This window comes from Akebia trifoliata, chromosome 3, assembly GCF_017979445.1.
Source record: "Akebia trifoliata isolate Shusen 1 chromosome 3, ASM1797944v1, whole genome shotgun sequence".
Lineage (NCBI taxonomy): Eukaryota > Viridiplantae > Streptophyta > Magnoliopsida > Ranunculales > Lardizabalaceae > Akebia > Akebia trifoliata.
In genome coordinates this window covers 35,340,164-35,484,342 of record NC_141377.1, presented here as the reverse complement: position 1 = coordinate 35,484,342, position 144,179 = coordinate 35,340,164, and the positions used below count along the sequence as shown (strand labels likewise).

Here is a 144,179-nt window from a genome sequence, read left to right as displayed (position 1 = left end):
GTGAAAAAGATGAGAAAACGGAAGGAATTTGGGTGGATTTTGTATAGAACGAGGCTATAAACGTTTTTCCCTTCTACGTCGGACGTTGATGATGAACAGTTTGTAACAAATCAGAGTTGGAAGATTGGGAGAAAAATAAATTAAAAAAAAAAATTATGGCTGATTTTTAACGAAATGGGAACATGAATAGTGAAAAAAAAATTAAGAAAGAAAAAAAATTAAGAATTTATTTATATAAATTCTTGGGACGAAATCAATATTTTGCCTATTGTTTCGATCGACGATAACTTGACCATCCGGACTCCAAAAGTGACGAATGAATATTCTATTTCGTCTAATTTTTTATTTTGGATGTAATGGTATAGTCAATTTCTACAAATTCTATCTCTAACAAAAGTTTACATTTTTAGCCTGAGATGACCCTTAAAATTGACGTCATTTTCGTTTTTGATAATAATTCGACTTTCTGATATCCAAAAATGACAAATAAATAGTTCATGTTTAATAAGTTTTCATTCCGAACCTAATGGTGTAATCGAATCTTGATAATTCTTGCTCTAACAAAAAATCACTATTTTAACCTAGTCCAACTCGGTAATCGAGGATTTTGCAACTTTTATGTTCGGACTCACATTTGAGCGTGCGTACAGGCTAAATTATGTTTTTCGATCATTTTGAATTCAATGATGAGGTCAAATTTCATTAAAAATGATCAGAAACATTTTAAAATTTTACCCCTAAGCCCCACTTTCAAGATTTTCTCAAAATTTCATTATTTATTTTTTCTCAAGATACGAATTAAAAACTCAGGGTTTTACAAAACTCATCCAAATAGGATAACAAACCATTAGACACTCAGATGAAAAAGACCATGAGGACATCATATCATGCTAGATTGACAATTAAGATGAATTTTAGGAATTAAATTTGTCTAACATACATGCATAGATCAATGGAAACCAATAAATTGAATAAAATCAAAAGAGTTCACTAAAACAAAATGACATTTAATGATGCTTGCATAAAAAAATAGATGAAATTTTTTAAAAAAACATCACCTAAGGTCCGATTTTTGTGTGTAAAAATTTAAGAAAAACTTTAGATAGCGGTTATTTCATAAGTGTCATCTAAAGTCTAAACCTTTAATGGCACTTCTAAAAAAATAATCATCTAGAGACTTTGTAGACTATATAGATAACATTTTTTTTTAACCTGTCATTATATATTCAAAACATAGATGATAGTTTATTAAGAAAATATCATCTAATTTATCCAACCTTGGTGCCAATAATTAGTAAAAACACGATAATAGTTTGATAAAAAATGTCATCGAATGTGGTATAACTATGATGAAAATTATGTAAAAATCATCATCTAGGGTATTAATATATTGTATCCAATCTTAGCTCGGATAATTTATATTAATTCAATGATGACAGTTTGATAAAAATCATCACCGAATGTGGTATTAAGTGTAACCATGGAATTTATGTTGGCTTTTAATGAAAATGACATATAATCTCGACTTTTGTAATAAGATGACGGTTTCTTAATTAACCGTCATCTAATTTGGGTAATTTTATTGACACGAATAAATAAGATGACACTTTAACAAAAACATACATCTAATGCAAATTTAATAAGATGATAGTTTAAGAAGAAATTGCCGTCATCGAATGTATTTCAATTTTGGTGCAAATACTTATAATAAATAAGATGATATTTTGTAAAAATCATAATTTAAGGTAGGACTATTTATTTTCGTACTCTTTCTGTGAGAACCCATTTTTTATTGTTTAAATTAAGACTTATAACTTGCATTAAAAAAAAATATGAATGATAATTTTTATAATAATTTTTAAATTAGCTTGAATTAAATGTATTCTAATAAGTGTTTTAAACTAAATACTAGTTAGTGCTTTGGTGTATTATTAGTGGTAGGAGTATTTAATAATTTAAATAAAAAGAAGGTGTTCAAAGACATTTATGAATTTTTTGGTTAATCTCTAATTGAACTGTTGCTGACGCTACATCAAATGTATGCAATTCTTTGGTGATTTATATATGAATTGTTATGGAATTAGTAAAAGTTAAAGTGGTAATAGGTGCTCCTAACGAAAAATATTAGGGTTGAAATCCATTCTCATACAGGAAAACCGAACGAAGAGAGGAATTGGGGTGTTGTATAGATGGGGCCCGAGAAAAGACAGCGTCAAATGGGAAAAGGGAGATTGTGAGAAAGGAAGAGGGTTAGTAGGGTGTTGGGGGTGATGTTGTTGGGTGCTTTAAAAACCAAAATCAAATGAGAAGAGCATGAAGTAAGAAGAATAGATTGGGATCCGATTTTTATATATATATATATATATATATCATGCAATCGAAAAAAAAAGTAAATACTTTTCTTATATTTAATATTGGAATTACTTACCCAATATTGATGAAAGAGGTCATTGAAGAATGATGCAAGAGATGTTTAGTTTGGATATGGTAGACTAGTGAGCAATTTCTATACGAAGAAATAATTAAAATTTTATTTTCAGATTTTAACTCTTAATTTGATGCTTTGTGCTTAAATTGTTGAGTTTGGAAATTGCAGCAAGATTATTTCATGATTGGTTAAGGAAGAGTACACTTTAAATGTTTGAGAAAATTCCTAAAAGAGAAAGTGAAACAGTTGGTCATTCAGGAATGTGTTTTGTTTGTTGCGTAGATTATCAATAAAAATATCAGAACAAAATATATAAAACATTGGCAAGAAAGGATCGATCCACAGAGACAACGTTGATCCAATAATTTCTTTTGATTTAAAACAATTAATCAAGTTTAAAGTATTCAAGAAAATTAAATTAAAATTAATCTAAAATAAATAGGAATGTGATTTACAATATAAAAAATTAGATTAGTTAAACCCACAAAAACAATTCACCTTATTAAGTTATTTATTTCTTATTATCTCGATCCAATTAACAAAGCTAATGTTATTGGATCAAAAGATGAAATCTATTAATCCAAATATTAATCCCAAAATTCTATGATAATATTTAATAAAATGAAATCAAAGATAAAATATTTAATCTCTAATCATGTATAGATTAACTTGATCTTATCTAAGTTTAAACTATCAAAATCATGCGATTACTTATTTTATTCAATGATTACTACTTAAGAAATTGACATCAAAATAAAATATTCATGTACAATTGAAATAAATAACTATCTAAGATGATCTTGTTTAGGCTTCATTGACCACTCCAACGAAGATTAAGCCACAAATCATATCAAGAACAATAAAAACAAAATAGAAATAAAAGAATAGGAGATTAGGAAAGATAAATAAAATATCTTTATTAATCTTGACTTAAATTTGGCAAAGTAATCCTTTTGTTTATAAAACTTTTACAAAAACTAACCTAAAAATTATGAACTGAGAAAAGAGAGATAGTTGGAATATTATTCTTCTCCTTATTTTTTTGATCTTTTAATCTCTTATCTAGCCTCTTATTTATAGATATCAGATTAGGATTTATCTTGAATTTGGATTACTCTCGTGTTTGACAAAAACTCAAAAACCTAATTCTTTTCGATATGAATCGCGTCGCCTTACTAATGTACAAATCTTGAGAAAAACTTGTCGACATCATCGTGCCACCCAAGAAGTTTATGGTGCCTCAATGATTGTGGGCCCAATTGACCTGAATTTTGATCAAAATTTTTTTCCTAGGTCTTATAGTGCAATGTACCTCTTTATTCGTCTTGATTTATCCTTTTGGCTCTTACGATTTTGACCTATTACACGTAAATAATCATAATTAGTCCGAAAAGTCACAATTCATTAAAAAACAAAAATAACTATGAACTATCAACATATTATGTCTATTTAAGGATTTTATGCATTTTTCAACTTTAAAATCTTTGTAAATAAGACCCTAGAATCAACTTTCTAGGCCTTGATTATACCATCGATCCTAGATTTTGTTAGTCCTGAGTAGAAAATAAAGAAAACTTAAAAATTCACCTTTCTTAGGTTACGTTATTGCATTTAACAAATGTAGCAAGCCCTTAAACCCCTAGGTTACCTCCTAATAAACGAGTTTGACTCGTGAGGGTTTATAGTGAATATACCCACAAAATTCAAACACTTTTAAAATTCTCAAAATCAAAATTGACATATGTAATGAAAACAAAACGACATTTCACAAATCAGTTAAAGGTCCTTTACGTTTGAAAATAGATTTAAGTTTTCATTTCTCACTTTAGAAAATTTTAAAAATAACTTTAGTGCTTGTGCAAATTTTTTGATATTAAGAATAAATTTTTTTTAAAAACAAAGTTTCACCTCCTAACTACTAAGAATGATCGGTTCTACCTAAATTCTAAGTTGAAACTAAACATCTTATCTGGCTTAGTGAGAGCTGTGGATGTTCACTTTAATACCTCTAAGGGCTTTATCTATGATATTCCAACTTACTCACATTTTTACTATTAACAACTTTCACCTTGCTGAAAATATTTTATTTGACCTCATAGAACTCTTTTCTTTTTTACACTTTTTCAATTCTAACATTTTTGTTCCGTTTGATCTTTTGAATTTTTTTTATTTTTTTGTGTTTTTTTTTTCACATATAACAATTTTTTTGTCTTCTTTTAAAAAAAAAACAGGTAGCCCTTTTTAAGGTATCCAGTCTAATCTTACGGTTGTTATTCAAGTTATACTAACTCTATTTTTGTTTTTCTTCTAATTAGTCAATCAAAGGATAAGAAAGTCAAAGTTCATTATATTAGATTTTTCCTAATACTCTAGATAAAAAAGAGGGTCAACTCTTGTTTTATGAAATTTAATTTTTCAAGTAGTTGAAATAAAAAATGATATTAATTTTTCAAAGTAATCTTTTTATGATTTTCTAGCGAGGAATAATTAAAAAGAGTCGTGATAAAAAAATTTAGGACATGAGACTGAGATTTGAAATTCATATGTAAAAAGTACATGCAACGATTTTAAAGAAAATATTTTTAAAGTGTTAAATATATTTTTTTTATTTGTTTCATTATTATTATTATTTTGAAAACATGAAAATGAATAATAATGCAATTGTGAAGAAAAATAGGCAAATCAAGCTAATACTCTCAAACCTAAATAAAATATTGTTCTCAATATGTATGCAAAAAGAAATATAGAAATAAAGGGTAGATCACATCTGATACGAAACTGATATTAAATCACAAAATGTGGTTACAACTGATCTAAAAAGATTGAAAGTTATACCAAGGATAATTTTCGAAATAGTTTTGCATAAATGAAATCCTACCTAAAAATTGAAAAACAACATAATTAAGAAATTAAAAACATCATAATAAAGATATCATAATTTGAATATGAACTTAGCAGTCCGGGCATTCACACGTTCCTTTTCTCTTCAATATAGGTCAACATCCGTCTCTACTGTTCAAATAACAATTGCTGACTAGTTTGCAGATTTTTGTATCGTTAGTTGACCTTCTTGAGTCCTCTCCTTTTAAGAGATGAATGAATTGTGTTCTCCAAAGAAGATGATTCTGGTGATCCAACTTGATGGAAATCAAGTGATTAATATTTGTAATAGGAGTAGGGGAAGAGGAGGTTGTGGAGAATGAATTTTGATTACTGAAATTACTAGAGTCAGAAGATGAGGCCATGGATCAGTGAACAAAATAAATAATGACAAGAGGACGTGAGTCTTTAGTGCTCTAATACCATGTTAATGAAACAAGTATTGTTTTTTGAAGGCTCACCTTAACATGATGAGATCCTGAGAGTTTTATTTATAGTATAAAATAATTAGTTACAGTAGGAGACAGTTCACAGTAACAATGTCTATAACTATTACTAGCCACACAAACAATATCTTTTTATCTTCATTTTCACACTATTAGGTCTCTAGCTATTAAAGAATTTCACAAAGAGTTCAACTATAATTCTCTACAAAAACTAATAAAAGAAACTAAACTCGGATTAAGAAAAGAGTGTTGTTATTGCCACATCAACTTTTGCTAATGCCACACCAATTCCTATACAAAATCACCAAAGAATTGCACACAGCTGGTGTGGCAATAGTGAGTCTTTTAAAAAAATCTAATTAAAATAGATTGACTCAAATCTAAGTTTCCATAAAGCACCTCTTGAATTCTTGTGTTTCTCTCTTTAATTATCAGTGATGACCATTCTCTTTTAAACCCCCAAGAAATCCTATTCAATCTGGTCTGTTAACATATTCAATCTTAGATTTCATAATTACCTTTGAGAAAGAGAGATTCTTTTTGAAACCCTAGATATCCATCGTCAATACCCATGAAGACGAGACTCTAGAATTCTGGATTTGGCGATATGGAGGTATTCTATTAGAAAAACACTTCTCTTACTAACATAAGATTTCAAATCTTACTAAGGGTCATTGGTCAATATTGGAATTCCAACTCAACAGCCTTCTAGATTTCATGGAAAAAGTCAGATACAAAAACCAACAAAATTAAAAGATTTATTTTTTGATCTTGAATCAAGGTGTTAAAAACAGACGGCTACTGAACTCCGAAAACTTAAAATTATATTTCAAAGGTGAAAAATAATTTATTTTCAAACTTTTATTTTTAATTCCTTAGAATTTCTTCCTCTACAAGTCCGTGGGATCAGATCATGTTTTTGGATGCCAACGTGTGAGCTCACGACCCTTTGTAAGATTTGAAATCTTACTAAATTAGTAAGGCTAAAGTGACTCAGGCAAGATCAGTTTGTTATCTTTTAAAATCTTTGGATACGCAACAGATATGAGTTCCAATCTCCCATATCTCTACTATTAATATAGCTAGACTAACTTGACTAACTTAGTAAGATTTCAAATCTTGCTAAGGGTCGAGTTCACATATTGGCATACAAAAAATGATCCGATGACAGTTTGAAAAGATTGGTTCTCATTTAAACCAAAAGTTAAAAAACTGTCCTACTTTCCCCTTTAATCTCAATATTACTATCAAGATCATTTTGGGCAAAAGAAATACAATTTCAACCCACAATGTCCTCTAAGCAAGTAGTTAGTTTTAACAATTTCAAATTATAAAAATATCCATTTTATTATTTTATCTATAAAATCAACTTATTTAATATTTAAAATTAGAAGTCCTTATAATTTTTGAAACGATAAAAATATATTATAAAATCAGATTGTCTATTTTAAAAAATTTAAATAATTATAAAAAATCTAAATCAGACATAAATTCTAATTTTTTTTTCTTCATGTGCATGACTTAAAATGCCACATACTAGTGGAGGATAAAACATTGAGACAAAGAAGGAGAAAGGGGGATGAACCATTATGTATTATTATATAGATAAAGGGTTATTGAATTTGTCTCTGTGTGTGTGTGCTTAGTAAAATCACAAGCGCAGCGTGACTTAGTCTAATCCTACCTTGTGATTGGCCGTGTTTTAGATTAGATTTTCAAGTAATTTAATTAATTATATGCCCCCCACATGAAAATTCGGCTATGTCCTATTAGATTAGAAAAGGTTTGAAAAATAAAAAATAAAAAAGAATCAAGTTTCAGTCTTCATCAAAAGCTTTGAAAATGGTTAGATTTATCTGTTTTGTTAGTATTACAGTTCAATTGTTTAACAAGTACCATAGACGATCTGCTCCTTCATTGGTATTCTCCACTTTGAGCAGATTGGCTCAAGGCACGGAGGATTGACCAAAAAAGGGTCCCCAATGATTTAAATTGTTAAAAGTTATATTATATATTATTTTCTTTTGAGGTCATTTGACATATGACTTGGTTTGACCAAAGTCAAATTGAGTTGAATAACTCATAGAGGAGTCCCCTTTTTTAACTATTTTTTAAAATTTTATGTTTTTGAGGGACGTGTGTTGTAGGAAATGGGTTTATAGTAAATTTAGCAAAATCCAATGTAAATTTGACGAAAATGAAAGAAGTTTGACCAAAAGTAAAATTTGTTGAGTCAGTCAATGAATCCTAGAGGAGTAAGTTGTAATTTTGAAAGTTTTTAATGATTTGGTTTGGATTGATTGAGATAAATGGGCTATATATGGTTGGGTTAAACAAGGTATTTTAGACATTTTCAGTGAAAATGATGGGCATTGCTTTACTCAATTATAATATTAGCGTTGGCACGAGCACAGTTCAGTGTTGCTCTAAGCTTTTGGGATTCTGATAGCATCTTTGCGCAAGACTTGTTACGAAAATGCATGTTTCATTTATTTTAGTATTTTAAGTCAAAAATGGGATGGGGGGATTTTTGTCATTTTTCTTGAAAATTTTCCTTGGAAAATCAAGAGCTTTTAAAATATTGGTCATTATTAAGTTGAATGGGCTAATTAAGGAGCCCTTTTTTCTACCAATTTATATATATATAAATGGGTTTTTGAGGGTCCTATGTTTGAGGAGATAGGTTTATAGTCAATTTAAAAAAATTTGGAATAGATTTGACAAAAGTGAAGAAAGTTTGACCAAAGTCAAATGTTGAATCCTAAAGGGATAAGTTGTAATTTTGAAGTTTTTAATGGGTTTTGGTCGACTTGAATGAGGTCAATGGACTTCGATTAGCGTAGATAGGATATTTCAGACATTTTGAGCTAGAATGATATACAATGCCCTTGGCTCAAATATTGTAAAGCCATGGGCAAAGCTGCGAGCACAACTATGGGCAAGAACATGCTTATGGTATTTCTTAAGTTTTCGGGCTTTTGAGATTATTTTTCATACGATTTTTTTTTTTTTTTTTGAAAATTGATGTTTCATTGATTTTAGCATATTTGTCAAAAATGGGATCGAGGCTTGGCAGCGGCATTTTGGTCATCTTTTCAAAAAAAAAATTGCAAAAATTTTCATGGAAATGATGTAGATGGTTTCTAAGTCTTTTGCGTGTAAAATATCCTAAAAAATCCAATGGCATAAACAATTTACAAATGGTTTTGTAACATGCACACGAGTTAATAGATCAAGATGATGCATGAATAGGGTATCTACACATTGTTTTATTTATTTTACAAATGGTCTTGTGATGTGCATATAATACAAATTTAACGACTAAATGCAAAATTCATTAAAAAAAGGTTTTTTTGCAACAAAACAATGTGCGTGGCTAAAAGTTGGTGGTGGCAACATTGTACTACATAATTAGCGATGGGTTGCTGTTCGTGGCAAAAAACTTATAACGCATATTTAGCAATTAGAACATTATTCATCATTGAAAAACCATTGCAGCAGGTTCACAACTTAATGGATCAAGATGATGCATGAATAGGGTATCTACACATTCTTTTAGATATTTTACAAATGGTCTTGTGATGTGCATATAATACAAATTTAACAACTAAATACAAAATTCATGAAAAAAAAGTTTTTTGCGACGAAACAATGTGTGTGGCTAAAAGTTGTTAGTGGTGACATTGTACCACATAGTTAGTGATAGATTGATGTTTGTGGAAAAAAAAAACTTATAACGCATATTTAGCGATGACAAGAAAAATTCATGGGAAAAGGTAATCTTTTATGATAAATCATATTCATTGCTAAAAATTGTTAGTAGAAATGTTAATTTTCATATTTAGTGACTAATTGAGATTCATGGTACTATAACTTTTCATGATGAAACAATGTTTGTGGCTAAAAAAGCTGTTATGTACAAGGTTGTACTACATATTTAACGACGAGGTAAAATTCGTGGCCAAAAATCTATAATAAATAATTAGCAACGAAATATAAACTTTGCGACAAGTGATAATCTTTCATGACAAATCAATTGTCTTGGCTAAAAATATTGTCAATGGCAAACCTATTTGGTGTTGAAATAAAGTTATTGACAAAAACTTATATTACATTTTTAGCAACAAAATGTAAAATTTGTGGCAAATGGTACCTTATTGAAACGAAAGTAGATTTGTGGTTAAAATGTGTGTCGCTAGTGTTTGTTCCTACCGCATGGCGGGAGCTGGAAAATTTTGCACTAAGAAAGATTGCCTCTTTGAGTGTCGAAAAACAATAAAACCCTGGACACTCAACATAAACTATTTAAGTGGGGTTATGAAATCCGATGATTTTATCAAAATCTAATTGAAACCATTGAAAATTTCTTTGAATGGAAGATGATAGCAAAAAATAAAAAGAGATTATTTGGCTTTGGGTAAAGGTAAAACAAAAAACTAAAACCTCTAGGCTTAATTCTTCCTTGAAATTATGGACAAGTATTGTGTTAGAATTTCTTGAAACTTCAAACGGCTCTAAACATAGTTTCATTGTGTAGTGATTCAAAATATTCAAATGAATATAAAAATCAATAGCATAGCAATTATGTCAATTAGGATCAATTTTGCAATTCAATGTAATGATGTAAGTTTCACAATGTTTACCTACTAATGCTTGTTAAATTAAATAGAATTAAGGGTATGTTTGATTGCACATGGAAAATATGGTGGAAAATCAATTTTCATGGAAAATGACATTTTTCAAGTGTTTGATTGCATATGGAAATAGAAATTCATTTTCCATCCAAATTAAAAAGTCTACCACTACCACCGCCACCGCCGCCACCCTCTCTCTTCCTCCTCATCTTCTTCTTCCTCTCTCCCTCCTCCTCTTCTTCTTTTTTCTCATATTTTTTCCATGATTTTATCTAAGTAAAATCAAATAATAAAATTTGATTTTCCAACCCTACCTATTTTTTACAACTATTTTTTCATGGATTTCAAGTTTTATGGAAAGTCACTTTCCATCCAATCAAACATACCCTAATTCGATTTCCTTTTCTATTATTATTAACCGTCATCTTTTGTCTTTAATGATATTTTTTTGTTAACAAAAAAAAATTGACATCTGTACAAGTGATATCTTTTCCTAAAGATAAGATGACACGTTTTTTAACAAACGTCATCATCATTTAATGTAAAAGATGTCAGATTTTCTTTGAAAGTGTCATCTTTAATAAGCATAATGTTTTTCTTTTAGAAACCCTTCAGTTAGATGACAATTGTTACAAACTTGTCATCTTATTTATTCTAAGTATTTGCGCTAAATCTTATCATGTGAACTCTTAATTTATTACACATTAAATAAGAGTTGATACATTAAGCTATCATCTTTAATAAGCATATTGTTTTTCTTTTAGAAACTCTTCAGTTAGATGACAATTGTTACAAACTTGTCATCTTATTTATTCTAAGTATTTGCTAAATCTTATCGTGTTAACTCTTATTTATTACACATTAGATGATGGTTTTTGTAGAACTGTCATCTTATTTATTCGTGAAGCCACAAAAACTGCCCACATTAGATTACAATTTTAGTAAAACTACCATCTTAGTCATTTGTGAAGAGCAACATTAGATGAAGGTTTTCGATTAAACTGTCATCCTATTTACTGTTTCAATTTAAGAACATAGAAATTGTGCATTTCTCCACACACCAAAATTCGGATTAAATGTCGATCTTGTTAAAACACGACATAAATGTAATTATACAGTGTCATCAATATAGTTTTTGTGTAGTAGTGTATTGATTAAGTTCATTTTAGACTTGAATCTAAATGTGCATCTAAAATTGGAATTTTGAATCCGCTTAAATGGTTATTGCGTAGGATAGAATGCAATTAATTTATATAATTCACTTGTCCTTCCTGTGACCTTCATGTCGAGAAAAATGCATTATCCCATCATGTGGTATAGATGGTCGTACCTAGGAATGATCATTTCCCTACCCAAAGATATATTCAAGATTGGTTGTGGAAGATCGATCGGACATGTGACAACGTGTAGATGTAACTGACAATGAAATTTCGAAGATCGCATGGAAATGAATTTTCCTATGATCACAAAGAAAATCTCAATGATCACAAAAAGGGAGAATGGTACAAGTACACTGCTAGATATTAGTAAACAAAGAAATCTTTATAGAGGTTGGATGGTAGTATTGGGGCATCTTTAATCGTCTCCTCAGATACTCCTCTTATTTACATTTGGGGAGGAAAAGGCAAAAAAAGATTTCCACTAACCTTTCCAAATCTTTCTCATCACAAAACTCCTCCTTTTGTATTCTAAACTTGAATTTTGTTTTTTTCACAAACTTTACAAGTTTTTAACCTCCAAATCCCATAATATTACCATCTTACCACACTATTATTTACATTTGTGTCACTTATTCTTTTAATGACACTTTATCAAATAAGTGATTGCATTTAACAAGTCTTTTCAAATCTCAATATATTCCTATCTTACAAATTGACCTTTTAATTAATTATACATTTTTCGCTAGGATGAGTAGATCAGTACAACACTAATCTTTGTTTAACTTCCTTAGATGATTTATATTTCCTATTTTTGAGAATAAGGTAGAAAAGACCATTGAGGATGCTCAAAAGATTCTTCTTGATATTAAAATTAGTGATTTTTTATCATTACAATGAGTTGCTCTCAATAATTTCAATTTCTAAATCCTACATTGGCGACTTTTTTTTAATTTTTTTATTACATATACCATACCAGCACCTTAGATCGTAGGAGAGAAATCACTTCTAGAGATACCTCCAAACTCATTTTAAAAAGTGATTTGTGGCCTGATTGAAATGTGTCCACTCTGTTCACTCAAAATAAAAGTATGATCGACTTTTTTATCCTGAATGTGGTGTCTCCTATGGGGAAAGGATTCTTTTATCACTAATGATTTTCTGACTTGAAAATTTTCACTCGATCTGTACTCAACTGACATAATAAGGGCACAAAATCATTGATCTTTTTTCTTGGGCACTCCAAAAAAAAATGATATATGATTCTATGCCTTTTCCACTTCAGTTGAGTATATATGGAGAGAAAATTTTCGATTGATAATTACAACTCTTCTTTTATAAGAAACCCCAATGATAGACTAACAAATCACATGGCACCTCACATGATCTTAAGCCATAACTTCCCTTCGGTTTCGAAGAATATATTCATTCGCCTTCCAAAAAACCGTTGGTCAACGTACATACAAATACACGTGTAATATTTATATCCGTTCATCATCAGAGTGTAAAAAAGAAAAATTAATGACGTGGAGCGGGTCAGGAATAACGTAAAAAACGTGGATGAACCATCACTACACACACGTGTCAGCATCTAAACGTGACCGTTCTCATGGGAGTGACGCGTGGTGTTGGCTTGCTTGTTTTCTTGAGTCTTTCCTCCAAATTCCATCTCAATGGAATCGTGTGTTGCGTTTTTGGGCCCATCACCACCTTTGTTCTTGTGGTAGATTGCGTACAATATCAGCTGCAATGCCCCTAGCCCACTCCCAAAACCATTCGGAACCTATATGTAACACCGAATCAAATCTCATCTCTACTCATTGAACGACCTTACTGGTTACTGAACAAACAATAATATTACATTTAATATCTAAAAATATTATTTTGCTTTTCAAAATTAATAATTCTACTTTTTTTTTTTCAGTCAAGGTTTTCTAGTTTAAGATGAGGACAATAAGGTCAAGCTTTTTAGTATATCAGAGAAGACTAAGTTGAAGGGGGCTTATGTCATTAGTTTGAAAACATGGGGTGTTTCTCAAATATTCTCTAAAAGGTGGAGGGGTGTGCCTAAGTCAAATTTTTTTTTTTTTAATAAAATCAACTTCATAGGTCATACAGTAAGAATCGAGTTGACTCGACTCGACCCAGTTCCAAAATTGATCGCCACGGAATCTACAAATAACCCCACCGAATCGATTCAGTTGTGTGGCACCCTCCAATCAATCTCCAAAGAAAAATCCAAAATTAGTTTTCATAGAAAGAGAGAGACAAGCTCCATGTGCAGCCCGGCCCGATAAAAAACGAAGGTCCATAAGTAAATTTACATAGTTAATGTAGGCCCACGGCTTTGATGGGTCAATTCGACTAATAATCGAGGTTTTTTAAATTATATTGATGAATTGGTAGCATAGTAATTAGAGTCGTGCTGGGGTGACAAAGAGGGGCAAGGCTGACGCAATGACTTGCACATAACCGTAGATGCCTTTCCACGGGATACGAGTAAAAGGGATCTACGGTTATGTGTGCACCACCACATCTTTTGTGTCACCCGTGTGCCTCCGTTTGTGTCACTCGAACATTACTATAGTAATTAACAAGTAACAACTCACAGCGACGAAAGGGTCGTGACCGAGAAGACCATAGATGAACCAAGATGTGCCGCACAGGAATACAAACAGCGACAAGAAGAATGGCATGAATTCCACACTCTTCGTTTGTATTACTAGTCTCTGCAATACATATACACCATTTATTTACAAAAATTAAGATTTATGCATGATTTAAAAATTTTAAATTATATTTTATCATTTAATATATTATAAAGATTTTATATATATATATATAATTTAAAATTTTAATAAACTTGATTTTGTAAATAAGATAAATAATGAAAAAATATGTATATTCAGGGAGTGAGGATTTGATGTTAATAACTTAGGTTTTATGACGTGTCCGTCCAGTCGATAATAAGAAAAAGTTGTTGAATTTCACTTTCTAGCGGACAAATCAATGGTAGCTTCTTTGGATGTAATAGTTTTAACACTCTCATTTGTTAACGGCAGATCTTCGTAAATGGTAAACTTTGGTGTGAGATCCTAACTCGATTGTAAATTCGTAGATAAAAACAAAAGACAAAAGATGTACGTTTTAACTCTATTAGGAACATATTCGTAAATGTACACACAAAAGAACATGCATGATAAAAAATTTTGCATGGACCACCCAAAATTCTTTAGAAATTTTGTATATAAATATATAAAGAGTCAGTCAACAATTTAGAAACTTTATTGAAAAAGATTTATGGTTCTGAGATATGCCACGTCAACTATTTATCGCAACTCAAAACATAAAATAAAAAATGGCAAAGATGAATTCCTCCTAATCATTAATGATGAAATGGCTGTCTTCAATGTATAAAAATGGTGAGAAATAGAAAATAATTAATGAGTTGGTCTTACCATGATGGAAAGAGGTGAAGCATACATGCAAATGGAGAAGATGGTGGCAGCAAAGCCACAGAAGAGTTTCCTGGCCTGGCCGTGTAGGGCAAATATGGATACAAAGGCAACTGTGGCGAACACAGTGAGCACCAAAGTAAGGAGCATTATCATCTTCATCCTGGCCTTCTTGGGAGCGAATATGATGAAGATCATAACGTAGATAGACTCAATGACTGCACCTGTAAAGTTTATGGTGCTCACCAGGATGTTATGTGGGGACACAAATGGAAGCCCATACCTGTTTCACAATAATTAAACCAATGGCAAATTAGTAATTACCACCCACCCTTTTTTTCTCTATCATTAAAAAAAAGGCCCACTAATCATACAAAGAAAGCTCTGATTAGTAAATTATTCCATGTGGGTTCAATTGGATTGCTAGAATCTTCGCAAATGAAATTAAACAAGGGGTTAGTACGTCATTTCACATGAAGGAGACCATCTAGTATCTATAAGAAGTAGAAACGCCAAGAACAGCGGCCGATGTAGGTGTTGAGGAGTAAATGACAGTAATAGCCCTGACTATACTAAGAAGTTGAATCGCTAAGTTTGGGAAAAAGCAGGAAAGATAAAAGAGGGTGAAAAGGTAATAAATAGTACCACGCAGAAAGGAGACAGTTGAGCAAGGTCATAACGTACGGAACGCCTGAGAACTGCTCTGTTGATTTGCTCTTTATGATTCTTCTAAAAGTTATTCTGCGAAAAACAAAGAGACAAGAAAAAGAAGAAGAGTAACAGATGACATCTTCGGTTGTGATAAGGAAAATTAAACAAATGATTTTTGGGTTTTTTTTATTTATTTTATTTCGAAATCAGGAAACAATGACCCATAAATCTCCAACTCTTCAAAAAAAAAAAAAAAAAATTGAATCTTTTTTGCTCATCTAAAAGAAATCAGACTAATCTGCAACTAATAAAACGAAAACTTTCGAGTTTTGAATTCTTTAAGAAAGAAAGAAAGAAAACTACAAAATTTCTTGATTAAATTATGAAGAATAAAAAAACACAAAATGAAACAGTACTTACGTAGGAGCCAGAAAGAGAAACAGAGCAGAAGCATTTCCTGTTTGAGAAACAGAGAGAGAAAGAAAAAAAACCATTAACGAAAGAAGTAAGAAAAATAGGAAGAGAGATGAAAGAAATAAGAATATACCGAAAATCCCAAACAAGAAATGAAGAATATTCATCTTTACTTCAAACAATCAATCTAAGATCAAAGAAACGCAAGAGAAAAGTACTTAAAAACTCAGAAACTCAAGTGGGGTGTTTTTCAAAGGCATTGATGGGAGAATGGGAGATGAATTCAGCAAGTGAGGTTTATATAGACAGAAAGAAAGAAACGAGGGACTCTGTACAGTAAATATTGATTACGTCCTTATCCGAAACTCCTCTCTCTCTTCTTCCTATCTAAGCTGGACAAGGTGTGTCCAGCTTCTTTGGACATTAGAGTATCATAAATTAACCTTGTCCAGCTTAGATAGGAAGAAGAGGTTCGTATTACTTGGGATATTTTTCCTACATCCCAGCCGTTTGTTTGAAATACCAATTTGTGAAGTCCGTGGTGATATATCTTCAGGATTACTCCAAATTAAAATTGAGGTGTCAATCACCAATTTCTTTTTGACACGTGTCTAATAAGGTTGGCAAAACTTCTAGTTAATTTAAGTGGAGTCGTAATAGATCGTAGATCACTAAAGTCGGGTTACACGTGAAAAGGATTTATGATCCTATAACTGACAGGTCAGGGAGTCTATTGGGTGGACTGAGAAAACAGGAGCGTCACGTTGTCATTGGTCTTAGGATCTAATAAAAAGCTGTCAATCATCAATACTCGACTCACGTGTTACGGACATATAAGCATAGATCTATTGTCTCGGGATGGATGTACAAATATAAAAGATATGTATCTGTATATTTCTAATTAGAAAAATCATTATTCTCAGTCTTAATTTAATTTGTATGGTTCATGGAATGGAATATAATGAAGTCTTGATAATATGACTTGCCAAATGACATACTCAAATGACTTTATAACGTGGGCAATTTCGAGAATTATAGATCTGTATGTCCCGGTATACATGATTGAACTTCCCCATAAGTGTATCTCAAGGGTATCAAGGCATATAAATCTACGATTCCAAAACTTGTCACGTTTGAGTATGCCACCTGACGAGTGATATTATCATGACTCTATAATGAATTTAATTTCATACTAACCAAGTTATGAATATAACCATTTTGATTTCCTAAATCTTGCAATCAACTTTGACAACCCAAGTATTGAAAGTACAATCAATAAATAAAAGATGATTGCTATCATTTAGTGCAATGAATTTCTAACTCAATCTCGACATAATAACTTAGAAACTCATTTGACGTGGCATGTGCAAGAATCGTGGATTTTTTCCCTTGGGATATATAATTGTATATCCCCATAAACATATGCAGTCGTATATCCCAAGGAAAAAAATCATCTACTCTTATACATGCTACATCAGTGAGTTTTTGAGTTATTCTATCATATTGAATTAGAAAATCAACACTCATCATTTTAATATGTTTAATAATTTTCTAATGATCCCCCTCTAACACACGCCCTCCTACGCCCCCATCACAGAATCATAGATCATTTTCTTAGGATACGCATAACCATAAATCATTTTCTTGTGTATCCCTATGCAAGTTATCTATGGTTCTGTGATGGGAGCATGTGTCAGAGGGGGCATCATATTATCACAACTCTTTTAATGTGTTCCATGAAACAACAATTTTTCATCATGTGCATTAGTTGTGTTAAGACCCGCACAATCCCTCCATTGTTGATTGTGATATCCATCCATTGTGATAAGCATGCGGGACTAAAATAATTCGAACTGACTACAATTTTTCTTGCATAAGTTGGTCTTCTTAATGGCTCTTCCGTAAATGGCTCATCTTGGCTAATTTTTGGAAACTCGGCCTACTCCAAAAATACATATGGATTGATATTTACTTTTTTCGTTTTTTTTTTCCATAAATATTGTTGTGTAAGATATCTTGTATTCTTGTTTGGCTTGAGCTTCAAGAGACAAAATCTAGGGGGACATTTTCCAAACTTGAGTGGGCTTAGCCAAGCACTGTAATTTTGAAATAATATAGTGATTAGATCTTGATCTTATCGGTGGACATAGGCACACTAATGATGTGTATATCCTTGTGTTTTATTTCTGATTCTTTGTTGCATTGTTTTTTTCACAATTATAAATTTAACAGGGCCGTTTGATAACCATTATTGTAGAACTGATTATGATTTCAGAATTTGTTATACGAAAATAAATAAAAGAAAATTTTTGTTTTGATTTTTATAACTGATTATATTCGAAAACGAATGATAGGGAGACAAATTTGTCTTATATGACTTAAAACAGACAATTATGAAACTTCTAACCCCATCAGGTTTATAAATTAACAATAAAAATGAATGATCCACAATTCTTCAACTTGAAAACCCCTTTGATAGGATTAGAAATTTCATCTTCACAAAAAATCAGTCCAATAAAAAAATTTTAACCCATATAAGATAAATTTTGACTCCCAACGTTGGTTGTCGAACGGGATCATATGTATATATATCATTAAATCAATGATCAAAACATTTGATTTGTCTTGAGCTTATTTGATAAAAATGAGGATTTGATCAACTTGGAGAGCTTCATAGGAAAGGGCCAGAATAAATTAGGGCTCAAGAGTTTGATTGTGGAGAGAGAAATAATAAAATGAGAGATTCTATTGCCACACAAGCTTTAGCTAATGCAACCTCAATTCGTATGTAAAATCATTAAAGAATTAGCACACATCTTGGGGTGGCATTAGCAAAAGTTGGTGTGACGATAGAAACTCTCTAATAAAATTGATGTGGATAAAAATACTGGTGTAATAATCAACATTTGGTGTGGGAAATGTATCTCTCTTGTAATAAAACCATTAAATTCATTTGAACTGATATAAGACGTGGCTAGATTCATTTAAATCTAACTTGGGACCCTAGTGGGTACTAGCCCAACCCTAAAAACAGATTTTGGCATGAAACACATGGAAGATGTATTAGCCACCCCCCATACACTTGTGGGACCTCATGCATGAATGACACAGTGTGTTAGTATGTGTGTGGACTAGTTTGATGTAATAAGAATCTCTATATAATGTGGAGATGAAATAGCTAGAAGCCTAAACTGGGTCCCATTGAATCGTCATGAATGGGAGTGGGGCATGACCATGATCACCACTTTCATTCAAATAGTTAGTTCAAGCCAAAGTTCTGAAGAAAAAAAAAACCTACATATTCATGAAAACGCTAGGTTCCCTCTTTTGCCTCTATTCCATCAAAAGGCATCACTAAATGGCAAAAAGCTGTAATAAATTTGCCTTTTTTGTTTTTTTGTGCGTGTGTGTGTTATATACTCTCTTCTTCTTCTTTTTCTTCCTGGTATCTGTAATTAATATATACTTCACAAACATAAACATACTTTCTGTGTTTTTGAAAGCTTTTATAATTGTTTTGATACCAAAACAGCTATCTATTTTGCAAAAATTACTGAAATACTCTTGTTTCAAAAGCTTCTATGGATCTTATACACTTTTATGTCAATATGTGTTATATGAGGTACAATCTTGAGTTCTTATAAAAATGGCCATATACCTAATTTTGTAAGTATCTTCTTTTTTTTTTTTTCTTTGTTTTTAATGAAAGATCACATTTTCTAGTTACTTCTTTAATTATCCTTCCTGCCAACCTACATTCAACTGAAGGGTATAAAGGTAAATTCATCAAATATTCTATACATCGATTGTACAATAACTATGTTACCATTTTCGTAAAAGGAAAATTAAAAGAGCGAGTTTGTGGCTGGTCCGTTAATATTTAAAAAAAAAATGACTGGTTCAATAAATTTGTCAGAACCCAGTAAAGTATAATTGGTTGGATTTTAGTGGGACTTGGCCCATAAGGATCAAATCTAATAGGCAAATGAGCCATAAATCCGGCCAAGACGAATTGAAAATTATTGTTCTAACTTGAGAAAAAATTCACCGGGTTATTCATCTATATAAAATATTTTCATAAATAACAAATTCTAAAAAGATTATCCCATGTGGCATACTCAATTGACTATCTGACATGACAAGTTAGGGAATCATTGCACTACTCGGATAGACAATTCCCTCATGATACATTTTTTATGGGAAAGTGTAGTCGTGTATCTCGAGGACCACAGATCTATAATTCTCATACTTGTCACATCAGGATAGTCAATTGAATTTTTCACATGGGATAGTCAGATTATCACGATTCTTCTAAAAAATTTATTTATTTTCAAAATAATATGGGTCGTTCGGGACTCGTGAAAAATGATAGCATGAGTACAAAATCAAAAGGTTGATTTATGCATATCCTGATAATACATATATCAAGGATACTTTTCCCCAAGGTAATATATATATATATATAGGTCACGATTAAGGGATATATGAAAAAACATATGTAAAAATAATGCAACATTAATAAAATTTTAAAATATGGGTTAGAAGTTTCGGATTGAGCAGATTTTTTGTGAGGATGATCTTTATGATGGGAAGATCATTAAAAAAAAAAAAAAATCAATTCAATCTGAAACTTCTAACCCCATTAAAAGTGATTTAGAATGTGGATCGTCGATTTTTTGTCAATTTTTATCAATAATTTGTAAATCACTTTTAATGAATTTAGAAGTTTTAGAATGACATGATTTTTTGTAAGGATGATCTTCTCATCATAGTGATCATCCTCGCAAAAATCAGCTCAATCCAAAATCTCTAACCCATATTTTGAAAAAACATTATTTTTCCATATGTTTTTACATATGTCCCTTGAACCACCCCCATATATATATATATATGCACAGTCACTGAAAAGGGGCTCTCCTTGCCCATCCATATGTAGTTGGAAATGTAATGAACGTAGTATGCCCACTTCATCTCGTGAAAAAGTTTTATACCACACATCCAATCAAAAGAAAAGAAAATGATCCATCACAATCCCACAAAATATGTCATTGAGGCTCAGCATTAAAGGTTGCATTGCCCTCAGGAGAAGGACTCTTAACCTATACTCATTGACTTTTTGTGGTTGTAAGGGTTTCCGAGTGTGCGTGGAGTATTTGGCTACACTCAAACCCCAATCTTTCACAACTTAATTATGTGAAACAAATGAATTGTTTTGTAGGATACATCTTCTACATCTCTATTATTACAGGAGACATGAAGCTTACATTTATGAATGAGAAACAACACCTTAGCAGAAAGCTGAGGTCTTCTTTCCATGGATCCCTCATTCTAGCATGGACAATGTCACTACTATTAATTATGACCAAAATTTTGTTTTTGGTGCACTATAAAAAAAAGGATGCCTTGCAGCAATAAGTGCTGTCAACTTCGTATGTTTAAGAGATGGGGCCGATATGACGAAACCATTCTTTGTATTTTGTGTTGATGGTGCACTGATTCATGACGTGTTAGGTTTGCTGCTCACCGCTTCATTTATTGAAACTAGCCAATATAATGCACATTAGAAGAATGGAAATATTGAATCAAATACAATAGCTAGCTAGAACATTAGAAGCTCCAATGATCTTATACGTTTTTTTATTTAACATCGATTAATTTAAAAATTGTCAATCTACGTGGGAGAAAGGAGAGAGGGAATAGGGGGTTTAACAAGAAATAGATTGTAGAGAAAGAAAGAGGTGCGTTTTAAAAAATTCCAAAATGAAATGAAATTAGAAAATAATATGGTTTATATTTATCTTCTTTTGAAGAATAAAATCTAGATATAAGGGGTTTTTTTATTATTATTAAATTAAGATCTAAATTCATTTTAATTAAAACTTACAAACGTGATTTAGACACATCTCCTCTATGTTTTGTTGATAAACTCAAAGAGTATGTACAGGGGGTAAAACAAAGATTTTTGGTCACTCAGGGCTAAGTGGTAATGATGGTCGGCCGATAAACTTGATTTCCTTCTATGCAAATGTTGAGTTCATATATATATATATATATATCACAATAAACAATGACTGGTATGAGAGTGACATAAAATTCCCATTAAAACCAAGGATGTTAGGAGTTGTGAAAAAAGCTTACCTTAGGTTTAATATCTCAAAATTTTGAAAGGAATTTTAAGGATTAGAAGATGGTAGTTCTAGCAAGAAACTCAAAAACATCATGTTTATATTTCTCAAAATTTTCTCGATTTTTAATGAGTTTTTTTTTTTTTCAATTATCCAAATCCCATTCAAATAATTAAAAAATCTAAAATTTGTTCCTATGTTTCTTGAGACGGAGTCACACTTGAAGCTGAGGGCCCTTATGTCATTTTTCATTAGTCTTGGAAGATCGAGCCCAATCAATGCTTCTCGTCAATTTAAAAATATTGGCATACTTAGTATCAATAGGAATGCGGGGTCTAAATCAACATTTAAAGTTCCGTAGGATCCGTGCAAGGGATGCAAACATGGGTATCTCTAATATCTATCAAAACATGGAGGGCTAAATTATTGATTTTTTTCTCCAAAAAGTTGAATAGAGGTTGATGATGAGGCCCTTAAGTCATTTTCCATTAGTATGAGTCTCAAAAATCGAGGCGAAGGGATGCATGTTAGTTTGAAAAGCACATAGGCCTCTAATATCGAACAAAATGTATAGGGCTAAATCAACATTCTATAAGAAAGATTTACCCAATTATAAGACCCCCAATTTTTTTTAAATAAAATATTAATTATATCCTCTCTCTCCTCTTAACATCAATTCTCTCTCAAATCCATTGTTCGACCTCCAGGCCGCATTGACAACCCAAAACCATAACTTTCTAGTTTGCATGGTAAAACTTATATTTAAAAAGATAAATAAATAAAAAATTTGGACTTGATCCATGATTTGGAAGAGGGGGTAGATGTTGAGAGGAAAAAGGATATAAAAAACACCATCATCAAATTTGTATCCTAGAAATTTAGGACAAGGCATTTCCTATACATTGCATTTTCTCAGGAGAAGCATGATAGGCATTCCTTCAAGTTTTTTTGCAATGAGACAAGTGATGTAAAAAGAAGTTTTAAGAATCTCAGTAAAGATTTGGAAATATTCATTTTTTAAGTTGTTTCTGTTTTTTTTATTGCTATCATGCTTTTTCTTATTCCATTCTGATGTTTTAAGTATGATCAAATTCGTTGGCACTGGAAAATTTTCCTACTGCTATTGAAATCTGCAGTTAGCGTTTAGCTTGTTTGGATTATTGCTCAGTTAATGTTTAATCTGTGGGTTGGCTATGTCTTCTATGTTTATTTAAAAAAAAAAAATTCTCCCCTTGTTGACTGTTAACTTCTTGGTATCTTGGTGCAAAAAATTCAATGCAATTAGTAGTAATCAACTACATTGTTTCTATAGTTTAAAGAATTTGACACACACTGTGCTTAAATTAACTAATGCTTTCCTTCGATGCAGGAAGTAATCGACACATCGGGAGGGTAAGACAGCTTCTCATTAGCAGATGTGAATTAGTTCTCTAAGGTTCTTCTCTTTTGTCTCGGTGTTTTTATTTGGTTGAATGAAAAGTGTTTGTGTATATCAGGTGTGGTGCAAGCTTTGCAATAGAGATCGTGTCAGAAGCATTTGAAGGGAAGAGATTGCTGGAGAGGCATAGGATAGTGAACTCTACATTGGCAGAAGAGATGAAACACATCCATGCACTCTCCATTAAAAAAGCTCTTACTCCAGCCCAGTGGAAACAGCAACAGGACTCCATCACTACTACTCAATCTGCTGCTGCTACCACTAAATGGTCCAAGTAAGTAGTAACACTATCCAAGCCCAATCCCCGACAAGCCAGGCATAACCAAAATCTTTTGTGGCCTTCAGTTAAGTTCCACACCTCTGGCCCACCACAACACACTCATTTGGACCTTTTATATTTGGGCCAAAGCCCATACTTTTTCTTCTTGACAACACCCTCTTTAGAAAGATTTTTTTATTCATATTAAAGTTAATTTAGGATTTCACAAAATCCCTGACAACCAATCACATAAAACTTAATGAGGGTAATTTTGTAATTTTGGGATGCCCCTCAATACACATAGGTTTGTGTGATTGGTCGATTCAAGATTTTGTGTAATCCCAAATTAACTTTTCTATGCACATGAAAATTTTAGTTTCTTTATCCTACATAATTTTGCTCAAACAACGTCTGGATCCTCTATGAAAGACCAATTGGACGGTGCTAGCATTGCTAACTTGATTAAATTGTTTGAGTGTTGATACAATCGTGGTTTAAAATGTCATTTTGTTCCGATATTTTGATTTTTCAGAAATAAAGGCGATATTGGAACATTGTTTAACAATACAAAACATATTCTTGAAACATTCAAAACACTAATATTATTTAAAAGATGAAGTCTTTCTCAAAAGACCATAGTCAAGGGTCATGTCATCAATCTTAAAACACAAGACTATATCAAATATTTACCAAACACACAAGGGGCAGGTTTAAATAACCTAATCTTTTTTTGGAGATTAAGGTCAAGGGCATCTCTTTTGTTTGAAATTAAGAGGAGATTTTGAGTTCAAAGAGAGGAAGAGAAGAAGATTGCAAGAACCAAGTCTAATGGTTACGTTGGAGTCGGGAGGGGCAGTTCTTTAAACTGGGAGCCTACGGCAACAATACCAAAAAAGAAAATAGAGTGTATATTTGTAATTTGTCAACAAAATGTATATACAAGACCGTATATCAATGATTTAAAAAACAAAGAATTACATATATCTAGAGTCGACTCATCTCCATTGATTTTTGAGTTGGCTTAATCATTAGCTAATTTGAATAAACTCACCTAGTCAAACTGGAAATTCATTGAGTTGGAGTCAAAACTTGGATGAGTGACGTGGTTTATGTAATTCTCTGCAAAATATATATATATATATATATATATATATATATATATATATATATATATATAATTCTTAATTTTTGCACTAAAATATGTCAAAATGTTAATTAAATTTAATATACATATATTTATTTGATTTTCTCGACTCAATTTATGAGTTATCAAGTTGAGTTGACTTGATATTGGTTCTGAGTCGAGTTTTAATTACAAAACTATCCTTATAATCTGTCTGATTTCTGCATTCCCCCTAAAATTACCCCTTCTAACATTGGCACCTCTCTGTTAGTAATTAAGCATCAATAGCTCCTTGTGTAACCTCCCATGGTGTAGGAATTGGGTTGTAACTGTGAAATTCCAATATTACCCTGCATCCCATTCCTTGCATAATTCTGCCACATTAGTTGCTCCTCCATCAATAGCTTCTGCTTCTTCTCTATCTCCGACATTTGTACGTACGTCGGTGGCATCACTGATATCGATGCCACAAATGGGTCTCCACTTGCCACTGCAGCACCACCACCCAACACTGGCGGTGCCGGTAGTGCCAACATTGTTGCTGGCTTCCCCACAGACCCTAATGAAACACTACTAGCACTACCCGTTGCACCGTAGGCCCCAATGTTCGTAGCCATTGCTGATTGTTTGTACATACCATCAAGCAACAACATATCGAAACCACCCCCAAGCGACGTCTTCTGATTAGACAAATTACTTGCAGATTGAACCAATGCCGTCTCCCAATCCGTTGTATCATCGTTAGTGAACACTTCCCACGCTGGCTCTACAGACGTTGTTGTTGATGATGCAATCCCACCTTCAAATAATGCTAAAGCCAATCTATCCCCTTGTTCTTTGCTGCCCACATTGTTGTCGTCCCATAGATTCAACAAATTGGCTTCTTTTTGGGTGTTAACTTCTTTTTGCTTGATATCTCCCTTATTTACTTCAACCACATTTTCGCAGAAACCTTGGGGTGGTGGCAATGCTTTAATTGCATTTATATCTTCTTCGATGACTTCTGGCTCTTTCTCTACTTGCGTAGTTACGATTTTAGGTATTTGGTTCTTAATACTTCTCTTGCTTCTTATCAAGGCTGACTTGTCTCGAATGAATTCATTCATGTCTGCAAGTTTCTTCGATGTAATTTTCTCAACTTCTGGGTATTCAGAAGACCTGGCTAGCCCGGCCACCTTGCACCAGTTGTAGAATAGTTCGAGATCATCAAATTGTTTTCCAATTCGGGTGAAGATCTCATGAACCGTTACGCAGTCGGGAATTTCAAGCTCCATGAATCGATCAACCAAGATACCCATTATTTCTGTAATGTCAAAGTATATTTGGAAGCTCTCCTTCACTACTGGGTAGAGAGCAATGATCACGACCCGATTGCTCTTTGCTTCACCTAATCATTGGCAGCCATGAAAGAAAATCAAGAAAAGAAAAAAAAAAAAAGAATACAAGATTTTACCTAGTTTGGTTATGCCAACACCCACGGATAAGAGATGTGAGAGTTTAACCACATTTGAAAATGATTACAAATAAAATTTTCTAAAGCAACTCTCCCCAAATCCAAAATTTCATATTTTCACTTGCTTCAAATATCCATGGTAATTGGTCGGATATTTGATGAATGACCTTATTTCATGAAATCTAACCCAACAAAAAGGACAAGGATAGTTTGAGAAAATGCTTTAAAATTCATTTTATTTGAGAGAACCGTTCAAATCGACTCAAACCACAAATCTAATGTGTTGTGTATGTAAACACTTATGTGAAGCTCACTTAGTAATTTGATTAAATACCTATTAGGTATTTCACCAATCACCTTGTATGTCACTCTTTCCAAGACCTTATTTAATAATAGTAATGAAATACAAATCCAACTAATAGTAGCAAATGCAAAGAAAATAAATAACCATACAAAGAAAGAGTAAGAACACAATATCCACAACATAAGATTTTATGTGGTTCACCCAAAGATTACGCTCACGAAGGTATGAGTATTGGAACTTAATTTTACTATAAAAAAAAGGGGCAAATCGATACAAGAAAAACATCTATTATTTAGCTTCACCTTTTTCTAGATTTCAATATTTCCAAACCTCTCAACCTCACTTCTATAAGTTTTCTTTCTTTCTCTACTCTCTCCTCTAGAAAAAACTTAGATTTGGAGTTAAATTTCTTACCAAAAGAAAACAAAAAAAACACTTTAGAAGCACCACAAAGTAGGTCATTTTCATAATTTACAAGTCCAACTCAAATTACATTGGATTGACTAAAAAAACACATACTTGGATCGGGCCTAATTGATTTTGAACCATACTTCAACATAATGTACTTGAAAAAAAAAATCATATGAAACTAGAAACTCCACTGAATTATGTGTTTTACTTAATATTATTTTAAGAAAATTAGAAAATAAATATAATTCAAAATTTTAAGATTTTTTTTTTAAAGGTGCTATATAATTCTAATAGGTGGTTAGCAACCTTTCACAAACATGTATTTACAAGTTTCAAACATATGACTCAGATAAAAAGAAAAATACAAAATTTCCTAGAGATTAGTATAAGTTTCTTAAGAATATGCTTTTGTATTGAATCCCTAGGAATAGCTTTTAATCTATTCCGCACCATTAATATTTGATAATTGATATTCTCTCTCAATCCTCGTTTGAGGGTAATATTTCCCTTGACAAGTTTACCTTAAAAAAAAAAAAGAGTTGTGATTTAGAACAATGTCAAGTTTACCTTAGGTGTTTAGGTGGCACATTTTTATTGGTATTCAAACACATTGGGCTGTGTGCACAACTGGGTTAAGAACCCTAGGTGTTTTAAACTCCAACAAAAATGTGTGATATAAGCACCTTACCTTTATTATAGGAACGGGACACCGTTCTAGATCCTAACTCAAAAAGAGTCAATATCTCATACGGTGTTCCATTCCTAATAGAAAGGATCGGTGTCTACATGGCATAATTTGATTAGAAAATAAACACATCTCTATGAAACCTGTGTTTTTCCTTCTTATCTCAACCGTCTATTTGATGAAAAGTATCAACCATGGGTTGAGGCTAGAAAAGCCCTAAGAATTATGGGTTAAGGCTCCAACTTTTATAACTCTTTTGGGCGCACCATGTTGGGGTGAAATGTACTATAGCCGGTGGGTACCCACTTATTAGGTAACCATCTAATTGGCTATAGCAAATCCACCATCACACCTGGTAATGGTATTGCCCCAATGTGTTGGCCAGATTGGGAGTCTATCCATGTTAGTGAGGATACAAAGACCCGTGGGTAATAATACTCATCACTACGACAAGGACAAGACTTGCCTGTAGGTCGACATGCAAGAAATCGTTCAAGTAACTGTAGTAGATGTTGAGTCCTCGTAAAGATCTGCTCCATCTTCATGTTACTTACTGGTGTTGTTCCCACAGAAACCGTCGACTTGCCATCATCACCATGGTCTTCATCACTTCCTAGTCCAAGTACACCACGTCGGCCTTGTCGACCATGCATTCGAAACTCAAGTTTCTCATCAAGGTACAATGCATAAGTACGCACAAATGCTGAGAAATCCCATGACCCAGATCGTGACCTATCTCGAAAATCTGATAGGTTTAGTAGCCGTGTCCCTCGCCGTGTCGCAAAGAAGATCTCTTGCTCATAAGCCGAGTCACCTTCCAAGAGTAGTCTATGAATCAACATAAGCGTCTTGAGTGCCACAGTCCAATTCTTAGTCTTGTTGAGTCTCTTAGAAAGTGTGTCAACACAGGAGCTAATGTATGCTCTTGAGTAGCAAGTTAGACTTAGAATTTCTCTTATGTGCCTCTCATCAGCTGGGTTCTCTTCATGCCGTGTTGCCTTGACGATTGCCACATCAAGATCGGACATGGTGTTGCTGCTGCTGACCTTGGCTAGGCCAATGCTGGTTTGGTCCTTGACTGCGCCAAGGGCTTTACGGATCTTACTTGGAGCCATAGGAGAGGGTATTGGGAGTTCTTATATGAGGGAGAAAAGGTAAAGCTCTTGTTAACCTGGAGAAATACAAATTGAAAATAAATTTTGTCATCATCACTACATTTACAAATACAATATCTAAATATGATCGATCCAGTTTTTTGAGAATTCAAATTGACTCGGTAATAAATTAAATAAATGTAGAAATAGAAACAATTTGCACACCAAAGGAGACTAAACAGGAACAAAAAGGACCCACTGCAAGATGTTTGTAGGCCGATCAAATTATCAAGTTTCCATTGAAATAGGATCTAAACAAGAAAAAGTACTTTACTTGTCATCTTTAATAGGTTATTCGGAAATCTCAAAAATGACTCAGTCCAAATATGAACTAAGCTTTAAATTAGTGGAAGCCACCAAAGGAAGCGGCAATGCTATAAGTGAAAGGGAAGAGACTCAAGGTGAAAACTATAATTTTTTTTGAGTTGTGTTAATCTGACTCCCTCACGTGGCATATTCATAGTACTCTCCTGATGTGGCATGTGCTAGAATCATTGATTTTTGTCTCGATATACACATCTGCACATCCCCATAAATATGTGCAGTTGTGTATCCTGAGGCAAAAAGATCTATGGTTCTAACATTTGCCACATCAAGAGAGTATTTTGAGTATGCCATGTGGAGGAGTCAGAAAATCTTTAATATATATATATATATATAGGGAAATGTTCAGCACTCAACCATTTACCCAACAATTTGCCCAACATGTTTTGTCTTACATGGGTTAGAAGTTTTGGAATGGGCTGAATTTTGGTGAGGATGATCTTCTACTAGTTGAAAAATCGTGGACCGTCTATTTTTGATAAATCTGTGATGGGGTTAAAAGTTTTGGAATGGACTAACTTTTGGTGAGGATGATTTCCTCACCATAGAGATCATCTTTACCAAAAATCAGCCTATTCCAAAACTTCTAACCTATGTAGGACAAAACATGTTGGGCAAATTGTTGGGTAAATGATTGGGTGCCGAACGGGACACATATATACATATATATATACCTGATAATGTTTTCGGTACCACATGGACATATAGTCCATATATATTAATGATCCTTCAATCCATGTAATTACATTGAATTTTGTGTTCTAAAGAGTGGGATTGCATGTTTATATATGAATCTACGGCCATTGATCATATGCATATCCTAATGGATCACATAGAGCCTAGATTGAAGTCCTCATTTAGGTCGCATGGCCTCTTACATGGGTTCAATGACACCTCAACCTGGCAAGGTTCATGATTTAGATCATATTTAAACAAAAAATTTCAAAAAAAAAAAAACCCTTTCGTTTTTTTGTCTGGCTTCCAAACTTGACAGTCACCAAACTCTCAAATATAAAATACTTGATTGACATTGAGAAAATGTCATCCTGTCTATAAATTTCTTAGAATTCTCAGAATTTTGTACTCTTAACGCATTTCTTGGTAACCTTTTAGGCCTCTCTTCTTTGAGATGAATGTAATCTTGCAATTTTCCCCTCATAAATATAAATCCTTGCTTATTTATTAAAAACAAAAAAAATTGTATTCTACATCCACATCGCACCCACCATATTTTTGGTACCACGTGATGTGCGAATCCAGATAGATAGGTGGCCTTCAATCCATGCAACCCAATCTCATACACACATCTATATATATATATATATATATATATATATATATATATATATATATATATATATATATATATATATATATATAGGGGGGCGTTCAATGGCCAACTTTTTAGCAAACTTTTTGGCAAAACATTTTTCAAAACATGGGTTAGAGGTTTTGGAATGGGCTGATTTTTGGTGAGGATGATCTCTACGGTGAGGAGATCATCCTCACCAAAAATCAGCCCATTCCAAAACTTCTAACCCCATCAAAAACAGTTTACAAAAAATGGACGGTCCACGATTTTTCAACTGGTAAACATGGGTTAGAAGTTTGGGAATGGGCTGATTTTTGGTGAGGATGATCTACTCACCGTAGAGATCATCCTCACCAAAAATCAGCCCATTCCAAAACCTCTAACCCATGTTTTGAAAAATGTTTTGCCAAAAAGTTTGCTAAAAAGTTTGCCCTTGAACGCTACCCATATATATATATATATATATATATAGGGTAGCGTTCAAGGGCAAACTTTTTAGCAAACTTTTTGGCAAAACATTTTTCAAAACATGGGTTAGAGATTTTGGAATGGGCTGATTTTTGGTGAGGATGATCTCTACGGTGAGTAGATCATCCTCACCAAAAATCAGCCCATTCCAAAACTTCGAACCCATGTTTACCAGCTGAAAAATCGTGGACCGTCCATTTTTTGTAAACTGTTTTTGATGGGGTTAGAAGTTTTGGAATGGGCTGATTTTTGGTGATGATAATCTCCTCACCGTAGAGATCATCCTCACCAAAAATCAGCCCATTTCAAAACCTCTAACCCATGTTTTGAAAAATGTTTTGCTAAAAAGTTTGCTAAAAAGTTGGCCATTGAACGCCCCCCATATATATATATATATATATATATATATATATATATATATATGGGAAATGTTCAGCACCCTAAGTTTTACCACACACTTTAACAAATGTTTTTTGTCCTACATGGGTTAGAAGTTTTGGAATGAGCTGATTTTTGGTGAGGATGATCTCTATGATTAGAAGATCATCCTCCCCAAAAATCAGCCCATTTCGAAATGTTTAGCCCCATGTTTACACGTTGAAAAATCGTGGACCGTCCAATTTTTGTAAATCAATTTTGATGGGGTTAGAAGTTTTGGAATGAGCTGATTTTTGGTGAGGATGATCTCCTCACCATAGAGATCATCCTCACCAAAAATCAGCTCATTCCGAAACTTCTAACTCATGTAAGACAAAACGCGTTTGTTAAAGTGTGGTAAAACTTAGGGTGCCGAACGGGACCCTATATATATATATATATATATATATATATATAATAAAAAGGGGAAAAAAATTAACATCCAAAGTCTATAAAATTTAATCAGTATAAACTTACAATGAATTGAGCGTCCTTAAAAGAACATGGAGTTAAGAAATAGAAAAATAAAATAAAATAAAAGATGCAAAGAAGAGAAGAAAGATAGCTTTGTGACTAACTCTCTTCTCCTCCCTTTCTCTCTCTCTCTCTCTCTAAACGCCCATTTTGTCTTTAGCTTCCCCTTTTCTTCTTCACCTTCCTAACCAAAAATATCCCGAACCCCAACTAACCGTTTTTCATGCTAGAATAGGAATAAAGATCGGAAATACGATGGACTCTAATGATCCACGTGGCACCTAATAATTGGCTTATGAGTGAGTTCGGATAATTCCGTTTGAGTCGTGCTGGGGTGACATAAACAGACACAAAGATGACAAAATGATGTGGTGGTGCACACATAACTGTAGATGTTTTTCCGCGAGATATGAGCAAAAAGAATCTACGGTTATGTGTGCGCCACTGCATCATTTTTATCACATTTGTGTCTCCGTTTGTGTCATTCCAGCATTTTCCATTCCGTTTTTAAATCATCATTTAACACGTCATCACCCTTTGACCTGTTCTAACTTGAGGACCGTTAATTTGGAAAATTTAAATTTCCGTGCACACTTCGATATATGGTTGGGATATTTTGATTTTCATACTCACCTTGAGATACGGACCATGATCTCTGATAGTTGAATGTCTATGGATGAGATATATGTTATCGATGATCTTCATGCCACTAGTATATTTGAATACTATAATGTAAAGGGATCAGCTAATTGCACACCACCCACTAGTGATTGCACTCCATCACTTAAAATTTTGGCAAAGTTATCAAAATGGTACAATTTTTTAATTTATTTATCAAAATGGTACACAGTCCATCTTATTTTCAAAAATGGTAATTTATCGTTTTTAAAAATATTTTATTTTATCAAAATGATAAAAATATTAATGTCAGAAGGATTTTTCTTACATGATATCAAAAAGTATTTTATATAATATCAGAATGATCTTTATGACATGAAATCGGAATGTATTTTATAAAAATGTTAGAATGATCCTTCTAAGATTATTATTTTTATCCAGTAAATTATCATTTTTGAAAATAAGATTTACAATATACCATTTTGATAAATAAGTAAAAAAATTGTACTGTTTTGATAAATTGTACCGTTGCATTCCATTTGGATGATTGCACTCAAAATAAAAATATTACTCCTTTTTACTTGTTTTTCCTACTTCTTCAACTATGCTCACATAAATTATTGATGGTTCAATAATTTTCGTAAGAAAATACTTGGTTGTGTGACAAGTATGCTTACAATTTACATGCATGAGCATAGAAAACAAAGTCACTGATTCCAACAATGGAGTGCAATTTATAGGTTAAAATGGAGGTTATAAAAAATAAGATTATTTTTCAAGGTTTGTGTGCAAGTAGTCTGTCGGTAATATAAATATTATTTTTAACATATTGGATTTTGTGCCCCTTTCCACTCTCTCTCTATTTATATATTTCTGAAATTCTCTCTCCACTGACCAATCACTATTGCTTTTTCTTTATTTTTATATCCGTGTTACTGCGATTTCACATTTTTGACACATTTTTGACGTGGGATGCGTATATAACCGTAGATGCTTTTTACTCGAATCGTGAGAAAACGCATCTACGGTTATGTGAGTACCCCATGCCAAAAATGTGAAATTGCGGTAAATCCAATGTCACCCCAGCATTAGAGTGTTTTTGTTTTAGTACACATAACGGCATGCCATTGGTTCATTAGCTTAGCACGTAAAACTCAGAACAACAAATCTTGTTCGCCAAGCTGATCCGATACTTAAGAATGTCGCCCCTTCTTTTCGTCGGATGTAACTGCAGTAGCCGACATTTTAACTGTTCTAATTTCTTTGCTTCTTTGATTTTTTTTTTTTTTTCCTCTCATATCAAATTATTTCAAAGACAATCACAAAATCTTTTGACTACATAGCCCAATATCCAGCCCACTACCTAAAGCCCAGCCTACTTGTTTCTATAAGCCTTAAAAACATAAAAAGAAATTGTGTATGGGTCTCATAGCCTAAAGTATCCTTGATCCAAAGAATATAAATCCCAAGTTATCAAGTTCCCCTAAATCCCTAATAAAATTAGGGAATTGATTTTATAACGGTTTATGTACAAATATATTAAATGATCATAATGATGTAAAGATGATTAAGTTATATAATTATCTAAAATGCCAACTTGCTAAGTTGGGAAAAGCTTGTGAGCGTTGATAGATCAATTCCGAAACTTTTAACCACCCTCAAAAGTTATTTACAAGTTGAAGAACTGTGGACTATTGATTTTTACTATTAATTTATAAACAATTTCTTATGGGGTTAGAAGTTTTAGATTAGGCTAATTTTTTGTAAGGATGATCTCTATCTATATCCTTAGCACATAGACTCGCATCCAAAGATTATTCGATCCTTAATTTAAAAATTAGTCAAGCAAAGTCAAAAGTACCTAAAGTTAGAAGGCATCCCATGTAAAATATTAAGATTTGTGAGAAATAAATTTTTATGTATAGAGAAATGAAAACCTATCAACCAAAACGTGGGGAGTGATTAGGTTGATCAAAGCATGTTTTATGTTGATTGGTATTTTACCTACTCCTATGTATTTATAAATAATAAATATAAGGGGGAAAATGTAAATGAGAATATAAGGATATTCTTTTTAATTATCCTCAAGAGTCTCGAAATGCAGTTGACATTGGAACAACAAATCCTATATAAATTTTTTTTGGTATTTCGTCTACTCATCATGAATCTTGTTTGATTAAATTTGTAATTATTGGAATGGATTTCAAAGTATTCTTTCCAACAATACTTGTCCCGAAAAGTTAGGATCCATGTAATAGAGTCGTGATAAACTGACTTAAAAAACATACTCAACTGATGTGGAAGTGCATAGAACCAAAGATTTTCCCCGAGATATGCAAGAAAAAATCTATGGGTTCCTTTTTTCACATTCCACATAAGTTGAGTATATTTTATAATTTTTTTTTTTTAAATAATCAGTTTATCATTATTCTATATAATAACATGATATGCTTCAAGGCGGTGGGTTGTTGTGGTAGTCCTTCCCGAGATTAGTTGTGGTGCGCGCAAGCTAGCCCGGACACTCATTAGCCAAAAAAAAAACATAATATACTTCTGCTTCTTCATTTTTATTTTTAACCTCTAAAGCACCACAAAGTGTTGATAGAGCAGAGGAGAGTATGCCACAAGATATCTAATGGACCCCAACTTATGTAACTGTACATGATAATAGTAAGAGGAGTACAGGACCGTCTCCTCTTTCGGCACGGAAGATAAGGACACCAAAGGCCCTTTGCTTTGCTTTGCTTTGAATACAAAAATACATACGGAGGCTTGTCACATTTCTACGTTTTCTCCTCTTAGATTTATATGTTTATTTCTATTTTTTTTAAAGTAATTTTCTCTGACCTACCTTCTTACAATATACAAATATATAAATATAAATATTCCTACTGCATGCAGTTGTAGATACGTGGCGATAGGTGCACGGCTTCCATCATAAAAGGAACTGCCCGCCATACACGGAATTACAGGTGTCAACTAATCCACTATGCCACGTGCCATACCTATGTTGGTCTCTACTTTTCATTGTCGTTGAAAGTACAAGAAACTTCGAAAGTTCATGATTACTGCAACAATGTCTACGTTAGGTATTAAAAATATTTTTTTTTTTGTTTTTTGTTTATAAATTTCTTCACCTAAATTTTAGAGATTTTTTATTACTTAAAATAGGGACTTTGAAATGTAGATCGGCGAGTTTTATGGCTTATATTCCTCGCCTGTTTTTACTCTTCCCTATCTTTTGGAAGGTTTTACGCTCTCTGTTTGTTTTTGGGTTCAAAATATTGACTTTAACTCCATTATGAATATAGTATATTATATGTGAGACCCTGGATGCAAGGAATTTGTAATTTTCTTCCTAAAGTTCTGGTGTATTACAAAATCAACCCTTTATATTTTTGTTCTTGTTATTTGATATTTTCAAATCTAATCCAAGTGGATTTTTTACATGTTTGTCACGTTTATATCTAAATCAATTATTTGCTGCGCTGCTATGTGACTTAAACTTGCAGATGGATCTCAAGCCAAAGCACATTTGGAACGGACTACATACCTAATAAAGGTTTATGATTGATCAGCTAAATAATTCCTCCACTAAATGAAGATAAAGCTATAAAAGATAAGCCATATAATAAATGACTCACTTGGGCTTTAGGTATTTTTCAATTTAGGATTTTTTACCAAAGCAGATCTGTATTTTTCCAAATTTACTCGGTCAGCCATCTTTTAAAATATTTATGAAAGAGACAATAACCCATTTTTTAGAATTATTTTACTTCTGAAAACAATTATTATTTTTTTGTGCGGCTGAATGCATAAAGGTAAATTCATCAAAATGTCCCATGACCATTTTAGTAAAATAAAATTGATTTCCTAGCCTGGTAGATAACCCTTACGGTAAATACTTTAAAAAACATGGCTGATCTAGTAATTTTGGCAAGATACATGACTGTTTTAGTACTTTCCTCATTTTTTTAAATGTGATCATTTTATCACAATAATGTTGCTTTAGGTTTGGTAAGGAGATGGCTTTGAAAGGACCCTTAAACCTATAACAAATGTTAATCAACATCTTATCTTATCAGTTAAGTAAAAAAAAATGTGTGTCAAGTTATTCATTATTTGTTTAAGAACCTTATTATGCATCATTTTCGTAAGATAAATGGTTCGAAAAATCTCCAAGTCATAACTTAATTTGCAATCTAAGAACAAGACTTGTGGTCAATTGGTTATGTCGATTCCAAGACTAGTATAGATCAATTAGGTGGACTGAAGATTTGGGTTGTTATTTACTTGTTTTAATGGCAAGTATGGATATATAGTTCATCATGGGCTTGTGGTTGTAGACTATTTCAATTTTTAGTTATCAGAGTTGCGAGAAAACGACTCTATGTATACAAGTGAGAGATTCTTAAAAAAAATAAAAAATAGAAATTAAACTATTTTATGATTAGAAACGAGAGTGAGACAGAAGTGACATGCTAAGAAGAAAATTTTAGGATGTTTCAGGAAATCGGCTGAGTATTTATCTGGAATTTTCTGAATTGGTCTTTTTTTATATTAATTTATGACAATAATATTCATATAACTGATTTTGTAAGTAATTATTTTACCACAATGGTTATATTGTACTGCCACATTTGCGATTTACTTAATTACCTTTACCTGTGTACCTACATCCAACTCAAGGGCATAAAGGTAAATTCAATAACACATAACTATTTTCTAAAAAATTGTGGAAACGGGTTAGAAATATTTAAAAAATGACTGTTTCAGAAAATCGACAAAATACATAGCTGTTTTAGTAATTTCTCCTAAACTATAGTTATAAAAGTCATCTAACTTTAATTTTGATTAAAACCTTGTTGTAGAGAGAGACTGTCAATAAAAGAATACTTAGTTTTGTAGTTTTTTTTTTTTTGGAATTTTTGCAAATTTATTACTTAAGAAGTGCAACTTGTCCCAATCTTTTCTTTCCATTATTGATGCCTGAAGTACTTCAATTTTATCTCAAATAATTAAATTCTCTCTCTAAGCAGTCTCACTTTGCTTTTCTTTTAATCAAGCTAAAAGCATTATTTTCATTACATTAGAAGGTTTTTGCTTGAAATTTAGGCGGGTATTTGTGAAATACTACAAATCAAGGGGTCACATACAAAAATTGAAATTTCTAAAAGCCCCTCTTCTTTCCACGATTATCTTGGTTAGTTCAATATGCATCCTTGTACAAATATTGCTTTACAACTAGACTCGACTAGATTCAGATATCCATTGTATCAAGTCAATTAGTCGACTTGGATGACTTAAATAAAAATAATTAAATTTATAAATATTTAAAAAATAGTATTTTAGTATTTGAAAATAAACAGTAATTTCTCTTCAAAATATTAAATATAAGAGTTTTTACCATAACGTGGTCAACTTTTGACTGAATTTTGATTCCTAGTCACTATTCATTTTAATTCCCAAAACGTGAACGTGCAAGATTACAAGTTTTCAAATAATGATCTCACAGGTCTAAGGTGACAATCTCATAGGTTCACTACTTTTAGTGAAATCATCACTATATAAACCAATGAGATTGTCACTTTGGAAAAAAACAAAAACGAGATTGTACATTAAACCTGCGAGATTGGCAAATGAAAAACCTACGATCTCGCGTGTTAACGTTTTGAGAATTAAAATGAACAGTTAATTAGAATTGGAATTTCATCATATTCGGCTCATGAAATGGTAATTTGCACCTAAATATAACCTAACAACTCAGTAAAAAAGTTACCGACTTGGCAATCTTCAAAATGGACTCTATAACTTAGTTTCATCGAATTTTGAGGCCAAATCACTTGAGAACCCAATCAAGTAGAGTGGACTAGTCCGAATCTTGAGTTGGGGCGACAAGTTTTATAACTATGGTTCTATCAACATAGATAGGTGAATAAAAAGCCAAAGTGGTTAGAAACTTTTACAAGTGCAAACTTCTCCCTTGATTTCATGATCACAAAGTTGGCAATCTCTAACTAGGGTTTTCTAACAACCACTTTGTAAGATGTGAGTTTGCCTTTTTGCTTTTTGTTGAGTGATAGATGGGACTATGATGATCATAGTCAACAACCAACTCAAAAGTGATGAAGAAGGAAAGGTTCCTCACCACACAGTTTTGTAAGAACGTTTCAACAAATCCTAAAGGAGGCCTAAGGACATGTGCAAATGATGATTTGAACACTAAAACAAAAAATGGAGGGAGATGTGTTTTGGATAACAATTATGGTTTTCACTGAAAGTAAAGACTGTAAAATATAAGTGATCCAATTAAAGCAAAGGACATGTCCTACATGATGGAAAGATGTTGCACACTTCAACCAATGAAGCCCAAGAAGAGAGAGAGAGAGAGAGAGAGAGAGAGAGAGAGAGAGAGAGAGAGATTTAATTATGAAAGTGCATTTCAATAGTTGCAGTTGTTTCATATTGATAGTAATTATTTTATTGTCTGATCAAAAAGACAACTTTGAAAATAAAAAAAGTGTCATTTTTTAAACATAAAAGAGCACACGCCTATTATGATTTGTAAAAAGATGCCACAAAAGTAAATTAATGCAAAGACACTCCACTTTTCAAGGAGGCTTAGCTAAAAAATGAAACAAATTGCAATGACTTTTACCTGACATGTGGGTGGATAGAGACCAACCATGTCAATTCTAATTGTGAGTCCCACATCTTGTATTTGTGGACACATTTTAGGTTTTTTATTACCCTTAAAATTACATGTTGGATGAAAAATTTTGGTCTAAAATTATATTAAGTTCTCTAACATGACATCATTGACCACGTATTGATCGCTAAAAGGACCAATAAACTCTTCATTTGAGAGGTGGACACCAATATTGCCAGCTCACGACTAATCACCCATAAAAAAGTGACTTAGAGACTGATGATGACCATGTCGAAAGCCACAAAATCCCTAAAATAACAAAACCTATAATCATTCAGCAATAGGTTTGAAAAAGTATTTGAAAGGTGAACTTTGAATATTTTAACTCTATATAAATAAGGAATCATGACATATATGCTTGGAATAGATTTCATATCATTGATTGCCGAGAAACATGAACTTGAATGTGGCAACCCAAATAAAGTTCTTCCATCTCTGAGAGAAGGCAGATTATCGCAAAATTTCATACAAAATCACTCAATCCCATCTTACGTACGCCTTCACATCTCTAACAATACAAATGGGTCGGGTTGTGCTCCAGGTCTAGTCGTGTGCCAAAAACAAATCTTGAGTTAATACACTTCAGGTCGGGGCTCTATGTTCTGGTGAATATTTGAATTACCCCCATGTTTTCAAAATGGTGTCAAGCCCCAGTCCTCTTTAATAGGTTAATGAAAAAATGTCCCAAAAGCCTTCAACTTTAACATTCAAATATTCAACTTTGCAACCAAATAAATGTTCCCCCTTCCCACTCTTTCTTTGCTTGTTGGGCCCTTAAGGGCAATCTTGTTTTTTTATTTATTTATAAGGCCCCTCCCTATACAGTTACATCATGGAGAATAATTACAGCAAAGATCTAATAAAACTCATGATAACTCCTGTGGAATACGAGACGAGTCCTCGGATACCAAAAAAAAAAGCATCTCCATGAGATCCCATTTTTGCTAAGAAGTCAGCGGCTCTGTTTGCTTCCCTCCAGCAACACTCAAAGCCACAGTCAAGACATGGACTATTGGTCAAATGACACTTCAACCCTGTAAAGTTTATAACTCAATACATTTCAAATATATATATATATATATACACATTTAAGAAAAAGAACTTTTTCTTCTTTTTTAACTAATTGATCAAAGGCTTTGAAAATGTACGGTTGATAAACTTCTAAATTTAAAATTCAAAATTGATGGTGAATTATTTTATTTTATTTTTTATTTTTAATTTTTAATTCTACAATCTACATCCATGTGACAGTCGATCGTGTTTTTCAATTTCACATGGAGGTATGATCATGGAACAAGATTCTACCTACCTCAACCTTCAAAACTCAAAAATAAGATAAGAATTTTAAAATAGAAAATGATTGGATTTTGGATAGAGAAATGAAGAATTTCCACTAGGGATTAAGGTGGGCTTGAAAATGATGAACTAAAGCTAAGCATGTAGATTAGAAATACTTTAGAGTCATGTTGGAGTGACTACATTTCACACTGCATTAACATGGAGGTGTGCTTAGAACCATAAATACTTCTCAAAAGCATATATGATTCCGTGCACACCTCTGCGTCAATGCAGTGTGAAATGCATTGAATAATATAATCATCCCAGCATTTTTTAATAATTTAATATAAAGGTTAAAGAGTTCGAAGATGATTTGTTTTGGAAAACAAAAATGAGGAGTTCTTCGTCACAGGAGGGGGGAGAGGGCCAGGTTCGAACTCAACTTCAGCCCAAAAAAGGGTTGATCTGGATGTGGTCACAGACTCGTGGGCCAAATTTGCATCCTTAAACACGTCTTCATTGATAACAATGTTTTCTTACTTTGATTTCGTAATCAAATCCTTGATGACCTCATGGATCGTCACAATGTTGTCATATTTATTACGATAACCTTCCCAACGGATTAGTAAGAATCTTGAAAAAAAATAAACATATTTAAATATGCTAATAGGCAGCTGAAAAGTGGCTAAAGTAGTCAACCTCTATAGATTTGGAATCATTTAAATTGATGCTTGAGTTGATTGTCTTACAGATGATTGCCCCTTAATGAAAGAAGTTAAAAGTTTCAACAGTGTCATAGTATCTTTCTTTTTAATTTTTTACCAAACAACAACAAAGAATGCGAAAAACCTTCTAGGCCTTTGAGGACTTTCACCGTCTATAGACTTAGATCAAAAGATTTCTTCTTCTAGAACACATGTATCCAAGATGTCTAAATCCACCCCCCCCCCCCCCAACTTTAGTAAACGCCAAACCAAGTGTGTGCAATTCTTTGGTGATTTACATAAGAATTGATGTGGAAATAACAACTCTCTTTTTCAGTTTTTTTTTTTTTTTTCAACATTGGCTTAATTAAAATTTTGAAATACTTTTGCAAAAAAGAATGAAAAAAACCCCTCACATTCCATACGATAGTCGTGCTCATGGCTACAAAGTACTTGGGCTTGCTCTTCAACAACACTGTGAAAGTCTAAGTGGTGGTCCTTGGTAAGTGAGAACATGTATTTTTTCCATCCAACTTTCGATTTCTTCTATGATTGACACTGTATGTGTACTTTTGTATGTGTACTTGTATGTGTACGTGACCTCAATGCAACTCTTACCTCAACATTCATACTGGCCTCAATGAGTTAATACAACAAATGGTTGGGTGTTTTTGACATACTCTCTACATTTTGGTCAATATGGAGATAATCCCTGTATTTTCAAACTTATGACTTGCATTCCTAGCCTTGATATATGTCTTGTCTAAGAGACTAACATAAAATGACCTAAATGCCATCTCTTCAACCTTAATTTAAAAAAAAAAAAAAAAAAAAACTCCTTGAATTTTCTCATAAATAAAAATAAAAACATGTCATCTTCCATATATTAACCTTTAGGGTAAATTATCTTTAACCTATTCTCATATTCCACCTCTTGTAGAAATTCTTAATTTTTCTATCTAGAATTCCATCAGTTTAATTTCTGCTTCTCCAAAAATCATAGCTTATTCTTGAGATTTGGAGGTTGAAGAAGATCGAATTTTAAACTTGAATAAGAAGGTTAAAAAATTTACCCTAAGGTTACTATGGGTTGAAGATGAGGGTATTTAAGCATTTTACGAGAAGACCTAGGTCAAAGGAGGCATGTCATCATTTTAAAAATACAGGGAGGTATTTCCAATATTGACTAAAATGAGGAGGTGCATGTCTAAATCAGGCCGAATAGTTAGAATAACAGGCCAAAACATACAAAAAGTTACTTAACATGAATGGTCAATCTTTTATAAAAATTATTAAACAAACCAAACTTTTTCTAAAATTTATGAAAAAATGACTATTTATCCAGTTTTTTAATTTAATTTTTAAACAAAAATTATTATTTGATGTACGATTACATTTCTATTTAATTATTTACCTTTCCTGTGAACTTGCATTCAACTTGAACACAAATAAAATTTATAATTTGATTGTGCATTGTACAATCATTTTCATACACAAGAATAATTATAAAATAGGGTGTATACTATCATCATTAATACCAAAAATAAAAATGGTTGATTTGATTCAGTAATTCCGATAGAACACATAGTTGTTGTAGTAAGGACGAGTTATCAAATCATGTGAAAGTTAGCATTCTCCACTATATTTTTTTTAATAACATCCATATCTATTTTGTCTTTTAATGAAAAAATAAGGGTATGTTGGTCTTTTATATAATAAATACTTGTTTACATTGATTGTCAAAGTATTTATTGTAAATAATACATTTAAATTTAAAGATTAAATAGAGATTTACTCGCAGACCTGTCTCTTGCAATTTTATTACAAAAACTCTCTTACTTTATCAAGTTCTTACTTGAACAAACCTTACTTTATGAATCACACTACCATGACTAACTTAGTAAGGTTTCAAATCTTACAAAGGGTTGTTGGGTCTACATGGACTATCAAATTAGTAATCCAACAAAGCAAACTGTGTAGATTTCATGGAAAAAACTCAAATTTAGAAGAAAAAAATAAAATAAAAAAACTTTTTAAGCTTGATCGTAGGTATTTAAAATAGATGGCTTCCAAACTCCCAAATTTAAAACTAAAATTTAACTACAAAATAAAAAAAAATTATTTATTTTTTTGAATTCTTAGAATTTTGTCCCTTTTAACCCTATAGCATCATATCATGCTTTTAGATGCCACAAATTGATGCAGTTAGAATCCACTCCAAGATATGTTAAGTAACAAATTAATTGTGTAAATTTGAATTTTATGACTTGGATGCCTACTCTAGGGTTTACTTAGTAACAAACTTGTAAAGTGGCGTTTGTTGGGTAACAAACTTCATAAAGTAAGGTTCCCTTGGAGTTGTCAAAGCTTCAAGGGAGTTTTTGTAATAAAAATGCAGCAATTGGATTTGTCGGGTAAATCTTTATAGATTAAAAGGCTTTTAACATTTATTATGTAAAAGATAAACACTTATTATATAAAAAGACTAAGGGGACAGATCATGGGACATATGCAAAAACAATGGTTTTTTCAAAATATGAGTTAGAGGTTTTGGATTGAGTTGATTTTTTGTGAGGATAATCTCTATGATGAGAAGATCATCCTAAAAAAATCAGTCCAATTTGAAACTTCTAACCCCATCAAAAGTGATTTAGAATGTGGACCGTCGATTATTTACCAATAATTTGTAAATCACTTTTGACGGACTTACAAGTTTCAAATTGAACTGATTTTTTTGTGAGGATGATCTTCTCATCATGGAGACCATCCTCACAAAAAATCAGCTCAATTCAAAACCTCCAATCCATATTTTGAAAAATCATTATTTTTACATATGTCCCATGATCCACCCCAAAAGACTAATATACCATTGTCTTTTTCATTAAAAGACAAAAAGAATAGAAATATTATTAGAAAAAAAAATGTGATAGAGAATGTTAAAATTCTCATGAGGTTTTGGACGTTAGCATTCCCATAAATATATATATATATATATATACCCTCCAAGGTTGGGTTGGCATTCGACATAACCAATTGCACATAGGACTTTCTGAGGGGGAACTATGTGACCGTGGGATTAGTGTCACTCGAAGGGTGGGGATACCCACATATTTATATAGTACAATAGTAAAAGAAAATTAATTGTCATTTGATAAATAGTAACTTTGAGATCTCTCAAACGGGTAGGTAAATTCCTCTTAATGCTGCACTAATTTCTAAAGCAAAATAAAATTTATACCTGTCGTAGGGAAACCCCTTGGATAGTCTTGATTGGCCACTTCACCCGCCCATTTGTTGAAATATCGTGTGGTACAGGCAGATTTGGGTTGTACCGCTAGAAAACTTTCTCCAACAAACCCCATTTTTAGCTATAATTGAACTCAAAGTTAAACAACGTCACTACTCAAACAACACGAAAATTAAGGCATTCTTTCTTATTATCTTTCTAATTAATTAAACATATTTATATGCCTCTTTAATCTTTATATGAAGAAATTTTAGTATTTTTTTTACCTTTGACAATTGACATTAAGTTAATTGGAAATAAAGGCCTTCCCCTCCTTTAATTAATTAGGACTTTCAGTTGCTAGCAGGCCAGGCTAATCCCTAGCCTAACTTCAAAGAGATGGATTGTGCCTTAACCTTCTATAAAGGCATGAACACAGCCAAGCCCTTAAAAGCTTACCTGACCCATATATATGATTTGTCGTTTAGTTGAAAAAGGCCAAGCCCTTAAAAGCTGACCTGACCCATATATATGATTTGTGGTTGAGTTCAAGTTTGATACCAACTTGATAAAATTGATAAAAATTCTTAGCCTCATTGTGGGGGTCATAGGGACAACACTGTCATTGATCCAATCATACAAGCTGAGTCTCTCAACTAGGACACCATTGTTAGGGGAGAGAGAATGATGATACATATCTCATTGAAATATGTAATGAATAAATGCAGAAAAATGTGTATTAAGTATAAGCATTAATTCCTCAGGGGCCACCCGCGAAGGCACACCCTCACTTACTTGGGGTGGGTGTGTGTGAGAGCATTACTCGTGCCCTAGGATTAGTTCTTGGGCAAGACCATGGTCTATAGACCGGACAAAGTCCAAATACTAGTACGAGACCGATCCACTATCTAGAGGGATACCTGATTATCAAAGAAAAAAAAAAGAGCATAAATTATACATAAAGATAATCATCTAATCCATTGTAAGATTATATGGTCTCGAAGAACATCCTCAAGATATCAATTGAAGGAAATCCACTTGGTTAGACTAGAGGGATTCTCACATGAGACAAATTAGAGCATGGATAGGACCATCAATTTTTGAGAGACATAACAAGTATAAATGAAGATAAGATTGAATGCCTAGAATCTGGACAAAGATCAAGAGATTCAATGATTAAATTTAATTAAAAAACATAAGTGTCGAAAAAACAAATCAAAGAAACATGCAGAAAAGATGACAAAAAATTGAGAGATTGTAAATATCACTTTAGTATCAAAGTTTCTTTGATAGGTACCAAACCGATGCTAGATAAGGACCTTTTACAAGTTTGAAGTCCAACTCAACTATGTGGGTTCAAGATCAATACAGTTCCCCTAATTTCCTACTTCAATGAAAAGTCAATGGTCCAGGGAGGTCAATCTAGATTTTTAGAATTTGGGGTGGCACGTTAACTTCACATAAACTGTAACGGAAGTTGGTAGTAGGTATGTCCAAAAATGAAAAAATAATTTAAAAGAAGCTTACAGAGGATTTGAACAAGTAGAATAAATCGCCGAGTTTCTTTTATTTATTTATTTATTTTTTTTATTTTTATTTTTTTTTTGCGTGTAGTTTTAGAAAGGAAATATATCATTTATTTAATAACAATTTCAAGAGACTTCGATTTGGTACATTTGCCAGTTCGCCTACAAACTTCAAAAAACAAAATTCCAGACATCATTTTATTCAGATTTCCACTCTAAACAAAACCTCTAAAGGGGTCTGTTGGTCTTGGACCACTCTCTGTAACTTTCTCTAAATGCATATTTGAAATTATGGGCATTTGAGCTGTTGGGTTCTTTTAATTTCAATTAATCTTATTTACCGTTATCTTTATCGATTTTTCTTTCTGGGTATCTTTGTTTTTCAATTTTAATATCTGGGTTTGTTAATTTACTATCTGGGTGTTTGATATTTCTTTGTCTGATTGTTTGATCATTGTTTCTCTCTATCATTTTTTTCCATCTATTTATTTTCTTCGATTGGTTTCACTTCTTTGGGTTGATTTTGATTTCTGAATTCTTATATTGTGTTGTTTTGGTTATGTTTAATGATTCTCTTTGGGTTTGTTTTCAGTTTTCATTTTTTTTATTAAATGTATGTTTTACTAATTTATTGAGTTTTTGGAATTTTTCTGATTTTAATTTTTTGTTCCATTCTCACTTGAGGTTGTCTTGTGTTCATTATAGATCAGATGTTGCCTTCCCCTGCAGAAACTGAGTCAATATGAGAGGAGCTATTGGTACCTTGCCATGTCCCATTGAGTCTAGGCATAGATTAACTGGATCAATGTGAGTTTCTTCTTAATTTCTTTAGTCTCATCATGTTCTTCCTGCTTTTTCCTCTTTTTTTAAAAAACATTTCTTTGTTGATCTCTCTGTTTCTTTACATTAGATAAGTAAAGTTGTTGTTATATGCCGGAAAGCTCTTATTTTGCCCATTTAATTTTTAATTTTTAATTTTTTTTTTCAGTTAAACTAAGGTCACAATTTATTTTGGACTACTGTTGTTGTGAAGTTTGTTCTCTAAATGGATTTTTCAGGATTTATTTACCCATTATGTTCCTCTGTTGGATTGCATTGCTTTCTATCATTGGATTGTGACTTTTGTTGGACTGTTTTAGTCCATCTTGACTCCCCTATTAGATATTTCAATTTCAACTCCCATGATGCCTCCATTCTCCCCTTTTTGTAATCTTATGTGTTTTAACTTCAAATTAGTCTTGAACTCCATGATTTCGCATTGATTGGCCTAGCTTATAGGGTTCACTTTTTATTTTTATATAAATATTGGTCAATGTATTATTATATACCTTTTTATTTGTGTTGCTTTTACCCCTTGAATTGCCTTTCCAAAGAGTCACTTGCTACAAGGAGAATCTTGAATCTTCTAATGTTATAAGTTTATTTTGAGTAGGTTAATTTTGGTATTTTTATTATGTAGTGGGTTTAGTCCCACATTGCATCCAAGTTACTTTTATACTTATAGTTGCTCTTTTATGTAAAGGAGCTTAGTTCTCTTCGTAATATATCCAATTCAATACAACTATTTTGCATAGCATGGATCAAAGCAATGATCACGCTCTAAGTTCTTGTGCCCCTTCGCTGGCGGCTGGCGGTGATGCCAAGTTGAGCTTAAACCTTTTTTTTAAATCTTGTCTTCGAGCCTTTATGGGTACTATTTATTGCGATACTGTTCATTTAGGTACTATTCAATGTGGTTCTATTCACCACGGTTGTTCATCATGGCACTATTTATCTTGGTATTGTTCATGATGATATTGTTCATCGAGGTACTGTTCACATCACAATTATTGTTCATCACGGTCATTAGGGTACTATTCATCAAAGTTACCATTCATTGTGGTACTATTCATTATGGTTATTGTTCATTGTGGTGTAATGGGATCCGTACTCTATGCTATATTCTCTATTTTTCAATTAGTTTAACCACCTTTTCTCAACAGAGCTAGTAATCGATTCTTCTTGTCAGATTTTAGTCATGGTCATCCAATCATTACATATGCGATTGTTGTGCGACTGATTATGCTTTTAAATTTTTTTATTAGGGTTTGTTTTCCAAGCCTTAATCATTGATTGTCCTCCGATTGAAGAAGGCAATCTCAAGTATGGGGCCCACATTTTTATGTTTGTACTTTCTTTGCTAGGATTGTATTTATACCTCATGGTTGCACCATTATTAGTGGATCACATAAAATGGTCAAGGGGAAGTGTCTCGTAATATGATTATATGACATACTTGCTGTGGGTTGTTACCATGTGCAATGTATTTGTTTCAGCCAAGTGTTTGGTTGATACATGGTTTATTAATGGTGCGTACTAAGTGTGTGTTTGGTAACACTTCTAAAGTCTAAATGGAGGTGGTTCACTTTTAAAATTCAGACTTCAGAAGCTCTATTGTCGTTTGTTTCTATTCAAATTTCAGAATTAAGAACCAAAATTCAGAAGTTTTGGTTCAACGATGGGGGGACGCTGGATGAAACTTCTGAATTCTGAATTTGTTTTGTATTCCTAAAATACCCTCCTCAAAACACTAATTTCTATCACTTATCCCTTTGTTATACAAATCATAAAACCCTTATTTTTAATTTTTCTACCTCTCCTTCCTCTACAACAGTGTTGTCAAGGTCTCTCCCCTTTCTTTCCTTTCATGTTCAAAAATCCTATATTTTTCACTCCGAAATTAACACCAGTAAGATCTCTCTCTATCTTTGATCTATCATTTTCATCTATTAATGGACATCTCTTTTTCTTCTAACATCATATGTTTCATGTATATAAGTTCGATCATATGCTTGTAATTTAAAAATCTTTAAGGGTTTTTGAGTGTATGGGGTTTAGGTTTTGCTGATTTGGGTGTTTCAAGAAAAAACGATTGAAATTATTAGGGTAGTCATATTGGTCTTAGATGATTTTTAAAACCATATGATACTAGTGTCTATTCTAGGAATAGCTCAGAATTATTTATTGCATGGATGATGAAGAGGTGATTAGGTAGTTCACATCTCAATCCAATTAGGTAGTGCTTGCACATCAAAAACTATTTTTGAATGTTGTCTATATTTTTTACCATAGGCAAGCAAGTGGTTCGATAGGATAATTAGGATCTTATGAATTTTCTCTTTTTTGATGAAATTTTTTCAGAGTTTAGAAGTTATTTTTTGATGACTTTTAAGGGAGGTGGTTGGGTGTGTAGCATTTCAAGTGCTTAGTTATTGGGGTATTTTTGGGCGTTTGAATCCTTGTTTGTTTCTAGTTGTTCATTTTAACCTCATTTCAAGTGTTTATGAGTTTTTTCGACAATATGAAGTAAATGTCGATGAAGCAAGCAATCCTTTAGTAAACTCTGAACCGCCAAAAGATCTACCATGTTATAATGAAATTTTCTCACTGCAAACACAAGTTGATCTGATCACTTTATGTGATCAAATTACAAATCAACTAGAAAATGTATGATTGTTTATTGTTTGAGTATTACCTTGTTGCAATATAATTTCTCAAGTATGAATTCAATTTGAAGACAATACTTTTGGGGTGTTTGATTTATTAGAAATCAAAATTAAATGTGTAGATGGTTTCATTATGCATAACATGTTATGTTTTTCGATTAACAATTTCTTAGAATTACAAAAGGATAATATTGTCAAAAGGACCATTATGTTTGTAACTAGAAGCTTTAAAAAATGACAAACAAACAACTTTTCCAGAACTAGATTTCAGAAAACAGAAATTGGACTTTAGACTTCAGAAGTGTTACCAAATATACCCTAAGATCACTGATCATTGTCAGAAGCAACATATTCTATTGGTTCTCGTATGTTCCTCCCGCACGTATCAAATGCAAGTGTTCGCACCAAGCAAACGTGAATGGGTAAAGAGAACCTATGAACTATATTTTTGGATGGAAATATCATGAGTGCCGTTAGTTTCGTTTTGATGTCCTTGATTTGTTTGACTGGTTGTCAAGTAGAGAAAAAATTGGTTCACTCAATAGCTCAAGTTTGATAAAAGTAGACATGAAGCATTAATATTAATATTGTTTGGCGATTCTTTTCACCAAGCTAATGAACTCCATGTGACAAGAAGTTTGTCCAATTTGTGCTTCATTGATGTCTACTTGTTCTTAGAAGTATAATGAGAATGTCAACCATTACAACTCTAAACATTTTGCTTGAGAAGTGAACAGCTTGTTTCATGAGTGGAGGATAGTTGAAGTTGAATCCAGGGACAAAAAGTGACTGATCAGAGAAAATTAACAATTCTACTAAATAGGTATAAGACCTGACTATTCCTTATGTAAATGAATGTGAACGATCAAGAGACAACTTTTATATAGAATAAGTATTTTCAAGATGAAATGAGCACTGCAATGGAACGAAGGAGTAGGCCTAAGAACTAGTGAAATAAAGTTGTCGAAGATGTTTGGTCATGTGCAACAAAAGACAATTAACATCCTTACTGAGAAGATGCATTTGGTGCATGTTGTAGGCTTTAAGAGGACAAGGTTAAGGCCGAAAAGGATGTGGAACAAGGTTGTGACACAATTTTTAGGAGATTGCTTTACCATGAGATATGACCCTCTCGAGATATTGTGGTAGAGGGAACAAGATTCATACAGCCGGCCTTAAAATTACTGGTGAAGGATATAACTTGATTCAACTTTAATCAGCACAAAAGGTTTATTTTGCGGACTCAATTAAAGATCAAGATTAAGATTTCTCCAAGGAAAATTTTGTTTTCTTCAGTCTAACTCGAGGAAACTGGTTGGAGGGTTTGGTACACTGTCTTGCCTGGTCATTGAACACATTGAGATATTCGTATTCAATTTTCTGCTTCTCTTTGTCAATCTTGTCTGACCACTTGTCATTTTAGTATTCATGTATTAGAGTTCACTTAGTAGTGTACTACACTCGCTCACATCTCTTTGGGAAAGATACTTCTAGTACTGGATTTTCAACTTTTTTATTCTTCCTTGATCTAATGGTAGAAAAAAGAGCAAGATGTTTTAGTGAAATTACAATGCTCATACAGAGCATTTCCACATTTACAAGAAACTGGGCTGCTTAATGTGTATGTTTTGGAGCTCAGAATTAATCTCTGATCTCCAACTTCATCATGGAAACAAGCTCAGTGTGATTGATGCATGTGATCCCCCTTTTCTTTCTCAACTTTTATTTATTTATTTTTGCTTATTGTGGGTATCCCCACCCTTCGAGTGAGACTAATCCCACGGTCACACGCACTGCCCCCTCGGAAAGTCCTATGTGCAGCTGGTTGAGTCGAGGGTCAACTGTACCCTGGACCCAAGGAATTCATTGCTTCATGGGGTTTCGAACACTTGACCTACCCTTCCTGAGGAATATATAAAGCACATAAAGATATATCATTTTGGTGGGGAGAAGTTTCAAGCAGGGGTTATTACCCTCCATCACATTTATACAGACTAGATCAGCTAACTATTCAACTATATCGCTTGGTTTAAGCATTTTTTTTTACATTCAAACAATGATGCATATGACTTATCAACATCAGTTTGAGGGGGAGACTTAGAGATAGTAAATTACAGATGGCGAAATTCCTATAGTTCAGTATGTTTTGTACATTGCATGTATGCATAAGTAGTATATTATTTTGGTTTTGGTTCTCTAAATTTTTTGTTAACCTGTCAGTTTACTCGTTAACAGTTTTTCGCATGTGAATTTACCATTTTTATCTTCTATGTTTATGAAAGTTTGTTCTATTACTGGATGGAAAGTTCATCAACACTTGTAAACATTTTATCTTGATAATACCCTTTCTATATATAGAATATGAAACTGAAAGAAAACTTTTTGTCTTTTAATTGATGAACACTTCTAATTTAATCAAGTATGCTTGCTACCAAAACAAGCTATTGCTCCTCTTTCACCTGATGCATCTACTAATTTATTCTTGAATACTTGCTTGCTTCAGTGATGACACAAATAAGAGAAGGTTCCAAAGAAGTAAGGAATTTAAAGAAGTTGAGAAGCCATTCCACATATCTATCCAGGATAGAGGTTCAAGCTGCAAATTTCTTTCTTTAAAACTTGTCCTGGTTATCATTATATGTGGCACTTTTTTAACACTCCTTCATTCTCCGACGGTACATCATAACGAGCATCTGGCACACTCTCCTTCTCGGTATGTTTTATTTCCAACTCCCTTGCTTGAATTTGCTACCACCTAAGTTTTGGTTTGTTGAGAGTTTTTGTCACCAAAAGGTTTAGTAGATGCGTATTTGTTTTTGTTTTTTCTCCAAGTAGTTTTATCTTAGATATACAAGCGGATGCAGTTGTGTTGCATGTTGGGCATTCTGACACATGACATGCATTCTTATTGTTGGGAGAGTCCCAATTAGATCATCTATGTCAGAAATTGATAGGATCTAATATTAAATCATGGTTCAAAGTTTCGTACTATTTCAAAAATGTTTCACTGGAACATTTTTGTTTTGTCCGAGACCAGAATGAAATATTGAACATTTCGAGAATGTTTTGGATTGTCTCAGACTATGTTTGAATGTGCCGGAAACATTCACTTGGGAGCTTCATAACTACTATAGATGTAGTTGTAGATGAAAGATTATCCTTGATTTTGCTCATTCCTAATATTGAAAGCTAAATTTGTCCTGATTGCAGTCCAAACACTCTAAACAGGTGGATGTGGGAGAGGCCTATATCAGATTTGCGTTATGTATCACATTTAGACATTAATTGGGACGACATCTTGAAAACTTTTCGGAAACTTACTGAAAGACAGGGATGCCAAGGAATAGGTCTATTAAACTTCAACAAAAGTGAGATAGATCATTGGAAGAAGCGGATTCCAAGTGCAAAGCATGTCATCGTGCACCTCGATTATGTCATGGACAATGTCACTTGGGAGTCCTTATATCCCGAATATATAGAAGAGGAAGACGAATCTGAAGTCCCTGTTTGTCCATCTCTACCAAAGCCCAAAGTCAACGAAAAGCAACAACTTGATCTCATTGCCATCAAGCTTCCTTGTCGTAGGTCAGAAAACTGGTCAAGAGATGTTGCTCGGTTGCACTTGCAACTCGCGGCAGCAAGCCTTGCAATGTTGGCTAGAGAAAATCACCCGGTGCATGTGCTCTTTGTGACCGATTGTTTCCCGATTCCAAACCTCTTCACCTGCAAGGACCTTGTTATACATGAAGGAAATGTATGGCTCTACAAACCCAACTTGAGTACATTGAGAGAAAAGCATCAACTCCCAGTTGGGTCATGCGAACTTGCAGTCCCACTCAAGGCTAAAGGTCAGTTGTGATCTTCCTTTCACTTCTTTCCATCTTGTTTCTTATTAATGTTATTAATGCAACTTTATATATTGAGAAATTTATAATGGTTTTCTCACAGCAAAGTACTAAGAATATTGTATTCTAACTGCAACAGAGAGGACGTACTCAGGAGCCGTGCACCGGGAAGCATATGCAACGATCCTGCATTCTGCTGACGTGTACGTATGCGGAGCCATCGCAGCTGCACAGAGCATTCGCATGGTGGGTTCAACAAGGGATCTTGTGATACTCATCGATGAGACAATCAGTGACTATCACAAGGGAGGCCTTGAGGCCGCAGGATGGAAAACCAGGACAATCCAAAGGATCAGGAACCCGAAAGCTGAGCGAGATGCCTACAACGAGTGGAACTACAGCAAGTTTCGCCTATGGCAGCTCACAGACTATGACAAGATCATCTTCATCGACGCAGACTTGCTGATCCTAAGAAACATTGATTTCCTGTTTGGTATGCCCGAGATATCTGCAACCGGAAACAATGCAACCCTTTTTAATTCTGGTGTGATGGTGATCGAGCCATCAAACTGCACATTTCAACTACTGATAGATCACATCAACGAGATTGAATCCTACAACGGAGGAGACCAAGGGTATCTGAATGAAATCTTTACATGGTGGCACCGTATCCCTAAACACATGAACTTCTTGAAGCACTTTTGGGTAGGAGACGAGGAAGAGATGAAACAAATGAAAACTCATCTTTTTGGAGCTAACCCTCCAATCTTGTATGTCCTCCACTATCTGGGTTTGAAGCCATGGCTATGTTTCCGAGATTATGACTGCAATTGGAATGTGGACATATTCCAGGAGTTTGCTAGTGATGTTGCACATAAAAAGTGGTGGATCGTGCATGATGCGATGCCCGAGAACTTGCAGAAGTTCTGTCTGTTGGGGTCTAGGCAGAAAGCAGGATTGGAATGGGATCGTAGGCAAGCTGAGAAGGCAAATTATACAGATGGGCATTGGAGGATTGAGATAAAGGATCCCCGATTGGAGACATGCATTGACGATCTTTGCTTCTGGGAGAGCATGTTATGGCACTGGGGTGAGACAAATTGGACTGACAATGCGACTGTCACGTCAACACCTGCAATTACTCGAACAATGCTCTCGTCTTTGTAAGTCTTAGTTTTATTGGATGATGTCGAATTACGCACATTTTAAGTTTCATCAACCTTTGGCATACCATTTTCATTTCTTTTTCGATTTTTCAATCCACATTGTACCCATTTCAATTACTTACATGTAAAGCGTTCTACACCCATTCCATAATCTGGTTATTGTAGATGTCATTGCCTTGTGATGATTCATTTACAATTTTGTACCGGAGCTGTTAGTTGTCTTGTAAGAGGTGTCTTTGCCTATTTCTTGTTATACAAATCACACAGTTTTAGTTCCTATTCGTTATTTTTAAACTGTCACATGTGAATGGACCTATATTCTCATGCTTCAATCACTCTGGGCATTCTTATCGATTGCTCAGATCATCAGAGCTCAGTATGGTAATTTCTAATCCTCAGTTGCAGCAGACTTATCTGATTTATGTTTTTCAAGAATAAGACAAGCCGCATCTAGCAAAAAATAGAATAAGACACGCCGCATGTTTGTTGGGATCGGTGGGTACAAAACTCAACATCCAATGAACTTTGTAGTCTGTCCTCTGGCAGATAAATATATATGGGTCTCTAAAGCCCAGAGCACAATCAAGTCTGAGCCTAGCCTGACGTGGCATATGTGTGTGTGGCTGCACTTGTGAGTTTTCTATTACTCGCTTGGAAGAGCTTCGTAAGGACCTCAAACAAGTGACATATATGTCGCATAGTATCTTTCTTACCCAATGTTGGACTGAAGTCCTACACCAAAAAACCAAAAAAAAAAAAAAAAGCAAGAGCAAAAAATGACAAATAACATTAGGAACAATATTTGGAAAAGAAAATTTGAAGTGGATAACTTTGAACCATTATTTTTCGTTCATAAATAAATTATATGATTCATCTAAATTTATGAATCTCAAGCACTTACATCCTACTAGTGGCACCAACAAAGAAATTCATAGAAGAGGTCTTACAGTTACAATCCATAAAGAATTTCTAATAGGCCGAAAAAAATTCAAAGAAAACCCATAAAGGGAAGTTGTTCTTTGTTGCCAAGAGCACTCTAAAAATTAGTCTAAATTCTCAGAGAAAGTGATCTTGGTTTTACACTTATATGTCACACCACCTATGGGACTATCTAGTTATAGAAAGCATTAAAACTAATGAATGGACTTCTCAATAATGCATGTGACATACTTAATGGTGTGATGGGTATGGAATAGTGCTTCAATGTAGTTCCCCCACAAAGCACTAACTTGATTTCCTGTTGAGCCTAAAACTTTGGTTCTTGTCCCATATATTGGGTTCCCTTTGTCAGTTTTCTATTATCTATAAGTTAAAGCCCTATCCCCTGAATATATTATAGACTCTCACTCTCTCTCTCTCTCTAGGTAGTTCCTTGGTTGGTGGATCTGCTAGATGTTCTTTTCATTTTATAAAATCAATAGCTATGTTCTTATCTTTCAACGAATCTCTCACATTATATGAATTATTTTGAGTGCTTAATATAGTTGTTTGGCTGTCATAGTGAAGAGATATTGTAATGGTATATCTTTTAGGAAATGCTTACGCCATTATGTTTTCTCACAACTTTACTCAAAGCTGTAAATTTTGATTCAATGGTGGATCAAGCTATACTGTTTTGCTTGATGGATTTCTAAGACAATACACCTCCTCCAAAAGTAAATGTTTAACTTCTAGTGGTCTTAGATTTGTTAGAAAACATCCGAGATCTGATATACATAACTCCTTACATTTGAACATAAGAAAACACCCTTATTTTTAGGATTCTTTTATTCAACATAATTTCTCTCTCATTTAGGATTTTATAAAATCTACCTCTTTCTCTGCCATCTATCTCATGTTAAATCAATAATTTCACTCTCTTTTCATTTGAATCTGTTAAACCCATTCAACTATCTATATCCTAATTTCACTGAATCAGACTATGTCATTAATTGATGTTGGGTACATGACAAGCAATAAACCCGTAACATTCTTTGAACCACTAATGTTTTGTTGCATTTTGATGCTCTGTTGGCTATCTTTTATTTGAAAACAAATTGTAAGTAGTATTGTTATAATGGGTGAATGGGGTATAAATATTGTCAGTTTCATTTTTTAACCTACATTTTTCATTTGTCAGTCATGTGCATTGCACGTGCGATCTCCTAATACTATTTGTAATGGGAGAAGGATGAGTACTATAGACATGAATCCACATTTAACTTCAAAAGTACCCTTCAATAGATCCATTAATGACAGTTTATCTACAAGTAATGTAAAATAAAACATAAAGTTTTTATTTTTAAAGTTCTTTTGTCCAAGTAACAAAATGTGCAGTAGCAAGAGCTCACAGCTTTGAGTCTTTACCCTAGCCACATGTGCTAACAGTTATTAATATTGCTAACTAAGAGTTTGGAAATTAAGACTAATTAAGATGATTAATTTTTTCACCTTGAATGAAATTTTGCACAGAATAGGAACAAACATGTTGTGCAGGGATCTGACTACTCCATGGAACCCGAGCAGATACATTAGCCCCTGGACCCAAACTTTCAAACTCGCCATAATACAATGTTGAAAGTGCAAAATCTCCGCTCCATGGCATCCACCCTTGTGGGGTAATAAGCGCCTCAAAGTAACACCCAAGAAAAACAGTTCTTGAGTATTCCTTCCATGGTCTACCCAAGTAGTTCTTGTGAACCTTGGAATTATTATAGTACAGAGCCATGTACTCATCTGTGCCATTGATCACACAATTTTTAAAAACAAAGCCAGTAGACTGTGCGGGGTCTGTTCGACCATGAGCTGTTACAGCATTGGTTTCGCCCTTTTCGGGGAATACTTGGCGTGGTCGAATTAAGATGAGAGTGTCTTGGAAGATTGCAGCCGAGTTTCCAAATATGAAATCTACATTGCCTTCGATGCGACATGAGTTGTAGAATTGACGCAGGGATTGAGCATAGAGTGTGTCTTGATTGCCAAGGAACTCACAGTTTTCAATGATTGAGAGATCACTATCTGATCGGAATGCTACTGCTTGGTGGACATCTGGACCTGCCTTGTTCTCAAATGTTATATCACGAGCCATGAATCCATCACCGTTGACACCTACAAATCACATATTAATTGATGTTACAATCAAAAGTTCAATGATTACAACTCCAGTTAGAAGAAATATTCAAATTGAAGTTCGGCAAAAAGTGCAATTAAAACTTAAAATATTTTGAGCGTAGAAACTTGTCGAGTGGGTTCAAAACTTTTCTGAGTAGTCTTGACTTGATCAAATTTCAGGTTGACTCGGTACTCAAACTTGTTTGAATCAACTCACCAAATCAGATAAAAAATGTAAGTTACATTACTCAACCCCCAACAAGAGATGTTAGAAGCATCGTAATAATCTAACTATCGCACGTGGCACACTCAATTGACTCTCCTGACATGACAAGTTTGGGAGCTGTAGATCTGTATACCTTGGGGTACAAAATTGCACTTTCCCAATATACTCGTAAGAACTGCACATTACTTAAACCCTAAACCAAGTTATGTATATATATAGATATGGGTCCCGTTCAACAACAAACATTTGGGCAAAACATTTTTCAAAACATGAGTTAGAGGTTTTGGAATGGGCTGATTTTTGGTGAGGATGATCTCTACATCATCCTCACCAAAAATCAGCCCATTCCAAAACTTCTAGCCCTATGTTTACAAGTTGAAAAATCGTGAACCGTCCATTTTTTGTAAATCATTTTTTATGGGGTTAGAAGTTTTGGAATGGGCTGATTTTTGGTGATGATGATCTCCTCATCATAGAGATCATCCTCACCAAAAATCAGCCCATTCCAAAATCTCTAACCCATGTTTTGAAAAATGATTTGCCAAAATGTTTGTTGCTGAACATTTCCCTATATATATATATATATATATATAATTCTTAATATTAAAAGATAGTCCTTCTAAAACTGATTTCGTTTGACACTGCACTGAGCTGATGTGGCAACGGGCAGAAAACCAAAGATTATTTTCAAGGAGATAAAAAAGAAAAAAAATTAAACAACTGGGTCAATACTCAGCTGATGTGGCAAGGACATGAAATCATATATCTTTTTCCTCGGGATACATAATTATACATCTTTTATAGAGATTGCAGTTGTGTATCACGATGAAATCTATGGACTGAGTGAAGACTTTCTAGTTAGAAAATCAACACTCAAAAACCAAAATATGGCTCTCTGCCCTTTGCCACTTCAGTGTAGTGTTGAATATTGAGCACAGTGTCGAAGGATGTCGGACGAGCATTTTCTTAAAAAAATATATATTTAGTACAAGAATAATGCTAAAGTGACCCCAAATTGAAACCTCACATCGCACTTCTTGATTTGAAAGTGTATGGGAATCATAGATGCTTTTCATCAAGATAGGTATGAAAAAAAATTATATATATATATATATATATGGTTCCTATCCATTTTCACGTCAAGAAGTACAATATGAGACCCCAATTGAAGGTCACTCTAGCATGACTCTCATTTATCTGAGTAAGCCATGCCCACTTGACAGTGGCCGAGTTGACACAAGTTGAGCCCGAGTTTACGTCACAATTGAAGCAACCAAGTTTAATCCATCACCATTCACAGCTAGTTTCCTACATGCTAGCTTTTTAACGTCTTTTGATGATGACAAGGGATGATTGTTGCCTTGTGGGATCCATCATCTATGTTTTTCTCTAAATAAACGACAGAGATGAGTCCCATTACTCTTCCCCCCAACATCATCAAACAAAACTTAAAATATCAAACGACCAACCATTGTTTCACTACGAGACGCAACAATTTATGTACCCAAAATGGGCATGGGATGCAACACAACAATCTATAAACATTTTGATGAATATTTTAAATGCCCATTGACCTCAATCTTTTCTTATGAAATAAGGAGAAAATGACTTGAATACCCTCATCTTTAATCTCTAGCTAAAAATTCTTGAATTTTTCTTCCCCAACCATATCATCTCAAAACTCCTCAAAATCCTTAGCTCATTCTTGAGGCTTTAAGTTTGAAATAGATAAAATCTAAAGATTGAAGATGAGTGTAAAAAGCTTTATTCAAGAAATTGAAGATAATTGATTTTGAAAATTAATAATAATGGGTCTTATTAACATGTGCCCTTAGCGCAATAAAACACTTTGGAATTGGATTTTTTTACTAAGAATGCCCTTAAAATTTTATTTTTTACCAAAATACTCTTATATTCCAATTTCCAAAGTGTATTGATTACACTTTAGTGTATGCCCTAGAGCACATGTTAACAAAATCCAATAATAATAAATAAAGGATTTTTTATATAGGTTGAAAACATTGGCATTTAGGTCATTTTCCATTGGCCTACTAGGAGCACTAAGGTCAAGGGAGATGTATCATCAATTTTAAAAACACAGGAGGGTGTCTAAAAAATTTACGTAAACGTAGAGGTGCATGTCTAAAGTTAACGCGTTGAATGGAGTACGCTTCACATGCAAAATGAATGTTCCCACCATGTTCACATGGAAGTTGCAAATAGCGTCAAAATTTATGTTCCCACCTAATAAATTCAAGTGGGGTCCACCAATAATATAGTATATAGTCCAACGATGTTGGACAACAACTATCCAACAAACGGCTGAGCTTGAACCAATATGTAGAAAATCATATCTATCTTGTCATCTCAGCCGTTTGTTGAACTTTTTTAAAAGTTCTATCATGCGCACAAAATGCCAAGGCTCACGTTATCAATATCACCAAACATACCGACGGTTGCGCTGTTGTAAGTGGTAACGCCTGGCTGACTCACACTCAATGCTCCCGTAATGACGGTTTTGCCCATCCCATCTCCCAAAAAGACAACATTCTTCTTCTCTAACGGAACCCTAACGATCTCATTGTAAACTCCTTCCTTAATCTGTATCACAAACTTACGTCCGACAACATTATCTGGCGCAGCGTTCACTGCTTCTTGCACTGTATTATAACACCCTGCCCCCTCCTTCTTACACACCGTCACGTTGGCCGTCATCTCTGACGGAAAACCACTTTTAAACGCCAAATCCGCTTCATTAGTCCCACAATCCTCCCAAACCCCCGATCTCTCCGTCATAGGCGGTCCCCACAAAGTGGTTTCGTTCCCAAAACGATCATACGAAACCATCATACTAAGAGCATTGCTGGTCAACCCAGTCAACGAGTCGAGAAACGCCATAGTTTCGTTGACTTGTTGACTATCGTTAACATATTTAAGGCCGCTCCAGCAACCGTACTGGTAGAGAAGAGCCGCGCTTGTCCATGCACGTGCGTCTTTCATTTCCTCACGTGACAACGCGTCGGCTGTCATGGATAAGCGATAATCCGAGAAGTGGAGTATTTCTAAGCAATTTTTCGCCGCTATAGAACGGTTTAGATTACCAGAAGAAGAATCGAGGATGTGTCTCACCTTTGATTGAGCAGTTTCGAGGTTTTGGGTGGAGACCAACATGGCGGATTGGATAATCTCGATGGGTTTGGGGTTCTGTGAGAGATTACCAGATTGAATTAAGGAGGATTCGCAGGTTTCTGGGAATCGGGTAGCTTTGCAAGCTAATTGGATCTCTGGAGGGATTGAATCTGTTAATGGCTGCGGTGATTGGATTAGGCTTATGTGGGGTGGTTGTTGTAGATGATGATGGGTTGCAGAGGAGAGAGAGAATAAGAGAAGTAGAATGAGAGAGGAGAGAGAAGCCATGGAGATTGATAGAGAATTGAGTTTGGAGGGGAGACCAATTTAGTGGTGAGGGTCGTCATTCGTAAAAGAGATTCCACACCAAATTTAGAATCTTTTCTGAGAGTTACGGATTCTGTTTGATAGCAGATGATTTGAGAGGATAGATTGCAGTCCACATGTTTTAAGACAAGTTTAATTAACGCCCCTTGACGTTGTTCTTCTTGTAGAGATTAATATTAAATGACCTAAATACCATTATCTTCAATCTCTACTTAAGAGTAGGACTACAACTTGTGAGGGCAAAACCCGATGACCGCGGGTTGAACCTGACCTTGGGTCATGTCTAGGCATAGTTAGCTTGGGTTCGACCTAGAGTTTGGGTAGCAAAAAATAAATAAAAAATGCCGACTCAAATTAGGTTGAGGGCAGGCATAGGTATCGGCCAACCTGAGTTGCTCAAACCCGAACTTAATATGATTATAATTTAAAAATATTTCTTATATTGATTTCTTTCACACTCACAATTCATATTTTTAAATGTATGATTTTGTTTATCTATATATCCAAAATAATGTGCGATTATTTTCATTAGATAAATGATCATCTTTGTTATCAGTGCTTTGCTCTAAGTGTAATTATATACTGTCATATAGTGATTATATTACAACTTTAAATTTTTTTCTTTTTTTTTTAATTGTGATTATTAATAAAAATGATTATTTGAATTAATTTTATTATTTTTCTTCTCTCTTTAAATTAGTTTATAATTTTATGTATATAAACTTTTGAAACACATTTTAAAGAAAAATAATTGTAAATTTTAAATTATTTTACACGTCACTTATCTTTTTATAAACTCTTATGAGTACTAAATTACCTAGTATTAATGAGGAATGTATTAATCCAAACAACCTGACCTCAGTAGGGTTCAGGTTGAGCATTTCATGCCTGAGGTCGAGTTGGGCGTGGATTGATCCCTAACCCAGCCCAACCCACTTGAGTTGCAGCCCTGCAAAGAGGAACCCTTCCCTTGATTTTTTCCAACATATGTAGGAAATTTCCTTTTACCTATTCAACCTTATCTTCAAATTATCATTTTCAACCTCAAGTTAATCTTTTGTAGGAAATCCATTGAAAGCAAGATTATTCAAGTCTTTTTCTATGTATCTATCATAGAAGAGACTGAGTTCAAGGGGGCATATCATAGGTTTGAAAATACAATGGTATATAAAATATTCTCCAAAATATGAAGAGATACGTCTAAAATTTCCAAATTGAAATTAGGAAAACTTACTTAATATATGACGATAATATAGGATTTTCCCAATAAATACTCCTAATTTATGGTAAGCAATTACTTAGTCTAAATAGTCTCACTTTAAAAGCATTGCCTTAATTGAAATATTAAATATCTATGGATGTCCAAATACACCTTCTATATATGTATTGTAGATACTATAATTTACACAGGCCCACCTTGAAAAAGGTGAACAAAAATGCATTTTAAACCAAACATCAACAAAGGACCCAAATACTCTAAAATCCAACATTTTATTCTAATAAAATTGCCCAAGGCCTTTAATTGGCCTATGAGCCTACAACAAACCTCCATTTTTAATTTAATTTAATTTTTCATCACATCCGTGTATTGTCTTAGCCACCTATTTCTATGCCTATCACTCCTAAATCATTTCTAAATCCAACGCTTTTTTTCAAACCCTAACCTAAACTGAACCAATCTTATTCCCAATTACAATCACTTTTAACCATTAAACTAAATCCACATTTAAACCCAATTATCATGGACAAGGTAGGGTTGATGACAAGATAATGTAATTTAATTCCCCTTTCTAATCTTTCCATCTCCCTCTTATATCTCTCATCTCTCTCTATATTTAATTTCAATTTAAAAGATTCAAACATGTGAGAGTACCTCACTTAAACTTGATAGTTGGGCTTTGACTCGATTGAAATGATAGGAGTTGAAGTCATTTTCAAAAAATTCTATTTCTTTTAACCATACACATATTATGCACCCACTACTTCAAATGTTTTTCAAGTCTAAAGATATTGGACCTCTTTTTCCATAAGAACGAGTCCATAATCACAAAAGCCTACACTTCTCAAAATTGTATGTTTTTAAAGTAAAATATAGTTATGGTCATTTCTTTCAATAAGAGGATCCTCATGATCTAGGCCAAGCTTGATGTCCTCTTATGTTTAAGGGTACAAAATCGTGTTTTGTTGAATTTTCTTTTTTTTTTAAATTTTTCTTAAAATTGACTATGTTTCAAGGTTACCACCTAAAGTTGAGAGAGAGGGGATGGGTCTCTAACACCTTTACTTTCTAATCAAACCCTTAACCTAGACTTTAGGTAGACCACGTCTATATATGTACGAGAGTCACTACAATGCCCAAATAAAACTAATTTTCAGGTGCTCATTCACAATCATTTCCTAAAAATGAATTGTGGCAACTCCAAACCATGTAGTGTCGATCTTTCAAATTCAAAAATCATATAACTACATGTATCGTTGTTGAATGAGACTGAGATGACTTGAGCGAGTCATCGCGGTCTTAGGTAATATTTAAAACCATAGTCACCATTCCTAATTATTACAAAATTTTCCCACCCATGTAATATTATTAAGAAAGATTTATCGGGTAAACATATCTATTACATTTTGGTTTAAAACCCGTTACTATATAAAGTTTGTTGCTCAACAAACCATGGAGTAGGACTCATATCTTTTTAAGATATTAAATACCTATAATACCTTTAGTTCTTTAAAATAATACATGTCATATCATATGACCTATTTCATTTGAGATATATTCTCTTTGAAAATATGGAGAGGATATAATGAATATTTGACTAAAAGAACTTATCTTTTTATAAGTATTTCATCATTCACAACAATGTGGGCCACACTCTACGACTTCTTAAATAAGAAAAAAACATTTTTCTTACTAATGAAAGTTTTCTTACCGTATCAATTTCTAGCATCCAAAAACATGATATGATGCCATAGGGTTGTAGAGGACAAATTTCTAAGAAAACAAAATATTCCTAAGATCGCGGAGAGAATCTTCGTGATGGAGAAAAGAATGTGATGAAGAGAAATTGTCAAATACAAAGACAATGATTAGTCATTCTTTTTATCGATAACGATGATTAGTCATCAATTTTTATTGATATTTATTAGTTAATTATCAAAAGATTAAATGTCTCTAGCCATTGATTTTTCCATGGATAAAAAATTCAAAATTATCAAAAGGTTATATTTAGATTTGATCCTAGTCCAACCCAATTTATGTCGATTATTGGTTTCCAACTAGAAGTCAAAGTGCTAGAATCTTGTTTTGATATGGCCCATGAACCTAGTGTGACAACTTACCAAAATCAAACCATGTATTTATTTGATATATCATTCCTTAAAGTACATTTATTCTTTCTATAAATTTTATGTTCGGACTCATGCTTGAAGATAGAATGAGCATTGCTTTCCGCTCTCCTTGTTTTATTATCGAAAGGGACGCGGTAGTGACACCTATTTTATTGCTCGTCTCACTCGTTTTACTACTTTCAACCACCTAGCAGTGGGTGAAAAGCAATAATGTTTATTCTACCATTTTCACCCACCATCCCTTGTTGGTCTCCTTCTCAAACTCCTCTTCCATCTCCTCCTTTTTTTTTCTCTCATCCTTCTCTCATATTTCTCATTCTTCTTCTTTGAACCTACATAAGTTTCAACTAGGGTTTCATGGTACAAAAGCAATATACTTAGATCTTGAAAAATAGGTTAGTGATGATCGTGAAAACCTCAACTCCTAAATTAGTAGTTGTAACAAAATTTCGATAGTAATAAAAAAAAAAAAAATTCAAATGAAACTTCATTCAATAGGTTAATATCGAATTTGTCAATCAATAGATTCCTACCATGTCCTATCAGGTGGATTTGATAGGGTCTACCAAGTTGTAATGTAAATTTTCAATGGTTTCCTATTACACAAAACTTATCATTTTTTTAAGTGGGTGTGATGAGTAATTCCGAAATTTATTAGAAAATAGCGTGAAGTGAGTGAAGAGAGCAATAAAATGGGTGTCAATAGTGTGCCCCTTATAAAAAACCACACCGATAATTCAAAGTTTATGGGTTCCATCCGATGGGACCAGATCCAAGCCATCGGATCTCTGGAATCTCAATTGATTAGATGTTGGCCCACGGTTTCAGGTCATACAGGGTTTCTATGGATCAGTACTGATTCCTGGGCATCTACAGGAGACATTTTGACTTCTAAGATCTTTCCACGTATCATCCAAAGGGACCGAGAGTATGTTAACTCCCCAACTCACAGAGCACAGGAATCACACCGTAAGTATATCTAATTGGGGAACCTAAAAGCTCCCCAGGTTTTGAATTTGTACGCTCTCTCCTCCTAAGTGTCCTGTACCCTCTGTTAGCTCGTCAATTGAACGGAGCCTAGAATTTTGCACCTCTCTTGAAAATTCCATCTTGAATCACTCTTTAAGCTTCATTCTAACGATCTATAAGACGTGATTTCTATGATTGGAGGTTAGTTTTCTAAATTCTCAATCTCTTGATTCATTCTTCTTTAATTTTTTCCTCCTCTACTTTTGTTTTTAAGTTTATATATATATGCGTTTGTGGATTTTATTTATTTATTTTAATTGTACTGGTTGAATTGAAATGCTATTAGTATTTGTGATCGATTAATTAGGGTTTTGTTCCGAGTTTGTAGGGTTTGGTTGAATTTCAATTTTCACAATGTGTTTGATTTGATTTGATTGGTTTTTCTAATGTATACTGTTGAAGCCTGTAGAGAAAAAAAATTATTACGGGCCACACCTTTGAATTGTTTGAATTTCATAGACTATCCAATGGTGTGGACATGAATGGTTATTTTAGTCTGTCCTCAGGACACCGTCATGAAAGCTTAGGTCCCTAATGATTAACTCACAATAGCCCAATTGTACAATGATGTTCCGTCTAAATGCAAAACTCTCAAAGAATAGGTATGAATAAACTCTAGCGTGTTCCTTCCATCGGCACCAATAAACTCCATATAATTCTACTTTTGGAAGAAAACCCAAATATGAATTGTAGGGCCAAATTTTTGTACCTCGTCATTTGGATCACGCACTAAGGAGATTTGAATTTGATAATTTTTTATTTGTCTTGTCTAATTCTAGAGGTCTGAGATAGATATTTTCTTCGTATCAATGCACCACTTGCTAAGAACACTCCATGGCTCAATTCAGGATATAGTCTAACTAAAACTTGAGAAAGTCCCTTGGAAAAAAATTAATTAGGATAAGTTTGGCTATATTTTTTGGGAGTGCCAATCAATAGGGTTTGTCCATCCCTCCGAACCTCTGGTTTTTATCCTTTTGCTTATATATTTTTTAGGGTGGTTACTCTGATTTCTCTTGGATAATTGGGAATTGTTTCATCTTTTGGTTTTCTCATTCTTTAATTTAGGGTAGATTTTCAGGGATCTGATTGACTTTTAGCTGTTTTAGGAATTTATGTTCCTTCCATTTTGTTACCAGGTAGTTGATCGTGCTCTTGGATCCATGTATACCCTTTCTGTCTTTGCATCAAGAAGGTGGATTAGCGCACAAGACGATCTTAGGGTCTCAAATTACTAATGCTAGCACGCCTTCTTGAGATATTATATAACTCCTATCTCGAGATGTCTTGGGTATCCAAAGGAAAACAACCTTTTACCTGCACATTCATTCCAAGGGTCTTGAGAGTTTTGCATACACATGTCACTTTGAGGTTTCCAGAAGCAAAAAAGAATTCCTTGATTGCGAGATCTTCTGTTTATTCAAAAAGAATTCCTTGATTCAAGTTTTCATGGTTTGCACTGGAGTAATGTTTTCTTGATAGTTGAGACTTTAAGTTTGGAGGAATTTCAATGATTGGTGACTCAAGTGCATCATTAGTTTCATTAGTTGGATATTGGATTGTCCCATCTCTTCTTTGGAGAAAATCGCCAGGTGTGGGTGTGGAGTTGTGACAATGCCTTTTCATTAATGTCCTTGTTCCATTCTTTAATTTATAATGAGCCATTGGATCTTTCAACGTTTGCTTTTGGCAACCCACAATATCCCATTGAACGTGGACTTTTTATTTGGTCAGAACAGTTTATAATCTTATCCCCCAAGGTATTGTCTTAGTCAATTGTAGCTTGCTCCATGAATCTAACAGTGAACCAATGAATCATATTTTTATTGATTGTCGCTTTACTCATTCCATTCAGGCTAATGTTCGGCCTCTCTTTAGATTTACTAAATCTTTCCTAGCTCAACATCAAACCTCTTTAATAGTTGGTAATCATGAGCCTTTAAGGATAGAGAGGATTTTCTGAAGTTTTTCTCATTTTGCTGTTTGTTGGGGCCATCTGAAAAGAAATGAACAACATAGTTTTTCTTGAGAATGTGCATTCTACCATGAGATCGTCATTAACACTTTGGGGCTTTCATTGTATGGGAGCAAAACAATTAAGGAGTTCAAGGGGTTTTCCTTTGGGGACTTGATTTTTAGATGGGTCCTTATTTGTGATTCTTCTTGGTAGTATTTTTTTTTCCTTCTATTTGGCAAGTCTTCTCGACCTCCTTTTGTTGTTGGATTAATAAAATCTTTTATTTATAAAAAAAAATAAAATATTAATTCAAGCATGAACATGGATGTTTGGTGACTTTTATTTTTTAAAGGTAATCAGTGGTTAAGGCAGACCCCCAGACCTGATTTATTAAAACACCACAGCTACAATGTCACGTAAAGGAGCCCATAGGCATCCTCTCTAACAATGCTACAAATCTAGACAAGGACACCTCTTGACGAGAGGTTAGCGAAGCTAACCTATCTGCTGCTCTATTACTTTTCCTAAAGACAAAGTTAAAATCAACTATCTGAAATTGGGCACACACGATCCTAATCCTTCTGACCAAAAGCTTTACTTTCCAAGGACAATCAATTTCGTTGTCGAGAATCTTGATGGTAATTAACGAGTCAGAGGAGACAATTACTCTCTGGCCACCATGTGTAGCAGCAGTACGAAGCCCCCCTATTATACGATTTATCTCATGGCACAGAACTGATCTCCCCAAGGAGCACTCGGCCCAAGCTCTAATGACTGCGCCTACATCTCTAACCGTAGTCCTACCCAAATTGCCATGCAAAGTGCCGTTAGAATTAATCATCTAGAAGCCCAGAGGAGGATGGATCCCTTTGCAAAAAATTGGTCTGCATTCCTTGAAAAAAGTTGAGATGCCCCAATTATCAAGGAGGCTTCTATTAGCTTGGGAATCCTCAGCTTGTTTGTCCGAGGTGGAGAATCTATCTTGAATATCCTTTCCAATGGCCTTTAACATCTCAATAGGGTGCCTGACTTCATTCCTGAAGTGCCTTCGACACCTTTCAAGCCAGATATGGTAGTAGAGAAAGGCCTTGAAGCAAGCCTTCTTGATGTCCATAATCAGGCTCCTACCTATAAACCTGGAGAAAATCCAAGCCATCTCTGAATTCCAGTCCCCAATCGCCTTTTTGTAATTGCACTTATGAAGAATCCTAGCCCACAATTCCTTCACAAGAGAGCACTCCATGAAGATGTGATGAGAAGTCTCGGCATGCCTATTGTAGAATAAGCATTGGGAGATGATGTCCATACCTTTTTGTCGCAAAAAAGATTGGGTTTTGACTCCTTCCCTAAAAACAAGCCACGCCAAGAAGTTGTGTTTAACAATACCTTTTGAGTTCCAAGCTAGAGAAGTGTCCCTTTGGGCTTGGCATCCACAACAACCCATCAATCATCGTGAGGGATAATGTTTATAGAACCTAGATTTGCCCAAACATGGTCTAAGCTCTCTAAAGGCCTTTGAGCGATATGTCTAGTGCTAGTTTTCTTCCACTCTCAATTGTGGCATACCCCACTTGTTTCCCATGACTCTCATATATTAATAGTTGTTGCCTTCCCTAACACTAATTGGTTTTGTGGTAAATGGTTAGTTATCATGGTATCAGAGCCATGTTGATATTGATCATGGGTTCAAATCTTTCCACCCTTTTGGGTGAGGAGGAGTGTTGAGTGTATATTTTCCTAAACTCTTGGGTGTGTCATACCCTAATTAAGCCCCGTGACTCTCTTATATTCATAGTTTTCCCCTTCTCCACCGTTGGTTAACATGGTATTAGAGCTTTGGTTCATATTAGTCATGAGTTCAAATCTTTTCACCAAAAACTAATTGGTGTTAGGGAAGGCAACAACTATTAATATATGAAGGTCATTGGGGACAAGTGGGGTATGTCACAATTAAGAGTGGAGTGGGGTATGTCACAATTGAGAGTGGAGGAAAACTAGCACTCAACACCCCCCCTCACCTATAAGGGTGAAAAGATTTGAACAAATGACCAATATGAACCAAAGCTTTGATACATGATAACTAACCATTTACCTCAAAACCAATTGGTGTTAGGGAAAGCAACAACTATTAGTATATAAGGATCATGGGGGACAAGTGGGGTATGCCACATTTAAGAGTGGAGGAAAATTAGCACTCAACAAGGTAGACTATCTGTGTTTGGGATAATACCTTTACCTCCAGATTGAACGTTGAGTTATGCTAAAGCTTTCTAGGGAAGTAGCTAAAAAGGATACTGTCAAGGTGCCACAGATCATGCTAGAAGGACATTGCAGACCCAACTCCAATATGGAATCTCATATTTAGACTGGCAGCCTCTCAAGCTTACAAGATTTTGCGCCAAGCCCAAGAGGAGTTTGAAGAGGCATTTTGATGGAGGAATTGTAGTAATTCTTATCATCGGTTGCGTTCCACATTACATTCAAAGTTCAAAATGCTTGTTCTTGATCTTGTTTCATAGAGTCAAGTAACCTACATATTCTTCTTTTTAGAGGCAACATCCCAAACCTGTCTTAGGATTGATGTTTTATTCCAATTACTTGGTTCCACGATCCCCAATCCCCTTTCTAACTTCGGGGTACAAATGGTCTTCCAACTAATAAGGTGGATCTTCTTTTTTAGGTTTGGACCAGCCTAAAGAAACATCACACAAATCTGACCAACTGGCTTAGTAATCTTCTTTGGGAGGATAAAACAATAGGCCCAATACACATTCATGGCATTCAAAACAGATTTGATGAGCTCTAGTCTTCCAGCATAGGATAAAAACCTAGGGCCTGTTTGGATTGACTTCTTCAAGTGCTTTTGGCTCTTGTGGGGAGTCAGAAACACTATATCAATCGTTTGGATACATAAGCACTTAGAGAAGTAATTCCGTAAAAGAGTAAAAATAGTACTTCTGAGAGAAGTACCAAGACCAGTACTTCTCAAAACTGTTTTTGCACGGAGCAATTTTGTCCGTCAAATATAAGTTGTGATTTCATTTATACCCTCACAAGATTTTACATTTTACTCGATATATCCCTCGTCAACTCATCAAAACACAAAACTCTGTCAAAAATACTTCCCAAAACCTGCATCCAAACACAAAACTCTATCAGAACTACTCTAGACAGTACTTGAAAAAGTACTTCTTGGGAGTACTTATGTTCTAAGTACTTCTGACTCCTGTATCCACACGGGCCCCTAGCTTTTGAAGCCTACACCTTGGCACAAAGTTTCTCCACTAGATGATCATAGTCCACAGGTCTAAATCTTGTGGAAACCAGAGGAACCCCCAAGTATTTCATGTGGAGGAATCCTTCATTGAAGTTCAAGCACCTACTGATACTCTCTTTGGTCACCAACGATCCTCTTGAAAAAATGAACTTGCTTTTGTCCACATTAACATTAAGCCCTGCAAAATTCGCAAACTTGTTGAGGACTGCTTTGAGAGCAGCTGTGGACCTTAGATCACCTTTAAAAACACTATCAAATCATCTGAATAACAAAGATGGGAAATTTCAGGCTTCTTGCAGCAATTAATAACTTTGTGGTTCCCTTCCCTTGTCTCCATATTAAGGAATGTAGAAAAAACTTCCATGATTAGGACAAATAGATAAGGGGACATAGGATCTCCTTGTCTAAGTCCACGTTTCCCTTCAAAGAAACCTTTAAGAGAACCATTAACTGAGATGGAGAAATCTGTGAAGAAAATGAATTAGCTCAGTATCTTGGAACTTATCTTAGAAATTAGCTTAGTTTTGGTTTATATGCTTAGTGGATCTTATGCATTGACATCTGTATAACTTAAATCTGTAATTAATCTATGAAAAAAGATTCTAATTCCCTACTATATGGAGAAAATAGATTATTATCTTCAAGTGTAAAAGCTCAAATTTCTTTGCTTCAACCTTCCCTATTAATTTAATGGGCAAGGTCTTAGTTGTATAAGCTGCACTCTTCATGTTTTCTATGACAAATCAGTGCAAAAAAAAAAAGAGTGAAAGGGGAAATAATGGGTTTTTACACAACTTGCTCAAATTATATATTTTTGATGGATGTTAAAACAAAATCTTGTAGTTTTTATGTCTTGTAACATTTTGACTGGAATGACCGAAGTAACTGGAACGTCAATCTCTATTTTCAAACTTCTAGTCAAGTTTTCATAACAATCTTGGTCCAAATTTAAATATTGTAAACAATTTGGTCAAAATATGTCAATATTAACACTGGGGTAAACAAAGCATCATTTTTATTATTAGATGGATATAATGCAAACAATTGCAAACTTTTGGCCATTTTTATTTTTTTTGCTTCTGACTCTCACTTTGGATTCAATGTTGATTTTTCTCAAGAAACTTGATGGATGGATGATGCTCTTTTTGCCTTACAAGATTCATAAAAGGAACCCTAGAATGGCATAGGGCAATGAGATTGTTGGGCATGAGCATTAAAATGAAATTCTATGTTTTTGAGCCATTGCAACAAGAATTAAAACTCTTTTTGAGTGTCAATTTTTTTGCTTATTGTGCGCAAAGATCTATTGCAACTTGCTAGCTATTGTCACGAGTCAATATGTTGATCTCTCCATCATTGAGCTCACTTGTGGACTAATCTTGTTAAACATAAAGGTAATTGTATAATTGGACAACCTCATGAAGAGGTCTTGAGTTTGATTCTCCCCTTAGTGGCCACTTCCTGAGATTTATTCCACTACACCTGACATGTCTAGAAGAGGTGACATGCACACAATCACCAAGTTGGAATATGGATTTATAACGACAAGGGAACATTTTGGGAAAAAAAAGGGAAAGAAACAAGAACAAAACATGAAAAAGTTACAAAAAATACAAAACATATATTAAAATTATGAAATTTGTTGTGTATATATATAGTTAATTAATTAATTAGATATTTATTCTAAGTTTTCAATATCTTTTTGAGTAAAAAGTACTATTGAATATCTATGTATGATAATGTGTTTTTATATATAATGTAAATTTTATGATGTTAAAAAAATTCTAACCATCAACATATCGTTTGAGTAAAAATAACATATGACTGGAAAAAAAATTCACAACATCAAGACATTATCAACAAATCCTATATTAAATAACATTTATGAACCAAATCACAAACAACCATTAGACCATAGAAATTAACCATAGGCCTAAAGAAGTGGATTTTTATTTTTTTATTTTTCATTTTTTGTAAGAACTTGTTTAAAATGTAACAAAAAAGAGTTTAAAACATAAAAAAATGTTTCTAAAGCTTAAAAACATGTTTTTTTAAAAAGTATTTTTTAAAATTTTAATCGTTAGAGGTACAAAACGTGTTTTAAACAAGACTTCTTTAAAAAAATGGAGTTTTTGTGAGACATGTGTGCCCCATGGGATAACTGAATGCTCTAATAGTTCGGATTCTCAAGGTATCAAAAAAAATATATACCCATAAGGTATGAAAGAATTCTCCTTGAGAACTCTATTAGATCGGCACTAAAAATTCTAACTTGGGTGTCGGAGTGGTTTTGTTGCAGGCCCTCCTCCGAGTAAAGGAAGTATCAGTGAGGATCACGAGGTAGAGCGAATTTTTACATCTACAGGAGGTAATTTTGTATCTTGGAAAAATAAGAAGCAAACAGTGGTGGCTGGATCAAGTGTAGAAGTTGAATATAGACCCATGTCTCATACTTCTTGTAAACTTATTTGGTTGAAACATTTTCTCTAGGAGATTGGTTTCATAATAGAGACACGTATAAGTCTTTTATGTGATAACCAGACAGTCATGCATGTAACTTTCAATCCGATGTTTCACGAGCGGACGAAACATATCGAGGTGGATTGTCATTTTGTTTGTGTGAAACTTCTGAGTGGTGAAATTGCCACAACATATGTCAAGTTTGTACATCAACTTACTGATCTGTTTACTAAGTCGTTGGAAAGTAATACGGTTACTTTTCTATGTAACAAGCTAAGATTGTATGATATATATTCTCTAGTTTGAGGGGGACTGTTAGATATATCGGTATTTTATATATGTGCCATAAGGGCATATGTGTAATTGCATTTGTTCTCAAGTTTTATATATATACCATGGCTCATAGTGAAAGAGTCAAGTTCGACTCCTACTTTCTCCATTATTTTCTTCTTTAAACCCTAATCTGATATTTTACAAAGACAAACAAATTCCACTTCATAGATAATATTCATGTTATGTGAAGGCTTGCTTAGAACACATACCAAGCCAAGAAGGGAATGCTTCACTCTAAAAGAGAAGGGACAAAAAGAGTAGGCGACATTTCTCGTTGCCTTCATGTATTTTTCTATCCAAATGATCGAAAAAAGAGAGTCGAATTATGTTTGTTTTGGGATCTCCTAGGGGACCAGGATTAAAGATAATTACTTAGTGGCAATGAGCCCCACTCACTAGGAAGACCTGCCTTCAGAAAAGATAGACACAAGGAATGTGAGGAAAAAGGCAACATAAAAAGGAAATCATCCTATTGAAATGGTTTTCTTGTATGGACTTGATAGCTTCAATGTATAAGGACCAGGGTTGAAACTAGAGCATAAAACATATCACCATAAGCAAACAAAGGCCCAAAAAATTACGACTCTGTTAACCAACCAACTACTCCAAAAGACCGGTCGATTGGAGAAGGGGAGAGCTATGAATATAAGAGGGTAACGGGCTTAACTACTTGACTAGGGTATGACCTATTTGAGAGTGGAGGAAAATATACACTCAACACTGCCCCTCACCCATAAGGGTCGAAAGATTCGAACTTGCGACCTATACGGACTAGCTCTTTGTTACCATGTTAACCAACCAACTACTCCAAAAGATTGGTTTACTGGAGAAGGGGAGAACTATGAATATAAGAGGGTCATGGCGATTAACTGGAGTATTACTCACTCGAGAATGGAGGAAAATATACACTCAACAGACTCTAACAGAACTACACTATAAACAATTAGGCCCATATGCCCTTTCTGACTTAGTTTCGAGGGAGATGGATTAGTTCTCATGTTGATTTGAGGGCCTCAAGGTACTGATATCAACACATTTTGTCAAGTTATTTGATAACTCATACCTGGAGGCCACACGTGGGGTTCCAAGGTGAAGAAAATGTTTTACCCACACAATTACTCCTCGAAACACATTCCATGGGTCCCGAGAATCTAGTATACATGCGGCCTTTCGAGTTACCCTGAGCCTAAGAAAATTGTTGTGTTATTGCGAAATCATCATCATACAAGTATTATCCCAAAGGTTTGGGGTTGGCTAACTGATTCATGTTCCTCTATTTAATTATGTCAAGGGCCACGCCTTTTGTTATTGAAAGTGAATTCATATTCACTTTTATTATCTCAATAACAGCTTTTGGGAATTCCTCATTTTCTTTTGACATCTTTAACTTGCATCGTACTTCTAATTGAGGCTGCAATTAGCCTTCGTTGTGTGTGCCTAAACCATCTCAAGCAACTCTCCTTAGTTTATTGCATATTGAAGCTACTCCTTCATTTTCTTGTATTTTTTCATTTCTAGTTTTATGTTTCTAATCCTCCATCTCAACATTAGTGTGGAACACAATCAATAATGAGAATTACTACAATTTTATTTTGCTAATGGCGAAATCTTCCCAATTGAGGGGAATTGATGGGGACATCAAATCTTAAAGAGTAGATTTTTGTTTTATGATTTTATTTTCATGTTTTTTGGGCTTATTTTGATGTTTTATTGGCCCATGGTCTTTGTATAATATTTAGGGGTAGTTTAGTAACTTTAGTTTATCTTTTATTTAGGTTTATTATGGTTTGAAAATTAAGAGAAAGAAAGTACGAAAATAAGATTATTTATTTGGTATTTTAGTTTGATTATGATTTTTGATTTATTTTCTTTATATAGATTATATTAGGGTTTTTTTAGTAATGATAACGAAGAATTTTGATGAATAAAGAATGAGTTTCTTTTATGGAGTGAAGTGAATTCTCCACCATTCTTGGTATGATTCCAAGGTTCTATCTTTCTATCCCCCCCTTTTTTTTTCTTCTAATATTTATTTTTCTTTTCTATTCTTTTGTCTTTTTCTTGATTTTCTTTTAGTTCCTTGTTCTTGATTCTTGAAACCTCGTTCTTGATTCTTGATTCTTGAAACCTACAGACCTCAACTCTTAATCCTTACCCTATAAACCTTAACCTTTAATCCCTTTCTTATCCTATAAACCCTAACTTTTAATCCTTTGGATCTATTCCATCGTTATTACAAATATATATATATATATATATATACTTTTGGGTTTACCCTATCCTAGCTCAAATCCTTAATCCAATCTTAAACCAAATTTCCTAAAACCCCCATATTTTCTTATCTCCCCTCATTGTCCTGCATCAAACATCCTCCATCTTTGATACGTTCCATCCATTACTACAATGCCTTTAAGCTCCCTACATTTAGCTCCGTAAAGCATAACTGATCTTGTTGTCATTAGGCTTATTGTAGCCTTATCTTGTTAAAGTTTAAAAGGATGTAGAATGAGATAGGATAGAAAGATGTTGAGGGATGATCATGGTTTTATCATTGTCTTTAAGGGTTTTGGGGCATCGAATTGTTCAAGTTTTGTTGTATATATTTTTCATGATTTCAGAGATGCCATCATTTCAGTTTGTAGGCTTGTGACAAAAGTTATTGTGGACTGGAGTTTCTTGTATATGATGGAACCCCTGATATTTTTCCAAGAAAGAACACCTTTTTGGATCTCTTTACATGTTGATGTGCCAGTGGGATTTGATAATACAAAATGTGCAAAGTGGCATGTATTTTAAAAGAGCTTTGGAGTACACAGAAAATTTGGTAATTTTTGTTGAACTTGCAAGTTAGAAATCTCCTTCATTCTTACCTTTTTGTTTAAGAAAAGCAGTCTGCATCTCAATAAGTCACGTTTCTCTAGAAAATAGAAAATATGATGAATTTTATCTAGAATAAGCCTCCTATTTTAGCCCTTGTGATTTCAAAGGCATAAGGCTTAACTACAAATGTAGAACTTGTGAAATAATATGGAGTTAGTCACCTTCTTTTCCAACTTCCAAGGTTAGAGTTCGTTTTTGGGAGGACAATTGGTCTGCTTTATCGCTATTTAAAGAGCAATTCCCTCATCTTTTCGAGTTGTCTTATAGGAAACATCATTTAATTTTCGATGTCAGGATACGAACAAGTACTGAGTACTCTTAGGATTTTGGATTTAGAAGGAATTTCAACAATGGGGAGAGTCAAGCAGTTGTATCCCTTATTTGTTTAGTTTCCCCTCTCTCCATCTTCTCAGGGGAGGATGATCTTATGGTTTGGAATGGTTCGACAATAGAATTTTCAGTGTAAAATCTTATTAAGATTTTCTTTTGCCCCACCTTTCTCCTTCCTCTTGCCATGAAAAGTTTATTTGGGGTTGAAAAGTTCCCTCCAAAGTGTCTTTCTTCATTTGGGCTGCTTCTCTTAACAAAATCCATACAATGGATCAGGTAATGGTTGGGGACATTATCTCAGTGAATTACTGTTGTATTTGTAAAAGGAGTGGGGAGTCTGGTTAACCACCTGTTTATTCTTTGTCCTTTGGCTTCGGTCATTTGATGTCATTTCCTTTCTCTTTTCCATGTTTCGTGGTGTTTCCCTAATTCTTTACTTTCCTTATTCCAATGTGGAAATTCAAATCAGTTAAGCCTAGAGAGAGGATGTTATGGTCTAGTACTCCCGTAGTGGTGTGCTGGAGCATTTGGAAGGAAGGAATTTGAGAGCTTTCAAGGGAAGGTTCACTCGTTGCAAGAGATCATTTTCGGTATCGTTGATTTTATCTTTTACTTGTCAAAATTGTGTGCTGATTTTAGAGGGTTTTTTTTTTTGAGGATTTCGTCTTTAGATGGGATTCGCTTTGTAAGTCTTAAAGTTTGGTTTGTTGATTTTTTCCAGAAGGTAGGCATCTCGTCCTCCTTTGTCTTTCTTTTCTATTAATAAATTTCTTTTGACCTATCATAAAAAACTACCTCCGAAATATCTAACCTTGCATAGCAGATTTCAGGGAGTAAAATTGAAAAAGGAACTTAAAATTAGCTTACATGAGATTTAGCATGAAAATCCAAAGTTCGGTAGAAAGATTGTAAATACAATGCTACACACGAAAATCAAAGAAATTAGAATCATTCCCACAACTGAAGTTGTCTAAGCATGCTTCCTAGAATGCTATTACCTATTGAAACTACATCTAGCCCACATGAAAGTACTGGGAAAATAATGAAAAAAAGGAAGCTAACCTATTCTAACATGCAGTCCATGCTCAACAATTATAATTGAGAGAAACAATAATGTAGAAGGAACTAAAGTTGATTTGGAGAGTATGTCTAAACGTAGCCTATGACACTTGGATCTCAAATTCCTCACAAACAGCCAAGGGGCTTCCTCAGATTTAAGAGAACCAGTGTGTATGTTTATTTTTTAAGAGTGTATTGTGAGAGTGTGCTGTCTTTCAGTCTAATTCATCTTCTCTGGATCAGTCATGCTTCTGGGATCATGCTTGATAATAGAAATTCAGTTTGAGTTTCTATTACCAAAATCATAATTTTCTAAGGAAAAACATATTTTTATGAAAAATTGTGAGCTTGATATTTGATTGTGTAATGTTGAGTTATAATATGTTTTTGGAAGCTTTAGGATGTTAAAATAGGGTTTGAGTCATCACCTTATCTGATTTGATTTGGAAGTCTTGAGATTGGCAAATGCTTGCATTTTCTTATATGAAACATTAAGTGAGCAATTGGCCACACGTTTTGCGGATCAGCCTCACAGACCAAGTTCCAAAATTTCACTTGAATTTGGATTTTTTTTTTCCAGGTTATGAGTTTGTTTTCGTGATTTGGGGATGAGTTCTTTCATTCTTACATAGATAGTAAGGATCAGAATTCCAACTCAACAGTGATAAGGTGGGTTGGATTTTGTTAAATCCATCTCAATTTCATATAATTTGTTTTCAAGATTTATTGAAAGCATAAAGAACAAGAAGGAAATTATAGAAAATCTAGAATTTATTCAGGAATTTAAAAGAAAGGGCAGATTTATAGATTTTGAGCTCCTTAAATCTGAGTATATCATGTGCAACTTAAATAGTAACTTGTAAGGAAGGGCCTGTAAAAATTAATGGTCAGGAAATACCCTAAAACGTCTTAGTTTTATCATCTATGAGGTTTGAGAGATTGATGAGGATGTTGTCCATATGCCATAGTAGTAGTATAGATGGATGGGTAAAGTGGACATGTGCTTGGAGAGTGTTGTGATTGCTTTCCTAATCAATTTTTTTATTTTTTATTTTTTTAAGATAACTAAATGTGTGGATTATGCTTTATGGAACTAAATATCAGGCAATCAAGAAACATGATGTTTGCAGATTGAGCGTAGTGAAGGTGCTTTGGATGAATGAAAAGACTACAAAAGATAAAATGGAAAGAAAAACATTCATAAAAGATGTAGGAACAGCTCTAATAGGTTAATAGACTAAGGGGAAGGTCGATTGAGATGGTTTGGTCACGTGCGACAAAGACCGATAATAGACCTAGTCATAAGAATTGTGCATGTTGAAGGTTCTAAAAGGATGAGATGAAGACCGAGAAGCACGTGTGTTGGGGCAGTGTAAGAGGTAATGGATACACTTGAATTACCAAAAGATGTGGCTTTAGATAGGTTTGAATTGAGGGGCATGATTATGACCATGATATTTTCGGACAAAGCTTTGATGATGATGATGACTTGAGCTTAAAGTTCAGTTTTATCTTCTTTTTTGAGTCATCCTTTAGGTTCGTTCTACCAAGCTATAAATTTATGTGCAATAAAAATTCTTCAATAACCTATTTTACATGTGTTAGTTGACTTGTAAGCTTTTTGGTAAAGGATAATGATTATCCACATATAATAAATGGGCAGAACCAAGCTATGAAAAAAAAAAGTGTTAAGTTTTCAGTGATGACCTCTCCACTCTAAACTTCTAATAGAGATTAGCACACTCTCTCAACAACTCCAGCTGAGAGGCCTCATCGCACGTGTGCTTGTGCAATCCTGTGGTTAGGGTTCAAGAGAGCATGATGGCTCCACCATGTGGCAAGGGTTCATGTGAGCATGTTGGCTCTGTTGTTGGTGGATTGTGTGGAGCAGGGAGACAGGCAAATGTCAAAACTAAAGAAGTGAATGCTTTGCTCTTCTATTTTCTTTGCCCTTCTGCCACTGTCACTATGTATGTTCCCCCTATTTTTCTCCCTCATCCCCTCGTTTCTTTTCCTCTTTCTACAGCTTGTATGTCATTAATGGTCGTGGAATCATGTTACCATGTGCAAATATTCAATAGTGTGATTTTTGCTAAAAAATATGTTGAAAACTAGGAATAAATGTCTAATTTATTATATTTATTCCCCACCCCCCCTATTTCCCCCTTTTTTCCAAAAATTTTTCATGCCTTTTAAACCCATAACTTATTCACTGTGCACAAAAAACATTTCTACTGTTAATTTATGACCGGGAAGACAGCTTTTTCATTTAATCTTTTAGGTCCACATTTCCCTTTTTATGGGTTTGGTTGATGTCCTGGTGCTCTGAGTCAATACACTTCCACGTTCCTATGTTGCATCAAGTTCTTCCTACCATTGGCTGTGGGAAATGACCACCTCTTTGACTATGCCTTTTCACATAGTTTTATGTAAAGACGTGATCTTGTCAGCTACTCCAGGTTCTAAGTTGCATGGATGTAGGTATCTGAGTTCAAGACAGCTACAGACTATTGGATTCAACATACCCAAGGAATATGATTCACAGGCTGTGTCATAATTCAAATAATTTAGAATTAAGTAATAATAAGGATATGAATACACCATGATAAATGCTAATCAGTGACTTGCAATAAGGGAAGATAGAAAAGAATGAAATGTCTGAGTTCAGTGTAAAATGTCGGAATTTGGCACATGACTGACTTGGGTACTTTACCCTTTCAAGAGTCCATGTAATATAGTCCAGGTTGAAGTGTTCTTCATGAGCTTGGCATGATAAGTTCAGTATTCATTTCTTGAAGCTCAACTTCTTGAGAAATTTTGATGTTCATTCATGAGGCCTGTCCTTGTCATCTCAAAGTTGCAAACAACCATCCTTGTTATTTCTACTATTCTTCTTCCATTAAAAGATATTTTGTATATCTGTAATAAGCATTTAGATGTTTCTCCTTACATTGATGGTATATTTGCTGTTGCATGGAAGCCCAAATGCAAGTTCTTTTAATTGTTTTTAGCCTTCTGTCTTTGCTACATACATGGGTATTAGTTTGTTTGCACTCTTCATTTTTTTTTTCTTAATGAGGATACTGTAATAATTGCATACCATTCATCCATGAATAAATGAAACATGTAATGTTGTTATTTGCCATTTCATGTCAGGTGGATGGGAGCAAGATTTGTTGGTCATTTTTGTTGAGTGTTGAGCGGGCCTTTCTTTCCTCCACCCAGTTCATATCTCCATGTGCTTTGGCCCAGTCCGGCCTCCTTCCCCATTAGATCGGTCTTTTGGGGTAAATGGTTTGTCAACAATTTTCACTGAGGGCCATAAGAGAATTCCCCTTTCTCACATCCATAGTATTAAATTTTGACATATTTCCACGAAATATACCAAAATATTTCCATTTCCATAAGTTCCGCCAAGAAATTTAACCGACAGTTTCCTTTTGTATATATTTCGGTGGAAATCACTATTCATTTTGCAAAATATTTTGGTGAGTAGTGAATTTTGACCGAAACTATCAAATTTTAGGTATAAAAATGCAATATTTCAGTGGAAATAATTCGATGAATAGTAAACTTCAACTGAAATATTCTTTAAAAAAAAAAACTTATAATTGCTTTCAGAAAGAGCTTGTAAATTACACATTGCATATGACATTCATTTGTTAATATAAATGAATTATTATTAGTTAGTTATCTATTTCAGCTTATTAATATATTCTAAGCATATTAGTACATTTCTATAAGCACGCACACAATAAGCGATGTTTTAGGTAGTTGGAAATATAATAACACATGAACGCAATACTTAATAGTTTCTTCATTTTGGTGTTTTACATATTAAGTTATATGTCCTTAACGCAACATTATTATTCTTATTTCCATTGTCGGACCATCAATATTTGCGTGTATGTGTAGCAAAATGTTGTTGATCTTCAATTTTACATTCCATATGGTATTTTATTGCATTTTGATGACTTAATGAATGTGTTTTGATGTCTATTTTATCATTTCTTACAGGGTCAATGAATATTTCTTCAATATTTCTATCATTTCTCAAAATTGTATTAATTTCCACACTGAGAGAAATATTTCCATTTTCAGACCAATCAAAATGGATTCCAAAATCAAAATTTAATACCTTGCTCACATCATTTCCAATCTAGGCATGATTGCTATTTGTTTCATTCCTTCTCTTATTTTCCCGGAATAGGTGTCTCATAGAAAGGGTAGTTTATATTTATTAATTTGCTCATAAGTCAATAAGCCATGGTGTTGTCCTTAGTTGATCTTTCCCTAAAATTTTCTTTTGGTGGCCGCCTGTATTATTGTTTGTTGATCATTCCCTTATTTTCTTGATCATGGTATGAATTGTTTTGAAATCATTCAAACACACCCTAACTTGGTTCGTAAGATTGTGTCTATCATGCCCATCCACTTGATAGATTCTTGATTAGACCAGGCAAACATTTAAAAAAAAACTGATTTTGTGGTCAATTCTGATACCTGTGTTTATTTTATTTTTTTAATTTTTGAGGGAAAGGATTTGTAGGATTTTGCCCCATTGCTGTCGGGCTCCGTCATTGGGGAATCATTCACATGTTAGATAGATTTTCTTCTTTATTTGAGTAATCTAATTGGGTTTGAGGACTTCTGTAACTGAAACTATTAAACCTTATTTTTTTAGATTCAGAGCTCATTCACAGTAAGATTTTATCTATGTGGAAAGTTCCAAACACACAAATGCATGCACACAGATGAACAAAAAGGAATGCAGATTTTAATAAGTTGAGAATCATCTATAGTTATTTTTTGTTTGTTTTTTTTTCCAGATTATGTTTTGTTTGGGAGAAGGTCAATATTGTGGGCGGTGAATCTTTAAGGGGGAAAGCAATGACCGAAAGTGTCAGGAGACGCAAGTCTAAATGGGATATTAAAGGAGAAACCAATAATGAAATCAGAGAAGATAATGTTTGGTCTGGGAGAGCAGGTGGATCAAATCATGGTAAAGAATCGCAGTCAGATTGGGATTCCTCAAAGATTGCTGATAATCATGGTCCAAAATGGTCCAATATGGATGCCACAATTGCTGTGCAATCTAAAGATAATTCTGGATGGTCATGTGTTCCCTTGCCTGGAAATTTTGAACAGAAGGATGAGAATGTTAATAGAGACTGTGACGAGATTTTAGAAACAACAATAACATGGGGTGGGGATCAAAATTACAGTACAAGTATGTCTCCTGGACTTGATGGATGGAGAGAACAAAATCATGGACATTCCCCAAATAGTAGTTTGAGCAGGTCACGCAGGTGTGTGAATCTCAACTCTTGCATACACTTGAACTATCTTTTTTTGTTGATAAGCTAAAAATTTTATTGATAAAGAAAAAAGGGGTCAAGATGACCCCCCCCCCCCCCCGCGGATAGAACAAAAACTTACCAAAAAAGAGAGCAAAAAGGGTCAACCCCTGTAGACTGCCTTCAAATTACAAATATGATCCCACTTTACAATAAAATCCTCAAAGAAAATCCCCTTAAATTCTTTCCCCAAAAAAGCCACCACCCTAGAATTGATAAACAAGATCCTGCAACTGAAAGCTTCTTCCCCTCAAAAGTGCATCTGTTTCTCTCCAACTCCTAAGCATCTTCTCTTTCTTTTTTTCCTGAATTATACTATCTTTTTTTTTTTTTTTTTTTTTTATATTTATTTATAACCAAAGAAAAAAAATGGGTTTCTCTCTCTCCCCCCCCCCCCCCCCCCCCTCTCCTTCCGTCATACGATTTAAAAATGCAAACACATCTTAGTTGGTTTCCTTATAGTGGCATGTGTTGTCATTTGGTATGATATGCAGGAGTAGAAGCAGGAGTCCACCCCACGGTTTTAAGCATGAATCGGAGGGCTGGAATGACAGGACTAGAAGTGAATCGGTAGTATCGGGTCCACCATGTAGAGATTTTGCAGTTGGGTGGTGTACTAGAGGCAGTCAATGCCGGTTCTATCATCACAATAACCATGATCATGAGGGTAGGAAGCAGTCGGGTAGTGCTTCTTCAGAAAGCTGGGGAAGTAGACATGGGAGGGGTGCATCTTCTGTGCATGCCGACACTGAAGAGCAAAGGGATTACTCACAGGACAGGACGTCCCATGGGTATGGGATTCACCATGATGAAACCCAGAAACATGAGACCCAGAGGAATGACCGACCTGCCAAAAAGTGTTTTGAGTTTCTGAAAGGCAAATGTTACAGAGGATCTTCATGCAAGTATGCCCATCATAGTACTTCGGCCGATGACAATGTAACAGGAGAAAGGGCTTATGACAGGAAGGACGTGAATGAGCATAGACGTGAACCACCCCGCAGGATTAAAGATGTTCTTTGCAAGTATTTTACCACGGGGAATTGCCACCATGGGGAATATTGCAAGTTCTCTCATGGTAGTCCAGAGGGAAAATCTCGGGATGATAAATGGGGCCATGATTTGGATAGTGGATTTGAGTCATGTGGAGGTACAAAATGGAGTCATAAACCACCCGACTCATTGCATGAAGGTCTTCAAGGAATGTCTCAGGATGATAGGCTGCATTTTAGTTTGGATGGTGAGAATAGATCACGGGGAGGTTCAAAATGGAGTGATAAACCGACTGCCGGAGGCATATGTGCATCCACTCAATGGTTAAGTGAAAATAATGGTGCAAGCACGACTGCTCCCCAATCGCTAGGTCATGGGCATGATCAGCAAACCTCACAACCTTGGACTCCGAATGACATCATTTCAACCATATCGCATCCAACAACAGTCATGGTGCAACCAACAGCCTCTGAAAATGCTTATACTCTTCATCATCCCAGTTTGAGAGGGACGGCACCAACCGCTGCTGCATTCCCCTACGGATATGGCAACACAGTCACTAAGAGTGCCAAACCACCAAATCAGACCAATTTCTTTGCAAATATTCCACCAACTATGGTTTTGGGAACTGGAGAAATCTTCAATCAGAATGGTCCGACCATTGCCCCTCAAATCTTTACAAGCTTTACCATGAATGGGCAACCCCAACAGAATAATTTTCAGCCTTCTTCAATTTCACACCATCAGATGCCTTGTCATCAGGAGGAACCGATTAAAAAACCAGATACAACTGATTCAAAAATGTCACAAATGACCTCGGCAACTCTGATGACCCAAAATGTAGTAACCAGTGATCAAGCTTCCCAAATAACCAACATTTCGGCGTCTCTAGCTCAGTTATTAGAAAATTGCCAACAGTTGCCACAACTATATGCTGTTCTCAACCCTCCCAGTGCTACAGAAGTGGTGCCTTCCGTGTCGAACTCTGCAGCATTTGTTACACCTATGGCTGCACCATTCATTCAGCCTAGCCAAGCTGCTTGGTCTCAAAAACAGTATGATCCTAACGGCAATAATATTGAGTTGAGTAATTTAGTGAATCCTGTTGAACCGACTATCACGGCTTCAGAAGAATTAGGAGCCCCATCGAAAAGTTTTGCTCAATCGTCCGGAAATTCTGAGCCACATGGAGGGGATCGTTTTAAAATTGGTGGTTCGGAGGAGAAATTTCATCATGAGAGCCATGAGCTTAAGCAGCTAGAGCTGGCTGCAGTTTCCAAGGCTGAGGACGCAAGTGAAAGAGCGGCTGACAAATTAAAAGAACAGCAAGAAACTGATCATATAAAGGACATGGACGTAGATGATCAGATTGATGAGGGTAAGAGAAGTAAAGATGGAAAGGGGATGCGAATGTTCAAATTTTCACTCGTGGAGTTTGTTAAGGAGATTTTAAAGCCCACATGGAAGGAAGGTCAAATGAGTAAGGAGGCTCACAAAACTATAGTGAAGAAAGCGGTCGATAAAGTAACCGGTACCATTCAAGGTGCTCAAATTCCCCAAACCCAAGAGAAAATTGATCAATATCTATCAAATTGTAAACCCAAGCTTACCAAACTTGTACAGGTGAGTGTCAATTGTCTTGTGGTAAAAACCATTATTTTGTTATTTTTCGGATGAGAAAAAAAGAAAATTATTTCTAATTCGTGAACTGTCCTTGTTTTTTTCTTTTATGCAGGCATATGTGGAAAAATATCTGAAGATTTAAAATATCTGGAAAAATATCTGTTGTTTATATGTTCTTCGTATTAAAGATGATGAGCTCACAAATATTTGAACTCAATCTGGAAAGAGTTTCTTGTAACTCTAGGTCTTAACTCCATGAATGTAGTGCCCGATGGTTTATTCTTTTCTCTTGTTTCATGTACTGTGATAGACCAATCTATCCTACATGCTGCCAATCTTTTTGGCTGTTTGTGGTGTTTCACCCTTTCTTAATAATTGTTGCTTCATTTGGCTTAAGTTCAAAATTAGTGCATTTGGAGAATTTTTAGTGATTGATTCAATAAATTGTGAGAATAGAATCAATGAGAACCAGTTAGTCACCCTACTTGTGGTTTGTTTCTGCAGGTTAATTTCAATTGTTTGTTGACAACTAGTTCAATATCTTGGCGTTACGTTCTTATTACTTCTTGTAATTCACTTATAGATTCTAATTCATTTTACGTACTTTGACTGATCCATACACATTTTCACCTTGATCATTTCCCTCTCCCCCCTCTTTTTTTGATCGGTTAGTCTCTTTTTAATGAGATCATTAACTCGGTGGTGATGGGAATTGAACCCAGGCATATGGTATCATCACCCATAGTTGGTTCTGATCCGTTAGTCTTGGAAATTGAATCTGATGGATTACTTTCCAATCTTCATAATTCCTCACTTCATGATGAAGAGCATATATGTGATGTTCAAGCAATGGCATTGGATGAGTTGCTGTGTAACCTTGCACTTCTATTGTTGAAGTTATTTGCGTGTCAACCCAATACACAGTTTATGGTACGACCCTTCTTAGCAATTAGGAATACGGCAAAAATTTGATACGTAAAAAATTCAAGTTTTGTTTGATATTGGGTGCAAAACTCTAGTACAAATTTAGGTCAAACATTCGTTAAATGGGAAATATGTGACATAATTTTATACGTGTTTTATGTCTCATAAAAAATTCGGAAACAAATAATTCGTTAGACTGACCGTATAGTAATATAATTATAATAAGCTTATGATTTTTCAAGTTAAAGAAATTTTCAATTATGTCAGGTGTAACTCTAAAATTTAGAGCACATGTCTACATATAATGGGAAATGTTCAGCACCCAACAATTTGCCCAACATGTTTTGTCCTATATGGGTTAGAAGTTTTGGAATGGACTGATTTTTGATGAGGATGGTCTCTACGGTTAGAAGATCATCCTCATCAAAAATCAGCCCATTCCAAAACTTCTAACCCCATGTTTACAAGTAGAAAAATCGTGGACCGTCCATTTTTTGTAACCATTTGTGATGGGGTTAAAAGTTTTGGAATGGGTTGATTTTTGGTGAGGATGATCTCCTCAGTGTAGAGATCATTCTCACCAAAAATCAGCCTATTCCAAAACTTTTAACCCATGTAGGACAAAACATGTTGGGCAAATTGTTGGGTAAATGGTTGGGTGCCGATCGGGACCCACATATAATACATTAGAATCCAAAAAATAATTAATTCCTCCTCCACATAGGCATTGAGCAAATAATTAGGATGATTTAATTATCCAATTAAATATCTAATAAAAGATTTATAATATTCTAGTAAAATTCTTGATCATATAATTCCTTGAAAGACTTGAACAAACAGAAACAACTAAATTTAATTGAAAAAAAAATAGAACTTAGATCTCAAGCAACATTGAAAAAATACATGACACAATAAACTAAAAAAAATTCTAACAAAATATATGAACATTCTTTGAGCTCGAATGAATGAGTGAGAAAAAAGGGTGTATGTTTGTTGTTAAGAGAAGAAAAATATAAAAGGTGAATTAATGAAAAATTCTAAAGAATTGCATAGATTGATTTGATTTTAGTTCTTTTTAATGAAATTACAAAGATTGAGTTGATTTCCTATCTACTTCTTCATTGCTTTCAAGTTTGATTTTTGGTTTCTTTTAATTGATTTACCAAAGAGAGAGAGAGAGAGAGGTGCTTGAATGGGTTGTTGGAGAGTGGAGACGATGGAGAGATAGAATATTCATTTTCTAAAAAATAATTCACTTTCTCGTTAAAATACACGAATTTTTTAAATCATTCAAATATTCGGATTTATTGAAAAAACAAAAAAACAAAATTGCAAATAAAATGACAAATTGCTATCTAGGGCACAATGCAATATTTCTAGACAAAATTACTTAAGGGACCCTTGCGAAGGGACTTCTTTCTAAATAGTCCCTAAAATTTTGGCGATAGCTTGGCACGACATTTAGTGAACTTTTCTTTTCTAAATGGTCCTTCATTATTAGAGGTGCACATGGTTCGGTTTGGTTCAAGTTGGGGGTAAAATTGGAATCGAATCGAACTTGATCAGTTCTACAAATTTGGAATCGGAACTGAACTGACTACCCTCTAGAACCAAACCAACTCAAGCCAATCTTAATTCAGTTTGGCTCGGATTGATTCTTGGATCTCCTAAACATAGATATCAAGACACCAATTATCAAATTTTATGACTAAAAAACTTATGACCATCAATGATTTCAATCAAAAGGCGCAACAAAGATAATGACATTGGCAATATATATATATATATATAATGAATTTGGTTCTGTTCTAGGATTTCTTGAATTGAGAACCGAATTGAATCAATCAATTTTCAAAATTGTAATTTATAGCTGAACCAACGATCTAAAAAATCGAACCAAACCAATTTCACATGCCTTGGTTCAGTTTGGCTTGATCTAATGTGCACCCTACTCATTATCGAGGAACTCATCGTTTTTTTATTTACTGCCTAGTTCACCACTTTTATTTATTGTTGAACTCAACCCTTTTTATTTACTGTCGAGTTCACAATTTTTACGGTCAAACTCACCAATATTTATTGTCCAGTTCACCACTTTTATTTATTGTTGAACTCGATGCTTTTTATTTACTGTCGCATTTACAATTTTTACTGTCGAACTCACTATTATTTATTGTCGAGTTCACTTTTTATTATTGTTGAGTTCATTATTTTTTAAATAAAAAATGGTGAACTTGACATTGGTAAAATCCCCCCATTTTCAAATTTCAAGTTTTTTTCGACTAAAATACATGGAAAGATCGACTAAACACTTGATATAACGATTTGTTTAGATGATTTCAACCCAAAAGAATCATTCTTGATCAAATTTCATCCAAAAATTAAGAAAAAAAAGTGAAATATATATATGTTTAAAATGTTTGAAAAACCCCTTGAAAATGACTTTTTCTTTCTTGTTAAATCCTTTTCGACGAAATGGAATCTCTGAAACTCGATTGAGATGTCAAAAATTAAAATTTTTTGGATGAAAATGATGAGTTTGAATGTTTAATGCATTCAATCATGAGAAATGTGAGAGATGAGGTCCATGAACTATTAAGAAAAGAAAATTTTGCTAAATAGACTATTAAGGAATCAGTCAAAACTTAGTGACTATTTCTCCCTTCACAAGGGTCCTTTAAGTAATTTTTCCATATTTCTATGAACTTGTTTTCCCATTTAAAAAAATATTAAAATTAGTATTAAAAATAGGGAACATGTACCTAATACCTTAAATTATGTGGTATACATCTGAAGAATTGTCGTACTACAAATTAATATTTGTCAATCTTTATGTCAAAATATGGAGTTTTTCCAGAGCTTGTGTTGTCTTAGATTTAGACATCCTGACACGTACCACCTATGTCACATATGTGAAGGTAACACTTGCAAGGTAGTTTTTTTTAATATAAGAATAAGAAAAACGCTGGAATGATACAATTGGAGAGACGCAAGAGTGACAAAAAATGATGTGATGGCGCGCACATAATTGTAGATGTTTTTTACTATCTCGCAGAATAGCATCTACGGTAATGTGCACGATACCACATCATGGTCACCTGTGTCTCTCCCTTTTGTGTCACCCCAGCACGACTCTAAAACTAATGGAAAATTTATTGGGGTATTATGATTGTTAAATAGTACCATTATGGGATCAGAACGGTTTGGATCTAAAACTTAATGTAATAGATCTGATAGCGGATCTAATTAAGTTATTAATCCGATCCATTTGACAGCCCCACTTGAAATCAGTGGATCACACTTGGTGCTCTTGGTCAATTGTCAATTGTCAATTTGGAAGGCTTACTGTAATTATTGTGCATTTTAAATGAGAAACCGAACCATTAAAAAGAAAAAGAAAAAAAAATTGCCGCCATAGAAGTCAAAGTCCTTAAAATGAATATTGATTCTTCTTCTATAATAAAATATATTTGATGCACATGAGATCTTGGCTTAGTGTCTTCCCTCACATTTATTGTTCAGCCGTGAAACCTGATTTATCAGTTTTTGTTCTTTTTCTATCCACATAGATAAAGTTTGTGAGTTATTCTTCTTCACTCCTCTCTTCGTGTAAGAAACATTTCATGGTTCAAAGTTTCTTTCTATTTTGACGAAACATTTTGATTTTAGCTGAGATCAAAATGAAATTGACTCTGGAACACATAATGTTTAGGATTATCTTAAAATATGTCAGTCTCAATCGTCTTTATTTTTCTTCTAATCAAAATATTACCACACAATAATTTTTCCCTACTTACCTAATATATATATATATATGTGATTTATGAGGTATTACAGTTAATCGGAGGATTTGGACGAGATATGGTGTTTTAAGAGACCAGTTGCCTCGCCCCTACTAATCAGTCCAACAAGTCAGAAACCTTGTCATTAAAAAAGAAAAAACCTCAAAATGATATTTTAAACCTTTAAAAGATCATCTCACTATCAAATTTTATCTAAAGTCATATAGATCCAAAATCTCTTTTGAAAAAAAGCTAAGAACAGTGTCCACTGATTAAGCTGTCCATGTAGACAAATATATCCTCCTATTTGATAAATTAATAGTAGTTACTACCATATTAGCACATGATATTTTGGGAGTACCTAAAGTTTGTCTTGTACCCACAAATATAATATGGAGTAGGTATACTGCTACTCGATACTTCTCTTTGGTGTTTGCTCTTTATCTACATCACATCATAAGTAGGTATTATGAGGTCATTATGTTCTACGAGTTCCATGTGTAAAGCCCAATGATCATTTGTTCTCTATTTTCAGAAAAAATAATTTCAAATGCAATTCATTTAATTTCTTTCAATTTGAATCTACCAATTTTTGAGTCAACTCAGTCGATCAAAATCATATATGTAAATAAGACTTAATAAGGTGGATATATATAGGGACATGTTTGGCAGCCCACACTAGGGAGACCACATTGAAAGTCAAAATTTATCTTATATGGGTTAAAAGTTTCGAATTAGCTGATGTTTTGTGATGATGATCTCTATAGTGAGGAGATCATTCTCACAAAAAATTAGTCAAATCTGAAACTTTTAACCCCACCAAAAGTAGTATACAAAGTTAAAGAATTGTTGACCGTTGATTTTTATCTTTAATTTGTAAGTCACTTTTGATGAAGTTAGAAGTTTCAGAATGTGCTGATTTTTCGCGAGGAAGATTTCCTTACCACACCGAAACTTTTAACTCATATAAGATAAATTTTGGATTCCAATATAATCTCCATAATATATATAGGGGAATACTAATGTCCAATATCTCATGGGAATTTTAACATTTTCCGTCACATTCTTTTTCTAATAATGCCTTTACCCATTTTGTTTTTTTAGTGAAAAAGACAAGAGTATGTTAGTCTTTTACATAATAAATACTAAAGGCATTTTAATTACATTCTTTATAGTAAATGCTTTGAGCAACATAATAAATATTTTTATTGAATGTATAATAAATGCATTTATTAGGTAAAAGATTAATATACCTTTGTCTTTTTCTCTAAAAGACAAAATGGATAATAATGTATTATTGAAAAAAGATGTGGCAGAGTATGCTAACATCCTCATGAGGTATTGGATGTTAGCATTCCTCATATATATATATATAAGTTTGGTTGGATTGCCAAAGTGTTGGACAAAATGTTTTGTCCGTTGGATCTGTGAAGATCCAATCAAAGAGATTGTTTAAGACCATGGGATTGTATTCAATTTTTTTCAAAATTAAAAACACCTCCCTGTGTTTAAACAACCCCAAATCAAACTTCTTCACTATATTCTCTAATCCTAACCTTTCCCTTCTTGCAATTTTTGCTCTCCATGCACCATTGTCTTCATTTTAGGCGACGACAAAGGTTATGATGACCATAAACCCTCACATCACAGCTCGTCTTCACTATCCTCCTCTGCATTCTCTAACCCTAACACTCTCCTTCTCTACTCATAAAATTCATCTCAAGTGACAATCGTGACTTAGGTGAATGCAACGACGAAGTTCAACACAACCAAGGAATGGGTCACAATTTTGTTTATGTGATTAGGCATTTATGACGATGTTATTTGTATTATTTTTCTGTGCAAGTATTTAAAGAGATGAAAATGAAACCCGTAATCTATTGTTACTTGGGTTCATTGGGTGTTGTAGAAACCAATACACCCACATTAGGTCTTTATTGGTTGGATATTTAATACTTTGTAAGATTTTGATTAATGGAAATTCTTTTATGGAGTTTACTACATAAATGCTAAATTAGGAACAACTTGGAACTTCTCGATCTCTTGTAAATTTTCTTTTCTCGGGTTTGAATCATGCTGACATGTTCAACATCTAATATTTCATGTTGGCTCTTGATTCATTTATTTGTTAATTCTTAAGTGTTTGTAAGAATAATTACTTACAAAAAAATAATAATTACAAATGCAGTGTAATTTGTAGAAATCTTGAATTGGTGGGTGCATTTTTTTTTTTTTTATGTTTTATTTTTATAGATAAAAGTGAAATTTTATTAATAAGAAGAAAGAAACAATAAGAGGAGAATACAAATAAATGAGCAGCTTACAGATGAGGCTATAAGGATCCTAATCTCAATCAATTTACAACTTTTGCAGTCGTTGAGTGGTTCATCATCGATATGAAATATGAATATAATTAAACAAAAATTGAATGAGTGAAGACGAGTTGTGATGTGGGGGTGTATGGTCACTTGAACCTTCGTCGTCGTTTGAGCGTTGTTGCCTGAGATGAAGACGGTGGTAAGTGGAGAACATAAATCACAGAAAAGGAAGAGGTTAGGGTTGGAGAAGAAATTGAGGTGAGGGGGTTTGGTTTGGGGTTGTTTAAAATAAGGGGTGTTTATAATTTTGAAAAAGTTTTTAAGTACATTCACATGATCTGTGGTCTTAAACGATCCCCATCGTTGGATGTTCATAGATTTGATGGACATGACATTTTATCTAGCACTTTGGGGTTAAAAGAGATAAATATAATAAAATTAGATGGTATCATTGAAAAAGAGGGGAGAAGAGGAAATGCAATAAAGTGGAATATATAGGCTAAGGTTGCAACTTGAGCAGGCAAAACCCAAACTTGATGGATTGAACCCGACCTTGATTCATGTCTAGGCATAGTTAGCTTGGGTTCGACCAACAAAAAAAATGCCCGACTCAAATTGGGTTTGGCAAGGGCATAGTTATCGACCAACCCGATTTGCCCGAACTTGAACTTATATGATTATAATTTACAAAAAAATTCTTACCTTAGTTTCTTTCACACTCATAAAATCATATTTCAATATGTATGCTTTTGTTTATCTATATATTCAAATTAATATGTGATTATTTTCATTAGATAAATAATCATCTTTGTTATTAATGCTTTGTTTTAAATGTAATTCTATATTATCATACAATGATTATATTACAACTTGAAATATATTTTTTTCTTGAAAATTATGATTATTAATAAAAATGATTACTTTAGTTAATCTTATTATTTTTTTCTTTAAATTAGCTTATAATTTTATGTATATAAACTTTTGAAACATATTTTTAAGGAAAAAAATTATAAATTTTAAGTTCTTTTACACACCACTTATCTTTATATGAACCCTTACTAGTACTAAATTACCTAGTATTAATGATGAATATATTAATCGGAATTACCAAACCAACTCGACTTGGGTAGGGTCGGGTTGGGCAAGGGCGCGGGTTGGTGTTTGCCAAGTTTGGGTTGGCACGGGCTAATCCTCAATCCGACTGAGTTGTAGTCCTATTGTAGACCTCATTCCTTTATCTCCATCTTTATACCCCACAAATTTATAATAAAATGAAGTTCATTGTTATGTTTTATTATATATACTAGTTCGATGGGATGTTAAATAATTAAATAGGTTAAAGAGATAAAAGAAAAAATATAGTAAAGTTAAAGGGATAAAGAATAAATGCAATAAAGTCGACCTCACAAAATTGTAGCTCAATGGATGTTGTTGTCACGACCTTGTCGATGAGCCATTGGCTAGGCATGGAAAGGGCTACAGAGATCACATAGTCGAATTGGTACCGTCAATGTTGCGCGGTGGAATGACAGGGAAGAGTGTGAAAGTTAGTCCTACATCGGATATGAAAACGTTCAAATCCTGCTCTATAAGGATAAATCGGATCCTATATAGTACAATATATTTTAAAGTCGTGTGGGCTTCGGTTTAAAGCAAACAATATTGTATTATAGTGGACTTGGGACATAACAAATGGTATCAAAGTCGATGGCGATTCTTCCTGTTTGGTGGGAAGGTTGTCCCGGCCTCGTTGATGCATCATTGGCTGTACATGAAAAGGACTGCGGAGACCGCATGGTCGAAGTGGATCCATCATATTGTGGGGTGGAATGGTTGGGATAAGTATGAAACTTAATCCCACATTAGATATGAAAATGTTCAGATCTTGGTTTATAAAGACAAATCAGACTCTACATTGTAAAATGCGTTTTAAAACCGTACAGACTTTGGTGTAAAGCGGACAATATTGTATTATTGTGAATTTAGGACGTTACAAATGATATCAGAACCGAGGACGACCTCATCGATACGTCATTGGTTGGATGTGGAAAGAACTGTGGAGACTGCATGGTTGAAGTGGAGCCGTCATGTTGTGAGGTAGAATAACAGGGAGGAGTGTGAAACTTAATCCCACATCAAACATGAGAGGGTTCAGATCCCTGGTCTATAGGGATAAATCAGATCCTAAATAATACAATCCATTTTAAAGTCATACGGGCTTCGACCAAAAACATGTAATATTGTATTATTGTGAGCTTGGGACGTAACAGTTGATTCTCATATCATTGTAGCAATGATGAGATGTTTGTCTCCTACAAAATTGTAGTAATTGTATCGTACAATTATTTTTTTTATTTGACACTAGAGTTTGGACATCTTCATTGGTGTTAAGAGGGTAAAAACTAAAAAATAATAAAGTTGGAGTGGTATTTTAAAAATCTTTGAGGTTAAGGGATAAAGTTAAAAAATAATAGGTTAAAAAAGAGAAATAGTAAAATTCAAGGGGCATAGAAGTTTCAGAAAATCAACTCATTCTAAAACTTCTAACCAATTTACAAGTTGAACAATCGTGGATCGGTAATTTGTAAACCACTTTTGATGAGTTTGAAGTTTTAGAATGAACTGATTTTTTGTTAGGGCGATATTCTCACCATAGAGATTATCTTCATAAAAAATCAGCCCATTCCAAATCTTTTAGCTATATAGTTAAAACTTTGGCTCCCAATCTCGGCTTCAGAACGTTGCGCACACACACATTTATCTCTTTTGAAGTAATTATTGGAACTATTCTTCAAATTTAGCATTGTCAATTGTTTGATTTGGACTTGTGGTAAAAATAATTGATAAAGGAGAAAATTTTAGGCACCACTTTACCAAAATGTTTGAAAAAAAATATCATAAGATGATAGGCTATTGAAATTTAAACCATAGGTCGTCAAGTATGACAATTCATAAATCAAGATTTGGATCTTGAGAAGTTTGGAAGGATATTGGGGAATAACAATCATGGTATCAAAATGATAATAATCATCATTGAAGATCAATCCAATCTAACATAACTAATTATATGATAATTTGACTTAAAATAATGGTATAAACTTTGGTCCTGAGTTTTTAAATTCAAGTACACTAAATGGATTAGAATTTGTGACTATGACCTCCAAGATACAAATACTTTACTAATGGGCTGGATTTTGTAACCTGATATCCATAATAATCCCTCAAGTGGGAATGCAAATATGGAGCTCATGTCAGACAATCCAACCATACTCATATTACTCAACATCATTTAAATTTTTTTTTACCAAGTTGAACAACATCAACATTTGATTTGAATTAAGAATTAATTGACATTTGAACATTTCAGATATTTTAATTAATTAATTAAGTAAATGATCTATGGCTTTTAAAATAGAGTAATTTAGTGGATCCCATACTAAATTGGTGATATTAGATCAGGTTTACCTCTTGTCTAAAAGTCAAGGCCCTTTCTTTATGAATTAATGGTGAAAATTTGATATTATTCAAATTCTTATTCATTAATTTAAGTTTTGAAGGGTATTTTGAAAATAAGAAGAGAGTGGTGACATCGATTCTCACATTGCTGATGTGGAGGTGCACACATAGCCATAGATGCTTTTCACTTGTATCTCAATAAAAAGCATTTATGGTTCCATTCGTACATACATCCACGTCAGCAATGTGAGAATTGATGTCAATTTTAATGTTTAGTATTTTTCATAAAAAAATTCATAATTTCAGCATAAATTCATCACCAAATAGGAAAGTTGACTTCAATTTGCAAGGGTAAACCTAATATCATCAATTTTGCAGGGTAATTGTCTAAATTGCCCTTTAGAATAGAGAACTGCTATTGGCATCTCAAAGAAGTTTACTTATTAAACCCTAATTAAAAATAAAGAAAATAAGTGAATGGCGGTGAATAAGTAAAAGTTGGTGTATTTTAATCTTTGTCAATTTTGTATTGTTGAGATTATAATTTGAGCCAAAACCTTTGTAATGTTTGAAGAAGTGTATTTTAATCTTAAATTGGGGTGTGATAAATAATTTAAGGGGTAATAAGTACAAGTTTAGGTGACAATAGTAGCTCTATTAAAATATCATTGCAATTGCAATTTGGATTGCCAATTAAATGGGTCAGACCCATTATCCATTCCGATGATATTGAATTTTGAGTTGGATTTTTGGATATGACAAAAAGACCTAATAAAAAACCGATCCAAATAATATTATTGGATCAGGTCCGGACCCAATGAGAGTGTCAATTGGAAGACTGATCCATGACACACTAATTGTTAGTCTAGTCTAACAGTGAATGCGTGCACGGATCAACAACCTCAAAAGGATAATAATATAACAATTAACAAGTGGGTCCATTAAGATATCATTGCTCTCAGAACATGTGCACCTATAGATAGGTTTCGTGGACTTTTATTTATCTTATTAAATTAAAATATATAAAGGGAAAATGTTATTTTATAGGGTCACGAATCTTGGTTAGTGTTTCACTAAAATACCATTTTTTTTTTTTTTAAATATTCAAGATCTCTTGACTTCAATCTTTGTTTTATGACCAACCAAAATGATGGAAATGCCCTTCTCGTGTTTACTCTCTCGAGAGTTGCACTTCTCAATGTTGATAGTGAGAATTGATTACAAGTCATGCTTATGATTACTAGTGAGAATTCACCCTATTGTAACAAAAATCTTTAATTCTAGAACTTTATCAATTTAAATTGTGCTTGAATTGGATAATGTAGATCCTCCTAGAGGTTTTATGACCAACCAAGATCGAGTAGTGCAGATCCAAGTGCCACTAATGTAAATTCTCTATTTATTTTTTGGGTGATAAAAGATGTTTGTAGAAGTGGTTTGAATTTTTATTTATTTTCATGACCATCATTTGTTTTCTTATTTTTGATTTTAGGGTGAGTTATCCAACTTTAACTTAATAGAAAGCTACAACTCTCACCTAAGGCTTAAGCGAAGAATTAAAGAGTCACAACTTTTTGAAGGTGAACGTTACAACCACGTGATGATATATGATAATATAATGATTTTGTGATTGATTGATTGATTGTCAACTTTCGCTATCCAACTCTCTTCTTTCAAATTAACAATCTTCAACTATTTTAGTAAGAGGTTAAGATGAAGGCATTTATGTCATTTCCGATGTATATTTTATGAAAGACTTAAGTCAAGGGGTATGTCATCAATATATAAACTCAAAGAGAATCAATAATTTTCATCAAAACGTCAAATTGAAGAAATATATAAATTAGAGGTGTTTAAAAATAGTGTAATGATTTTCTAATTCAACTCTGACAATCTAACTCAAAAATTCACTGGCATGACATGTGCAAAAATCGTAAATTTCTTGGGATATATAATTGCATATTTCTATAAAAAATGTGCAATTGTGTATCGAGAAAAAATTTACGATTCTTGCACATGCCACGTCAATAAATTTTTGAGTTATTTTATCAAGATAAGATGAAGGATTGTGTGTCCAATAACGTAATATCGATAATATTAGTTTAAGTTGATGGGGACAAGGGCAGGCAATAATGTTGTGTACAACTAGTTTTTGTCTTATTTTTTAAACTTTATTTCCTTGAGGAATCTCTCTCTCTTTCTCATTTTGGTGGTAGGTGAGTAAGGCGGCTCTAGATAATTATCTTAATTTTTTTTTTCTCATGGGTTTCTGTTAGGATTTACGAGTCAAAACATTAGGACTTGAAATACAAGTCATTGACTAAGAAAGATTCGCAAAAGAAAAGAAAAAAGAAAAAAAGAAAGAAGCATGAATCTATATAATTGTTGAGAATTAATTATAAAATAAATCAGGAGCACAATCATGATTTTATTTATTGAGATTTGCAAAATTGAGGGTAAAATTATTATTTTATTTTACTCATATGAATAATTTCAATAAATGTTATTATCCTTATTGGGTCCCTTTTCCTTAAAGTTTAAACCCTCTAGTTTTTAATCAAAGTTATTATGGAAAAAAAAATCAATTTCGTCCTTTATTTTAATCAAAGAAATTCTATTGCCGCACCAACTTTTGCTAACACCTCCCCAATTCATCTGTAGTCACAAAAGCTTTAATAATTCATCTTGGAGTGGCATTAGTAAAAGTTGGTGTGACAATGAAAGCTCTCTTTTAAGTATCTTATCTTTTATTTGAAATGAATTTAGTTTTATATTATTTAATAATAAGAGAAGTGTTTCCAAGCTTTTATCTTGTTATTCACTCTCATTTTTTTTTACTGATTTTAGGAGAAATGAAACTATGTGGTTAGATAGTTAGAAATTAAAGTCTTCGCATTCTTGTTCACGTGCCCACGTGCATAGTATGCTTATAAGGTACACTTCATTTTTATACGTAGTGTATGGATCAATCGTGAAGGGCTTGAGAAATATTTTTTATTTACTACTTGTTAGATCTTACGACAAGATTGTAGTCTTTTGACATTGTGAGTGTATGCGTATGGTGATAAACTAAGGTGTGTGGGGGACCCAAAATGGCACATGAATGCCTTGGTGTGTGTAAAGACTTCATCATTTGATTGAGTTGACACTAAGATCATCTATATAGTAAAATAGGATGGTTATCGCCTCTTTTTATCCTCTCTCATAAAAAGGGATAAGATTTAATTTTGCCACAAATGTCAATTTTATTTTTCTCCATTTTTAAGAATATTGCTTCAACATTATTAACTTTCCTTCTCTATCCTCTTTTTACAAGAATACCTTTCATCTTCTCCCCCTTTTGCTATAATACTCCTTTAATTTTATTTTTTTTCCTCTTCTACCCCCTTAACATGATCTTCATATTGATAGTAATGAAATAATGTAACTCTTCAAGTTGATCGTTATTCATACAATATGATTTTTGAGTGTATGATCGTGAATTTTATTATATTATCTTGTTTAAAAAGTATTTTACAACCAAATCCTCATAAAAATGATTTTCTCCTTGAAACTAAAAAATCGTAATGTTATTCTCTCACAATTACTCTCAACCTCTCAAAAATTATTATTATTATTATTATTATTATTTTGCCATTTTCTAAACCTACTCAATTTTCTAAGAAAATTTATTTTATAATATAATCATTTTCTCAAAATTTCAGATACCCTCACAGAAAATGTGACAATCTCATAAATTGTTGGGTGGGTCTATTTGCACACACTAAAATGACTCATTTCACCCACTTGCTTGTTATACCCACCTTAACTTTAAAATATCCCTTTGCACACACCTTATAATCTCTATTGCATACTGCACACACCTAAATGCACCAAACCATTTCTTCATCTCTTCTTTTCTCTCTTTGTCTCTTTGTCTGTCTCTCTTTCATTTATTTTTTTTCTTCTTTGCATCTTGAAAGATTTCAATGAGGATTTTAAATTTTGATCTTACGTTTTTTTTCTTATCCTAATATTTTCAATCGAATTGAAACAATTTAAATGAGAAAGTTCTAATCGGTAGGTACTTACTGAATCAATTTTACAATGGTCGGTAGAAAGTTTTGTTCAATAGGTATTTATCGAATCTGTTTAATAATATTTTGTAGATACTACCGAATTTGCTAAAATAAATTCGATCTGAATTTACCAAATAAAATTATTAAAATATCTTCGAGTTCTTCGATTCAAAATCGTCATTTGAGGTTTTAATAGTGATTTTTTTAATATTCTTTAATGATTATTTACAATAATAATAATAATAAATAAAAAAAATAAGATAACTTGAAAAAAAAATTTAAAACCTAATCTCCATTGATTCAATCTCTTCAATCTCTTACAAAACTCAAAAGGAGATGACTAATAATAATATAAATGATAAGAAGAAGAAGAGGAGGAGGATGAGGAGAAATGAAGGAAGAAGAAGTTGGTTTTGGATTTTTTATTCAATAGGTGATAGTGTGTACAACTATAAAAAATCAAGGGTAAAATGATAATTTGATTTCTTTTTAACAAAAGTCACTTAAGTGGGTGCAATGAGCCATATCCATGTGTGCAAGTAGACCAACTCTAAATTATTTCAGTAGATAGTAGAGCTTGACAGCTATTGAGCTATCACAGTTGTAGTGGGAACTATAATTGTACTTTAATTTTTTAATTTTTTAATTTTTAAAGTAAATTATAATATGATATAAATAATAAAGTATTTCAACTTAAAAAGAAAAAAAAATACACAATTTGAAACCATAAAATGAAACCAAAATTATAACTGGGCGGCCGACATTGGCGGTATTAAGTAATGCAACTTAATAGTGTGTGGCATAACAACGTTATTATAGCTGCCATTATTAAACAGAAAAAAATATTCCACTTGTAATAGAATATAAAATTTTCCCACCAGAGAAATATAATTAAAATATATATTAAAAGAAGAAATATTTTCTAAACGTGATTGAAATAAATGTTGACTTTTCAAACTGCAAATTCAAGGTGGATATCTTATCTAATTAGGAGTTTTAAACCTCGACTTCGACTGACTCCAATGTCCACCGAGTTGTCAACTTGATAATTCACGAGTTGATTTGGATGAATCAAATAAATATATTAATTCTATAATTGTTTCTAAAAATTTAGTATTTAAAATAAATACAAATATTTATGATTTGTTCTTATATAAAAAAAAATTATGAATAATCAAATAACTCCATCAAATTTTTGGCCCGACTTAATGTATTTTTAAATGATTTGACAGTGTTTTGAATTGACCCGACAAGTTTTAAAAGTATGATCAAGAGGTGAAATGTTAGCAGGTTCACTGTAATGGAAAAATAATTGATTAAGATGTGGAAATGTTACTAAACCTTAATGTCTAAAGAAAAGTCAACAATGAGAAGTTAGTTTATAAATTCTTGGCAGCTATCTCCCATTTATCACATATGCTTTTTTACAATCAAAATCAAATTAGGCAATGGTCCCAAAAAAAAAAAAAAAAAAAGGCACTTTAAAACACTGAATTTGGGCCACTTTTGAACTTTAGAAATCCGCTTGGAGAGCCACTTGCAAGTAGTCGAGTTTACTCGACTCGTTTGAATTCTGGGTTGACTCTTTACTTAATCAAGCTCAATACAGCCACTTGATCCTAGTTATATAAAAAACTCGATGAGCTATATTAGAAACTTATACTGTTTCATAAAACAAATAGAAAAGGAATATAATTTTAAATATTAAAATATTAATATATATATATATATATTTGACTCATTTGAGTTAACTCAACTTGAAGGAATAGAGTAGAGCTTTCAAATTTGAAAACGTTGGTCCATACTGACAGCTCCTCCATTGACATGTTTTTTTCACCTGCTACATGTTTGATTGAGAAAGACTAGAAACTTAATTCAAGTACTTTGGGGCCATCTTTCCATTAAATTTCCTAACAAGGGGAAAGCTTTCTATCCAAGCAATGATAACCCTTCAAAACCTTGCACATGAGAGACCAAGTCATAAATTACCTACATACCTATACAGCTTTGTATTAAAAATTCCCTATTAGTTGTTAACTTTGGTACTTAATTAGTACTACAAATAGACAAACTCCACCCCCTCCATATATTCACCAACATCTCTTCTACTAAACACAAAAGCCAATATCCATCCATCCTTCACATTCAACACAACATGGCTCCTTACAAAAGATATGGATACCCTTACTATTCTCCACCACCTCCATCCCCACCACCACCATCTCCTCCTCCTCCCCCTAAGCCAGAATGTCCACCACCACCACCACCACCATCTCCTCCACCGCCCAAACCAGAATGCCCACCACCCCCTCCACCACCCAAACCAGAATGCCCACCACCCCCTCCTCCCCCTAAACCTTCATGTCCTCCAACACCACCTCATGGTGCACCACCACCAGAACATCATCACCACCACCACCACCCACCAAAACCATCTCACGGTGCACCTCCACCGGAATACCCCCACCCACCAAAACCATCTCATGGTGCACCACCACCAGAACATCACCACCACCCACCAAAACCATCTCATGGTGCACCTCCACCAGAATACTCCCACCCACCAAAACCATCTCATGGTGCACCTCCACCAGAATACACTCACCCACCAAAACCATCTCATGGTGCACCTCCACCAGAATACCCCCACCCACCAAAACCATCTCATGGTGCACCCCCACCTGAATACCCCCACCCACCATCTCACTCAGTCCCACCCCCATCTCCATCTGTAACACCTCATCCTCCTCATTCGGGTCCGACACCACCGACGTATGGGCCGACACCACCTACTTACCCAGCCACACCTCCATCTTCATATGGTCCAAATACACCACCTAAATCTGCACCACCACCAAAACCCATTAGTCCATTATCTCCACCAATCTATCCAACAACACCACCAACTTACTCAGCTACACCTCCATATCCTCAAATTGTTTCATCACCACCACCATTCTCACCACCCTCAGGAGGAGGAGGAAACAATCATACAACAGTCATAGCCTTGTGTGTCTCATTAGGTGGTGCTTTCCTCCTAGGTTTACTTGCAGTTGCACTGTTTTGTTTCATTAAGAAGAAGAAGAAGAAGCCTGAAGCACCTGTATATGCACCTCATCCTCATGCAGAGGAACATGTGAGGGTCCATGAATCCATTGCACCTGGTCCTCATAGTATACAAACAGTGTTTCTCTCACTTAATGAAGATGTCCATGTTCAACAAGGATTCAGTAACAATGAAATGGTTGGTGAAGATGGTGTTGGTGGTGATGGTGGAAGACTGTATGGTTATAGGGGTGGGAATATTAATGGTTCTTCTTCAATTGATGCAAGGGTACCATCTTTTGGTTCAAGACATCATCTTCTTGATCAAAAGTCCTAATAATTACAGGTTATTTGGAGCTCCCTTGAAAAGCTATATGTTTGATTCTCTCTTTTACACAGTTGGACTTTGTTTTCTTGAACCAACATTGTGAGATTCGTTATTGTTTTTTCTTTATGTTATCTTCAACATGGGTGTAGTGTGGTTTGTTTCCACTTCATTTTTTTCATGTGTAAATGCATTGTCATGACGTATTATTCCAGCTGTGTTGACTGGGATACTCAATTATGTTCGTTGAAATAAAATTATTGGATCCTTGTGTTTGTGTCAAGACTTACCTTTCAGTGATAATTTTGTTAAAATTAGTTTACTAAGGGTCTGTTTTATTTTACATGAAACTGGATGGGAAAATGAATTTTCTTAGAAAAATATTATTATTGGTGTTTGTTCATGTTCCCCATCCCATCGGGCGGGGAAAATAATTTTTCCTACTACAAATGTTGTTCTCTCTGGACTCAACTTAAGAAAAGGGGCTTTTATTTTTTTATTTTTTATGTAGAAAAGAAAAAAATAATAATAATTAAAAATTGACAGTTCTATATAATATCTTATAGGAATAGAAATAGCCCATCTTACTATTATATTTACATTACATGAAATATAACAAATTCATAAATATATATTATAAAAATAAATCAATATTTTCAAATGAATGCATCTATCTATGTTTTCGTTCTCTACAAAAATATTATGTATAACCGAATAACTTGATAGAGTTTCTGACTTAACTAGTTGCATTTTCGATATAAAAGGCGAATTGGTTTCAAGAATTGTGAGACCAAGTCACTTTGCAATCCAATCTAGTCAAGTCGACTTGGCCGGATTTGAAGTTGACTCAACGAGCTATCACACTAGATTAAAAACGATTACTTTTTTATGCTTTACTAAGTGCAGTTAAGCGGTGGAATTCATTTTTCTAAGAAATTCATAATCTATTGAATTTTGTTCCCCTACAATCAAATGACCTTGAATGAAATTCGAATTCCATGGGAAGATGATCATGGTAAAATAAATTATGTGAAAAAAAATTAAATCCACTAGAAAAAAAATCATTTTCCCGCCCATTTTTTGATTCGTAATCATACAGACTTTAGGGCAAGTTCAATCAGTTGGTGAGAACATGGCCTTAACAAAAATATTTTGTATGTGTAAGAAATCCATATGAGGCATTAAAACAAATAATTGTTTTGGAATCTTATCAATTCAAGCATGTATTGAGTGACTGATTAAAAATTTATTTAACAAGTGCAAACAAATATCCAGAATTCCAGATCTAATCTAATATTAATCTAATGCTAGTTAATTAATGATTAATTCTCTCTCTCTCTCTCTCTCTCTCTCTCTCTCTCTCTGCGTTGCGTTGATTGGCTCAAGATCCAATCTGGTCAAACCTAAATATAAATATATACTTTTTTTTTTTTTTTTAAGGAGCCTTTCCTTTTCTCAAAATCCATGGAAAGTTATTGGTCTTATCTGCACTCATACAAAGGGAGTACCCTAACAAAATACTAAATCTAGACTGTTTAAATTTAAAAATCAATGACCGTTGGTTTTCAAGATCTCTGATCGTGGTCTTAAAAAATCATTTTGTGGATTTTTCTATTTTTAAATCTGATTCATCATCCGAAAACTATAGGATTTGGATATTTTTGAGTTTTAAAGTGATTGAATCAGGACTGTTAAAAAATCAATATAGGGAAGTATAAGAAAAAAGTAATACAGAGGATTTGCTCTTTGGATCTTTCTAGATTCCAAATTTTTTTTTTCCACTTTCGTAAGCATCTATTATATTCCAATCGGCAAGTTTTCTACGGTAACCTTGAGTTAAATTACCTTTATATCCTTGGCATAAAAAAAATTCAAATGTATTATATGATGATCACATGATGAAGATGACAATGACGCCATGGGTGGCAATTAACTTAGTTGGTAAAGTCTTTGAGTGACGATATTAATGATCTAAGTTCAAATCTTGTCAGCACTGAGTTACTAATGACCTCATTAAAAATAGACTTATCAATAAATAAAGAGAGATTTATCCGATAGATCCAACCGTTGCATTTTTATTACAAAAACTCTCTTGAAGTTCTGACAACTCCAAGAAAACCTTATTTTATAAAGTTTATTACCAGCCAAACCTCACCTTCTTAAGAATTGTTACCTTGGAGTGGATTCTAACCAAAATCAATTGTTAGGGTTATAAAAGATAAAATTATAAGAATTTTGTAAAAAATTGAAAAAATAAATTTTCACTGTTGAATTGTGATTTTAAATTTGAAAATTCGGTAGTCATTCATTTTCAACACCTATCATCAAGCTCAAAAATGATTTTTATTTATGAATTTTTTTCTTTTGAAATTCATGAATTTTTTCATGAAATCTACAAATATGTGTTGTTAGATTGCTAATTTGATAATTCATGTGGGTCGACAGCCCTTAATAAGATTTGAAATCATAATAAACTAGTTATGGTAGCATGATTTATAAAGTAAGGTTTGTTGAAGTAACAAACTTGACAACGTAAGAGAGTTTTTTAAATAAAATTGGATTGGTCTGCTCGGTAAATCTCTCATAAATAAATAAATATGACAATGATGTCATGCTGATGATCATCATCCAAAATAAATCAATTGCATTTTTTCTTATGTCAAGGGTTTAAAGGTAATTTAACTCATAGTTGAGGTAGAGAATTTGTCGAATTGTATAATGGGTTGGAATCCGTTGACTGATGAAGGGTGACTAGTGGAAGAGAACATAGATCCCAACCTTGCAAACATGAAATCAATAGTTGGGATTTATATGTATCCAAATTACACAAATTCAAGATACTTATTTCAAAGATAAATCCCAGCCATTGGATTTTATGTTTACAAATAGAGAATTTATTCACTTAATATATATATATATAGTGGTTGGGATCCATAGACTCATGTAAAAAAATACATGATCGCAATCGTGTAAACATTAAATCGAACGATTGGGCTTAATATGCCCCACCGATACAAATTAAGTGACCGATTAAGTAATAGATATTATTAGACTAATATCTAATTGGATGGCATATATAACTTTCCAGTACTTGGGGAAATTAAACTTCTAAGGATGTGAGGTTTGTTGCATTTTGTCTGGTAATGTTGGTCATGGTGACATCTACCCCAGACTTGAATCTATCAACTTGATGGAACTTGCATTTTGAATAAGTCATTCAGAAGAAATTCAATTTGATACTTAATAATGTTTTACTTTCTGTGGTCCGACTATCCAGACCAACAGAGATGGGCTGGGTGTTTACAACGCGAAAGAAAGAAGCAATATTTGACAGCCCAAGGCTGTTGAATTTTTCATTGTAAAATTTATTTTTTCGATGGACGAAACAGTCAAATTAATAGAGGATGGGAGAAATTTGATGGCTTAAAGCTGTTGAACTGGGGAACATAAAAATTTTCAATGGCCATGAGCTGTCGAAATTTGGTTTCTTAAATTTGTAGGTTTTGACCCATCGAATTTTCTTGTCAAAATTTTCAATTTTCACGTAATGGCTCGTCCTATAAGATAAATTAGAGAATAGGTTGCTAAATTTGGTGCGATGGGAATGGCTACGTCTTTGTTTTCTTTGTCACACCAGTCACCATTGTAGGACCAGCTTTGGTGGAATTGTTGGAAGTAACTTTTCTATTGAAATAGACTTAAATATATGGTGACTTGATTACAAACTAGGCAAGAGTAAGTATGTTTTCACTTGTTGTAATGGGCTCGACGTGAGCAACACTTTTAAGGGGATATAGGGCTAGGCATGGGGCCTAATGTCATCATTTATTCGTGTTTGTTTTGAATGCACAGTGTGTGGGGCTTGCAGATGATGCTTCCAAGTTTAGATTCCTTACCACATAAATACACATTAAGGCACAAAAGTGATAATAATGGACAAATACCCTAAAAGAAATGAGTTGTGATAAATTGATACCCTAAACTTGATGCTCTTTGCACGCTCCTTGATGTGACAGTGCATAGAATCATATATCTTTTTTCCTTGTGGATTTTTTCTTTGAGATATAAGAGGAAAAAAGATCTATGGTTCTATGTACTTTCACGTCAGAGAGCATACAAAGAGTGTCAATTTATCAATAGTCAAAAGAAATTTATGAAATTTATTAATAGAGTCACGATAAACTGATACTCTTAATATGGCAGTGCACAAAATCATATAGTTTTTTTCTTCAGGATACAGAATGAAAAAAGATTTGTGGTTGTATTATATGCACAAAAAGAACCCTATGATCCGAAGTATAAATCAACAAGAACACAAAAATCTCACAAGACACAAGATATACGTGGTTCGGTCAAAGCATCAACCTACGTCCACGAGCAAAAACGACGATTTCACTATGATAACCAAAGAAGAACTATGTTACAATTTCTTTCTGCTTCTCTATATATCTCTCTCACCCCTTTAGGGTTTCATCTCTCACCTTTTATATACTTAAGGTTACAAAGAGGTTAAACGGGTCGGATCCAACAACCAACCCGAATGAATCCAATATTTTGTCCGAGGGTGAATTAAACGGGTCGTTAACGGATCATCAAAAGATCCGGATTAAATCCACGACAACACTTCATATATAAAAATAGAAGACATAACCCAACACTTATTAATATCAAACCAACTTTTAACTCGCAACCAAATTACAAGGCAAGTCGTGAGTTGGGCTTTGATTATACTAGGCTACACTCATACATGTGATAGGGAAATGCTTGTTCATAGACTTGTACAGTCCTACTTATGCATGGCTTGTTTCTTTACGAAGAGGATTCTAATATTTTCATCCATTTCCAGAAGAAAGCATCAAAGTTTAGTCAAATCATACTGATCTAAAGGTTGCCTAAGCCCGATACAAAAACCCTACTTACGAAGGTCCATTTATATTCACACACTTGGGCACATATGTAAAAGGACATAAGGGCTGGGTGTGTGTATGGCACAGGCAGACTCCCTAAAGCTTGGCAATAGATAAGGTTCTATTTACATGACCATTACTCATTGGCATGACCATAGTAGCATTGACTAGGGCAATAGAAAAGTTCGTCTTGATGGGCTAGAGTGCGCCCGACTAGCTAAATAGACTGTTTGAAGTGGTTGGGTGGGCTCAGTTCTATCAATGGACCTGGATTTGGCCCAATCAGGCCTGGAGCTGCTAATCATAGACCAGATTTGGGATATAAGCCCGTTGGGTGGCTAGGCTAGTTTGATTAATTAAACATGTATGTTACATAGATATATATGTAAGAACTGCTGGTAGAAAAGTGCTTTATGAAAATTTTCTAATAACATGGTCGTGATTTCAAGTGGGCAAACTCGTATATAAGCCCTAATCATGCAGGCTGGGATGAGGCCCGATTTGGCTTGCACTTTATGGTGTTTATGAGTTGGCTCGCTTTGCTAGCCCAAACCCCTACTCAGGGTTGCAATACCAATATAGTGTGATTGCCATTGGACTAGGCTTGTTCAATCATTAAGGTTATACTTTTGGAATTTGCTTCAATAAATATGATAGGGGTGTTATTGTTTGTGGAGCCTGATGGTACTGCTCAGCAATGAGTACTGTTCAACTTTTAAGACAACGAAGACGTCGATCAAGTTATTATTATATAAAGTCAAAGGGTATTTTCATAATTTCACTAGTATTATATATATATATATATATATAGGGGCAGTTCAACAGCCCTAAAGTTTGCCAAGTTTTGTGCCAAACATTTTTCAAACTATGGGTTAGAAGCTTTGGAATGAGCTGATTTTTTGTGAGCATGATCTCTATGACGAGGAGATCATCATCACCAAATATCAGCCTATTCCAAAACTTCTAACCCCATCAAAAGTGATTTACAAAAATTGGATGGTCCACGATTCTTCAACTTGTAAACTAGGGTTAGAAGTTTCAAAATGAGCTGATTTTTGGTGAAGATGATCTCTTCACCGTAGAGATCACCCTCACAAAAAATCAGCCTATTCCAAAACTTCTAACCCCATCAAAAGTGATTTACAAATATTAGGCTGATTTTTTGTGAGGATGATCTCTACGGTAAAGAGATCATCCTCACAAAAAATCAGCTCATTTTGAAACTTCTAACCCTAGTTTACAAGTTGAATAATCGTGGACCATCCAATTTTTGTAAATCACTTTTGATGGGGTTAGAAGTTTTGAAATAGGCTGATATTTGGTGATGATGATCTCCTCATCATAGAGATCATCCTCACAAAAAATCAGCTCATTCCAAAGCTTCTAACCCATATTTTGAAAAATGTTTGGCACCAAACTTGGCAAACTTTAGGGCTGCTGAACCGTCCCCTATATATATAGGATCGCGCTCGGCACCCAACATTTTGCCCAACATGTTTTGTCCTACATGGGTTAGAAGTTTTGGAATAGACTGATTTTTGGTGAGGATGATCTCTATGGTGAGGAGATCATCTGCACCAAAAACAAGTCCATTCCAAAACTTCTAACCCCATCACAAATGGTCTACAAAAAATGGACGGTCCATGATTTTTCAAGTTGTAAACATGGGGTTAGAAGTTTTGGAATGGGATGATTTTTGGTAAAGATGATCTCCTCACCATAGAGATCATCCTCACAAAAAATCAGCCCATTCCAAAACTTCTAACCCATGTAGGACAAAACATGTTGGGCAAAATATTGGTAGCTATATATATATATTTCTTATTTTTGGTGAAAATGGGTAATTTGTAGCTGCGAGTTTTCTCTTTATAGTGGAATTAGTGTGATCCTTGGACGTACTTTAATTTTGAAGGAATCGATAAAATATGAGTTTCCTTGTGTGATTACATTTTGTTTTCTCTCTCTATTTGTTTTCTAGGTTCGATTGCACCCATTTTCTTGAACGAGGGGGTCATTAATGAATTGTGTAAAGAGAACATCTTTAATAGTGGATGATGTCTGGATAGAGATGTTCTTGTCATTGTCTTTCCCATTGCTTCAACATAAAACTACTAATTTTTAATGTGGTAGGTGAGTTTTTGGATTTGGGATACACCACTTGTCACCTCAAGATTTGATGTAGTGTACCTTCGGAGTGGGTATTGGACTTTGCCCTTCTTAAAAGTAACCATTGATTTGCATGAATTTCCTACGCATAAAACTTTCTTAAATCGTCACGGAAGGTGCCAACTTGTGGGTAGGGCTATCAACGGATGATTATCAGTTTGAATACAGCAATATCTGAATCCGATTATGAAATTTTTATCTGATATTCGAATTCGAATTCGAATCTGGCAAATGTTTTAAAACTCTATCCGAATTCGAATCCGATTATCCTATCAGATATCGAAAAATATTCGATTATCCTATTGGATATCAGATAATATTCGATTAGAATTCAAATAATTTGTATATTAAAAAAAAAACACAATTTTTCCTTATCCAAATGATTTTTCATTATTAAAAAAAACATATTATATATTATACTATGTATTTATTATTTCGAATCAGATATTATCGGATTCAAAAGATTAATATCCAAATCCGTATCCAATAAAGATTCAAATATATAAAACTATCTGAATTCGAATACGTTATCTGAAATTTTCGGATAATATCCACTTTTTCGAATTCGAATTTTCGACTATCCATTGACACCCCTACTTGTGGGGCAAGTCAAGTTATAAAAGGAAGTAAAAGTCATGCTCTTCACTTGTATTATCCTTGATATCATTTTGGTTGATAATTTTCTTCAACAACGATCCTATTGTCTCCTTTCTTCTCACAATTAACTGCTTTGAGTTCTTCATTGAGTTCATTCTACTCACAATATGATCACACTCTACTAATTAAGTCAATATAAATTTTGGCAAACGAACATGATTCTTGACAAAAAAATTTCATACCTTTTTGGTCTTTAGTATTTTCGCTTTACATAGTGATTGTCAATCCCTCATTCTGTTGGACTCAATCTTATAAGAATCATTTTCACCCGTCTAATCACATATCAACCCCATGAGACAGGACTTGTTAGAATCGTCCTTCTCATGTTGAAAATAATTATATGATATATGAAAATAAACTCAATTCTAAACTTGCAAATCTAAGCTAAATTATTTTGCGATGAAAATTTGAAAAAAGAATTTTATATAAACAAACAAATTCTTCAATCATATTTTGGATCGTCTCTTAAAAGGTTTGGTTATTTGAAAATACAACAAAAGAACAAGGGGATTCTCTTTCAGAATTATGATTCTCAAATGAAAAAGGGTGAAAATAGAATTTTATATAAATAAACAACTTCTTCAATCATATTTTGAATCGTCTCTTAAATAGTTTGGTTATTTGAAAAATACAACTAAAGAACAAGGGGATTCTCTTTCAGAATAATGATACTCTCAAATGAAAAATAGTAAAAAGTTATTCTTTCAAAAATATTTCTCACTAAAGATGGTTGGAATTGGATTTATTTGGATCTCTCGATTATAATTACATTAACCCTGATTGTTTTATATTATAGAAACCTAACTAGAGATGAACTCTGAACTCTAGGAGATCTAATCCTAATGTTAAATCACTCTAGTATGATCTATTTTTATAAAATCATGATTTGGTGCTTTTTTTTTTGGATAATCTAGTAACCTTGTAGACAACGGACTGGGCCAGTTCATAGATCATGGACTTGTCCAAGTAGTGGGACCGGGGCACGTGCAACGCCTGCACATCACACACACCAAGTCAGTGAGGGTGCACCCTCGCGGCCCTAAGGAATTAATGCTCATATTGGGTATCAAACTCACGACCTATGACATTAATTGTTCATCGGTTCGAAATTGCCATTGAGCCAACCCCCTCGGGGTTATGATTTGGTGCTTCATCGTACACCTTATTACAGTGCATCCTATAATCTTCTAATACACTCCCTCACACTCATGGGATCAAGATCATTCTGAGTTTGACACAATTTGAATCTTTGAAAACATTTGCCTTCGTCTTGTACAATATATAAGAATCACTTTTGTCAAATCTTTCACCAATGAAATGAATGGTTGCAAGTGATTACCTTGACAAGATATTTGTTATGAAAAATACAGTGCCAAAGATCTGAAGAATTAAAAAAGGAGGAAAGAAAAAAAGAGCAATTACATAAGATGAAGATTTACATGATTTGGCAAGATTGCCTACATCCACGGGCAGAACATCAGAGCTTTCTTCTTCACTAAGACAAGGAAAAACAATGTGCGGGAGTGTTTATAATATACCCATGCCCAGTTTCTCACCAACATCGACAATTTGACTATCTGAGAATTGATCTAGTATAAAGTACAACCTAATACCTAAATTTATAAGAAGAAGACTAAAGATCAACTAGGATTAAAATTAGAAGTGGATTGAAGTTCTAAACCCTTGTTAGCAATCTCCTGTTTAATTCATGAATTTTTTGTTTTTTCAAATGAAAGTATTATTCTCTAGACTATTGAATTATTTTTAATAATTCACATATTTTAAGTTAAAAAAGAAAAAAATGCATTTTTTTTTAATGAATTTTTATAAAACTCGGTTGAACATAAATATTACTATAAATTATTATATGTTGTAAAGTGTAAACTTGTAAGTTATAGCGTATAACCTTTTTAGGTGACAAAATGTCTCTTTATTCTTATAAAAAATAATTACATGCACATTTACATTTTTTTGAGATACTACCTTAATTTTCTAAACTGATGATTGTCCCTTGACTTTGGTCTTCTTTTTTTAAACCAAAGGCACAATAACCTCAATGCCTTCAGTATCTATCATTATTACCATCACTACTATATATATATCATCACCTTCAAGATCACCAATTTCATCTTCACTATCACAATTAACATTATTATCATATTACTGAAATTTAAAATGAAACAGATAATACACGTATAAAGCATATAATAATGCTGAACTGACCTCAAAATTGTACCTCATATAGCATATTTTGACGTGAAAGTGTGTAAGAACCATAGATGCTTTTCATCGAGATATGAGTCAAAAAGCATCTATGGTTCCTACACACTTTCACACAAGATGTACGATATGAGGTACAATCTTGAGGTCACTCCAACACAACTCTAAAGCATACGCCGCATATTTTTCATTTATCGAATTTTAGACTGAATTTTTATAATTTAAAATCAAATAGAATTCAAAATTTTCATCTATCTAATTTTTACCATATTCCAAAACAAGGTTCAAAATCCAATGGGATGGTAACTAGTCACCGCTATCCTGATATAACAAGAAAAATCACTTCCACAAGAAAATCCAATCATATTATAATACGAGTAATGTAACTCCCGGCCCACTCCCACTCCCACCGTACAACAAAATTGTTAACGGATTATTTTTGTCAAATGTGTGCTTGATGATGAGATGATATAGTTGGATAGAGGATTAATCTCAAACCCAAATGTATAGACGAGAAAGAAGAATTAATGGCTCAACTTAAACAAATGGTCCCTTAAAAAAAGGAAAATGCATGGACCTTTATTGGATTACCAAGAGCTTGATCACGCATGATTGAAAGGCTATTGTGAAAAGGAATCTTGATTATGAATGGATCATAGACTCACGGACTAAGATGAGATCAAAATTTAGTTGAGGAAGATTTAGGTGCTGTTTGTTTTCACTTCAAAACGCGGATTTTAGTGTATTTGCATCTAAAATCTGCATTTCCGATTGTAATTACCGTTTGGTGAAATGTGCGTTTCGGAATTTCTTTTTGAAACGCAAATTAGAGAAGCTCTTTCGAGGCGCTTTTTTATTCGCGTTTGCGGGGGAGTTATTCACCGAATAAACAGCTCATGTGAATTGACGATTTTGCCCATGTCCATCGTCTCTATTCTCTCGTTCGACCGAAGCTGATCAGAACACACTCGTTCGACAGAAATCGTCAAACCTCATCTCACAGACGCTCTCTCGCACTCCTCTCTCTGTCGCACACCTCTCTCTCTATCTCTAGGTCTTGATCTCTGCTTCTTTTCTTCTCTTCTCGGTCGACAAACATCACACACAGCTGTTCGGTTTCGATCTCGCACAGATCCCTCTCTCGCAAAGCTCTCTCTCTCTCTCTCTCTCTCACATCTCTCTCAACAGAGCCTCGCACAGATCTGTCTTCTCCTCTCGACATTTCTGCTTAGTAGGTAAGCAAAGTTGATCCCCTCTCCCCTGTTTTTGCTTCGAAATTTAGGGCTTCTTCTTATTTCTTTCAATGTCATTTGATGTTAAAGCTCGTGATCGATTGAATGGCTCTCTAATTTTTTTTTCTATGTGATTTCTTATGGATACTTTATGATCTTTAGTGAAACATTTAATTTGATCTCGATTTTTATTTTCTAAATTTCGATTCATTATAGATTGTTCTGTAGATGTAATTCCTTGATGTTGTGCATGATTCATAGTTGAAAATATCACTGAAGCTAAACTTTGATCGAAAACTTCTGATTTTCTCTGAATTTTTTTTATCTCAATCTTGAGTTAGGTTTTTTCTGTAGATCTGCACAATCTGAAGCTAACTGACATCAATTTCGTGAGTAATTGATGCTTAGGTCTATTTCGTAGATAGATTTCAGCTCCGCAAGGTTCTTAACTGAAAATATCACTGAAACTCTACAATTCGATCAAGAATAACTTGTATTGTTCATGAATAACTTTATATCTGGTATCAAGTTACTGAACCATGTTAATGGGAAATTATATAGATAGTTATTTAAAACCTCTATCGACCATAAATGGGCTAAGTATGGGGTGAACCCTATCAAACCTATTGTATTTCCAATTTCTAACCATAACTTTAGAGTCATGGAAATCATGCATTTTTTTTTTCTGTTTCCATTATACTTCTCTACTTATAGTAATAAATTATCTTTTAGGCCCCATCATTCTAATGGACCGCCTGATTTCCAATTGTTTAACCATTCCAATGGACTCACTCAGATGGGTCTCTATGTAAAATGAAAAAAAAAAAAAAAACAACCCAAATAAAGAACAGGTTTTCATTAGGCTTTCTTGTTGCTTCTTTTTATGTACTTTAATACACCATTCCTTCTTATTTTTCTTCAGGCCATGACACCTTCTCCTGTATTAATTTCTATTATATCTTATCTTGTTTAGATCATTTGTTTCTCTTTAGTTTCTTCACTTTTTTGTATGTCTATTATTGTTTGGCTGAAGTTTTTAGAAGATTTTCAATGTATATTTTCCAAACTATTGTTTGGCTGTAACTTTCAAAATGTATTTGGACTCAAAATGTACGTGGTCTCCGAGACCGATATAAGTACTAAACGATTGGAAATATATATTATCGTATTTATTTACTTAATTATAGATTAAACTATGAGTTGCCAAGTTGTTCTTGGTGAATCACCTCATCCATAACAATGGTTATAATAGTTAGAGTTTAATCAAGAAAACAAATATTTTAATCGACAAATTAGCTCATTGATTGGTTTTGATATCAAGAATGGAAAACGCCTTGTACTTTCTCAAGCCCTTTGATTTTGGTGAAACTCAAGATGTTTATGATCCTCTTCAAGGTTATGGGATGGAAGGAGCGAACAAAGGGAAACAAACCCATATGGAAGGAGATTTTCAATGTATATTTTCCAAACTATTGTTTGAAGTTTGTACTGAATCATGTTTGTTTGATGTGGATGTGTTATGTATATATGATGTGATGTGGATATGTTATGTATATATGATGTAATGTGAATGTTGAATTGCGTATTATACATATATTTTGTTTATCAGGAAAATTTCATATGTCCATTTTTAAGAGGAGATACTGCCGAAATTTCTGTAGAATTATAAATTTTTCTATAATTTTTTGTTTGAATTATAAATATTTTAAAATTAATACAATTATTTTTAAAAAAATTTATATAATTTTATTATATTTATATATATTTAGTGTAATTATATACTTATAAGGGTATTCTGGTAAATTTTTATGCATTTTGAGTGTTCTATCAACCTTAAGGGTATTCTAGTCATTTTACCCTAAACAGCAGATTTTAAAAGCTGTATCAAATAATAATTACCAGATTCTGGTCAACAGCACAGCACTTTTACGAAGCTGTAACAAACAAGCTTTTCAGTGTTTCAGCTTTTGACAGCAGATTCTAACAGCAGAAGCTGACAACAGATTCAGACAGCTGAATCAAACGGGGCCTTAGTTTTTGCTCCTTACAAAAATACATCTATATAATAAAATACAAATGTTGTTTCCACTAATGTTTATCTTCCCTCGATGTTGTCAATTTCATATGCATCTCAAGCAACAATTTCTAGTTTTATTTCCTTTTCTCTCCTCAACTTTTCAAGTACACCCCTTAAATTTTATTATCTTTCCTCTTTTACCTGTTAACTCAAAGAAGATGGGCATCACAGGCAAACCCTAGTATTATATACAATTGACTTGTGCTTTGTTGGGCTAGCTTGACCAAGTTGATGGATTGTGCTTTGTTGGGCTAGCACATGTCACATAAGAGGAGTCGATTAATTATGCCACGTGGGAGTGTCATTTAATCACGACTCTTTAAAATTATTGTAAAAACCAGCAGGGGGGGAAAACAAAGCAACAAATGTTAGCTGGGGCTTAGCAAAAAAAAACAAATATTAGCTGGACTTCAATTTTAATTAAGAAAAATAGGTGTTTTCTAAACGTGATTGAAATAAGTGTTGACTTTTCAAACTGCAGAGTGGTGAATGGTGGTGAAATTCTAATTAAGAGCATTGTTTTAAGAATAATGATAAACTGACTTGAATTTTTACCAAGTTGAGTCAACTTGATAATTTACGAGTTGATTGGGAAGAATCAAATAAAAAAAAATTAATTTTATAAATATTTAAAAAATAATAATAATAATATCTTAAAATAAGTCCAAATATTTACCTTTTATTCTTAAAAAAATATCCTACATAATCAAATAATTCGGTCAAATCTCTATCCTGATTCAATTTATTTTTGAGTGATTCGACTAAGTCTTGAGTTGAGTCGTCAAGTTTTAAAAACTATGATTAAGAGGTGAAACAATGGCAGGTTCATTGTAATTGGAAAATAATCGATTAAGATGGGGAAATGTTACCTAACCTTCAAGTCAAAAGCAAATTCAACAATGAGAGGTTTAAGGATTATAAATTGTAGCCATCTCCCATTTATCACACACTCATTTTAAAATCAAAATAATTTATCTAATGGTCTCACGAAAAGGTTTTTATTTGAAACACTGAATTTGGGCGACTTTTGATCTTAGAGAGATCCACTAGCATAGCCACTTGCAACTAGTCGAATTGACTCGACTCATTGAATTTGGAGTTGACTCTCTAGTTAAATTACTCAATGCAGCCACCTGATCCTAGTCTTATTGAAAACTCGTTGAGTTATATTAGAAACTTTATTGCTTGGTCGAATTTATATTGTTCTTAAAAAAAAAATGAATATAATTTTAAATATTAAAATTTTAATATATATTTATTTGACTCATTTGAGTTAACTCAACTTGGAGGGTAGAGTCAGTTTTCAAATTTTAAGACGTTGATCCATACTGACAGCTCGTCCATATTAAACATGGTTTTCCACCTGCTACATGTCTCATTTAAAAAGAATGGAAAATTAATAACAGTAGTTTGAATTACAAAATTAATTAAACTTATTTATGTTGTTTAATAAAAAATTAAAATTATAAAAATACAAAAACACATCTTTCCATAAAATTTCCTAAAGAATTAGGAAAGCAACCAAAGAAATTTTCAAAGCTTTCTATCCAAGGAGTGATAACCCTTCAAAATCTTGCACATGAGAGACAAGTCATAAAATACCTACAACTTTGTATTAAAAATTCACTATTAATTGTTAACTTTAGTACTTAATTAGTACTACAAATAGACACACCCCAACCCCTCCATATATTCACCAACATCTCTTCTACTAAACACAAATCCAATATCCATCCATCCATCCTTCACATTGGACACAACATGGCTCCTTACCAAAAATATGGATACCTTTACTATTCTCCACCACCTCCATCCCCACCACCACCATCTCCTCCACCACCCCCTCCCCCTAAACCTTCATGTCCTCCACCACCACCTCCTCCTAAATCGCATCCATCCCCTCCGAAGGCGTCACCTCCACCACCACCACCACCACCTCATGGGGCACCACCACCAGAATATCCCCACCCACCAAAACCATCTCATGGTGCACCACCACCAGAATACCCCCACCCACCAAAACCATCTCATGGGGCACCACCACCAGAATATCCCCACCCACCAAAACCATCTCATGGTGCACCACCACCAGAATACCCCCACCCACCAAAACCATCTCATGGTGCACCACCGCCTGAATACCCCCACCCACCATCTCACTCAATCCCACCCCCATCTCCATCTGTGACACCTCATCCTCCTCATTCGGGTCCGACACCACCGACGTATGGGCCGACACCACCTACTTACCCAGCCACACCTCCATCTTCATATGGTCCAAGTACACCACCTAAATCTGCACCACCACAAAAACCCATTAGTCCATCATCTCCACCAATCTATCCAACAACACCACCAACTTACCCAGCTACACCTCCATATCCTCAAATTGTTTCATCACCACCACCATTCTCACCACCCTCAGGAGGAGGAGGAAACAATCATACCACAGTCATAGCCTTGTGTGTCTCATTAGGTGGTGCTTTCCTCCTAGGTTTACTTGCAGTTGCACTGTTTTGTTTCATTAAGAAGAAGAAGAAGAAGCCTGAAGCACCTGTATATGCACCTCATCCTCATGCAGAGGAACATGTGAGGGTCCATGAATCCATTGCACCTGGTCCCAGTTTACAAACAGTGTTTCTTTCACTTGATGAAGATGTCCATGTTCAACAAGGATTCAGTAACAATGAAATGGTTGGTGAAGGTGGTGTTGGTGGTGATGGTGGAAGACTGTATGGTTATAGGGGTGGGAATATTAATGGTTCTTCTTCAATTGATGCAAGGGTACCGTCATTTGGTTCAAGACATCATCTTCTTGATCAAAAGTCCTAATAAATACATGTTATTTGGAGCTCTCTGCAGGAGCTATATGTTTGATTCTCTCTTTTACACAGTTGGACTTTGTTTTCATGTATCAACGTTGTGAGATTCGTTATTGTTTTTTCTTTATGTTATCTTCAACATGGTGTGGCGTGGTTTGTTTCCACTTCATTTTTATTTATTTATTTTAGGGTGTGTAAAAGCATTGTCATGATGTATTCCAGCTGTGTTGACTGTTGACTGGGGTACCCAATTATATTCGTTGGAATAAAATTATTGGATCTTTCTGTTTGGATCAAGACTCACATTTCAATTAATTAAATGATAATTTTGTTAAATTTAGCTTACTCATGAAAATGAGTAAGAAAATGGATTCCCTCAGAAATTGTAATTTTTTGGTGTTTGATTATGTTTCCCAAAGTGATTTTCACCATGGGCTGAAAAATCGATTCCCATCCCACCGCAATTAAAATGATTTTTCCACCTCCCAATATTATTCTCTTAATAATATCACCACCCTAATAAACTTATAAATATTTTAAAATAAATAAATTGTTTATGTTTTTGTTCTCCACAAAAATATTAAGCATAACCAAATAGTTTTTGACCTAAGTATTGCATTTTCGAGATAAGACGAGTTAGTTCCATTGAATATCGAGGCCAAGTCATCTCCTTGCAATCCAATCAAGTCAAGTTGACTTGGTTGAATTAGAAGTTGACTCAACGAGTTTTAGCACTAGGTGCAATTAAATGGTGGAATTCATTACAATCATACACCCCGGAAAGGAATTCAAATTCTCTGGGAAAATGATTGTGGTAAAATAAATTATGTAAAAAAATGAAATCCACTTGATTGTATCATATAAAATGTCAAAAAGTTTGGTGTGTGTGTGTGTGTGTGTGTGAAAGAATATCATTACAAAGTGGGAAAACCATTATCCCTCCCAAGATGGAAAATCATTATGAGTGGGAAAATTAATTCCAAATGAAAATGCTCTATTGTACACTTAAAAATTGCATTTTCTGGAAGAAATCATTTTCCCACCCATTTTCGATTCATAATCGTAGTAGCTACCATCTGCTGATGAGACCATGACCTTAACAAAATATTTTTTATGTAGAGTAAGAAATATAAATATGAACTATTAAAATAAATAATTGTTTAGGACTAATCCTATCAATTCAAGCATGTATTGAACGACTGATTAAAGATTTATTTAACAAGTGCAAACAAATCCAGATCTAATATAATCTAATTAATATTAATCCAATTCTACTTTATGTATGATTACCTCTCTCTCTGCTGATTGGCTCAAGATCGAATCTACTCAAACCTATAAATAAATAAATACTTTTGAGGAGCCACTACAAAAACGGCTGGTTTTGACGGCGAACATTTAACGGCGTTTCATACATACCGCCGTTAATTGTAGACCATCAACGGCGTTTTTTAAAATCCGCTGTTAATCATCAACCAACAACGGCAGTTAAAGTTAAAACGTCGTTAATTAAATCGAATATATTTAAATATATGAAAATAGATATAACGGCGGTTACGAAATGCCGTTAATTCATAGGAAACAACGGCGTTTTCGATTAAAGCGCTGCTAGCGCAGTACAAATAACGGCTTTTTATGCAAATGCCGTTAATTAAATCAAATATTTTTTAAATTTATAGAAATATATATAACAGCGGTTTACAAATGCCGCTAATACATATGAAATAACAGCGTTTTGTAGTAAATTGCTGGTAATATAATACAAATAACGACGTTTTATTGAAAACGTTATTGGTCTTATCTGCACTCATACAATGGGCGTCCCCTAACGGTATGGGATCTTTTAGGGTTCCAAAAGTATTTATTTCTATTCTGTAAGCCATTATTATTTTCAAGGGAGCAGTTCTTTGTAGTAGTTTATTTCTAGAATCGTGATAATCTGACTAGCACACGTGGTAAATTCAATCGATTAATCCGAGGAGCACAGATCTACGGTTCTCGAACTTGTCACATCAAATAATCGATTGAGTATACTATATGGGATAGTCAGATTATCACGACTCTTATTTCTACCATGTAATATTTTTTGAGGGTTGATTTCTTAATTAGAAAATCTTCACTTGATGAATACTCGGCTGACTGGTACGGGCACAGAACTATTGATCTTTTTTCTCGGGATACGCAATTGCATAAAAATAAAGAGAAATTGAAGTGAAGTGGTCACAATCCATGTATTCTTCCCAATTCACTCCTCCACCAAGCAATTTCCCTCAAAAGTCATCATGACAAATATTAGATTATTATTATCCATCCCTCCAACTTATAAAAATATTTGCTTGTAAGTTTCTGCTTATTTTATTGGATATATATAAAAAAAGATCTTTCATAGAAAATTCATTTGAAAAAAATTACTATACTTTCATGATAGACATGTTTTGAAAGAGTAGTTTTGTAAAACTCTTGTATCAACTACCACCAAACTCCAATTTTTGTGTTAAATAAAAATAGGAAAACGTTAAACTCGATATGATCTTTTAAAAAGATGGTAGATCCCTTTTTGGACATTTGGTCCTACTGAAAAAAAAAAAATGTCAATTAGCCAAAATAGCCTTAGTATATCCATATAAGAGTAATACATATGTCCATAAATTAAAGTAAACAATGCACTCGTTGAAAGCGAATTTGTGAAAAGATTGGTTCAATTTTTACATATCCCTCCACAATTTGGTGACTATTTGAAATGCCCCTTGTGCTCTGGAATTGATAACAGACCACTTTGCCTAAGGATTGTTTTTGTAAATTAATGAAAAATAGTCTAATTTAATAAGATTTTAATTGTTTGACGCACATGGATTGTGACATTGAAAAATAGCATTACAATAATATCAAATTCAGGCTTAAACCAAATCGAAACACAAAAAATAAAAAATAAAAATATATTTAATTTTTTGCCTGATCCATGCAACTCTTACATTTCATTTCAAATCCAATGGTGAAAGGTATTTCTTAAATTTCAAATTCAATTCCAGTGGTAAAGATTATTATTTATTATAATTTTCTTTTAAAAATTCTTAAAATTTATATTCCTATAAAATAAAAATAAAAATCTTATAATTTACATCCTTACGTCATTGGATCATGTTTTTGAAGTTGAGTAAGTAGACCTTGAAAAGGAACCCAAAAAATTAATTAATATTCAATTTTGGGTCCAACCAGTTTGCCCCACCAGTCTGACAAATTTGGACTGACCCGGTCATTTGTACAGATCACGGTCCGGTTTTTAAAACATTGACTAACAAATAATATCTGAGAGAATACAGATTATATTACTAATAAATTGTATAATGTTGTAATCTCTTTGGATTTTATCCATATACAATATTAATACATTTACATGTAAGTTTGAAGTCAACTGCTTTAATTACCGAGACCAATGTCATCTAATATATGTCTTAACCATTTAAATGAGATATCAAGTCTTATATTCACCTGTGATCATTTCATATTTACAAAGAAATTGATAAATAGATTTTCCATAAACAATTTTGTTGTAAACCTATTTTCCTACGATATTACCTGATGATCATACAACTACAAAATTATTTCATCATGTGAAATAGCAAATATCTTTACATTTGTTTGGTGATGTTGGTCGTCGTGGGCTCATGGCTACATCTACGCCTCACTTGAATCTATTAGCTTGATGGGCTTTGCTTCTTGAATAACTTGTTCAGAAGAAATTTCAATTGGATAGTTCATTATGTTTTGCTCCGTATGGATGGACTCTCCGAACCAACAAATATGGGCTAGGTGGGCTCGGTGCTCTTCCTATGGGATCAATTAGAGAGTAGGTTGCTCAATTTGGAGTGATGGGAATGGCTCCTCCTTTGTCACACCATTCACACATATTAGGACCAGCTTTGGTGGAATTGTTGGAACTAACTTTTCTATGGAAATGGGCTTAAATTGTGACTTGAGTACAAAATAGGCAGGAGTTTGTAGCTTTTCACTTGAGATGGGACTATATGATAGTTGTAATGGACTTGGGGTGATCAACACTAAAGTGGATATAGGCCTAGACTTAGGGCCTAATGTCATGGTCGTGTTTGTTTCAAATGCTCATACACTTGATCTAAGGGCTACCCAAGAAAGCCCATCACAGAGGTCCCATTTATATCTACACACTTTGACACTTATGTACAAGTACACAAGGTCGAGTGTGCACAGCACAGGTGGGCTCCCCAAGATTCCATCTATTTACATTAATGGGCCGGGTTTCCATCCGGATTGATTGCTTGAAGTGGTTGGGTGGAGCGTGGGCTCGGGGCTATAAATGGACCTGATAAAGCCCATGATACCATGGACCAGGTTTGGAATATAGGCCTGTTACGTAGGTTGGCACATCCATATTACTTATATATATTCAAGAATTATTAGTAAAAAAGGGGTTTGCGAAACTTTTCTAATAAAGTGGTTATGAGTTCAAGTGGACCAACTCAAATAGGCCCGAATCAAGCAGGACAGGACAAGGACAGATTTGGCTTGGACTTATGGTATTTATGAGTTGGCCCAACCTAGTCCATTGACAACCCTACTCATGAGTCATGGCTACACAACCAATACATTGTGATTGCCATTGGACTGGGTTTGTCCGACGTTAAGGTAATATTTTTGGAATTTGCTTCAACATACAACTTCTGATGTTCAGTGTGGTAGGTGAGTTTGGATTTGGGATGCAACCTGTGATCTAAAAAGGTGATGTAGAGCATGGAGATTTGCCCTTCTTGAAAGTAACCATTGACTTGCATGAATCAACTATGCATAAAACTTTCTTACATGATCAAAAAATAAAACTAAAAATGTTAATGAAAGGTGCCAACTTGCTAGGTTGGTAAAGTCTTCAAGTGAGAAAAATCAGTCATCGATCTTCACTTGTTTTATCCTTGATAACATTGTGGTTGATAATTTTTTTTATAGAAACAATCCTATTGTCTCCCTTCTTCTCACAATTACCAGTTTTCAGTTCCTCATTCTACCCACTGTGTGTGGTTACACACTTCATCAATCAAGTCAACATAAATTTTGACCAAGGAATAAGGTTACGAGTAAAAAATTACATACCTTTTTGTCTTTAGCATTTTTAATTTACATAGCTTTGGAAGTATTTTTCTTGACTTACTTCGAGGCAACTCAAATCTCTCTGGTGATAGGTTATCTTTCTCCACGAATACGCTGAGGCACCGGTGTGGTACCTGTTAAACACTATTTAATATTTAAATTAGAATTAAAGTTGTAAAAATTAATAACTAAAAACTTTGATTACCTTCCTAAAAGTCTTTTTTCTCTAGGTCTCGTTTTTTTATTTATAGGTCAATCTCTTTCCTTAACCATTCATTTTACCATATCATCTTCTTTTCTTATTCAAGGGGATTCGGATTTATTCTTCTTCTAAATCCTTGGGCTTATTAACAGAAAACCCTAATGCGATAGGAAATTATTCCTTTAAGAAAGAATGTGTTTGGCGCAGTCAATCATCCCAAGATTCTTTGGATACCTTCTTAATTTGAATTCGAAGTTTTATCGCCTGGGGATGGGTAGTCACTCAGCTCAGCTATGTTATGCTGAATGGAGGTATAAAATTCTTTGGTGCCACACTTTTGGGCAGCACCAGGTCCTACTTTACTCAGATTCAAACGTGTAGGGTGCACATCCAATTCAACTTTTACACTACAATTTTGGTTGTTAACCCCTCTTCTATGGTCTCAATCATAGTCATTTTCACTTGTCCAATCACATCATCACATATAGAAATTAATTATATGACATTTGAATATAAATTCAATTCTAAACCTACTAAATTTAAACTAAGTTATTTTGTGTTCAAAATTAAAAAGGAATTCTAGATAAAGAAACAACTTCTTTAAACATATTTTGAATCACATCATAGAAAAGTTTGGTCTTTTGAAAATACCACTAAAGAACAAGGGGATTCTCTTTTGGAATTATGAAACTCTCAAATGGAAAATAGTGAAAAAAAAATTCTTAAATTTTTTAATACCGAATATAGGAATTGTGTTTATTTATCTCGATTATAATTATATTAACCCTAATTGACTTTTTTTATTAATACCTAACTAGAGTTGAACTCTTAACTACAGGAGATCTAATCATGATGTTAAATCATTCTAATATGATCTATTCGTATGAAATTATGATTTGGTGTTTTGCAGTACATCTTATTACAGTGCATCTCATAAACTTTTTTATGCCCTCCCGCATACGCATTGGATCAAGATAACTTTAAGTTTGACATAATCTAAATCTTTGAAATTAAATGTCTTCATCTTGTACGATATATATTATCAATAAAAATAACAGAACAAAATATATAAAACCTTGACAAACAAGAATCATCCACAGAGACAATGTTGATCCAATAATTTCTTTTAACTTAAAATAGTTAATCAAGTTCAAAATATTCAAGAAAATTAAATTAAAATCAATCTAGGAATGTAATTCACAATGTAAAAACTAGATTAATTAAATCCACAAAAACAATTCACTTTATCAATTTATTTATTTCTTATTATCTCGATCCAATTAACAAAGCTAATATTATTGGATCAGAAGATGAAATCTGTTAATTCAAATATTAATCCCAAAATTCTATGATAATATTTAATAAGCGAAATCAAAGATAAAATATTTAATCTCTAATCAAATATAGTTTAACTTGATCTTATCTAAGTTTAAACTATCAAAATCATACGATTACTTATTCTATTCAATGATTATTTCTTAAAAAATATGCATCATAATAAAACATTCACGCACAATCGAAATAAATAACTATCTGAGATGATTTTGTTTGGAATTTATTAACTTTGCTAACGAAGATCTAGTCAAATCATATCAAGAACAATAAAAGTAAAATAGAAATAAAATAATAGGAGATTAGGAAAGAGAAAGAAAATATATTTATTAATCTTGACTTGAATTTGGCAGAGAAATCCTTTTATTTATAAAGTTTCCACAGAACCTTACCTAAAAACTATAAATTGAGAAAAGAAAGAGAGTTGGAAGATTATTCTTCTTCTTAATTTTTTTTCCTTTGATATCTTATTTGACATTTTATTTATAAAGGTTAGATTAGGGTTTATCTTGAATTTGAATTACTTCCGTATTTTATAAAAACTCAAAAATCTGATTTGTTTCGATATGAATTACGTCGCCTTACTAATATACAAATCTCAAGAAAAAACTTGTTGACATCACTACGTTGTCGAAGGGGTTCATGGCTCCACAGTGCTTGTGGGCCCAATTTACTTGAATCTTAGTCTGTAACTTTGTCCTAGATTACAATGTACCTCTTCATTCGTCCTGATTTATATTTTTGGTTCTCATGATTTTGACCTATTACACGTAAATAACCATAATTAGTTTGAAATTTCACAATTTATTTAAAATAACAATAATTATAGACTATCAACATATTATATCTCTTTAGGGAATTTTATACATTTTTCAACCTTAAAGTCTCTATAAATAGGACCCTAGAATCAACTTCTAGGCCTTGATCATATAACTTATTACAATGCATCCTATAATCTTCTTATGCCCTCCCTCAAACTCATTGGATCAAGATAACTTCGAGTTTGACATAATCTAAATCTTTGAAACCAAATGTCTTCGTCTTGTACAATATATAAGAATCACTTTTGTCAAATCTATGTCACTAATGAAATGAATAGTTGCAAATGATTATCTTGACAAGGGATTGTTGAAAAATCATTGTTGTCAAATGTGTCTACGATGATGAGATGTTAGTTGCATATTGATTAATTGCAGGGATAGATGATTAATCGTATGCCTAAATGTATAAATGAGAAAAGAGTTAATAACTCGACTCAAACTCAAACAGATGGTCCCTTAAAAAAGAACATACATGGACTTCTATTAGATAATCAAGACCTTGATCATAAAGGATTCAAAGGCATTTTTTAAAAAGAAATCTTGATCATGCATGAATTATAGGCCATAGATGAGATCAAAATTTAGCAAAAAAATATATAGTTTCGTTCTTCAGAAGAATCTAAATAGTAAAACACAACAATGGACTCCATTTAAATACAATTTTATAGGATATAAAGATTGAGACAAAGGATTTCTACATAATCCCATTTTATTGTCTTTCCTTTTTTTCTCCTTGTATTTCATCTCCTCCCATTTTTTCAATAATACCCTTCTAACTTTACTATCTTTCCATTTTTACCCCTTTAACCATAAAGATGATGTCCTCATGCCCATACTAAATTCTAGTATATTTATGTATTAAAATACAATGTTTGTCTTCCCCTAATATTGTTCATTTCACAAGCATCTTGAGGAATAATTTATAACTTTATTCCCCTTTTTCTTTTACCCCTTTCCAATAATACATTAAACTGTATTTTCATTCTTTTTCTCTATTTTTTTCAATAATATCCTTCTAACTTTATTACCTTCACTCTTACACTCATTTTCAAATAATACCCTATAATTTTATTATCTTTTCTCTTTTACCTCTTAACTCTAAAGAGAATAATCACAACAAACTCCAATATTATACAATTTGACTTGTGCCTTGTTTGGGCTAACTTGACTAAGTTGATGGATTGACTCAGAAAATGGGTTTCATCAAGGGATAGGACTGAGTTACCTTAACCTCCAAGTTGAGTCAACTTGGTCAAGTTTAAAGTTGATCGAAGATTTTTTTAAAGAGTAATGATTTTCTAACTAGAAAGTCTTCACTCGGTAAATATCCGGCTGATGTGGAACCTATAAATCTTTTTCCTTGAGTATACAACTACACTATTTTATGGGGATGTGCAATTGTTTATCCCGAGAAAAAGATCCATGATTTCATATCGATGCCAGGTCAGTCGAGTATTGACCGAGTGGAGATTTACTAGTTAGAAAATGAACTCTCTTTTTTAAAATCATTGTAAGAACTAGCAAGGGAAAACAAAGCAACAAATGTCAGCTGGACTTCAATTTTAATTAAGAAAAATAGAGGAACGATAAAGCTTCTAAACTTAGTGGCTGAGAATATTTAAGAATTCTCTCCGTTTTCTCAACTTTAAAACACACGTGACAAAGCAACCTACAAAGTCCAAACCCACAGTAAATCAAAAACTACAACCAAAACCACTGCACCCATAGTTTTAATATTTCTTACATCAAAATGCCCCTCTTATTTTCCTTCAATTCGTCACCTATTTTTTGTGTACAAAATTACTACACTAACCTTCATTAAAATAGTTAAGAAAGTACTTAATTTTAAAAAAACCTAACAAACTCAACATCGTCATATCATACATGACTTAGGTCAATCTTGTCATTTTACAAAAAAAAATATCAAATAAAACAATGATCACAATGGCATTAGCGTTATTAAATCCAAGTTCGATGCCCATTTGTTACAATCCACCCATATAAATAAACTCACTAAACACACTCACAGCCGAAAGACGAGCAGCCGCCATGCAGTCCACCATACTCTCTATCTACCCAACACAATTCTTCTCACTTAAAAAAGGCCGGAATCTGACACACAATATCAGATTCCGGCCACATCCGGTTGTTTCAGCCATATCAACCCTGCCTGTACGGTCACAAGTCACACACTCACTTCCACCGGAAAAAGTAGAAATTTTCAAATCCCTTGAAGGGTGGGCCACAGAATCGGTCCTACCACTACTGAAACCTGTCGAGGATTGCTGGCAGCCGTCCGATTTCTTACCCGACCCCACATCTTCGTCGGATTCATTCGAAGATGAAGTGCGGGCCCTACGTGATCGTACGGACAGATTGAGTGATGATTACTTTGTGGTTCTAGTGGGAGACATGATCACGGAAGAGGCACTGCCGACGTACCAGAGCATGATCAACACACTTGATGGGGTCCGTGATGAGAGTGGAGCGAGTAGAAGCCCATGGGCCGTGTGGACCCGGGCTTGGACGGCTGAGGAGAATCGACATGGTGATCTGCTTAAGACGTATCTGTACTTGTCAGGACGAGTTGATATGGCTATGGTAGAGCGCACCGTACAGTATCTCATTGGGGCTGGCATGGTGAGTTCCCACGTGTGCATCATTAAAATTATCTGTTATGTTTTTTATTATTATTTTTTTCTGTTGGGAATTTCTAGGAATATCTTCTAATCTCAGCCGTTGGCTTGAAGCTCTTCGGCTCAAGATCAAGGCCTAACCTTGCTTAGCGGGCCAGTTGACATTCCTAGTTATTAGTTTTATTTTATTTATTTTTTAATGGATAATGATGAATGCACACTGTCGTGGTAGGGGTTTGGGTATTTGACTGACGTGGCAAGGGCACATTATCGTACATCCTTTTTTCTGTGTATCCCGATGAAAACAACTATGGTTATGAGCCCTTGCCACATCAGCCACATACCCAATCACGTAGCAAGACTGCGTGCATTCTTCACAACTCTTTTTTAATTTACAGACTAGCTAGGGTGAGGCAACTCCAATTAGAGCACCATATCTAGCACAAATCACCGAATACATGCAATCCTGTACAAATCAAGATATATATTTGTTGGTGGCCAAAGATAGGACTTGAATTCAAGATCTCTCCTTTTTTTAGAGGAAGGTCATGGTCATTAGGAATATATATTTTACTCAAAACCCGAAATCGGACCAAAAAATGGGATTGAACCCGAATGCACTCATACCAAGCTGAAATTGGAAAAAATTGGTTTGAGTTCAATTCTACCCTTCAGAAATTGGATCGGACCAAACTTAAATCCAAAATCCAAAATCCAAAATCAAACCGCTAAAAACTTATAAAATTCAAACAAAAAAAAATTGGAATCCCCTCCAATTTTTCTTACAAGGAATTATTTCAAACATACCAGACTAGCCTTGTGATTGAAATAATTCCCTTGAGTTGATCTTATTAGGAAAGAAAAATGAAAAAGAAAACTTTCCCGACTAAGTTTGTCACGAAAGTTCCATGACCGCACCTCCTTGAGATGCATCAAAAACAAGATTGGATGGCATAGGGATGTAGGGCATAGGATTTCAATAATTTTCCTTTTTTAAAAGGGAAAGTAACATTTAATTTTAAATTTGAGAGTTGATTAAGTCGATTTTTATTTTTATTTTTATTTTTGAATTTATTTCTTTTTTAAATCTGATCTAGGTCATATAATTAGTAATGAACTATAAAGTAAAAGATTGATGTGTTATTTGGCCAAAATGACAATTCATGTGGGCCCAACAAGCCTTAGTAATTGTGGAATCACTACTAAATTAGGTGGCGTTTGTTACACAGTTGAACCTAACTTTTGACGAGTTTTGCGTTGAAAACGCTTTATTAAAGTGTAGGGGATGCTTGATAATTGGAATTATGGCTTTTTGGGGGAAGAAAAATAAGAAAACATGCATCCTAACAAAAAGTGAGGTTAATTATTAGAGTAATTGCCAGGATTGATTCATTGTTTCAAACACTTATTATGTGAAGTGTGAATTTTATTTACCCAAATTCATATTCCTTCATGGTTAATTATAGGAACCAGGAACAGAGAACAATCCCTACTTGGGATTCATTTACACATCGTTCCAAGAGCGCGCTACCTTCATATCACATGGAAACACAGCCCGATTGGCCAAAGAAAGTGGCGACCCCACCTTGGCCCGCATATGCGGCACAATTGCTTCGGATGAGAAACGCCATGAGATGGCCTATGCCAACATTGTACAAAAGCTCCTAGAAGTGGACCCAACGGGTGCAATGCTAGCCATCGAAGACATGATGCGTAAGAAGATCACAATGCCAGCCCACCTAATGTCAGATGGGCAGGATCCGCATCTTTTCGAACACTTCTCAGCTGTGGCACAGAGAATTGGAGTCTATACAGCCCAAGACTATGCCGACATACTGGAATTCTTAGTGAAGAGATGGAAGCTTGAGAAGATCAAAGGGCTGACCAGCGAGGGAAGGCATGCACAGGATTTTGTTTGTGGGTTGGCACCAAGGCTAAGGAAGTTGCAAGAGCGAGCAGATGCGCGGGCAAGGAATATGAAGCCTCATGGGGTACGGTTCAGCTGGATCTTTAATAAGGAGGTTGCATTGTAGGAGAGAGGGTGTGTCACTTTTAATTTGCTTAATATCTTGATGTAACCTTATAAGGGATTAGTGGAAGAAAATACCAATTGTGGGTTTTAGATCTTATGTGGCCCTTAGTCCTTGATCTTTCGCATGATGATGATGATAATTTGATTCATAATGTGGTTGGGTTTGTGAAGAGGCTTTAATGATCAAGTTAGTCTTAATGTTGGTAGAATGTACGAGTAATTTTTGTTAGGATTGCATAACTTTATCTTCTCTGATTACCTATTTATAGATTTTTAAATCCCTTAAGTGCTAATGCCATTGTCATAACGCTTTTGTTTTCATCACAACGTTCAAGCCATCCTTGCAGCAATGTCTTCGTCATGACACTCGTACCCTCATCGTAGTGCTTATGTTGTCAACACGGCATTCAAGTCATCTCCATGTCATACAACACTTATCGTTTCTAAGAGCTCAAGTCAAGAGACTTGTAGATTCTCACAAAGTTCAAGTTTTCCCTCGTGAGACTTATGTTCGGTCTAGATTATCAATAAAATATAAGAGAAAAAAAATAAAATAAAACTTGGCAAAAAAGGGTCGATCCACATAGATAACGTTGATCCAATAATTTTTCTTTTGACTTAAAACAATTACGGTTGAAAATATTAGAGGAAATTAAAAAAAAAAATCCAAAAAATAATTAAATGATTTGAAATTCTCAATATTCTTGGGAAACAAAACTTTTCAAATTCTCAAATACATCAAATAATAAAAAATAAAAACAAAGAGCCTACACAGAGAAAAATTAATCAAATAAAGAACCCAAGATAAAAAAAAGTCCTTAAAAAGTACAATATAAATCTAAACAGAGAGATTGACGATGAAGATGATTAGGTAGGTACCCTGCATCGAATGACCTGACCAGCAGTGTTAGACATCTCTTCTTGTCTTTCTTTGGTTTTATGATCTTGATTATAGTGCGATTTAACAATGTAGGAAGCTGTCTTTAGAGCAATTCTGACCGTCGTTTAAAACTCCAAATATAAAGGCTTGGGCAACTGGCAACCAAACCAAACTCCAACCGTCATCTATTTTGAAGAAAAACACCTTTAAATCACTGTTCATTATTTCATATTTGAAGGGGAGAGAGAATATTTAAAGCTCCACCTTTATCATTATTCACCTTTTCCAATAAATTCTATTGTATCCCATTTTTTTTTTAATATATATAAATATCAATTTTAGCTTCCTCTTTTCTTGTAACATGATTTAAATGTCACTTTTATCCTTTCCAAGTTTTAAAGTCTTTTCATTTAATATTTTAAAAATCTAATCAAATCAATTAATCAATCAAGCACGATGAAAATTTATCACAAATTATGTTTGATTGTGAATCATAATTTTGCAAGATTTTCTTGATTATGAATTTTTGTAAAATAATTAATATATAGTTTGAGACAATGCTTTGTAATGTTCGGAGAGCGTGTTAATTTTTAATTGGGGTGTGATAAATAATTTAAGAAATTAAAGTGCAATAACTTAAAGTTGGAATGTCAATAGCAATTCTCTTATTTTTTTTCTCTCTTAATTGGAGTATAATAAGTAAAATTTGGAGTGCCAATAGCAACACTTTTTTATTTTATACTTTTTTTAATGTGTTTGAATAGTGCTTTAAAGTAATAAATAGTGATTTGAAGGTAAAACCCGTTCGAGTAAAAAAGTGGTTGGAGCCTTTATCTTGAAGAAGATGCCAATTTGAAGGCAATTTTTAAAGCTCTCGATTGGAATTGCTCTAATGAGGGATATTTAGAGTAAGGATCCAGTCACATGTCCCGTTCGTAGCCAAGGTCAAGTGGTACCTCATTTTATACCTCATATCATTTTTGAGGACCCATTGACCATATGGATATGGGAAGCGGATTCTCTGTAATAACTTTTCCCGTAACGCCCTTGTAGCACTATGTCAAGAGACTAACATCAGGCGAAAAAAACACAACAGCCCCATTGTATTAATGGTTTAGATATAATTTAAATTTTTTTGAGAAAAATTGTATTTTAACATTATCCAAGACCTTGAAAATGGACGGTCACCGAACCTCTAATTTTCAACAAATGTTAGCTGTGTAGGTTTTTTTGTGTGGTCGACATGGCATTCTGATAACTGTCCATGAGCGCTAACAGGAAAAATAGATATAGAGGATCCGCTTCCATGGAAATGTGGTCCATCTCTTGGTGAACCTACGTATCAAAAATCATAGTGTTTGATACTTGTATCCACTAGATCTAATCTCTCGAAAAGAATTTAAATTCAAGTATCAGAAATCATTCTTAAGACAATGCGATAATCAATGGATGTATATCACCAATTTGATCTTTTGTGTGTAGATTCACCAAAGGATGGACCACATATCCATACCATAACCAAAAAATTTCACGTGGAATAAAACTGGGTGCCACCTGACCTTGCCATTGCTCAGTGATTTCCTTGCTTGCATTTCACGTTTATTTCTTTTAATGTGGAACGATTTCATTGGTTTATCTGCTTAGCACTTTTTTTTTTTTTTGTTAACAGCAAATCTCCGTTCTTTTTTCTTTTTTTTGGGTAACAGACGCACTATTTTGCACACAGTTGAAAAGAATAAAAGAGAGGTAATTTTCGTTTTTACCTTGTCGTGGTCACCTATTGGAAAAAACCCTTCACTCCACCGATTGAAAATTATAAATTTCTATCGAAAATTTGAACTCAAAGTTTTTTTTTTTTTTTCATGGATAATGGCCATTACACTCAAGTATTTTTTCGCTCGTTGAGATTTATATATTTTTTAATGAATGGGGGTTAGTATTATAGACTTTTTACTATCCGTCTTCATTTAAATTTTTTTTTTGTGGATACTTTCATCACATGATGAATGATCAAAAGAAGAAAATGACAAGAAATATCATTAATTTTCATGTGTTAGACCATTCAAAACAAATGTTCAAATGAAAAAAAAAAAAAAAAACCATTTTTTTTCAGTGTCGTTCTATAGGTTCAGACCGAACTAAAAATCATTTTTGATATGCACATATTAAATAAAATGACAAAAATAAAAAAAATTGTATTGATTTGTTAGGTAGATACCCACCAATTTTTTTTACTAGACTCAATGGAAACATACCGAGTTATGCTCCTCATAGATTGCACTTACAAAACTAATCGATACAGGATGTCATTATTGAAGGTCATAGGGGTGATATCATCGACCGAGTTGACACTTTCATTGGTGTTTGTCTACTTGGAGGTTAAACAAATGACAACTATTCATGGGCTTTGAAACGATTGAAGATGATTATAGACCCGAAAGCCCTATATTAATAAGGAGCTGGCCTTGATGAATGCTATCAAGAAGGTCTTTCCAAATGTAATGAATTTGTTGTATGGATATCACATTTCAAGGAATATCTTAGCGAAATGCAAAAAAATGTTTGACCTTAAAGAAGTTTGGGAGAAATTCACGAGAATATCGAATGATATAGTTGTTGACACCCCACTCTCTCTAGATCAAGCTTAAGAGTTTCAAAAATCTTGAAAAAAGGACTTTGACCTAAGAATCATTTCATGAAGGGCACAAAGGCCCATTAGAAGAAGTTCAATGTAGCACCATGAAAATTTATTACATGTATTAAGGAATTAAGTCAACTACATTGACCCTCTTTCTTATTAAGTTAAAATTATTTTTTATTAAAAATAAACCGTAACATTTTCGATCTAAATAAAAATTTGCTAGAGAGAGAATTTGATAAATAAAATGTATAATTCGGGAATCTTATCATGATTATAATCGAAAAATTAAAACATATAGTCAAAATAGATCAAACTCAAAATTTTATAAGACGTTCTATTGGTCAAATGGACGTTACCGTTGAATTTAAAAGCATCAAAAAACATAGTTAGATTATCAACATGCTTAAATCTGAATTTAGTAAGATAAATTATAAGAATATTAATTTCATTAAAAGAGTTTAGAATTTAAATGGTATTTTGGTCAATAAAGAAAAATCAATGATGAATTTTGAAAGTCCGAGATAAATAAATCGAATTAGTTAAATGAAATGGACATAACGGAGAAAAGAAAATATATGAAAACAATTATATTATTTAATCAATTTTTTATTATTAAAATAATTATTTTTATAAAATTAGATTTAAGTATAATTATTTATAAAAAATAGACTTATTTGAAATTATTGAAGGATTAAAGGGGTTATGTATAATTAATATTAATATTATTATATTATTATAAATTATAAATGTATTTGTTAATAATAGGCATCCAGGTGTTAACATTTTATATATTATATTATTATATTATAATGTAACTAATGTCAAATTCATTCCTACGAGAGAGAATACAAACCAACAACGAGTGGGTTCGTGTATGTAGCATTCGATTACAATTTAAATGTATTTCTGAACGTAAATTAAGATCCAACACTGAAGAATAAAATATCCACGATGTCAAGATATACTAAATCATCGAAATATTTGTCGAATCATTAAAGAAATTAGTTAGAAAAATTATTTTAATACTGTAGGGATGCGTAAAATCCAACTGCAAAGATAAAAAAACTTATAATTTCAAGTTTGTAATATAGTTTTCAATGATCTATTTTATTTACATTTTGATTGATAGTTTCAAATTTATTATAATTTAAATTCAAAATTCATGCAATGAATTGTAAAATAATTAGTATTATATATTTTCTCTGATATTTTAGTGGAATAAAAAGAAATGAATTTTGGTGAATTTAACTAAAAAATCAATTCGAAATAAATTGATTTTCATAGTAATTTTAATAGAGTGTTTATTTCAAAAATTATTAAGACGCATTATTTTGAAAATGTATTTTCATTGAGTATTAATCTATAAAAGAATAATGAAATTTTAAGTTTAAATTTGAAATCAAGAATGAAAGTTTAATTGTTTAAATTGAGATTCTTGATTGAAGAATTTCTAAGTTTAGAGTATTTTTGAGTATAAGATGCAATTATAATGGTAATCGTGGGACGATGTACCTGTATGTTGAATATTTTATGATTTATTACTTTCAATATACTATTGCATGTTTATAATTTTAGATTACTTAGGAAGCTCATCAGATTTGTAAATTTATTTAATTTATTTTAAATGAATTTTGAAAGATATAGATATTATTATTTACAGCATATAGTAGTCAAACGATTGATTTTCATTAGGGATCAACGACCAACCTGAGTCGGATACATGATCATCCAATTATGATAAATTGTTAGACCAACAATAAAATCAGAAACTAATGGTGAGTTCCACACTAGTTAAGTACTAGAGCATCGATATACAGATCGATACTTTTGTATCAGTCGTGTACTTCGTCATTCTTATCAAATACACTACAAAGATTAATATTTTTATGACATGTTTTTATTTGATTTTATTATGAGATTGAAATATTTCATTACTAGTTTATTAAAAATTAACATGTTTTGAGTTTTATTCGTTTTTATTTACTTATTTTAAGACCTGTAATATTTGTAATATATGAATTTGTTTATCTATTTATATTAGGATTATAAATTTGAAATATAAATTTACTATTGAATAAATTTCCTATTACTCATCCTACCAACAAAACATTACAGATGTCACAACTATTAAGATATTCATTCCAGATGGAGAACATTATATATAGGGATCGTAGGATTAGGATCTTAAATACTATTTATGTTATATGTGAACTGACTGTAGTTTAGTAAAACGATTTTTGTGTACTTTTGGACTTCTCTTTATATATAAGCATCATTGGTGTTGTGTCTTCTTGTATGTATATCTCTAGAGTGGGAATTAATGTTTATGATGTGGATATCTATCGATCAATATGAGATGTGTATTTGATGTATGTAACATTTTTGGGTTATACTTATAGTTATGTTTTTTTAGGAATGATATATATATATATATATATATATATATATATATTTATTATGATATGGTGATTGAAATACAATTGGATATATGAATGTTGATTATACAAGTATGTCTATACAGGTGAAAATTTTATATAAATCCAATTTAAAAAAAAATTTGTTGAAATTATTTAGAAGAAATTTTGTACTTATGATTTGAAGATTTTTATTTATTTTTTATTTTTTTGTTCCATCCTTAAGATTTTGGAAAATTTATAGCTTAAATCGAGGACGTGATGTTCAAGGCCCAAAGGGACCTTTCAAGTTGGCCCATTTTCAACTTATACGTATTTTACTTATACATAAGTCATTTTTGGCTTGTTCTCACCAAACCTATGGACAAATACAAATATGGCATATCCTCACCTCACTTATAGACAATATTTTTCCCTTGTCCCTAGATCACCTAAAAACAAACAATTACATTTGTCTCTAAACCCTCCATAAGCTCTCTCTTTCTTGGGGACCACAAGGTAGTTTTACATTTTTACCGTTGCTTTATAATCAATCATTGGTTTTAAGGTAATTGAATCATTCTTGGTACCCACAAAATGTCAATTACATTCATGCCTTTAGTTTCTTAAGATTTAATTTTAGGTCATTGATCATTACACTCATCATTTTTTTCTTAATTTAATACTTCCCTCTTAAGTTCAATGCAATTTGACAAAGATCAACAGACTTTGATGAAATCGCCTCGACCTTTTCTCACTAAATAATGAAAAGGAGTCTGATTGGTAAATTGAGAATATTTTGAGAAATGGGAGTTGCCACTTAGTTTAAGTTTATGAACAAAAATAACTCCAAATAGATATGAATCAGTCAACGGATCAGAGAAATAGGTAAGGAGTCAGATTACAAGTTTCGGAAGGTATTAGGCACCGAACCTGCCTGATCGAGACGATTGGTCTCTACTACGATCCAAAACTATCCTATAGTCAACATATAAAGACTAAAATCAAATTAAGGTCCAATCATCATCAATCTATATTGGATTTGTCAAACGAATCTTATGGCTGAAATTCTCCAATTATTTAAATTATTCCTCGAATTTCGCACATCAAGGAAAATTTGTGAAAAAATCTTAATTTTATCACATGATCCAAAATCAACTAAACAATCCACATGCAAATATTTTCCAAATCAATAATAATGGGAGTTTGCGAAAATTTTCTAAATCAAAAAAATTAGAAATATGAAATTTCTAAATTGGTAACTTATGAGGTTTCTAAATTAGGAATATGAAACTTTTTAAATTAAGAATTTACAAATATGATGAGGTCTCCAAATTAGAAATTTATAAAAATAAATTTTCAAATATAGAAAATTTTGAAAAAATATAAAATTTTCGAATTTAGAAAATCCCAAATTCCCATGAATATGAAATTCCCAAATAGGAAAATGCAAAATTTTCTAAATTGGGAAATGACTTAAATGTGAAATTTCTAAATTAGAAATTTATGAATATATATTTACCTAAAAATAGAAAATTATACAATTTCGATATTAGAAAGTTTCAAATATGAATTTTTCAAAACAAAATTTTTGCTCACAAATTTCTCAAAACAAAAAATTTGAGTAAGAAATTCTAGCAATTTACAAATATAACTTTCCAAAAGAAGAATTTTATGAATATGGAGTTCCAAAAAAAAAATTATGAACATGAATACCTTCTTTTAAAGAGAGAATTTGCAAATATGACGAATTATCAAATCTGAAAATAATCATGTGCACAAGATTCCCAAAAATCTTACATTAGCATGCTTCTCAAATAAAAAATAAAAAATAATGAAAAATGAAAAATGTCAATAAAAAAAAAAATAACTCCACGTTGATCCGATTAATCCGACGAGTATGCATGTATAATTCTTGACTTTCCACAATAACCCTCATTCAAAAGCACGTAAATTCACCTAAAAGATACATCAACCCATGAAAGAATTTCGAAACCCTCATAAATCCTTAGCCACAAAATCGATAATATTGTTTAATACTACCAACATAAAGAATGATAAAAAATAAGTTTGAAGTTCCATTACCGTAAGTCGCATAAATTTGGTTCGAGTACAATGATCATAAAATCTTAAAAAAATCTCCCAACCTCGTTAACATGAAAATAGAAAAATAATGAAAGAACAAACCTCTCCTATCACAAATTGGTATAAACATGATGATCATGAGATTGTCCTAAAAAATAACATGGTATATGATTCGGCTAGTTAGAAAAAAAAATATATAAATAACTCAAAAATATAAAGAACTATGACGAAAGCTGAAAATAATGTTAAACTAGAAGAAAAATGGGATTTGTCACAAAAGAAACAAGAGAGTAGAGAAAGAAAAAATATTAAAACAAAATTTAAAAAATGACTTATTTGTAGAAGAAGTAGTGACGATTTTATTCCTTCAAAGGCGATTCGAGAATTGTTGAGTATCATAGTGAAAGAAGGAAAGCAATGACGCTGTCGTTGTGGTGCATTGAAGAAAGAATATATCGTTGCTGTTGTAGCTGCGGCTGAGAGATGGAAAAGTCGCGTATGAGCTGCTATGATGGCCGTTGAGTAGAGGACGTGACAGAAAGAGGGCTAGGCAGAGAGAGGAGATTGTTAGAGAGAGCTGAAGAGGGCTGTTGAGTAGGGGACGTGATAGCGAGAAGGTTGAGAGAGATGATGGTGCTGTGCAAGGATGTTGTTTAAGATGAGGGCTGAGAGAGAGGTCTGTGTTGTGCTAGGACTGAAAGAGATAAGTGGCAGTCGGGGGGCATTGTAGTGGAGTAAGGATCAATAGAGAAGAAGTTGCAGGGATGTAAGGGAGGTGTGGGTAGTTGCAGGGACGTGAGAAAGATGAGGGAGATGAGGGTTGTTGCAGAACGTGAGATTGGGTGGAGAAGAAGAAGAGCTTAAAAGGAGTCCTTCCCTTTTACGTCCTAGAGAGGGATGAAATCAACAACCACCCCTTTTATAAAAACTAAGTTTCTATTTTGGATTTTCTTTTGAAAATTTTTATTTCTCTTTTTCTTTTTATACGATTTTTTTGCTTTGATTTCCGTTTAGGAGAATGAGAGTGGGGATCCCATGTTACTCCACCAATTGGTCGATTTTCATATTCCTTTTTTTTTTTTTTTCCAATTTTAAATGAACACTTCGATTTTAATTCCCAATTTTGTGAGTTAGTTGTTTTTTTAATTTGAAATTTTTATTGGTCGACTAAATTTTCATTCTTATTTTACTTCGAATTTGATTAAATTGGTCGATTTAATCTTTGATTGCATGATTAGTAGATTGAATTTTTAAGTTTTGTTTTATTGGTTGATAATTTTTAATTTTTAATTTGATTTTACATTTTAATTAGTTGAGTAATTTTTAATTTTACCTTAAATTTAATTGCTCAATTAAATTTTAATTGTTTAATTTTTAATTTGAGTTTGATTTTTAATTTTAATTTTATTTTCATTAGATTGGATTTTTAATTTGGTTTCGAATTTCAATTTACTTTTGATTTTGATTTTTTTTATCATGTTTTCCTAAGAATTAGGGTCTCTAGGTCATAGTTGGATATTGAGGGGCATTTTGGTTATTTATGTGATTTTTCCTAAATATCTATGTTTTCGTCGATTTGAGTCTTATTAGACTCAAATTCATATTTTGAGTGCAATGGAAGTATTTCGAGATTTTTCGGAGGTCTGAAATTCATAAGGGGTATTTTCGTCATTTTGATGATTTTGTAGGTTTTTACGAATTTTGGTGTGAGATTTCTTTCAGTCCCAACATGATTATTTTTAAGTTTCAAGGTCATATTTTCCTAGAGTAACGAGGTCTCTAAGTTATCGAAATTTGTAACAAATCTAAGCGTACGTATTTGCTAAATCGGGTGTAAGGTGTAGTGATCCTAGGTGTGCGTAAATTTCTATGTCGAGTCGTAACGAGTAGGGGAGATGAAAAGACTAGAAATGGAAGGAATCAGGAATATTACTCACAAACTTTCAAGTTTTTTGCGCTCAACATTAGGAATTCACGGCAACCGAATGAAGAATTGTTTAATTAGGCAAATGCAAAAATGGGGTGTCAACACTTGACCCTTTTGCTCATCCTTAAGAATTTTCTAGAATCCCAAGAGTAATTACTCTTTTATCACAAGTTGTTGAGAGCTTATCCAATGCAACTAATTAAAAATACTTAACTTCTCCTTGTTAATTATCTGCTATTGTTACTAAATTCTTTAGAATTTGACCAAATTTAAAGGACCTTAACATTCTTACTCCTTAAGGAGAATTTTCTAAAACCTTGTGACCTTTTACTTCTTTATCTATTGATAATCATAATTAGTAAAACTCAATGAGGTGGCAATGACCTTCAAAGACAATGTGATTGAGAGTAACCATGGTCATTTATGAAGGTTTTCTCAGGAATATTGTGAACTTAACAAACTTGGACCTTTTTATCTCCAAGGATCTCCCGAATGCCTATAAATGGATGACCATTCTAAGGCAAAATTGAGAGGTTTCTACCATTCTAAAATTCTATCCAAATCCCTTCTTCAAACCTTCTAAAAGCCTCAAAATTATGTCTAACTATTTACGCATACCTTTTGGCAGTCAAGAATAAGAAGAGGAAGAAGATAGAAAGATGAAAAGACCAAGGTGGGGTGGAACATTTGAGGAGTTGTATATATATATATATATATATATATATATATATATATTTAATAATTTACCAAAACGGTAGAGTTTTCGAAATTAATTCCGAAAACGGTACACTGTAGCAATTAATTCCGAAAACGGTAAATTTACCGTTTTCGGAATTAATATTTTTTACCAAAACGGTAAAAATAGTAAAATATTTTTTTTTAATACCGAAAATACCCTTTTTTTGTTTTACATATATATTTACAATTTCAACCTTAAAAAAATGAAAATCCAACTAAAAAGATTCACTCTCTTTCGGTAATCCATCAATCATATATATTTATAATTTTTTTTTACCGAAATCAATTTTATTTTTGTAATTTCAGTCAAAAAATAAAAAAGGGTATTTTTGGTATAAAAAAATATATTTTACTGTTTTTACCGTTTTGGTAAAAAAAATTAATTCCGAAAACGGTAAATTTACCGTTTTCGGAATTAATTGCTACAGTGTACTGTTTTGGGAAATAAATGAAAAGTTGTGCATGTTTTGGTAAATCTGCCTAAAATTAATTTGAACCTTCTTTCTTCTCCCTCTTTCCTTCTATCTTGTATTTATGTTTTTTCTTTAAGTTATAATTCAATGTAAAGTAGTCTAGTTTAGTTTCCATTGGCAAGGTTGGGTTGAGAGTTAATTCCCTAGTGGAAGGATCCTTATCACCTAAAAGTTCAGCTTTGTTCTAAGTACTATCTAATAGTTGTAATAATATAGTTCAATGGCTAGTTTGGGCTGAGAATTAATCCCCCAATGGGAAGGTCCTTACCAATTGTATGTCCATTTGAAAATTTAATTTCTTGCGAATAATCTTCATTTGCTTACTTTCGAGTTATAATTCCTTGCAGTAGTGTAATTTCTTTCTTTTATTCTCTAGTTTACTAGATCTACATAGTTTAAGCATCCTTAGTGAATTAAGGAGGAATAGAGTAATCCCTCACAATGTGAGGTAATAATTTATTTTCTAGGACCATGAATAAGTTTTATGTGGAACATTGCATGCATACACTCTATTTGCACACCACTCTCTCTTTATTCTAAAATGACTATGAGTTAAAAGGATTAATCTCCTTAAATTTACACTTACTATTCTAAGCCAACAAAAAAAATAGTCCCTTAAGAACGTATACCAATGCATAAGTGGAAGTTCCAAAAGAATCATCCAACCTGTGGATTCATTCTTAAAGTTCCACCAATAAAAATAAACTCCCATGTGCATGTAAATGCAAGCAAAAATTACTTGAGTCTTTAAAGAGTGAAATCTATTTAGATTTTCACTCAAATTCCAAGTAAACAAAAAATTTCAGCAAATAGAACTTTCATTTTACCTTGCTCATTGCACTCAAATGCAAATTAAGGGACGTGCATTTATTTTTAGGCATTTGTACATACTAGCTTTCTAACTATAAAAAAACTCAAGAAATTAATT

General features: G+C 33.4%; 7 protein-coding genes across 20 annotated transcripts; 4 read left to right on the top strand and 3 right to left on the bottom strand.

Moving 5' to 3' along the window:
- Nucleotides 1-12,928: 12,928 nt before the first annotated feature.
- LOC147406604 (bidirectional sugar transporter SWEET1-like) lies at nucleotides 12,929-16,357 on the bottom strand. 2 transcript variants are annotated; one of them, XM_086434737.1, is made up of 6 exons: nucleotides 16,199-16,357; nucleotides 16,072-16,108; nucleotides 15,646-15,741; nucleotides 15,004-15,283; nucleotides 14,155-14,274; nucleotides 12,929-13,328 (listed from the first exon to the last, which is right to left on the bottom strand). In XM_086434737.1, the coding sequence occupies exons 1-6, from the start codon at nucleotides 16,230-16,232 to the stop codon at nucleotides 13,137-13,139; spliced, it is 759 nt and encodes a 252-aa protein (XP_086290863.1). In that variant the 5' UTR covers nucleotides 16,233-16,357; the 3' UTR covers nucleotides 12,929-13,136. The 2 variants fall into 2 exon arrangements, with proteins under 2 accessions (XP_086290863.1, XP_086290864.1); XM_086434738.1 differs by lacking the exon at nucleotides 15,646-15,741.
- Nucleotides 16,358-25,058: 8,701 nt separating this feature from the next.
- On the bottom strand, nucleotides 25,059-32,176 carry LOC147406603 (putative clathrin assembly protein At1g03050). The gene is made up of 3 exons (XM_086434736.1): nucleotides 32,016-32,176; nucleotides 28,330-29,034; nucleotides 25,059-26,397 (listed from the first exon to the last, which is right to left on the bottom strand). The coding sequence occupies exons 2-3, from the start codon at nucleotides 28,976-28,978 to the stop codon at nucleotides 25,292-25,294; spliced, it is 1,755 nt and encodes a 584-aa protein (XP_086290862.1). The 5' UTR covers nucleotides 28,979-29,034; nucleotides 32,016-32,176; the 3' UTR covers nucleotides 25,059-25,291.
- Nucleotides 32,177-46,158: 13,982 nt separating this feature from the next.
- Nucleotides 46,159-54,846, top strand: LOC147406602 (putative UDP-glucuronate:xylan alpha-glucuronosyltransferase 3). Of its 3 annotated transcripts, none has more exons than XM_086434728.1 (5): nucleotides 46,159-46,309; nucleotides 46,779-46,880; nucleotides 52,062-52,271; nucleotides 52,769-53,406; nucleotides 53,543-54,846. In XM_086434728.1, exons 2-5 carry the CDS (start codon nucleotides 46,816-46,818, stop codon nucleotides 54,568-54,570), a joined length of 1,941 nt encoding a protein of 646 aa, XP_086290854.1. In that variant the 5' UTR covers nucleotides 46,159-46,309; nucleotides 46,779-46,815; the 3' UTR covers nucleotides 54,571-54,846. The 3 variants fall into 3 exon arrangements, with proteins under 3 accessions (XP_086290854.1, XP_086290856.1, XP_086290855.1); XM_086434730.1 differs by having other exon boundaries at nucleotides 46,174-46,334; XM_086434729.1 differs by lacking the exon at nucleotides 46,159-46,309 and having other exon boundaries at nucleotides 46,470-46,880.
- Nucleotides 51,073-61,436, bottom strand: LOC147406601 (putative pectinesterase/pectinesterase inhibitor 51). Of its 4 annotated transcripts, none has more exons than XM_086434732.1 (3): nucleotides 60,336-61,434; nucleotides 57,000-57,656; nucleotides 51,073-51,461 (listed from the first exon to the last, which is right to left on the bottom strand). In XM_086434732.1, the coding sequence occupies exons 1-3, from the start codon at nucleotides 61,300-61,302 to the stop codon at nucleotides 51,430-51,432; spliced, it is 1,656 nt and encodes a 551-aa protein (XP_086290858.1). In that variant the 5' UTR covers nucleotides 61,303-61,434; the 3' UTR covers nucleotides 51,073-51,429. The 4 variants fall into 4 exon arrangements, with proteins under 4 accessions (XP_086290858.1, XP_086290857.1, XP_086290860.1 ...); XM_086434731.1 differs by lacking the exon at nucleotides 51,073-51,461 and adding an exon at nucleotides 54,866-55,293 and having other exon boundaries at nucleotides 60,336-61,436; XM_086434734.1 differs by lacking the exon at nucleotides 51,073-51,461 and adding an exon at nucleotides 55,021-55,301.
- A 4,199-nt stretch (nucleotides 61,437-65,635) lies between these two features.
- On the top strand, nucleotides 65,636-86,373 carry LOC147406600 (zinc finger CCCH domain-containing protein 55-like). 7 transcript variants are annotated; one of them, XM_086434722.1, is made up of 6 exons: nucleotides 65,636-65,859; nucleotides 66,858-67,478; nucleotides 81,171-81,502; nucleotides 82,844-83,323; nucleotides 83,866-85,987; nucleotides 86,100-86,373. In XM_086434722.1, exons 4-6 carry the CDS (start codon nucleotides 82,905-82,907, stop codon nucleotides 86,127-86,129), a joined length of 2,571 nt encoding a protein of 856 aa, XP_086290848.1. In that variant the 5' UTR covers nucleotides 65,636-65,859; nucleotides 66,858-67,478; nucleotides 81,171-81,502; nucleotides 82,844-82,904; the 3' UTR covers nucleotides 86,130-86,373. The 7 variants fall into 7 exon arrangements, with proteins under 7 accessions (XP_086290848.1, XP_086290850.1, XP_086290849.1 ...); XM_086434724.1 differs by lacking the exon at nucleotides 66,858-67,478 and having other exon boundaries at nucleotides 81,171-81,301; XM_086434723.1 differs by lacking the exon at nucleotides 66,858-67,478 and having other exon boundaries at nucleotides 81,171-81,308.
- Nucleotides 86,374-102,481: 16,108 nt separating this feature from the next.
- On the top strand, nucleotides 102,482-104,178 carry LOC147406599 (uncharacterized). Of its 2 annotated transcripts, XM_086434719.1 has the most exons (2): nucleotides 102,483-102,798; nucleotides 102,832-104,178. In XM_086434719.1, the coding sequence occupies exons 1-2, from the start codon at nucleotides 102,681-102,683 to the stop codon at nucleotides 103,905-103,907; spliced, it is 1,194 nt and encodes a 397-aa protein (XP_086290845.1). In that variant the 5' UTR covers nucleotides 102,483-102,680; the 3' UTR covers nucleotides 103,908-104,178. The 2 variants fall into 2 exon arrangements, with proteins under 2 accessions (XP_086290844.1, XP_086290845.1); XM_086434718.1 differs by having other exon boundaries at nucleotides 102,482-104,178.
- A 25,291-nt stretch (nucleotides 104,179-129,469) lies between these two features.
- On the top strand, nucleotides 129,470-132,211 carry FTM1 (Plant stearoyl-acyl-carrier-protein desaturase family protein). Its single transcript, XM_086434717.1, has 2 exons — nucleotides 129,470-130,086; nucleotides 131,549-132,211. The coding sequence occupies exons 1-2, from the start codon at nucleotides 129,496-129,498 to the stop codon at nucleotides 132,113-132,115; spliced, it is 1,158 nt and encodes a 385-aa protein (XP_086290843.1). The 5' UTR covers nucleotides 129,470-129,495; the 3' UTR covers nucleotides 132,116-132,211.
- Nucleotides 132,212-144,179: the final 11,968 nt, after the last annotated feature.

Coding starts and splice junctions, on each gene's coding strand:
- FTM1 (XM_086434717.1), top strand. CDS start 129,496: ATGCAGTCCACCATACTCTCTATCTACCCAACACAATTCTTCTCACTT. Junction 130,087..131,548: donor ATCTCATTGGGGCTGGCATG/GTGAGTTCCCAC, acceptor GGTTAATTATAG/GAACCAGGAACAGAGAACAA.
- LOC147406599 (XM_086434718.1), top strand. CDS start 102,681: ATGGCTCCTTACAAAAGATATGGATACCCTTACTATTCTCCACCACCT.
- LOC147406600 (XM_086434727.1), top strand. CDS start 82,905: ATGACCGAAAGTGTCAGGAGACGCAAGTCTAAATGGGATATTAAAGGA. Junction 83,324..83,865: donor AGTTTGAGCAGGTCACGCAG/GTGTGTGAATCT, acceptor TATGATATGCAG/GAGTAGAAGCAGGAGTCCAC. Junction 85,988..86,099: donor AGCTTACCAAACTTGTACAG/GTGAGTGTCAAT, acceptor TCTTTTATGCAG/GCATATGTGGAAAAATATCT.
- LOC147406602 (XM_086434728.1), top strand. CDS start 46,816: ATGAGAGGAGCTATTGGTACCTTGCCATGTCCCATTGAGTCTAGGCAT. Junction 46,881..52,061: donor CATAGATTAACTGGATCAAT/GTGAGTTTCTTC, acceptor TGCTTGCTTCAG/TGATGACACAAATAAGAGAA. Junction 52,272..52,768: donor CTGGCACACTCTCCTTCTCG/GTATGTTTTATT, acceptor TCCTGATTGCAG/TCCAAACACTCTAAACAGGT.
- LOC147406604 (XM_086434737.1), bottom strand. CDS start 16,232: ATGAATATTCTTCATTTCTTGTTTGGGATTTTCG. Junction 15,284..15,645: donor AACTGTCTCCTTTCTGCGTG/GTACTATTTATT, acceptor ATTGTGAAACAG/GTATGGGCTTCCATTTGTGT. Junction 13,329..14,154: donor GTCACGACCCTTTCGTCGCT/GTGAGTTGTTAC, acceptor TGTTACATATAG/GTTCCGAATGGTTTTGGGAG.
- LOC147406603 (XM_086434736.1), bottom strand. CDS start 28,978: ATGGCTCCAAGTAAGATCCGTAAAGCCCTTGGCGCAGTCAAGGACCAA. Junction 26,398..28,329: donor TCTTGCATGTCGACCTACAG/GCAAGTCTTGTC, acceptor GCCAATGATTAG/GTGAAGCAAAGAGCAATCGG.
- LOC147406601 (XM_086434731.1), bottom strand. CDS start 61,302: ATGGCTTCTCTCTCCTCTCTCATTCTACTTCTCTTATTCTCTCTCTCC. Junction 57,657..60,335: donor TTACAACAGCGCAACCGTCG/GTATGTTTGGTG, acceptor TGTGATTTGTAG/GTGTCAACGGTGATGGATTC. Junction 55,294..56,999: donor TGTGCAAAATTTCATTCAAG/GTGAAAAAATTA, acceptor GTAGGACTTCAG/TCCAACATTGGGTAAGAAAG.